The sequence below is a fragment of the Staurois parvus genome, unplaced genomic scaffold (genome assembly GCF_062004578.1).
Source record: "Staurois parvus isolate SC_StPar_1 unplaced genomic scaffold, SC_StPar_1.0 ptg000671l, whole genome shotgun sequence".
Classification (NCBI taxonomy): Eukaryota; Metazoa; Chordata; class Amphibia; order Anura; family Ranidae; genus Staurois; species Staurois parvus.
The window spans coordinates 4,160,877-4,280,676 of record NW_028318467.1 but is presented as its reverse complement, the minus strand read 5'-3'; the positions used below and the strand labels follow the sequence as shown (position 1 = coordinate 4,280,676).

Here is a 119,800-nt window from a genome sequence, read left to right as displayed (position 1 = left end):
ATCAGGTATTCCAGCCCAGGATGATTGGACTACATTCCACAGTTCTCCTCTATTTCTTGGTTTTGCCTCAGAAACTGCATTTTGGATGTCACCCCACAAGTATTCTATTGGATTAAGATCCGGGGATTGGGCTGGCCACTCCATAACGTCAATCTTGTTGGTCTGGAACCAAGATGTTGCAAGCTTACTGGTGTGTTTGGGGTCGTTGTCTTGTTGGAACACCCATTTCAAGGGCATTTCCTCTTCAGCATAAGGCAGCATGACCTCTTCAAGTATTCGGATGTATTCAAACTGATCCATGATCCCTGGTATGCGATAAATAGGCCCAACACCGTAGTATGAGAAACATCCCCATATCATGATGCTTGCACCACCATGCTTCACTGTCTTCACAGTGTACTGTGGCTTGAATTCAGTGTTTGGGGGTAGTCTGACAAACTGTCTCCGGCCACTAGACCCAAAAAGAACAATCTTACTTTCATCAGTCCACAAAATGTTGCGCCATTTCTCTTTAGGCCAGTCAATGTGCTCTTTGGCAAATTGTAACCTCTTCAGCACGTCTTTTTTTCAACAGTGGAACTTTGCGGGGGCTTCTTGCAGATAGCTTGGCTTCACATAGGCGTCTTCTAATTGTAACAGTCCCCACAGGGAACTTTACACCTTCTTTCATCTTCCTGGGGCTGATTGTTGGCTGAGTCCTTGCCATTTTGGCTATTCTTCTATCCATTGGAATGGTAGTTTTTCGCTTTCTTCCATGTCTTTCAGGTTTTGGTTGCCATTTTAAAGCATTTGCGATCATTTTAGCTGAGCAGCCTATCATTTTCTGCACTTCTTTATATGTTTTCCCCTCTCCAATCAACTTTTTAATCAAGGTACACTGTTGTTCTGAACAATGTCTGGAACGACCCATTTTCCTCAGAATTTAAGAGAGAAATGCACTGTAACCAGCATGTACAACATTTGCTGCCTTCCTTCCTTAAATAAGGGCAATAATTGCCACCTGTTTTTCAAAGAATGAATGACCTCACTAATAGAACTCCACACTGCTATTATTTTGAACATGCCCCTTTCAATTAGTGATTCAATTACACAGAATCAGCAGCATGCATGTCATGACTGTTGGGTCTGTTGGATTTCTATTACTCTACTACACCTGCTAGTAAATTATTTGCCATGTAGAAATATCATTTCTACCAAAAACAATGATTGATCCGGTTAGTGATGTCTGACTGCTATTATTTTGAACACAACTGTATGTGTGTCCATGGGGAACGGCTTTTCTGTGCTGAGAGCGCACTCACTGCACTCTACCAGCACAGTAACAAAGATGTCACTGGCAGTTCCCAATGCATACTTGCGATTGGGAGCTTCTGATCATGCGACAGCCAATCACAGCACTCTACCTCCTTGGATTTTAGACCCTCCTAAAGGGATGTGGACAGAGGCGGCAAGGGGTTAAAGTGTATGTAAACCCTAACAATAAACGTCTTGTATTTGCTCCTTTTTAGTCTGTTAACCTCCCTGGCGGTATGATTATTTCAGATTTTTGGTGCTGAAAGCGGTACATTTTTTTGCATGGAAATATGTAGTTTTTTTATTGTAGGTCTGTAATTTTTAGGAATAACTCACTGAAATCTGTCCGAACAAGAGTCTATTAAACATCCCGGGTATGATAAAATTTGAAACACGAAATCATAAATTATAATTTAATAAATAATCATAAAAAATAATAATACAATAATAATACATTTAATTCAATAATATAATCAAACCGAAAACACTGAAATTTGAAATATAGCGCCAAGTTCGCACATCGCTGAGCAAAGTCGCAAAATCGTTTTCAGTGTCTGATGACGAATTTCCCCACGAATCATTATCACTCAATTCTGCAAGTGGTTCTAATTTACTATCGCTGTTCTCTAGCCGGTCTAAACCCACTTTTGACCTAAAGGGACATTTCTCAGTTTCCAGGCAGAAAGAACAGACAAAATGCAGGCAGGGCGCCAGACAAAGCAGTAGGGACAATATGTATGTGAAATGGGTTGAAACAAGAATGTTTTACTATGAAAAATGTGTTTTGAAAAAAGTCATTTTTTAAAATTTTTAAATTTCCCGCCGCCGCCCGTACGTCCCGACGTCACAGGGACCGGAACACAGAAGCCGGATGCCGGCATCGGCCGGTGGAGATGGCCGGGGACGCTGCAGGGGACACATCGCGGGAGCGAAGGACAAGGTAAGTGCTGCAGGGATTCCCTATGCAGCGCCGCATGGTAAGCCCGAGTGTAGCTCGGGGTTACCGCTTTTTGCACTGACATTTTACCCCGAGCTACACTCGGGAATACCGCTAGGGAGGTTAAATATGCCATTGAAAGCAATGTGTTTTATCTTTTTGCTGAAAATAACTTGTTGATCCTGCTAGAAAACCAGTGAGTTGACCTTCTTCGCTCTCTGCCTCTGCTGCACTTTTACCAGTTTCACTCTCCCAGCTCTGAGGACTACAGAAGAGCTCCCACTATGGTATGATGATGAGAAGAGAGGAAGGTCTTCTCTAGTCTTATGTCAAACAACAAAAAAGAAAAATTCCCAGCTCAACTTGCCAACCAGCCTGCAAACAAACTGAATTTACCTGTCTAACCGAATGCGTTAAAAATGGGTTTAGTAAGCACTCATTACATTACATACACACTAAAGTGGGCATGTGCATGCGGCTATGGGTTCAGTCTGTCTTATCAGGTGGACATTTGAACAAGAGGAGGATCAGAGAAGACAGGATCAAACATCCTTTTTACACAATGCAGAGGATTAACCCCTTAGGTTCCACAGTGAGTATAACAAGCATGCTTTACTGCATATACAGACTGATTTTACTGTTGTGGGTTTAGTAACACTTTAACATGTCATGCAATTCCAAGCGGTCTGGAATGCATCCAAAATCGCATCAGTGTAAACCAGAGCTAATGCAGCCATCACATCTATGGGCTGGTAATCCGGCAAAAAACCAATGTGAACAGGAAATTCACAAGAAAAAAGCAGTTACATAAAGTACATTGCGACACTCTTGTAATCAAAAATATGCTTTTATTAGCAAAACAGCAATGTGAAACATTGAGTAAAGACTGCTGATGGCCATCACATAATCCGGGATGCATTGTTAGGCCTCATGCAGACTGGGCAGAAAAAAATGCCACTTTTTTAGGTGTTTAGCATTTATTTTTTCAGCCTCTGAACACACAGGTTTTGAGGCATTTTAGAAGGGTAGTGTTTACAGGCTGAAAAAAAAAATTGTTACTAGCGCATTCAGGAGAGGAGTGGATGGGCAGAAAAAAAAAAACATGCATAAGTGCTTGTTAATTCTACGTGCGTTTAGGTGCCTTTGCTTGTCAATGCAATCTAATGGTCAGAATAAATTGATATTCTGGCCAAGAGAATATCAATAGCGCCAAATGCACAAAGACGCATCAACGCAAATGCAAAATACGGCTTTTTCTGCTTTTACTGAGAAAGCGCTCAAGTGTGCATGAGGCCTAACTGTGCACAAATGAAGCAGAAGCTGATCCTATATGCACCCAGAATATGGGGAGAAGGCCTAGAGGGGGTACTGCTGAGATCAGGAATTGACAGGAACATACAGAGCCTTGCTCCATCCTGAAGAGTCTGCCAGCGGAATGTGAGTGCTTCTGTCAGTTGATCCATTAAAGGGCGGCTTCCCAGACATGAAGGATGCATATACGTTTTATTTGCGCTCACTCCACTATAGAATCTTCTGGATTAACCACTTCCCGACTGGCTGTTGTATATAAACGGCCGGATGGTGGCACTGCAGGGTCGGGTGGCCGTATATAAACGGCCTCCCCGCCCCCCGCTTGTGCGCACTCCCCGGGAGCGCGCAGCACCGCGATCCGGTGCCCGCTGTGTACTCCGGACACAGTGAAACACCGACCGTCAGACGGGACCTCTGTACGAGGTCCCGATCATGTGATCACTGATTGGCCAATCAGTGATCACATGCAAAGTAGTAAGCAAGATGTCACTTCTGACATCATTGCTTACTACGTGTGAATGATCACAGAGGTCACATGGTACAAGGCTATTCACAACAGCCTTGTACCATGTGACAAGCTGTGACCAATCACAGCTCACTCAGTAGTTCTCACTGGCTGCAAGAATGCAGCCAGAGAGAAGGTGAAATGATTGCTTTTACATCCTATATGGGTGTAAAAGCAATCAGTGTAAAAAAAAAAAAAATAAATCTTTATCACCCCCCAAAAGTGCTAGGGGGGCTAGAGTGACAGCATGTAAAAAAAAAATAAAATAAAATAAAAAATAATAATAAAAAAAATAAAAATGTAAAAACAAATGTTTAAAAATTATAATTTTTGGTTATAAACTAATTTGGCGTATTTTTTTTTTCCTAAAAAGATAACGGAATAAATTTTGGCCAAGATTTATAATGTAATATTATTTATTTGCAACACTTTTTTTCAAAATTTTTGGACATTTTCATTTACATAGCAAAAAAAATAAAAATCCCAGTGGTGAATAAATACCACCAAAATAAAGTTTTATCTGTCTCACAAATATGGTAAAAAAATTCATATGGGTACAGTGTTTCATTACCGCACAATTGTCATTCAAAGTGTAATAGCACTGAAAGCTGAAAATTGCCCTGGACAGGAAGGGGGTGAAAGTGTCCGGACTGGAAGTGATTAAAGCAAACAGGATATATAACTAGGATATCATGCAATATTTCTTTTTTTGGTGCTCAAGGTGCAAAAGACACACAGTATATTTTAGCTATTATTTTGATTATTTTCAAACAATATATATAAAAAAAAATAATAAATCAAATCAGTCAGGAACACATCCCTGTATCAAGGCTAAGAGCTCTCGAAAAGAGTGCCAAGGCAGGGCGCTGAGATGTTTTCAGGAAGCTATGTACAGCACCCTTTCTGTCCCTCCCACCAGTCATGAAATGCCTGCATTGCATAGAGAAGCACAGAGACCCAGTGATGACATCAATGAGTGTACAATAATTAATGTAATAAAAACTGAAAGGTTTTATTTAAAATTAAATTAGAATTCTGATGAGGGTTGGGCGGAAGGCAAATCATAAAAAGATTAACAGTCAGCTTTACCCCAGGTTCACACCTAAGCGTTTTCCGCAGCGTTTTGCAGAAATGCAGTACAGTCCATTTAACATGATTTTCTATGGGACAGGTTCACATTTCCGCGTTTTCACCCTATGCGTTTTTTGGAAAGGGACTTTTTTTGCATTTTTGGTTCTATAGACTTCAGTGGAAACACTGCAGAAAACCATGTAGTGTGTTTTTGCTGCATTTTAAATCTGCCTAGCAACAATAATTTTTTTTTAAATGCAAAACGCATCAAGAACGCAGGTGCAAAAACGCAATGCAGAAATGGCTCAAACGCAAACTGCAGAGGTGTGAACCTAGCCTTAAGTGGAATTTTTTTTAATCCATAGCAAGCATTTAAAGATGAAAGTTCCTCTGTAGAGTTGAATTGCAGCCAAGATATGGATAGCGTTTATGACTATTTCTGATAGTTATGGGCGGAGTTTATTGCTGTCTATTTGAAAGATTTCTTTACACTTCCTGTGAGGTCCGTGGGGTAGGATGTGAGCAGATTATACTGAAAGTTTTTTTTTTCTTAGGTGGGGAAGATTTAGTGACTTTTTATTTTTTTTCTTGTGATGTAGGAACCTTATGGAGATGCGTTATACCGCAATGGGTGCTTTACGGTCCTACAAGCTGCTCACCAGCAAATGTTGGGTCTTGCTAGACCCTCAGAGGAGTTTATTGAAGTTTCGAAGGATGGGAGTGCCACGCCAGCTTGTATAGACCATTTAAAAGATTTTTATTTCATAGCAGCTGTTTCAAAATCAAATTCTTTCAGAAGTCCTATACGAGTTGGTGTGGAGCTCCCATCCTTTCAAAACGTCAGTTTTTTATTACTGTCTTTGTTCCTTTGTGGCTATTGCCCCTGCAGGGACAAGAATGACAATACAAAGGGCAGGTGTTCTAGCCTTTCCCATTCTAACTACAAAAATTTGTGCTGGAGTTCCACTTTAACTAAACAACATGAACATTGTGTTGTGACAGTTGTATGACACGTAGGCTTCACATGCAAAGTGTCAAAGAAATTTGGCTGAAGAGCAGAGCTCCCTCAGCCAAACATGTGTCACCATCTCCAATGATTGCAGGGCAGCTCTCCAGTCTCCCACATGAGATTCCCGTTCTCTGCACCTTCCGTAATCGCCTTGATATTCTGGTCACACGTGCAAATAAGAGAGGCTCCTCTGTTTCATGCCACAGTGACAATGCTCCCTTTCAGAAAATGGCTTCAGATAGCCGTGTTGGCAAACATGGAACTCAGAATGAGGCTGGAGATGTCTTTGTAGGACTTCATCCTCAGAGCAAATAGATTGTTGTCTCTGGCCTTTATCTGAAGACTTGTTATTCAGGACCTCAACAACGATGATGTTTGTTTAGATGTCCAATCAATAGATCAACAGTTTTGTGTTCTCTAATGAAGTAGACTAGAGTAGGGAAATCATGGAAATCAGATTTCAGTAGTTGGGCTGAAATCCATATAGTGTGTGACCAGCAATCAATGTGGAGGTGCTTGAAATGACAAGATGTACTGGCCTACTCCACAGGCTACCTGCATATATGTTCTGTTCTTGTGGAATTCTTTTACCCAAACTCCGTAACTTGGTTGCAAATAACAACTAGAAGGTCAAGTCAGGCTCTCTGGGAGCCCACCCCAGCTAACCCTGGAGAAGGGAGTGCTGCACTCCAGGAACATTATGCCTTTTGTATAGTCTTGTTTTTCATAATCACTTAGGACCTTTTAACCTCAATTGTTGCCCCATAGTCTTGGAAGCCATCCAGCATCCCAATAGGCAAAGGGGTTGATTTACAAACACTGGAGAGTGCTAAATGTGGTGAAGATGTGCATGGTAGCCAATCAGCTTTTAACTTCAGTTTGTTCAATTACTCTTTGACAAAAAACTGGAAGCTGATTGGTTTCTTTGCAGAGTTGTGCCAGATTTTGCACACTCCAGTTTTAGTAAATCAACCCCAAAGTGTTCATTTTACTTGGCCTTTCAATTACTTTCACCAGTTCTTCCCACTGAGAGGTTGCTTCCAAAACAAGCTAATCTTTCGATATTTGTCCTGTGTATTGGAAGCTTCTATTATGGTCATCCATGGATAAGATGAATACAAATGAGAATCTTGTCATTCAAGATATTGACAGGAAAGAATAATCTGATATGGTATTCATCCTATTGTCTAGCTCATTTTTCTATTTCATCTATGAGTCTAAAGTTTATTTTTAATATTTTAGAAAAAGGCCACGTTTTTCTAAAATGAACCTGTACGATGTGTTAGTCTGTTGGTAACATTGTTCCTTGAGTGGATATATTTGTTTTTTTAAGGATACCATGCGCTTCTGTGTACATTATATTTCTGAATACATGCACAAAGCATCTGATAAATTTCCAGTCACATAACATTATTTAATTGATAACTAATTATGTTTTTGTATCTGAAAACTGTATGTAGGCAAGCACAGTCTATTTTCTCCACTGCAGGTGGTCCTCAACCTCAGCGGCATTGCAAAGTGAAAGGAAGTCAAAGAGGAACATACTCCTCTATGGTTTACTGGTCACTGGGGAAGCAATTCGATTGGATACTGATGACCTATGTGATTCTGGTTGCCATCTTGGGTCAAGCAGAGTCTATTTAAGACCCTGGTTCCTGCTTGGCGTGCATTTTGTGAGTGGGGGGCATAGGGACAGGTCACCCTTCCATCAGGGAAAATGAATAGCGGTAGAGAAAGGTTCCAGATGAGTGGGGGCATGGTTAGGGACACACCATCCTTCCTGAAATCCTCCCTCTTTGGGGCAGACCAGCCAGGCCAGATTCTGCCCTCTGACATAGACGCTGTGGGCGCATTCAGGACCTTCTCTGTACTTCATTGCTAAGACATACTGTCAGTGTTCCCGGTTGGGTGCCTTCATATTTGTAAATGGACTTTGACGTTAATACAAGTTCTGTTCCTGCAACTGGACTTTGTGTATTTACTGCTGCGGCACCAGGCTGCACCTCCCCACATGTATAATATATAATGTGTTCTGTAAAGCAGGCACTTCCAAACGTTTCAGTACAAAGGCCACATGCTAAATTTTACAAATATTTTGGGGCAAAAAATAAATCAGTCTTATAAATAAATTATTAATAAACAAATAAATACATTTTACTTGGATCTTTTTTGGAATTAGCATCATCGCCCCCCCTCCTTACATCCACGTCCCTATTAGAGCATCAACAGTGGTCTCCCCTTACCTTGTAGCCAGTATAGACTGGAGCAGGAATGGACAAAGGAAGGTCTGTCCTAGTGCTGGGGCAAGCATGTCATCAGTTGCTAGGATGTTGGGCGTCCTAGCAGCCAACTGTCTTGGAAGACAGGGGTAACCTCACCACAGCAGGGGCTGAATGCAATCCTGTACTGGGCTATTTTTGGCCCCTGGTCCATAGTTTGGAGACTCCTACTTTAGTGTGATATGTAACATATAAGTGATTGTAACCCCTCACCTTGTAAAACAACCCATTCATCATAAAAGAGAAATGAAAGGCAAAACATTTGTGTATAGATATAAAAAACATTACAAATACCTTTTTTTTCCCCCCTTTTTTATACGTGATCACATTACCTCTGTTCTCAGCTGCATAAGACCTGGGGGAAGAGAAACAGCAGTACACTGATCTTTCCAGTGGATGGCCATGACGGGGGGGAATGTCAGTACAAGTCTGATCATCAGAGGAGAGCGGGCTGAGTTCTAAGCACAACTAGAGAACTGACCACGCTGTGCTCTCCTGCTTAGTGTGGTCAGTTTTTAACAGGAAAGCAGACGGAGTGGCAGAAACACCAGAAATTTCACACAAAGGAAGCAATACAAAAAGAACAGGATACTTTTTATAGAAATACATGGTACAGCAGGCACCTATCAGGAATATGAAATGTTGGGTTTACATATTCTTTAAATAAAAAGTTAATTTTTTAGAACATTTTTGGCCTGTGCAACATTGACCTTTATTTAACACTTTAATCTCTCTTTATTAGTACCAAAACAATTATTTCCAGAAGGATCCATGGGAATGTCTTTTCTATAGAGTTGTCGGTAAAACAATATAAAACAGTTTATTATATCATCTGATTAGTGCGGAAAATTCCTAAGTTTTGGAAGGCCCAGGATCCACCAACAATGAAGAATTGAATAGACAGAGTATATGAGAATATGTTAGTAGGATGGAGGAACTTTGTTACATGGAGAAAGATGAAATGGAAAAGTTTAAAAAGATTTGGGGTAAATGGTATGAGTTTAGAACTTCAGAAAAATACTTAAAAATGAAAGGTCCCCCAATAGTAGTACCAGAGAATTTAATGGTTAAAGAGATCTATATATATGACTAGATGAATAGGAGGGGAAAGAGAGGATAAGATGAGATTGGACAGGGGTGTGTTGGGTATGGGGATAAAGTTTATATGTACAATGTAAAAAGATTTATGATGGTTTTGTAAGGTATTTTTTTCTTCAAAGAAAATTTAATAAAAGATATAATGGAAAAAGAAAAAAAAAACCAAAACAATCATTTCACCCGATAAAAATATGACACATGGCTTGCAATTATCTTCTGGTGTATTGAAAGGTTTTTTCTTTGCTTTTGAGCAAATTTTAATACTTTTTTTTGAGTCACATGGGTCTTTTACGAGCTGTGGCAAGCAGAAAGACTATGCTAGCTAAAGAACTACTACTAGGTTACGTGGAAGATATGGTCAAAAAACAGTAATAGATGAGTCAGGGAAAACTGCTGTAATATGCTATAAAAAGGAAGTATGAATTGTGAGTTATGACCGAACTGTATAACATGAGACAATTGTATAAGTATCATTACTGCCCCACAATTAGGTAAGAGATGGGAATTCAGCTATTTAAAGTTCAGTAGCTTGGAGATTGGATTTTCTAACCGCTATCTAAACAAAAAAAGAAAATGCACCAAAGATCGACTTCTCAAAAAATGTACATATAAATACATACTACGTATTTATGAAGGTGATGTCATATTCTTAGAAGGAAGGAAGTAATTTTGAACCATTTCTGAAGCATTTATATGCCGCTCTATAATATGCATTAGTTTGGAGCTTTCCTGCTCCCCTTTGAACTCTCCGTCCCTAATCTGTAGGCACCTGTGAAACATTCGCCATGGGGGCCACCCATGGCACACTCCAGCCCGGCAGGCAGGTAGTTGCGGCGCTGTACAGATCAGCATGAGTCTTTAGCACTTAGCTTGACCCTTAAATTGGACCCTAATCATCCCTACAGGAATGCTCAGCTTTTCTGTTCCTCCCCTGTGGAGAGGCCATTTCTCTTAGCCCCGGGCCTTTGTCACAATCCTTTGCCATTTGACGGCTTCCAAGGCTAAAAAGTGTAGAACTGAACACATCAAGGCACTTGGAGAAATTGCTAAATTCATCCTCACGGCAGGTGAGCCATTTTCGGGTGGCTCTTTTTTATCTTTCGCATTGGGCATAGGCCCACACACAATTTCCATAGCAACGGCAATGGCGAGGTCCGGCCTTTCTATTCTATCCTCTCTCCCTGCCTGGAGCCAAACCTGCTGCCTATGAAAGGGAAATATGAAGTGCAAAGAGCCCTTTCACAGTCAGTTAAAACGAAAAGTACAACTTTCTCTTGGGGCCGGACATGTCACGGGAGTGGAAAAGGTGCTGAAAGTGGAATTTTGTTAAGCGCAGACAAAAAAGGGGAAAGGGGAATTTGAAAGAGCCGAAGCCGAGGTCTTCTTCTGCTTGAGTGATGCTGAATGCCCAAAGCTCTGGCTGCAAGGAAGGGGGATTTCTTTGTCACTTCTTCCCAGCTGGAACGTGACAAAGGGGGTGCCATACACAATCTCCAATGACATAGTGAATCGGGAGGGCATTGTTCCCAGTATTTTCCCACTCCAAGACGGGTGAGGGTGGGGGCGCAGTAAGCAGATCAAGGTGCTGATTAGCCCCCGTTGGCTTTGCATACATTTTCCAAATCGTCCCCCAGAGCTGACAACCAAAACAAGGTCACCTACAAAAAAAGAAAACCACCAAAAAAATCCGCTTTTCCTGTTTTGTGGGATGGTAAATGCCAAATATGAGTGAGTATGTAAAAGCATTTTTATGGAGTTTAGTAAAATACAGGAATTTTGTAGAACTGTGGTTCACACCATCTAGGCCCATAAATTTGTTGGTGTATATAGACCTACTTTATGGGATGTCATAGGGGAACCTTAACAGCACATAAACATATAAAAAAGCATAAAACAGTAAAAAAAATAGGCTAGAGACCATTCTTTGGATAAATCAAGGCCACAATATTTATTACAGGGTTACCTGATTTGAACCAACAGACAATATTAAAATACATAACAAGCCCAGCTATAGAAGCACTGACACAGATTAATAAATAATCATACTAACCTAGGTCCATTCGGCTTTAAGAAAAATGACCATCCCCACTGTCTACACCAGCAAATGGGGGGTGGGGGTGGGGGGGGGGACTTCAGATGGATTATACTGGATGGACCAATGACAACTGGACTTTTTAATGGCAGGGACAGAGATCCTGATGCCCCCAGTGGTCCAGCATGGGATACCCAATGAAAAGATTGAAGCTCAGGCTCCATACATGAGACCCAGGTGAGTTCCTGGCACTGAACTGGTACCTACTAGACAGCCAACTGATCATCACTTTGTTGGTACTCAGGTACCAACTGTGACACAAGATATAAGATTAAAACCCGAAACCATCCCATAAAACTATTACTAAAACCGCCCCGGAGGATATCCCATATGGCACCTCGCTATATACTGCGATGCCTTTCAGTCTATGCTTACTTATTGATGCTGCAGATCGACAGTTTATAATGGAACGTACAAGGATGTCCACGGAAAGACAATTTCAAGTTGATATAGAGGGTTTTATTTGCATTCCATGAAACATGGCTGACATTTCACACACGGAAGAAAAATATATTTGAAATATATTTTAAAAATATTCTTCCACAATATATTGACATATATTCGAAATGCTACAATTTTGGACATACTCAATATATTGCAATAAATATATATATCTATCCATTCAGTCATATCCGACCCTTGGCGATTGCATGGACCGTCACTCATAAGCGACTTTTTCCATGAATTCTCTTAGCAATTATTTTACAGGGTAGGTTGCCAGGTCTTTCCTCAACCCCTACCATGCAGGAGATCCCACATGGCCAGGGATGAAACTAGGACAATTTAGACAGGAGCCAATTAACCTACCAGCATGTCTTTAGAGTGTAGGAGGAAACCGGAGTACCCGGAGGAAACCCACACGAACACAGGGAGAACATGCAAACTCCATGCAGGATGTGCCATGGTTGGGAATTGAACCCATGACCCAAGAAGTGCTAACCACTAAGCCACTGTGCCACCCAAATATATATATATATATATATATATATATATAAAATATTTTTAAAAATACATTTCAAATATACCATATGTCTTTAAAAATACAAATTTACATTTTTGGAATGCATTTACAAATATAAAAATATTCGTTAAAATGGCTTTTTTTATATGTTAATAAAAAATCTGAAGAATATATTTAAAAAAATATATATTTGTATTTTTAAAGAAATACAGTATTTTTTAAATGTATTTTTAAAAATATTTTTCATATATTTTGTAATAAAAACGCATTTCAACATACAGTATAAATAAATATATATATATATACAGTTGCAAGAAAAAGTATGTGAACCCCTTGGGATTACGTGGAGTTTTGCATGAATTGGGCATAAAATGTGCTCTGAACGTCATCTAAGTCACAACAATAGAAGAACACTGTCTGCTAAACATAATACTACACAAACATTAGATGTTGCCATGGTTTAATTGCACATAACATGTAAACATTCACAGTGCAGGGAGGAAAAAGTATGTGAGGCCCTAGCTTAATGACTTCTCCCAGAGCTAATTGGAGCCAGGAGTGAGCCAACCTTGACTCCAATCAGTGTGATGATATTGGATGTGTTGCTGACAGCTGTCCTGCCCTTAAAAAACACACACCTGTTTTGGGTTTACTGGTTTCAAGAAGCACTGTCTGATGTGAACCATGCCTCGCAGAAAAGAGCTCTCAGAAGACCTACGATCAAGAATTGTTGACTTGCATGAAGCTGGAAAGGATTACAAAAGTATCTCCAAAAGCCTTGATGTTCATGTGTCCACGGTAAGACAGACTGTCTACAAATGGAGAAAGTTTAGCACTGTTGCTACTCTCCCTAGGCATGGTCGTCCTGTAAAAATGACTGCAAGAGCACAGCACAGAATGCTGCATGAGGTAAAGAAGAATCCCAGAGTGTCAGCTAAAGACCTACAGAAATCTCTGGCATATGCTAACATGTTTGTTGACACATCTACAATAAGGAAAACATTAAACAAGAATGGAGTACATGGGAGGAAACCAAGGAGGAAGCCATTGCTGTCCAAAAAGAATATTGCAGCACGTTTGAAGTTTGCAAAAGAGCACCTGGATGTTCCACAGCACTACTGGCAAAATATACTGTGGACAGATGAAACCACGATTGAGTTGTTTGGGAAGAACACACGACACTATGTGTGGAGAAAAAAAGGCACAGCACACCAACATCAAAACCTCATCCCCACTGTAAAACATGGCGGAGGGAGCATCATGGTTTGGGGCTGCTTTGCTGCCTCAGGGCCTGGACGGATTGTTGTCATTGATGGGAAAATGAATTCCAGACTTTATCAAGACATTTTGCAGAAAAACGTACGACCATCTGTCCGCCAACTGAAGCTCTGCAGAGGATGGGTGATGCAACAGGACAATGACCCAAAGCATACAAGTAATTCAACAAAACAGTGGCTGCAGCAGCACAGAATATGCCTTCTGGAGTGGCCCAGTCAGAGTCCTGACCTCAACCCGATTGAAATGCTGTGGCATGAACTTAAGAGAGCGATTCATACCAGACATCCCAAGAATATTGCTACACTGAAACAGTTTTGTGAAGAGGAGTGGTCCAAAATTACTCCAGATCGTTGTGCAGGTCTGATCTGCAACTACAGGAAACATTTGGTTGAGGTTATTGTTGCCAAAGGAGGGTCAACCAGTTATTAAGCCCAAAGGTTCACATACTTTTTCCTCCCTGCACTGTGAATGTTTACATGTTATGTGCAATTAAACCATGGCAACATCTAATGTTTGTGTAGTATTATGTTCAGCAGACTGTGTTCTTCTATTGTTGTGACTTAGATGACGTTCAGAGCACATTTTATGCCCAATTCATGCAAAACTCCACGTAATCCCAAGGGGTTCACATATTTTTTCTTGCAACTGTATATATATATATATATATATATATATATATTGAATATGGCCAAAATTGTAGCATTTCAAATATATGTCAATATATTTGGAGAGAATATTTTTAAAATATATTTCAAATATATTTTTCTTCCATATGGGTTTGGTCAGGGCAGAGTGTCTGTTTTGTCTTCAGCAGCCAGTTAGATTTTGTATGAGTAATGTATCTAGCACTGAATAAAGATAAAAAGATGACTGCCATGCCATGAACAGAACTGGTTTTCCTTTATACACGAATTAAGCATTTTATGACTGCCAGTAGTATATAAGTCATTATACAAACAATATGAAGTTATTGTTTTTATTCACTAAAGTTCAAACTCGTTGCCGTGTTTGTTTCAGGAAAGCCCCTCACTTACAGTGATGCTGATAAAATGCTTCATTGCCCCAGAACTAGCATATAGGCTGTCAGTAAAAAGTGTTACCCATCATGTCCCATAAAATAGATCTACACCAAATCAGTAAAATCTCATAACAGCTTTACCATGCTCATGTAATTTCAAAAGTTTTTTCAATCTATTAAAATCTGCAGACTAAGTAAAAATGCCTGGTGATGCTCCTTGGTCAGGCAATTTCTGGTATAAGGTGACAACGCTCTGTCTCTCTTCCCAAATTGTGCTCCTACATTGTCATCCTGTCCCAAGCTCCTCAGATGGGAACTACAAGCAGGGATGGTGCTACCGCTAGGCAAACAAGGTGGCTGCCTGGGGCGCAGCCATGGCCAGGGCCGCCGATAGACAGTACAGCCGGCCCTGCTGTAACATTAATTATATTTTCCCTGGGTCCCATCAGTTCACCAGAGGGGCCCAGGAGGTGTGAGGAACAGAGAGGGATTTTTTTTTATTTCAGGTGCAGGCAAAGGCACATAGTATGATCAGTGGTGTATTGAGCTCTTGTGCTGCCCTAGGCAACACTAAAATTGAGCACCCCCCCGACACCATTTGCCACTATAATTGGGAGCCCTTCACCACCGCAAGCACCGAAGACCCCTCCCAGTCCCTGCCACTCCTCACCAAACCCACAACCCCCCCTCGGGACCCTGCCGCCACTCTCTGCCAAACACGTCCCACCCACGGGGAGAGAGTGAGTCAAGCACTAACCTTAACCTCTCCGGAAAGCAGCTGGCCACCCCCAGAGCCAAGCCCAGTGTCTTCCTTCATTGTGAGGGAAGCTTACACCCTCCAGTAGCGTGCAGCCCCTCGAATTCCATGGCCGAGCCTTACACCAGGTCTCCATCCCTGCCACGTGTGTCTTTTCTTCCGGGGGGTGGCGTTCCCCCCAATAAGTAACTGCCCTAGGCCAATGCCTTTGCAGCTTAATGCAGTGGTTGGGGGACGGTAAAACTGTGGTTCAGCTGCACATTTTTAATAACCCTCAAACACAAGTGTTGCATTGAGTGTGTGTAAATCTGACAGTCAGGTGGAAATGATCCAATAGCTGTGCAGCCTCCAGATCATTTCCACACCTGCCATGTGCCCTGCCATGTGTACCTGGCTCTGCGCTTCCATCAGTGGACCAGGGACCTCTATGATGGGTGCCACCAGTAGCAGGAAGGGAAATCAGAGAACACCTGTTCACTGATCTCCCCTTCCTGTTAATGAACCGGAAGCTACATGTAAAACATCACTTCTGGGTCCTGGTGTCACTGACCTCAGACAGGATTAGATGATGTCAGCTGGAGACAAAGCTGTCTCCTGAAAACGTCAGCCATTCTGTGAAAAAGAGGTATCCAGCCAATGATGTGCTGCGCAAGCTCTGCTACACGCAACATGGGGGGGAATGGACATGCCAAATGTTAGCCTGATGGTATTGCTCCGTCACTGTTGTGTGAGTTAATGCCCCTTATGACTGGAAGCCACAGCACTACACTGGGTCCCACACTGGCTCTTCTCCTTCCAGTGACATTGTCCCAGCACTGACTACGAAGTCATTTTGAAGGAAATAGCATGAAACACTGATATTCCTCCACCAGTTCTTTACACACTTTACACTTACTCTTCAACCTGAAGGCATGGAGGGAAGCTGCTGTATGCTTCACAAGGCCTTTGCACACTTTTGGTCCTGGCCCAGTCAATAGGAGAGTTCTTCTATGCAACGTGCTTTAACTTAGGGTCCCTGCCGCTTAGACAGGTAGACCATACAGCCACCCCTCCGACGGAACCTCCACCACTGCCTCCTTTCCAAAACTGGCTTCTTTTCCTTCCTTTGCACTTGTCACCTTCCAATACCCATAAAGTTTACATAAAGGTTTACGCGTTGTTCTCCGTTCCCATACACTGTAGAATTTCACTCTCATTCCGTACTCCCAGTAAATCAGACTAAACAATTTACTTAGCCAGTAACGCCATTTGCTGAATGAATGGCATGGTTATATAACTTCTCTTTGTTTGGTTTCAGCAATCACATGGCAGTGCAAATTAAATAAGTCAACAGTGTTCCTCTTTAACCTCTAGCTTTTACCAGCTCCCCACCAAAGGTAATGTGACTCGTAATGGTCCCAATCATTGTCTCACCAAGGGGTAACCCCATTTTGGTGCAGCACTACATCTCTCTCCGTGCATGGCATCTCTCTGTCCCATGACCAATTTCTTACTCTCCAATTCTCCAAAGACCAATGATAAACCCAATCCCTTCCCACCTAAATATCCCAATTATGGGAACCTAAACAGGACAAATGGCAGATACACCACAGCAAGTGGTCATTTTAAATACAAGGCATAAATAATATATCTGCCTACAACCAACTACTACAAGTGCCTCTGGAATTACTTCTGAGGGGTCCATGGGGTACAAATTTTTCTTACAGTGAATCCATAATAACAGTTATGAGTTTTACCAGTTGATATTTCATATATATGAGTGCACAAGAACTCTTTTATAGAGTTATATAGTTCAATAAAGTTGGGGGACGCGACTCTTGATCAAAGGAAGTACCGTATTTTTCGCTCCATAAGACGCACCTGACCATAAGACGCACCTAGGTTTTAGAGGCAGAGAACAGGAAAAAAAAAATTCTGAACTAATGGACTGCAGACATAGTACAGGAGATGACCAGAGACTGCAGACACAGTACAGGAGATGACCAGAGACTGCAGACACAGTACAGGGGATGACCAGAGACTGCGGACACAGTACAGGAGATGACCAGAGACTGCAGACACAGTACAGGGATGACCAGAGACTGCAGACACAGTACAGGGATGACCAGAGACTGCAGACACAGTACAGGGATGACCAGAGACTGCAGACACAGTACAGGAGATGACCAGAGACTGCAGACACAGTACAGGGATGACCAGAGACTGCAGACACAGTACAGGGATGACCAGAGACTGCAGACAGTACAGGAGATGACCAGAGACTGCGGACATATTACAGGAGATGACCAGAGACTGCGGACAGTACAGGAGATGACCAGAGACTGCGGACATAGTACAGGAGATGACCAGAGACTGCGGACACAGTACAGGAGATGACCAGAGACTGCAGACACAGTACAGGGATGACCAGAGACTGCAGACACAGTACAGGGATGACCAGAGACTGCGGACAGTACAGGAGATGACCAGAGACTGCGGACATATTACAGGAGATGACCAGAGACTGCGGACAGCACAGGGATGACCAGAGACTGCGGACAGTACAGGAGATGACCAGAGACTGCGGACATATTACAGGAGATGACCAGAGACTGCGGACAGCACAGGGATGACCAGAGACTGCGGACAGCACAGGGATGACCAGAGACTGTGGATAGTACAGGAGATGACTGCTGACCTTTGGGGAGGGGGGGAGCGGGTACCTGAATTTGACAGGTACCCGCTCCCACTTCCGCGGAGTTGTTCTTTCATCTTACCTGTTCCTCTATCCAGCCGCGCGCTGTCTTCCCGGCTTCTGTAATGGCGCTCGGCATGACAGCCGGGTGTCCAGTGCGCATGAGCGAGAAGCACTTGCGCTTTGTGATTGGTCCGGCGGCTTCTGGGATCTGTCATGTGTCCCAGGTGCCGCCTTACCATTCACAAAAAGCACTGCTTCTTGCGCATGCGCACTTGGCACCCGGCTGTCATGCCCACACTACAGAAGCCGGGAAGACCGCGCCGCTGGATAGAGGAACGGGTAACATGAAAGAACAACTCCACGGAAGTGGGAGCGGGTATCTGTCAAATGCAGGTACCCGCTCCCCCCCCCTCCCCAAAGGTCAGCAGTCATCTCTATAAGGTCCCGCTGTAGAGCTGAGCGGCCGGCCCGGTATTCTGACACGGCGGCAGTGGAAATACCGGACCGGCCGCTCTAAATTCGCTCCATAAGACGCACTGACATTTTCCCCCCTTTTTTGGGGGGAAAAAAGTGCGTCTTATGGAGCGAAAAATACGGTAGATGAGGTGCTGAAGTGTATTATTAGCATGTTACTACGCTACCAAAATCTCTAAAAAGTACAGGAAAAAAGTATTTCCATTTACATATTTATTCCTAAATTCTGTATTTGCCTGGAGCATTGCTTTAATGAGCCCAGAATATGCACAGCTTGCACTATGACTTACAACACTTTAAATCATCACTCCGACTCTTTGCTATTATATTACAAATTCCCTCTCACGGGCTATTCAGGGGGCAGTTCTTAAAAGGCAAAAAAAAGACTTTGCTTCGGTTAAAAGGAATAGATTAAGTTGATGTATCTTGTTCACGCTTTACTCATTAAAATGTAGAAATCCGTTTCTTCACAAGGAAGGTGGAAGTTTATCACAGGAGCCATGCTGAGCTATAGAAGATGCCAATGACTACATCTAGCTCAAGGCATTGACATTTATGATGCTCTGTCAGGAAGGAGGGGGTGTAATGTGCAGGATTATTTCCTATACAATGTCTAAAGATGAGGAATCTTTGCACGCCTGTCACTCCTTATCACCAAAGATATTCCTATTTCCATTTTACTAAATCATGGCAATCATTTTTACAAACCAACCCTGACCTTGTGTGGCCAGTACAAATGCCAAGGAAAAATAGAAAGGACCTGTCTTGGAAGGGTAAGCAGCAAAACCTAATATATCACAGTGCTTGGGCAAACTTGGGCAATCACTAAATAGGTATGTAAAATATCGGACAACAAAAACAGGTAGGAAGGCTCTGCTCACAGGAGCTTACAATCTAAAAAAAGGGAGTAAATAAGACAAAGAAGTTTTTTCTTGTTATGCATCTCAAATATATAATAGAATATTCTCAGCTTTGTTGTATCAATGCCAAATGAATATGTAAAATGGAGTCACAAGAGCTCCCAAAAGATACAATTAAAATGATATAAAAAGAATATAACGGGTGTTGGTTCCTGTGGATCCATTTTATACGCATAAATGGTATTGATACAATAAAGCTGATTATTCTATTTTTTATGCATGCTTATTTGTCTAGATCTCAATTATGTATATTACCATACCTCCCAACTTTCTGAAGGACACAAAAGTATGTAGGCAACAGACTTGTCTCTGCCACGCTTCCAGTAATGTGGACCATGAGGATTAATACACAAGCAATTGGTTTAAACTAAAATGACTTTTTTTATTTTATTTATTTTTATTATTCATAAATGTAGGCCAAAAATGTATTCTACTAAATTTCTTTGGTAAAAAAGTCTACAAACTATGGTATATACAATATATATATATTTGAAATTAATTAACAATGATGTACTGATTTTCATAGACACACCAAGGTATTTAGTAAGAGCGATGGTGAGCTTTGTGAAGTTGATATTTTTTTTACACTTTTTTTTGGAAAATGAAGAAAATAAGGAAATTTTTATTTTATTTCACAAAGTTGATATTTTAACAAGTTATTTCTCGCATACCGCATGGAAATGCCTACATTTACATCCCGCAACATATATTTCTTCTTCTACTCTTTCCAAGTATGGGGATACCAAATGTGTGAGACGTTTTTGCTGTCTATATACATGGAGGGGCCCAAAATCCAATGAGCACCTTTAGACTTTCAAGGAGCATAAACAATGCATCTGATTTCCTGACTACCTATCACATTATATGAAGCCCTGAAGTGCCAAGACAGGAGAAACACACACAAAATGACCACATTTTTCAAAGTAGACCATCCATTCTATTTAATTAGAGGCATGGGGAATTTTCTGAAGACAAATTTTCAGAAAATGAAGAAAGAACAGGCAATTGTCTTTTTTCTTACATGCAGCTGTCAATTAATAAGATATTTGTCCCCTAAAGCATTGGAATAGTTAGAACTACACCCCAAATCACTGTCTACTGTTTCTCCTGAATATGGGGATACCACGTGTGTGAAACTTTTTTTCACAGCCTAGCCACATTGAGAGGCCCACAATCCAAAAAGCACCTACAAGCATGCAAGGGGAATAAATTACACATCTAATTCCCTTGCTACTTATCACATATTGGATGTCCTGATGTACATAATAGAAACACAAACAAAATGACCACATTTGGAAAGCAAACACTCAGAAGTATTTTAGGAGGCATAGTGAGTCTTTTGAAAATTGTTTTTCTTGTCACACTTTTTTGGAAAATTACGAAAATTAATTATTTACACACAGTTGTCAATTAAGGAGATATTTCTAACACTGTTTTCCTAACATTTCTTGAGGCCATGAAGTGCCGCGACAGGATAAACATCCACAAAATAACCACATTTTGCAAAGCAGACCAGCCAACAAATTTAATTAGAGGCATGGTGAGTCTTATAAGATCACATTTTTTCCACACATTTTCAGAAAATGATGAAAGCAGATGAAATATTTCTCACCTAAAGCATGGGCATACTTAGAATTCCACCCCAAAAAACATTCTGCTACTCTTCTCGAGTGTAAGGATACCACATATTTGAGACATTTTGCAATCTAACCACATAGAGGGGCCCATACTTTAAGGAGCACCTTCAAGCTTTCAAGGGGCTTATATTAGGCCCTGAAGCACCAGGACAGTAGAAATTCCCACAAAATTACCACATTTTGGATAGTAAACACAAAGATTTCATTTTGTTTGCCACAAGTTTTTAGAAAATGTACAAAGATAATGAACATTTATCGTTTTATACATAATTGTCAATTTAATAAGATAATTCTCACTACAGCATGGGCATACTTAGACTTTTACCACAAAACACATTCTGCTACTCCTCCTGAGTATGGGGATACCAAATGTGTGAGACTTTTTTCTAATGTTTGGAATGATTATGTACTGTACGTTGTATCTTGTGTATCAAAAAATTCAGCCAGCATTGTATTAAAAACTGTAATGCCTATATGAGTGTTCAGGAAATATAGCTCAGTGTAGAGTCACCTATAGCAATCCTCATTCCAAAAGCCAAGCAAGCCTAGCCTACTGGTACATGGTTGCCCCTAAGAAAGCCACATTTATTGGCCAGGAGGTACAGGAGGCTGAAAAAACTATGAACAAAAGAGTTCCTGAGTTTTAAGGAGTGAAACTGCCCTGAGGGGATGGCTGGGACTGGTGTCTCACAATAATGTAATCTGTGGGCTGTGCAGATGGGTCATTTCTAGAGGCAGGCGGTGAGAAAACAGGGAAAGGATCAGTCCAGGCAGTAGGCAGAAGTCAATAAACTAGTCAGGCTCAGTAGAGGCGGCAGGCAGAGGCAACACTGCATGGGTGTTGCACTGATCAGAAACACTGTTGATGGCTGCACTGGCTCAAGTGACACTGGCACTGATGGAGCTAACAGTCAGGAACATTGTTGCTGGCAGCCTTGGTCTAGTGATATTGCCATTATGTTGGCAGTGATTAGGAACAGTGTTGATGGCTAAAGTGGTCTGGCAACACTGGGATGGTGTGGCTACTGTTCAAAAAATGTTGCTGACTGGGACTGCTGTGACAATGTGGAATGGTGGCAGTTGGGAACACTGTTGCTGGCTTACACTAGTCTGGTGACTTTGGGGCCTATGTGGTGGTGACTAGGAACACTGTTGCTGGCTGCACTGGTCTATTGACACTGGGAATGCTGTGGCAGCCATCAGGAACACTGTTGCTGGCTTACATTGGTCTAGTGACACTGTATGGGTGTAGCATTGAATAGGAGCACTATTATTGGCTTGTTATGGTCTGATGACACTACTGCTGTGGCAATGTGGAATGGTGGCAGTTGGGAACACTGTTGCTGGCTTACACTAGTCTGGTGACTTTGGGGCTTGTGTGGTGGTGACCAGGAACACTGTTGCTGGCTGCACTGGTTTATTGACACTGGGAATAGTGTGGTGGCCATCAGGAACACTGTTGCTGGCTTACACTGGTCTAGTGACACTGTATGGGTGTGGCGGTGAATAGGAAAACTATTATTGGCTTGCTATGGTCTGATGACACTAGCATTGGTGTGGCAGCAATCATGAACACATTTGCTGCTTTACACAGGCCTGGTAATGCTGGGGCTAGTGTGGCCTGACCAGGAACACTGTTGCTGGCTTACACTGGTCTAGTGACACTGGGACTGGTGTAGCAATGATCAGGAACACTATTGATGGCTTACATTGGTCTGATGAAACTAGGACTGGTGTGGCAGCAATCAGGAATACTGTTGATGGCTTACACTGGTCTGGTGGCAGTGGGATTGCCATGGGGGCTATCAGGAACACCATGACTGCCTGCAGTGGTCTGGTTTGGCTACAATCAGGAACAGTGTTTCTGGCTACACTGGTCTGGTGACACTGTGACTGGTGTGGTAATCATCAGGCACACTGACTGGCTGCACTGATGTGGTGACATATTGTATTGGTGTGGCAGTAATCAGGGACACACTGACTGCACTGGTGTGGTGGCATTGTACTGCTTTGGCTTGTGATCAAGGACAACATTGGCTGGCTGCACTGGCTGGGTGAAACAGTACAGGCTGCAACATTCAAGTGTGATTGCTGTGATGATTGATCACAGCGATCACATGGTACAGGGTAAACGACACTGGCCCTGTACCCTGACCTGTGATCTACTGCACCTGAAGCACACCTTGAAGGGGAGAATGTTTAAAAAGTCAGCTGTCCAGCCTTTTTAATACAGTGGCCAGATGGCAAGTCTAAGTGCAGCCAAAATAATAAACACAAAAACCAGCACAATGAAAATAACTTAAAGTCAGTAGAATGTGTCCTTTGTGCTGATGTCCCTTCAGTTAGATGAAATCCTCCTCCATCCATGCCCGACCCAATCCCCCCCGCCGCTATAATCTTCCAGTGTGGCAGAAGGTAATATAACTAAGGGACTGTCACAGACCCTCAACAAGTATGCCCGACTATGCCCAGCTTTTCCACCCAGCTGCTCCATTCATGCCGCTTTGTGGCCATGGCAATTTTAACTCGGGTTGCAATGTTTGAAATCAATTCTTTCATTTTACCTTCTCTATTGACATCAATACATTTATCTAAAATAGAAAAAATTTTGCCAAAATCTCTCAAATTATGTATCCTTTACAATACATAAGATCGGTAAAGGTCTCCCAGGAATGGAGTTACAGGCAGGGGCGGACTGACCATTTGGAAACTCGGGCACTGCCCGAGGGCCCGGGGTCAGTAGGGGGCCCCATGAGATGCCCCTGGTACCTTTTTCATAGGCTTTTTTGAGTTTGGGCAAGGACACAGGGGCCCCATGATCCCCTATTGAGGGCCCGGGTCAGTAGGGGGCCCCGTGAGATGCCCCTGGTACCTTTTTCATAGGCTTTTTTGAGTTTGGGCAAGGACACAGGGGCCCCATGATCCCCTATTGCCCGGGGGCCCCATGAGTTGTCAGTCCGCCCCTGGTTACAGGTAAGTATGAATTATGACCAAGCTGCTTAGAAGAAGGAGGAGGAGCAGTAAAGGATAAGAGCACTTATCCTTTAAAAACAAGACATGAATAGAATCTCCATTTCTCCGCCCTCACAGGTTCACTTTAAACAAAGACATATGTTGTACGCGGACATACATCCTAACAGTTCTCCAGAAAAATCAATGCTACATAATAGCATGCAGCAAACAGCAACACATCTGCAACAAGAAGACACTCAAGTGACTTCATCATATTGAGTCCTAATGGCAACAACGCACACACACAGCTTTGAGTGTCTGCGGGAGCCTCATACTAGCCGTGTCCTGTCTTCCAAGACACACAACCCATAACTAATAGGATTGACTCTGTTTCATTAAATCCCCTTTATTTAGGTCGGATTGGTTTCCAACCCACGTAGGAGCGTCTTACCCAACATCTATCATCGCCTGAGGAATGCAGTCAGCTAATAGCCATTGCCATACATCTCGTTGGCTGTGGAGGGCTCCAGGAGAACACCGTGAAGGAGATTAAAAGGTTTTTGGACGCCCCTAGTTTTACGCTGTAATGTGTGTCTTCTTGTGATGGCCATGGAACACGATTTGAACATGGAGAGGAATTGCAAAGCAACAAATAGGCGCCGTGTAGAATTCTGTACCCTTTATGTTAATAAAGAAAAATAATTATTATATGTTTTTCTACTGTTTAAATGAAAATCTTAAGTGCTTATGTACTAATGTTAGTTTTTTCTATAATAACAGGTTCACTTGCAAGAATGACTTTGTAGAAATATGTTAATGGAACAAATTGTTATTCTTTGGGTCCATAGAATGTCTTGCTGTGTCTCCTTGGTCTACAGTGAGATTTGTGAGTCTGGGCCTCAGTCAAGCGGAGAAGATGTTCCAAAATAACAGTAATTAATGTCTCTTGTAATTGTTGATCTGCTGCTTGTGCAAATTCTTAAGTGAACGAGTAAACACATAAAATGGTTATGTTTATGAAGTCTTTCATGGTTGGCATCCGCTCTGAGATGGAGCTTAAAAGCCTACCGAGTGACCAAGGGGTCAGATCCATAGCTTGACACTTACCTTGTCTGAGGACCTCCATGAACATTTATCGCTCTACTATCCAATCTTTCCTTTTACTATGTAACTCTTCTCTTATACTTTACTTTTTCACTAACAGCAGAGGTCATGATTTCCTTAATAATATGAAAGGCCAGAGCAGAACGAAAAGCTGAACCCCAGACAGATGCAAATTAAGGCAGCTCTGGTTTTAAGTCCTCATGCACACGGGACGTTTGTACAGCTGCTTTTTTTTGGCTTCTGACGTTTTTTTCTACAGCCAGTAAACCCCCCCAGCATGTTGTCGTATATGTCTATGCACACATAGACTGTAATCAACGTTTTTTGGCTGGAAAAAAACAGGACTAGTGTGTTTCTAGAGGAGTTTTTTTATCTGTAAAAACGCTCTAAACCTGCAAAACGCAGCAAAATGCAGTTAAACACCGCATACCAGCATTTTTGGACCTTTTTTTAACCCCCCCAAATTTTTTTTCTGGTAAAAAAAACCTGCTACAAAACGAAAACATGGAAAAATGGGGGAAAATATCCTTAATTGTGACTAAACGCTAATGCAAAAATGATTAAAAAAAGCTGAAAAACTCACGTTTTCAATGTGACTTTACACAGCTAACGTTCCCAGCGTTATCAAAACATCAAGTGTGCATGAGGACTCAATCCAAACAGACTAAGGACCTGAATTTAGCTTGGTTTCTGTCTCTTGCAATCTACGTACAGCAGATCTTAGACTGCGAGTGTGAGAAAAAGCACAAGCAGCCAATCAGTTGTGCGGCAGTACTCATGTGCTAAAAAGCGACTGGCTGATAGGAGGAGAAAGCAGAGAGGTGAGCTTATCAGTTTGCTGCTTCTGCTATTCAGGGCTGTGCTGGGTGGCAGAGTTGTGCAAGTCTTAGGATTTATTGACAGATTTACAAAACCTTTGGAAGAAAAACAGCTCAGCTTATCCTGTATGTATTTCATCTGTGTGTTTAGTTGTTTGTATAGAGTTCAGCTTTAAACAATCATTGAATCCTTTACATATATTTCTACTACCAAGGGCCATAAGTGTGCGCAGCCTATTGCATTAGGGTGTGCACCCCAAAGCTCTAACACACATGCGTATCTTTCTGATCTCCCTGCAGTCAAATTATCTCCCTGCCTGCAGTTTCAGATTGAAAAAGAAGTGCTTCCACACTTCTCTTATAAGCAGAGCCGCTCAGTGGGTGATCTTTCCTATCTCCTCATTGACACATAGGGCAATAATAGTAATGTACATGGGGTGATTAGGATGTGCCCAGGCACATCTGGCACACCCTGTGTGCACACCTATGCCAAGGGCACAACTTAGTGAATTGCTAAGGACAGAGGTCTCCAAACTTTCTAAACAAAGGGCCAGTTTACTGTCCTTCAGCCTTTAGGAGGGCTGGAGTGCCCAGTGGGAATAGAAAATGTCCCAATGTCAGTAGGAGAAAAAAAAATGACATAATGTTTGTAGTCAGTGGAAGAAGGAATAGTGTCCAGACATTGGTGTCAGTGGGATGAATAGTGCCCCGTTATTGGTATCAGTGGGAGGAACAGTGCCCCATCATTGGTATTAGTTGGAGGAATAGTACCGAATTGTTGATCAGTGGGAGGAATAGTGCCCCCATCATTGGTATTACTAGGAGGAATAGTGACCCATCATTGGTGTCAGTGGGAGGAATAATGCCCCATCATTGGTGTCAGTGGGAGGAATAGTGCCCCATCATTTTTGTCAGTGGGAGGAATAGTGCCCCATCATTGGTGTCAGTGGGAGGAATAGTGCCCCATCATTGGTGTCAGTGGGAGGAATAGTGCCCCATCATTGGTGTCAGTGGGAGGAATAGTGCCCCATCAATGATGTCAGTGGGAGGAATAGTGCCCCATCATTGGTGTCAGTGGGATGAATAGAGCCCCATCATATGTGACAGTGGGAGGAATAGTGACCCATTATTGTTGTCAGTGGGAGGAATAGTGCCCCATCATTGGTGTCAGTGGGAGGAATAGTGCCCCCATCATTGGTGTCAGTGGGATGAATAGAGCCCCATCATATGTGACAGTGGGAGGAATAGTGACCCATCATTGGTGTCAGTGGGAGGAATAGTGCCCCATCACCGGTGTCAGTGGGAGGAATGGTGCCCCATCATTGGTGTCAGTGGGATGAATAGAGCCCCATCATTGGTGACAGTGGGAGGAATAGTGCCCCATCATTGGTGTTAGTGGGAGGAATAGTGCCCCATCATTGGTGTCAGTGGGAGGAATAGTGCGCCATCATTAGTGTCAGTGGGAGGAATAGTGCCCCATCATCGGTGTCAGGGAGAGGAATAGTGCTCCATCATCAGTGTCAGTGGGATGAATAGTGCCCCATCATTGGTATCAGAGGAAGGAATAGTGCCCCATCCTTGGTATTAGTTGGAGGAATAGTGCCCCATCATTGGTTACAGTGGGAAAAATAGTGCCTCATCATTGGTGTCAGTAGGAAGAATAGTGCCCCATCATTGTTGTCAGTAGCATGAATAGTGCCCCATCATTGGTATCAGAGGAAAGAATAGTGCCACATCCTTGGTATTAGTTTGAGGAATAGTACCGAATTGTTTATAGCAGTGGGAGGAATTGTGCCCCATAATTGGTGTCAGAGGAGGGAAAAATGCCCCATAGTTGGTGCCAATGGAAGAAATGGTGCCGACTTGTTGGTGTCAGTGGGAGGAATAGTACCCCGAGGGGCAGATAGAGGCAACCAAAGGGCTGCATTCAGCCCATGGGCCGCAGTTTGGAGTCCACTGGCTTAGGACATTCAGTGGCAGAACCAACAATGGGTCACAACAACTCAACTATGTAAAGTTTGGCTTACTATGAGCTGTTCAAATAAACTGATTTCTGAATGGTCACTATGCGTTAAGGTCCCCTATGAGGTACATTACTGCATGCATTTTTAATGTACATGCATGGCCAATGCATTGCAATGAAAGAAAAAAATGGGCATGCGCCTTTTCTTTTCACACAGCGCACTGTAATGCAAGATTTGTGAGTTGTAAGTTGTGGTGTGCTGCAGTGCGGGTCTGTGGTCACCCACTCTACTTGTGTATGGGGGGGGGTTCTGTAACGATGGGTAAAACATGCATTACCCCAATGCATACACATGAAGTCACCTCCTCACTACTGCTTTCAGCCTTTCAGAAATAAAACTCCAGCCTCTTACCTAACTGAAGTCGAAGATTTTATAGGGGTTAGTCCACCAAAATGTGAAATGTCAGTTGTAAGCGGAATGCACTAGGTTGGGTCATCTTTTGGCTTCTCTGAGAGCGGTAACATGGAGTACTCCCTCTATGTAGTGACCCCATAGGAGTTTGAAGGGGTATACAGTCTGAGTTTATACAGTTACATTTTTCATAGTACAACTGATTTTGATAGTTACATAGTTGTCACTGCAACCTGAAGTTAGTGGTGTTCATCTGCAATCATAAATAGAAAAAGTGAGCGCTAAAAGCAAAAAAGCAGCTATAGCACCAAAAGGATACCAAATAACCTCTCAAGACATCAATATAAGTAAGGTGCAGCGCTAGATATTCCAACCATTAATATAAATGCTTAATATATAAAATATGCCAAAATTAATAAAATCATAAAAATCATCATAAAAGTAAAGTGACTTGTGACAAAGTGCCAAAACACACATGAATAAAGTGACTACTGTGATATCATATAGTCCGTCACTATTTGAGTGACCATTGGTGTTAATATGGTGCTAGAGTAATTGTCCCAATGTGAATATGGGAGATAAAATTGTCTCCAGTAGTCGGTGCTCCATCCAGACTATGGTGAAATAACCGGCATTTGTAAAGGCTGTGCACTCACCAGATGCACATTCAATCTGCGCATTTAAAGACAATATTCTCTATGGATAAACTGAAGGCTCCTGTGTGGATGGATCTGGTCTGGTCTGGTCAGGTATTCCCCTCACTGCTCACTCCTGCTGGCAATGTGGCTCTGTCCCTCCTATCATACAGCTCTGTGGGTTGTTCATAGCTCACAAAAGAGCAAAAAAAAGGAGGAGGCCAATAGCGTGATACCGTTTTGCATAAGGTATATGTTTATTCCAGTATAGCAGTTAAGACAGGGAAAAGACAAAATCACTGACCAAGAGATGAATTCCAAGATGGCCGCTGGGACCCACGTGGTGCCGGCGGCGTGACGTCACGACGCTGTAGCTCCTTCATCTGCAGGCTGAATGCCTCCTTCACAAGGGCAATTATGTGCATCTACTGGATTCCAGCGGCAAGAATCAGTGGGTTCTTGTGGCTCGAATGACAGGTGTATGCAAACAGCAGTGGCCAAAGCAATGACAGGCTGAGAGGAGCTATCGCTGATTGCATGTATCAGCAAAACCAGAACCTAATCTGTGTTAGGGACAGATATCTGAGCCTGAACGCATTTATCTGCATCAAGGGTCGCTAATCCATCCAGCATTGGGTGTGCAGTACATGCACATAATCACCTGTATGAAGGATGCCAGAGGCTTCCTTTTTGTCAGTGGAGCCTCCAGCCTCCATGTTATCGCTCTGTCAGAGCTGACATACTGGTCACAAATTCAAGAAGAAAGTGTTTGCCTCCACATCATCAGTGGGGACCCTGGCTGGGGATTGGGAGCAAGTAGCCGCACAAAGTGTCAGCTGCTGGCTCTCAAAGGGGATGATGTTTATTACCATTGTGCTGGGGAAGGCTAAGAAACAGACTGTGAATATGAAGGGCTTACAGATTAGCTGATGTCCTTTAGGATAACATCAATTAGGTATTGAGTGGACACAAATTAGCACAAAAACAATATGTTTACTAATTTGTGAATGTTAAATGATATTACTTTCGCTGTATGTGTTTGATGTGGATGCAGTAAACAACATATTCACTGACAACCAGTGGCTTTTGCATTTAATTACACCAAAGCTGCTGTAACTCACTGGCATTTTACAATGGCTCTATGTCTAGCTATTACAGTATGTTGTTTAAATTGGAAGCTGTTTATAGAATCTGCAAATTGGAATAATCTTGGAATTATGTAAATACCATAATGCCTTGACTGGCAAATGTCAGTTTGGAAAAGAGAGCAATTCTAGGCAAGCTGCATTTACATGCAGACCACCCCAGGTGCTCCCACATGTGATGCTCAGCCTCCATGCTTGAAACCACTGTAATCCAGTGAAAGAAATGGGCGGGACAGGGACTGCCAGGCTGGGGAAGAAAGGGCTGGATCATGCTGGACAAACTTCAGCCAGAAATGAGGCAGGCTCTATCTAACTTGCTGAAGCTTTTAGTGCACATTGTGACAAGCTCACAGTGTGCAGTGAAATCAAAGTACAGTACAGGAGAGGAGCCGGTAGAACTGTACAAGACTGAAGGGAAGGCTGGAGGTCAGCTTCAAAAATTGGCAATGAAAGGACTTTGATTGTAAAATGTTCTTATACAAGGCTTTTAGAACTTGCCAAAACCTTTGGAACCATTGATGCAGACCAGACACGAGGAGCCTTCTCTTTATGTGACGGGTGTCCTTTACCACTCCAAAAACACAATATAGAGCCGAGGCGATGAACCCCATGGAATTTTCCATTTTCAGCAAGTTTAGTCACGTTGCGCTTACAATGTAACTCATTTTGCCATTTAGCAAGGGCACTGAGTGACCTTATATCACAGAATTGGGACACTCTTCATGGACATTGCAGAAATGGGCACCAACCTCTGTGCAGTGCAGATGTCTGGCTAAAGAATGGGGCAATTGCAGGAGCAGGGGGATGAAGGAATTCCTGTCTCGAGTACTGCCAAATAATTTTAAGAGATATCTGAGATTGACAGTTTTAGGAAAATCTTAGCTGGTTGCTGATTGAATTGAAAAAATCTATTTTAGTCATTTTAAATTATAGAATGGCTTGCGTGATATGTCAATTTTCCATAAAACTGCAGTTTTTCTGAATCAATGACATTTCTAGGCACATATGGAACAAGGTCAGAGGGAAGGGAGTATATTTGCAGAGCTGCAAGGTGTTTCTGTAAAAACAAATGTATTTTAAAATGATAGTTAATCCTTTAGTAGACAGAACAGACCCAGAAGAGTGTAAGCATTGCTTTGAGTACATTCAGCCTGTCTGCTGTCTGCACTGTTCATATATACATCATGCCACAGACAAGGAAAGAAAGCAAGGAAGGTATCAGGGATCTCTTTAGATGTGCGTTTTGATTTTCACAGTTGGCTGTCTGGAGTCACATGGGATGGGGAGGTGGGCAGGGCTTGAGCCAAATTTATGACCTGCCTGCATTTAGCAGTTTGCGATCTGGTTACATGAGTGCAGTAGAGTACAGTAATAATGATGTTCAACCTCGGCCACTAAAGACATCTGGCACTGAGTCCAGCAGGTAGCTGCTCTCTACACTGTACTGCAGATCAGTGCAGACTGCAGACAGGCTAAATGTCAACTAAGCAATATTCTGGTCTTCTGAGGATGTTTTTTTAAAACACAGAGAAAGAGCTAGCAGAGGTAAGAGCATCTCCCTGCATACTCATTCAATGTTCCAACCACGTGCTGTATACTTATCCTTCAAATCATTGAAAGTATATTGAATTCAGGGTTATATCCCTGGAGGTGTTTGCAACGTGCAACATGATTTGGCATTGCTGGAAGAACGGTCAAAGTAGTGGACACTACAGTTCAGTGTTTCTAAATGCAAAATAATACATCTTAGAAACATTAGAGAAAAACAATTATCTGCTAGAGGGAGTACAATATTAGAGGTACATTGTTAGCCAGAACTACAGGGGGGAAAAGTTTTGGTGTGTGATTGCAAAATGAGCAAGCAGTAAGGAGAATGAAAAGGACTCTGGGGTGCATCACTGGTCACCAGCAGGAGGAAGGAGGTCCTGATTCTCCTATATAGACCTTTAGTTATCACCAGCAGGAGGAAGGAGGTCCTGATTCGCCTATATAGACCTTTAGTTATCACCAGCAGGAGGAAGGAGGTCCTGATTCGCCTATATAGACCTTTAGTTATCACCAGCAGGTGGAAGGAGGTCCTGATTCTCCTATATAGACCTTTAGTTATCACTAGGGGGATCACCAGCAGGAGGAAGGAGGTCCTGATTCCTCGTCTATATAGATCTTTTGTTATCGCCAGCAGGAGGAAGGAGGTCCTGATTCATCTATATAGATCTTTAGTTATCACTAGAGGGATCACCAGCAGGTGGATGGAGGTCCTGATTCCTCTATATAGACCTTTAGTTATCACCAGCAGGAGGAAGGAGGTCCTGAATCCTCTATATAGATCTTTAGTTATCACCAGCAGTAGGAAGGAGGTCCTGATTCCTCTATATAGATCTTTAGCAATCACCACAGCTTTTAATTATCAGAGAATAGGTGCAGGAACTCTCCCTTTCCAAGTTATCCCTCGTCTCGACCCCTTACCCACCTCCGAGCACTATTCCTTGGTTCCGCCCCCTACCCACCTCCCAGTAACGCCCTTTTAGACAATACAGAATCAAGTTTCATTTTGTGGTGCTAAGTTATTTGTATAGAATTTGTTAATGATAACAAGAAAAGCAGTAAAATAGATCTCCTGTAGCCAGCAACAATAGACCCCCAGCAACAATAGATCCCCCAGCAATAATAGACTCCCAAGCAACAACAGATTACCCCTAGCAACAAAAGACCCCCCCAGCAATAAAAGAGCGCCTACAACATAATACCCCAAAGCAACAATAGACCCCAAGAAGCAACAATGGATCTCCCCTCAGCCAGCATCAATAGATCGTCCACCAGTCATCAACAACAGACCCCTCTGTCAACAGCAGTCCCTCCCATCAACAATAGACCCCCCAACAACATAAGACCCACGCCAGCAACAATAAATTCCCCACCAGCATCAACAGACCTTCCCAGCACAATAGATACCCCACAAAAATAGATCCCCTCCAGAAAAAATAGATCCCAACAGCCAGTACTATTAGATTCCCCAGCACAACCAAGCATCCTTGCCATTACATACATTCAGTGCTGGAGTTGCCGGAACTGTGTTCCCCCAATTTTCCGCTGAAAAAAAGCCCTGGTTATCACTAGAGGGGTCACCAGCAGGAAGAACAAAGTCCTGATTTCTCTATATAATCATTAGTTATCACATAAGTATCCGCTGCAGGAGGAAGGAGGTCCTGATTCCTCTATATAGATCTTTAGTTATCACTGGGGGGGGGGGGGGGTCACCAGCAGGAGGAAAGGGGTCCTGATTCCTCTGCATAGATGTTTAGTTATCACTAGAGGGATCACCAGCAGGAGGAAGGAGGTCCTGATTCCTCTGTATAGATCTTTAGTTATCACTAAGGGGGTCACCAGCAGGTGGATGGAGGTCCTGATTCCTCTATATAGACCTTTAGTTATCGCCAGCAGGGGGAAGGAGGTCCTGAATCCTCCATATAGATCTTTAGTTATCGCCAGCAGGGGGAAGGAGGTCCTGATTCATCTATATAGATCTTTAGTTATCACCAGCAGGAGGAAGGAGGTCCTGAATCCTCTATATAGATCTTTAGTTATCACTAGAGGGATCACCAGCAGGTGGATGGAGGTCCTGATTCCTCTATATAGACCTTTAGTTATCACCAGCAGGAGGAAGGAGGTCCTGAATCCTCTATATAGATCTTTAGTTATCGCCAGCAGGGGGAAGGAGGTCCTGATTCATCCATATAGATCTTTAGTTATCGCCAGCAGGGGGAAAGAGGTCCTGATTCATCTATATAGATCTTTAGTTATCACTAGAGGGATCACCAGCAGGCGGATGGAGGTCCTAATTCCTCTATATAGACCTTTAGTTATCACCAGCAGGAGGAAGGAGGTCCTGAATCCTCTATATAGATCTTTAGTTATCGCCAGCAGGGGGAAGGAGGTCCTGATTCATCTATAAAGATCTTTAGTTATCACTAGAGGGATCACCAGCAGGTGGATGGAGGTCCTGATTCCTCTATATAGACCTTTAGTTATCACCAGCAGGAGGAAGGAGGTCCTGAATCCTCTATATAGACCTTTAGTTATCACCAGCAGGAGGAAGGAGGTCCTGAATCCTCTATATAGATCTATAGTTATCGCCAGCAGTAGGAAGGAGGTCCTGATTCCTCCATATAGATCTTTAGTTATTGCCAGCAGTAGGAAGGAGGTCCTGATTCCTCCATATAGATCTTTAGCTATCACCACGGCTTTTAATTATCAGAGAATAGGTGCAGGAACTCTCCCTTTCCAAGTTATCCCTCGTCTCGACCCCTTACCCACCTCCGAGCACTATTCCTTGGTTCCGCCCCCTACCCACCTCCCAGTAACGCCCTTTTAGACAATACAGAATCAAGTTTCATTTTGTGGTGCTAAGTAATTTGTATAGAATTTGTTAATGATAACAAGAAAAGCAGTAAAATAGATCTCCTGTAGCCAGCAACAATAGACCCCCAGCAACAATAGATCCCCCAGCAATAATAGACTCCCAAGCAACAACAGATTACCCCTAGCAACAAAATACCCCCCCAGAAATAATAGAGCGCCTACAACATAATACCCCAAAGCAACGATAGACCCCAAACAGCAACAATGGATCTCCCCTCAGCCAGCATCAATAGATCATCCACCAGTCATCAACAACAGACCCCTCTGTCAACAGCAGTCCCTCCCATCAACAATAGACCCCCCAACAACATAAGACCCACGCCAGCAACAATAAATCCCCCACCAGCATCAACAGACCTTCCCAGCACAATAGATACCCCACAAAAATAGATCCCCTCCAGAAAAAATAGATCCCAACAGCCAGTACTATTAGATTCCCCAGCACAACCAAGCATCCCTTGCCATTACATACATTCAGTGCTGGAGTTGCCGGAACTGTGTTCCCCCATTTTTCCGCTGAAAAAAAGCCCTGGTTATCACTAGAGGGGTCACCAGCAGGAAGAACAAAGTCCTGATTTCTCTATATAATCTTTAGTTATCACATAAGTATCCGCTGCAGGAGGAAGGAGGTCCTGATTCCTCTATATAGATCTTTAGTTATCACTGGGGGGGGGGGTCACCAGCAGGAGGAAAGGGGTCCTGATTCCTCTGCATAGATATTTAGTTATTACTAGAGGGATCACCAGCAGGAGGAAGGAGGTCCTGATTCCTCTATATAGATCTTTAGTTATCACTAGAGGGATCACCAGCAGGAGGAAGGAGGTCCTGATTCCTCTATATAGATCTTTAGTTATCACTAGAGGGATCACCAGCAGGGGGAAGGAGGTCCTGATTCCTCTATATAGATCTTTAGTTATCACCAGAGGGATCACCAGCAGGAGGAAGGAGGTCCTGATTCCTCTATATAGATCTTTAGTTATCACCAGGGGGATCACCAGCAGGAGGAAGGAGGTCCTGATTCCTCTGTATAGATCTTTAGTTATCACTAAGGGGGTCACCAGCAGGTGGATGGAGGTCCTGATTCCTCTGTATAGATCTTTAGTTATCACTAGAGGGCAGGGGCGGACTGACCATTTGGAAACTCGGGCACTGCCCGAGGGCCTGGGGTCAGTAGGGGGCCCCATGAGATGCCCCTGGTTCCTTTTTCATAGTCTTTTTTGAGTTTGGGCAAGAACACAGGGGCCCCATGATCCCCTATTGCCCGGGGGCCTCATGAGTTGTCAGTTCGCCCCTGCTAGAGGGATCACCAGCAGGGGATGGAGATGTTGATTCCTCTGTATAGATCTTTAGTTATTACCAGAGGGATCACCAGCAGGAGGAAGGAGGTCCTGATTTCCCTATATTGATTTTTAATCATCAAGAGAACGATCATCAGCAGGTGAGAGGAGATTCTAATTCCCTATATAGATCTTTAATTATCACATTCACTAGAGGGATCACCAAGCACGAGTTGCAGGAAAGGAAATCATTTGATTCCCCCCCACAACACAGTCATTGTTTTTGGGGGAATCCCTCCCGTGGAGCCATTGTGTTCTAGCAATAATTGCATGTAAAATCTGGCATGCTGGTTGTACCCAAGTTGATCAATCAATCAACTTGGGTACATTCAGCCTGTCCATACAGGGTTCCAATCTCGGTCGGTCCCTTGCTGAACCGACTGAGATTCGAACCGTGTATGGCCAGCTTTAGTTAAACCTCATTTAAAAACAATTGTCCAGTTCCGGGGACCTTACAAAAAGATATTGTTAACCACTTGCCCTTCTGAGAATTTCTCCCCCTTCCTGACCAGGCCATTTTTTGCGTTACGGCGCTGCGTTACTTTGACAATTGCGCGGTCATGCAACGCTGCACCTAAATGAGATTTACATCCTTTTTTTCTCATGAATAGAGCTTTCTTTTGGTGGTATTTGATTGCCTCTGCGTTTTTTATTTTTTGCGCTATAAAAAAAAAGACCAACAATTTTGAGAAAAAAACAATATTTATGACTTTTTACTATTAACATGTCCAGTGAAAAAAATTTTAAAGATCAAATTCCATCATAAATTTAGGCCAAAATGTATTCTGCGACATGTCTTTGCTAAAAAAAAAATCCCAATACATGTAAATTAATTGGTTTACGTGAAAGTTATAGCATTTACAAATGGCGGTATAGATACTGGAATTTTTCAAAAAAAATTTAATAATAATGGCGGCGATCAGTGACTTATAGCGGGACTGCGGCGGGCATTCTGATACTGGAGGGGAACTAACTTGGTGTCACTGACATCCCCAGTGACACCAATACAGTGATCAGTGCTAAAAAAAAAGCACCGACACTGCACTCAGTGGTGTATTTAGGTTTTCGGCTGCCCTAGGCAACACAAAAATCATCTGCCCCCGCGGACACCGATCAACACCTCCCCCTCCGCAGAGAGAGCCTGACATTGACGAACAACACCCCTGCCCCCCACCTGTGAGAGCCTTCCATTATGCCCCATCCGGTGATAGAAAGAAAGACACCTATCTCTACAGCTCTAGACATCCCCAGGAATGACAGTCAGACTCTATGTACAACGTCAAGCAACCCTGCAGCCTCTCTCGGATCCCACCTGGTTCCCCTGGCGCGCGTGTCCCTTCTTCCATCCCTTCTTCTGGGGGAAGGTGCTGTCCCCTGAAAAATGCCGCCCTAGGCAAGTGCCTTGTTTGCCTTGTGGTAAATACACCCCTGACTGCACTAATGACACTGGGCAGGAAGGGGTTAACATCAGGGGCAATCATAGGGTTAACTGTGTGCTGGGAACATTTTACTAGGGGGCTGTGTGTTGGTGCTTCACTGTAATCACACTGCTCTGAATGGCTCTGCTGTACACAGCCATCCAGAGCAGTGTGCCCGAGCCGACAGGGAGGAGGACTGTCAGTTAACAAAGCAGCCCTCCTCCCTGTTGGAGATCCTCGGTAATCAACGGGCGCCTGTGGGACCCAGTGATTGACAGTCTCAGCCGCAAATAGCGGCACACATAGGGCACATGTGTGGTTCGCGCTCGCTCCCTACCCGGAAATACAAAATCATATATATACATGTGATTTGGCGCACCCCTTCCGCCCTGTAGCAGTATATCTGCTATAGGGTGGTGGGGATGTAGAACAAGTCCAGTTTAAAAGGTCTGAGAGACAAAACATATCAGAAGAGACTGTTGGAATATAATATGTACAAAAGAAGGGAAAGGGGGGGACCTGACTGAAACCTTTATATATATGAAAGCTGTAAATAAGGTTCAGGACAGGAGGGCAGTATTTTCAATATGAAGCCAAGATCAAGAACATGGGGACATGACCTCAAAGCAGCAGGAGGATAGTTCAGAACAAACCTTAAAAAGTATTACTTTATTGGAAGAGTAGTTGATGCTCGGAATTGACTTCCAGCAGAGGTAGTGGGTCAGTCAACAATAAGTAAATCTAAACTTGCTTGGGACAAACATAGACAAAAAGGTTAAAAAAAAAAATCAGAGACAAGAGGCAGACTTGATGGACCACTTGGTCTTCTTCTGCCATCACTCTTCCATGTTTCTATGTTTGCACAGATGTGCACAAAGTTTACTATAGCTGACTTTCCAAGAGTCCGGGAACCCAAATGCATCAGAAATCTTCTGCTCAGTGAGATGTAGACATACTGCCATTACCTCTGCGTTTGATTTTCTCTGCACCTTTCTGGACAAATTGATATTTTGAAAGATGATTCTGGAAACTGTTTGTACTTTTTGCAGTGATGATTTCACTGTCAGAAGTGACTTTATTCTGTAGCACTACAGTGAGGAATTTGTAATTATAAAGTAGATTATATAGCAGTGTGGTAGACAATGATCCTAAACTTCATTACAAGGATTCCCGAATCATGGAAATCATCTGGTGACAGTTCCCGCCATGTGTGCCGCTTTAGGCGTTGCTCTGTACCGCGGTATTTTCCTCCTGCTCCCGTATCATGTGTACTTCCGCTGCTCGCAGGGAGCATGCCGTGTTTCGGGGGGAAGATGTGTGTTTTTGGCTGTCTGTGGGTGACCTGGATGGAGAGCGGTGGCAGCGGTGTGAGCAATGGACGGGGGGTGCTGAGGATTTGCTGGATGGCACTGTGCTGGCGTAACTGGGGGATCCTGAAGCATCAGAGGCTGTCCTCGATTCTGTGGGGGAATCCTCTTCGGCTTCAGTGGATTCCTAATAAAATACAAAGAAATATATAGTCAGCAACAATATTCAAGTCATCTGAAGAGGTCTTTATAGGCAAATCAACCTATTCTCCTAGATTGTAAGCTCCCAGGATCAGGGCCTCCTAACCCTCTTGTATTGAACTGGATTGTTGCTGTATTGTCTCCCATTATATTGTAAAGCGCTGTTGGCGCTATATAAATCCTGTATAATAATTCTTCCAACCAGGGACGGACTGACAACTCATGGGGCCCCCGGGCAATAGGGGTTCATAGGGCCCCTGTGTCCTTGCCCAAACTCAAAAAAGCCTATGAAAAAGGTACCAGGGGCATCTCATGGGGCCCCCTACTGACCCCGGCCTCCGGGCAGTGCCCGAGTTTCCAAATGGTCAGTCCGCCCCTGCTTCCAACATCAGATATATTTTTTTGTTGTAAGTGCAACATGCTAAGTGACGTGTCAGTGTAACACATCCAGGTATTTATTATCTCTCACACAGGTCACAGTACTCCCCCTGACAACTAAGACCAGGTATTATCTAGGGTCGCCATCTAAATTCCAGACTGAGATGCCAACTTGGAGACGAGACAATCATGTAAACCGGGGCCTGTGCAAATCTTGGCTGTGTTCTCAAATGTCTGACACAGATCAGCCTCTGCTGCATCCTCTCACCATGTCACTTGCTATGAGTTACAATGTTGCAGTCTGATCACTGGGTGAGGGAGACTGAGGAAATGCTTCCCCCTGCCTGCAGCAGACTGATGGTACCTTCTCAGCCTTGGTAAAGCCACTGGAGATCAAGGATGGCTTGTTAGGCTTGGATCATACCACTGTTACACACACTGTTATATTAATGTTTAAAAACTGATATAGCCATGTTGGTAGGCAGTCAGTTTGAAGTGCACCTGTAAGAACAAGAGAAATAATTGGCGCACTAAGAAGAAAAAAACAGATGTATAATGTGATGGCTAGTATATTAACCACACAAGTAAAGTCCTTAAAGTCCAAAGGTGGTTAAGGGATAATCGAACAATGCTTGGCTCAGTGGCAACTGATTCAAACAAAGCTAGAAGAGACTCTGTGTGAACCATAAAAGCGAGAGCAGCAGCGCCATCTAAGTGCAGCAATATAAGGCAATCATTTATTTCCACAAAATTGGCAACTTACAATAGTAGTAGTCAAATGAGCGCTTGTCAAACTGGTGTCAGCCGCTGTGTAACTCCTGGCCAGTCCCACTGCAGGCAGGTCTCCAAAGCATTGTCCTTGGCTGTGCCGTGATTCCCAGTACTTCCTGGTCAGTGTGGATCCTCAGGGCAGGCGGGAGTGATGTCAGCTCCAGGTAAAGCAGCAGTAGGTGTGGCACACATACGGAGCATGCATGCTTCTTCATCAGACCTATGGCCTAAGTCTACGTGTGCATGGACCAGGGGCGGACTGACCATTTGGAAACTCGGGCACTGCCCAAGGGCCGGGGTCAGTAGGAGGCCCCATGAGATGCCCCTGGTACCTTTTTCATAGTCTTTTTTGAGTTTGGGCAAGGACACAGGGGCCCCATGATCCCCTATTGCCCGGGGGCCCCATGAGTTGTCAGTCCGCCCCTGCTGTTGTGATACTTTTTTTATTTGCACTAACATACAATTTTGAGGACAAGCTTTCGGGGTATGTCCCCTTCTTCAAGGTCCAGGTAGTAGTACTGCCTGGACCTTGAAGAAGGGGACATACCCCGAAAGCTTGTCCTCAAAATTGTATGTTAGTGCAAATAAAAAAAGTATCACGGACAGTACTCAATTGTTTAATTCAAAAAAAGGCCAATTGGAGATCTTCAACATCAGAGCAGGGGCGCCCTCTAGTGATAACATTTTTCAATTACACCCCTCACAATACGTTTTTAAACTATTTCTGTCATCTCAAACTCTACTAAAGTGTGAGATAACATTGTAAGGCAAAAACTCTTATTTTTAGTATTGCATGAAGTTGGGAAGGGTTTGAGGTTCTTATCAGGTTTGCATTGTTGTATATGTATGCATCCACTGGGTTACATAGTTAGTCTGGCTGAAAAAAATATAAAAGTCCATTCAGTTCAACCAGTAAAAAAAAAAAAGTTATAATGCTATACCGTCAGTTGATCCAGAGGAAGGCAAAAAAAAACCAGCAAAGCATGATCCAATTTGCTCCTGCAGGGGAAAAAATTATTTCCTAATCCCCCGAGAGGCAATCGGATATTCCCTGGATCAACTTTACCTATAAATGTTAGTATCCAGTTATATTCTGTGTATCCTCGCTTTTTATCAATGTGACAATAATGAGGGTGATGGAGATCTTGTGGACAGGAAGTCACAGGTAGCAACCTAAACCTCACAAAGGTTCTAAACTAGGTATCAACAACACCTGGCACAGGTACCCAGGTTGGCATGTAATGCCATTTGTGCTAGCATCCACTGCCATTGGTTGTATTTGGCCTACTCACCTACCTGATGTGACTAAAAACTCACCTGCAACTGAAGCCTATCCACACACTCACAGTGCTACCCTGCATTCCTAGGGGGACAGAGTGTGAGGCTGATGTGAGGTGTGGAAAGTGCAGGAATTTGAACTAATCAGAAGGTGCAGAGTTGGGACTGATTTAAGGAGTGAAGGTGCAGGAATTGGGGTGATCTGAAGTCTAAAGGTGCATGAATTGGGGTGATCTGAAGTCTAAAGGTACAGGAATTGAGACTGGTCTGAGGTCTAAAGGTGCAGGAATTGGGGTGATCTGAGGTCTAAAGGTTCAGGAATTGGGGTGATCTGAGGTCTAAAGGTTCAGGAATTGGGGTGATCTGAAGTCTAAAGGTTCAGGAATTGGGGCTGATCTGAGGTCTAAAGGTGCGGGGATTGGGGTGATCTGAGGTCTAAAGGTGCAGGAATTGGGGTGACCTGAGGTCTAAAGGTGCAGAAATTGGGGTGATCTGAAGTCTAAAGGTGCAGGAATTGAGGCTGATCTGAGGTGTGAAGGTGCAGGAATAGGTTTGATCTGAAGTCTAAAGGTGCAGGAATTGTGGCTGATCTGAAGTTTGAAGGTGCAGGAATTGGGGTGATCTGAGGTCTAAAGGTGAAGGAATTGGGGTGATCTGAGGTCTAAAGATGCAAGAATTGAGGATGATCTGAGCGCTATAGGTGTAGGAATTGGGGTGATCTGAGGTCTAAAGGTGCAGGAATTGGGGTGATCTGAGGTCTAAAGATGCAAGAATTGAGGCTGATCTGAGGTGTAAAGGTGCAGGAATTGAGGCTGAACTGAGTGCTATAGGTGCAGGAATTGGGGTGATCTGAGGTCTAAAGGTGCAGGAATTGAGGCTGATCTTTGCGCTATAGGTGCAGGAATTGGGGTGATCTGAGGTCTAAAGGTGCAGGAATTGGGGTGATCTGAGGTCTAAAGGTGCAGGAATTGGGGTGATCTGAGGTCTAAAGGTGCAGGAATTTGGGTGATCTGAGGTCTAAAGGTGCAGGAATTGGGGTGATTTGAGGTCTAAAGGTGCAGGAATTGGGGTGATCTGAGGTCTAAAGGTGCAGGAATTGGGGTGATCTGAGGTCTAAAGGTGCAGGAATTGAGGCTGATATGAGGTCTGAATGTGCAGGAGTTGAGGCTGTTCTGAGACCTGAAGGTGTATGGGAAAAGGTTGCTGACACCTGTTCTAACTCTCTCTACTCTACTAAATATTTTTGTAGCTATTTCTGTCCTATTGGGAAATGTCCCATTTGTCCTTCTGATCCCAAGTTACTGGCATGAAAAATTAAAAGTAAACTTCCCACTGGGGACACAAATAGCACTCAATCCGTGGAGCCTCACCCCAATGATATGTACAGCTTCTTCACATCTTCAAGAAGTTAGTGCATAGGCACAGGTAGCACCTACAAGATGTCTGCTGTGAGGCTGTATATACTATGAGAAAACATCACCAACATAAAGATGTAGTCGGCACCTGGATTGGTTGGGGGAATATATTCGAATAGGTCAGATAGCTATGAATGTGGGAGCCTTGGAGTTTGAATTTTAAAGTGAACCTGTCCTTTAAAAGCTAAGTTCACCTTCTGGAATAAAATAATAAAGGCACACATTTTTGCTAGCAAAAAAATGTGCATTTATTATTTTTTTATAGGAGTGTGCAGGGCATTGCACCCATGATCAACAGATCAGAAATGTCAGGCTCCTGCACACACTGCCTATGGCTCTCTATCCGTATGTCTGTATGGGCAGGCAGTTCCTGAGCTGTTGGCATTGTGAATGAACCACGTGTGTGCTGACTAGCATGACCACAGTGTATTCAAACTACAAGTCCATCTGCAGAGCTGAAGGTAACTGAGGTAGGGTTCAGATCTAGAAACATGACACGGACTGACTTCCTGCCCAGTATGTAAGGATGCAAACTTCCACCATACACACAATTTAATTTCCCATAAATAATCTCACCTTGTCTTTTAGGATATACAGTGATACCGGATTCTTGCAGTCCCGCTCCATGGTCCGTGAGGTTACTTCAACTGCACAGGCAAGAAGACACAGCATGATAAACATAGGACACCATTCTGCCCCCATCAGAACGTACACTGAGGGGGAAAGTTCCTGACTGAACCTTGGCTAAGACACATATTTGAGCCACTATGAGGGATTCCCACTTTCCCTGTGCTGAGTTTCATGCCCTGCACACATTTTGTGCTTATTATGAGGGGTGGCTACCATCCCTGATCTAGGTTTCTGGGTCTGCACATCAGCTGTGCCTATTATGAGAAGTTCCCACCATCCCTGATCTAAGTTTCTGGGTCTGCGCACCCGCTGTTCCCATTATGAGGGGTTCCCATCAGGGGCGGACTGACAACTCATGGGGCCCCTGGGCAATAGGGGATCATGTGGCCCCTGTGTCCTTGCCCAAACTCAAAAAAGCCTATGAAAAAGGTACCAGGGGCATCTCATGGGGCCCCCTACTGACCCCGGGCCCTCGGGCAGCGCCCGAGTTTCCAAATGGTCAGTCCGCCCCTGATTCTAACGGAAGTACTCAAGCGCAGTCTGGGTCGGTTCCGTTACACTAATCATGGTGTAAATAATTGTTTCTTTTGCTATTTGTGATCATGTCTACAGTAACTGATAAAAAGTTCCTTATTGTAGACATGTTCCAAGCTGTTCTCTATATCCATACAATCTGATGATGTATAACCACTGCTACAACCATTATGAAAAATCTGCATTATATTCATCCTTTTGTAGTATACAAATCGTTCCTGGAAAGACAACTAATCTCAAGGACTAGCAAAAAAATAATAATTTCTAAGAGTTATCTAGCAGTTGCCAAGCTACAAGAGAAGTCCATATATCCCTCCAACACTTCTTGATAAGAGTCTTTGAACATGAAGGTGAACCCACAATGGTGATGTTTCCAAGGTCTCAGCTACATGCACGCCGCTGTAACTAGAGGAAATCTGCTAAAAGTGACTCCTATCTTTAAATGTGAACTCCAGCCTTCCCTTCAGTTTGGTACAGTTGTATCAGCTCCTCTCCTGGACTGATATTATGTACTCTGATTTCACTGCACACTGTGGGCTTATCACAATGTTCATTAGAATTTGCAGCAAGTCAGACAGAGCCTGCCTCGTTTCCTAGCTGGAGGATATCCAGCCTGACTGTCCATGGTCTGCCCCCTTCTATTGTTGGACTTTATATTTCTGTCAGTTATGGAAGCTCAGCATCACATGGGGGTGTTACCTAGTGTGCTCTTCATACAAATACAACCTTCCTCCTCTCATGAGGGTATTTTGATATTTGTCCCCTCCCTCTTAGATTGTAAGCTCCCAGGATCAGGGCCCTCTTAACCCTCTTGTATTGAACTGTATTGTTGCTGTATTGTCTCCCGTTATATTGTAAAGCGCTGAGCAAACTGTTGGCTCTATATAAATCCTGTATAATAATAATATATAAATCCTGTATAATAATAATATATAAATCTTGTATAATAATAATTTGTATAACTCCTAAGGGCCAACCCACTGCGTGCATGAGGCCTCTTGTTATCATCCTTGCTGAGTGACTGCTGTGGTAAAGTCTCTTTAAAAACTTTATTTTCAAACAGTCAGACCGGGCAGATGGATTAGTTGTAGGTTATTCCTCTTTTACTTATAGATTTACAACCCTAACTTAGAGTAAAGCTGGATATATACATATCAAGAACCAGGCAAATTTCAATCTATATGTATCCTCTGTTCAACGAAAGCTGATCGTTAGACTGAATTCTGTTGAACGGTCCTGCTGCAAAACCAGTATTCGATCAGCTGCTGCTGCCAATGGACCACAGTGCGGATCAGTGTATTCTGACAGGGAGAGGAGTCCCCACTGTGAGAATTCAATAGCACAGCAAGGGAGATTATTGCATCCATGTCGCTTGTGTGCAAGTAGGAATCTGTTTTGTTTTTCAAGGAGCAGGTGTATACAAAAATGTATGCCCAGCTTAGGACTGTAAAGACAGTGCTTTATACAGGGAATCCACACTTTCATGTGATGTGATATGTTCACATTCTGGGTTAGGTGTTTATTATGCAAGTACCAGTCACCTTCATGTTTTAGAGACTCCTCCGCATGGTCCACATATTCACAAGATGCTTGTGTCTCCAGCTTGTGTTTCTCTCTATAAAGAATGCAAGCATAATTAATAAAGCTTCACTTCTTGTTCTGGTGAAACTCTCTCATAACCTAACATGCAGGGTGTCACAGGGACAGGAAGTGAGACAAATCTGTCACCCATAGGAACAAAGACAGTGAAAGAATCTAACAGAAAATATGATCCTCATTTTATCTGATTTTTTATTCAATGGCTGGATTTAAGATCTTAAAGGAGACAAATACTGAGAGCAATAAAAAGGGTCTGTCATTGCAGACTTCTAGCTCCCTCTAAAATACTAGTTGCCTGGCTGTCTGAGGTTTTAATAATGCCTCAGTAAAAGAGGACCTGTCAGGAAGTTTACAAGTCTATATGATGAAGTTCCTGACACTATACAACAGTGTCATTTTTTTTCCGAAGAGCTCCTTCCATCTTTTATCATTAAATAACAATCTATAACAATAACCTAGGTGGATACGGCATCGCTCCGATGTGGCATCGCCCCCCCGTGCGCTCACTGGAGCACTGGGCTATGGAGGGGTAGGGAGCGGCTGTCTCAAGGTCTCAGAGGCTCGTTGGGAGGCTGAGCCAGGTGCCGCCCCAGACTCTGGGGTGGAAGTGTACAATCCAAACGCACACGTTCCTGCATTAAAAATGGCTGTGTGTATAAGTGGGTGCTGCAGCGACCGTCGGCTGAAACCAAACAGAATCAAGCACACCGAGGATCACCAATATGGGTCCAAAAGTTTTAATGAATGATCACATAGTTACAGCAAGACAATGTTTCAGAGTCTCGCAGGAACCCTTCATCAGGTCACATGCCTGATGAAGGGGTCCTGCGAGACTCCCGAAACATTGCCTTGCTGTAACTATGTGATCCTTTATTAAAACTTTTGGACCCATATTGGTGATCCTTGGTGTGCTGGTGACATTCTCCCTTGCAGACTCTGAGGTGGATCCCGATTTTAAAGTCGGGATCTTTCCCCAGCCTGGACCGGTTGAGTGAAAACGGCTGTCAGCTGAAAGTGGGTCACAGGAGTGCAGAATGATCCACAAATGAGATTTGGCTGTACTTCTTTAAAATAATCTCTGCTGATCCTGCCATTAAGGTTCTTGTTCAGGCACTTCGTGTTATAGGGTGAGAATTCTGTGTCCCTGTCTCTCAAATGTTCTTCGGCATTATTATGGGCTTCAAATGGGGACTACATGTGGCCAATTCAACACATATATCACAGATATGGTTGACTATGGTCATCAGAAAACCTGCCCTGTGAAAAGCCTCACAGCCATTGTTGGAGTGCATGTAGACGGGAAGTGGCTACAAAGAGGCTGCAGCAGATCAGCAGCACTGAGACGTCAAAGGACCAAAAAGTGGTGAAGCAGCAGCAAACTAAAAGCCATCCGGTTAGGGTTTACTTTTACTTTAAATTAGCCATTTCTTGTTGACGTATGAATTCTATAAACTCCTTTTTGTTATCACATTATAGAAGATGAAACTTAGACAGACACAGATGAGGAAGAGGAAGAAAGTCAAAATACTGATGACTGTCACTGTACTTTCTGGATGGTTTCCAGCAAGCGCAGACTGTTACCAAGGTAACCAGTAAAAATATTCCTCCCATAGACAGGACGATGTACAAAGAGCTTCTTCCTGCATAAAGAAAAATGTTGCACATTACTACCATACATATTATACTGGGAACAGCAGCAAATGTACTGCAGTGGGATTCCCAGCAGCCGTAATGTCATGGCCAAATGATCAACAACCTGGTGTGTACTGAATGACTGCAGGATGAATGGACAATACAGATAGATTGGTAGGAAGGTATGCAATAGCTCTGAACAGAGAATACTATTTAAAGTGTTACTAAACCCACAACAGTAAAATCAGTCTGTGTATATAGTAAAGCATGCTTGTCATACTCACCGTGGAACCTAAGGGGTTAATCCTCTGCATTGTGTAAAAAGGCCGTTTGATCCTGTCTTCTCTGCCCCTTCTCTTGTTCAAATGTCCCCTGATAAGACAGACTGAACCCGTAGCCACATGCACATGCTCAGTTTAGTATGTATTGCTAGAGAGGTTCAGGGGCGGACTGACAACTCATGGGGCCCCTGGGCAATTGGGGATCATGGGACCCCTGTGTCCTTGCCCACACCCAAAACACACCCAAAAAAAGCCTATAAAAAGGTACCAGGGGCATTTTATGGGGCCCCCTACTGACCCCGGGCCCTCTGGCAGTGCCTGAGTGTTCGAATGGTCAGTCCGCCCCTGGAGGTTTTTTTTTTTTTTTCTTGGGAGAGTGCATGTGATCAGCACAGGGCCAATCAACACTGCCCAGACAGAGGGTCAGGGGTTCTGCATCCTCCTAGAGAAGAAAGAGAACTCCTACAACCTTTAACCTGTGTTCAGCTGAAGTCACAAGACCGCTCTAACTGCTGATGAGAAAAGGTATTTATTAGTTTATATTTACTAAAATAATTGCATTTCCATGTTCTGTGTACTGTGGGAGACCAGATATAGTGAATGCGGGGTCCGGGGAGACCAGATATAGTGAATGCAGGGTCCGGGGAGACCAGATATAGTGAATGCAGGGTCCGGGGAGACCAGATATAGTAAATGCAGGGTCCGGGGAGACCAGATATAGTGAATGCAGGGTCCAGGGAGACCAGATATAGTGAATGCAGGGTCCGGGGAGACCAGATATAGTGAATGGAGGGTCCGGGGAGACCAGATATAGTGAATGCAGAGCCCTGGGAGACCAGATATAGTGAATGCAGGGTCCAGGGAGACCAGATATAGTGAATGCAGGGTCCTGGGAGACCAGATATAGGGAATGCAGGGTCTGGGGAGACCAGATATAGTGAATGCAGGGTCTGGGGAGACCAGATATAGTGAATGCAGGGTTCGGGGTTTAGTAACACTTTAATTACTGGAAAGCTATTTCAGTAACAGGCGTGCTCAGGAATAATTTCAACACTTGACCACTAGGTGGCAGCACAATATTATTATTATTATTATTATACAGGATTTATATAGCGCCAACAGTTTGCTCAGCACTTTACAATATAATGGGAGACAATACATCAACAATACAGTTCAATACAAGAGGGTTAGGAGGGCCCTGCTCCTTGGAGCTTACAATCTAAGAGGGAGGGGCTGGTGGTACAAAAGGTAGTAACTGTGGGGAATGGACTGGTAGAAGGAAAAAAAGATTCCATTATTAGCTGAAGGCAGGATAGGCTTGCCTGAAGAGATAGGTTTTCAGAGATCGTCTAAAAGTAGGCAGAGTAGACAATAGTCTGATAGATTGGGGTAGAGAGTTCCAGAGGATGGGGGAGGCTCTGGAGAAGTCCTGGAGATGAGCATGGGAGGAGGAGACAAGGGAGCTAGAGAGCGGGAGGTGGTGGGAGGAGCGGAGAGGACAGTTTGGGTGATATTTGGAGACAAGATTGGTGATGTAATTCGGGGCAGAGTTACAAATGGCTTTATATGTTATTGTTAATGTTTTGAATTTTATTCGTTGGGCAATGGGAAGCCAGTGGAGGGATTGGCAGAGAGGGGTGGCAGATACAGAATGGTTAGTAAGGTGGATGAGTCTAGCAGCACCATTCATGATAGACTGAAGAAGGGATAGCCTGCGATGAGGTAGGCCAATGAGGAGGGAGTTACAATAGTCAAGGCAAGATATAACCAGGGAGTGAATAAGTTGATTAGTGGTTTCCAAGGTAAAGAATGGGTGTATAACAGAGTATCAGAAAGGTACAGATTAAAACAAATAATTGTTTGCAGTTCTTTAGAAATGGAGTTGTATCAGCTGTCCACTAGGAGGCTGACTGTAGCTGTTATTTCATCTAGTGGGTAGAAAGGTTCCCCAAGCAAGTTTTACAAAGGTGAAGTTGGAGGAGTCTTTGGTATGTACAGTGCCTTGAAAAAGTATTCATATCCCTTAAAATATTCCTCATTTTGTCATGTTACAAACAAAAATGTAAATGTATTTTACTGAGACATAATTGTGAAGTGGAAGGAAAATGATAAATGGTTTTCAAACTTTTTTACAAATAAATCTGTGACAAGTGTGGCGTCCATTTGTATTCAGCCCCCCGGAGTCAATACTTTGTAGGACCCCCTTTTGCTGCAATTCCAGCTGCAAGTCTTTTTGGGGATGTCTCTACCAGCTTTGCACATCTAGAGAGGGACATTTCTGCCCATTCTTCTTTGCACAATAACTCAAGCGCTGTCATTTTGGATGGAGAGCATCTGTGAACAGCAATTTTTAAGTCTTGCCACAGATTCTCCATTGGATTTAGGTCTGGACTGTGACTGGGCCATTCTAACACATGAATATGCTTTGATCTAAACCATTCCATTGTAGCTCTGGCTGGATGTTTCGGGTCGTTGTCCTGCTGGAAGGTGAACCTCCGCCCCAGTCTCAAGTCTTTTGCAGACTCTAACAGGCTTTCTTCTAAGATTGCCCTGTATTTGGTTCCATCCATCTTCCCACCAACTCTGACCAGCTTCCCTGTCCCTGCTAAAGAAAAGCATCCCCACAACATGATGCTGCCACCACCATATTTCACAGTGGGGATGTTCGGGGTGATGGGCAGTGTTAGTTTTCCGCCACACATAGCGTTTTGTATTTAGGCCAAAAAGTTCAATTTTGATCTCATCTGACCAGAGCACCTTCTTCCACATGTTTGCTGTGTCCCCCACATGGCTTCTCACAGACTGCAAATGGAACTTCTTATGGCTTTCTATTAACAATCGAATTCTTCTGGTCACTGTTCCATAAAGGCCAGATTTGTGGAGTGCACAACTAATAGTTAGTGATGGGCTGCATGTTCGAGTTGAACGTCAGTTGGACTTGAACATGGACTGTTTGTGTGTGAATGGTTCGGGTGTTTGGCGGGCTGTTCACTCTCCGGGCCCCACTTCGCCTTGACAATGCATTGTGATTGGCCAAAGCATTGCAGGTCAGGTGCAATGCTTTGACAAATCACAGGACTTGATGTCACAAGGGGGCAGGGCGATCCCCCAAAACCTGTAGCTGTTGACTTTTAATAAACACACACTGACCTGTCCCAGGGTCTTGCGATGTGCTCACCCGTGCCGTCCCTTCTCTTCTTCTCCTCTCCCCGGTGCTGGTATCCCAACTGTGGGCACCAGGCTGTGACAGCTTGCGGCTCCACAGCCGGGTGCCCGCTGTGCATGCGTGAGTCGCACTGTGCATCCTGATTGGTCCGGCAGTCTTCTGGGACCTGTGAAGGTTCCCAGGAAACTGGGAGGAAGGAGGGGGCCGAACTTCTGGCTCACTTTGCCTCTGTAAACTGAGCCGGAAGTGGGAGCGGGTACCTGTCAAAACCAGGTACCCGCTCCCCCCCAAAAAGTGCCAAACATGGCAGTGGAGGGAGGGAGGAGGCAAACAAGTGGAGCTTCCACTTTTGGGTGGAACTCTGCTTTAATAATAAAACTCATGCGGTATTTTAGTAATTGAGCGGTATCTTACCACATACTCAGATGCAGTAAGATACCGCTTGTCGCAAACATGCGCACCAGAGACTGACGCAGTCCTCCATTTTGGTTAAGAGTTCGCCATGTCCCCCCCCCCCCCATTCTCCCCCTTCCTCTCTGTTCAGCCACAGTGACATCTGGTTGTGGGTCACTGGCAGGCTAGAGCCAGCAGGGAGCCCAGAGCTATAAAACACCTCTCTGAGCCCGGGCCTAGCTGTCCAAAGAACCTGTGCAATTTAACACCTCGTATAAGATAAGGCAAGCTTTCCCCGGAGTTCAAAGAACATTCCCAGGAAACACGACCAGATAACCTTTGTTAAAATCCATTTTTCCCCTATGTCTCATATCTTGGAATATGAGAGACTTACATAAAAACCAGATATATCGTCAGATTGGCTAAGAGGAGATGAACAATTTAATGGGTCGCTCTCCTTGTCTCGAATACATAGGGAAGCAGAAAAGTAGATCTCGGGAACTGATCAGTGTATAATTTCATAATTCATATCTAATCAATCCTCAGACGTGTCTGCATAATAATCTACACATGGGTGGAATGTCACTTGTGCAGATGGAAAGTTATAAGCCAAAATATGAGTTATGGGAGATTTTGGCTCTAGTTGAGGTATCCGCCCATACCTACATGCCCAAAACGGGGTATTGGTCCTTGACTTCAGAGACACCCCCTGCTGGGGAACGACAAATTAGGCTGTCAGGCCTAAGAGAAAGTAGTTGAAGACGTCTCCCATTCTAACATCAGTACCACCTGGGGCGACCCGTGCCCTTTCGCTCTGAAACTTGGATCTGCTAACCCAGGACTTTGGCAAGTACCTTAACCCTTTCACCTCTCTCTGATATCTCTTTGCTGTGCTGTTAGTCTCTGTATATTTATATATATATCTTAGTTACATCTTTTTCTGTAAATATTTTTATTGCACCTGCTTGACCTTTTAGTAATAAATCTTTCCTTCTGAAAGTGTTGAACTGTTTCTATAGCTCTGTATTGCAATTTACGAATTCCTGCCTCCAAAGAGAATGCTACTGTGTTTGTTTAACTCTCTGTATAACCGCATTATACAGACTATTACCTCAACCATTATAGTGTTATAACTGATATCACCGAGTTTCCTCTTTTTCTGTACAAAAAGGAGGTGGTGGCAGTGTGAAGGGTTAATTGCGTAATTAACCTGACCCAGTAACAATCGCTCCCAGGCTGCCGGCACACAGGTTGTGGTCCAATTAGCTGGAAAATCGTTGTGCAGGGTGCAGCTGGGTGTGGCATTGTTACGCACGTGACATCGCGGTTTTAGATTGGCTAGTCCTTCGGTCACGAGTTTGGTGAGAAGGGCTGGGGTCTGACGCTGCGATCGTGACACCGCTCAGTATATTGTCCCTGTTCGAAGTTTGCGGTTGAACTTTCAGTAGGGTGGAATGTTTGATCCCCAACCGAACAGGGGGTTGTTCAGCCCACCACTAATAGTTGTCCTGTGGACAGATTCTCCCACCTGAGCTGTGGATCTCTGCAGCTCCTCCAGAGTTACCATGGGCCTCATGGCTGCTTCTCTGATTAATGGTCTCCTTGCCTCTCCCTGTCAGTTTAGGTGGATGGCCATGTCTTGGTAGGTTTGCAGTTGTGCCATACTCTTTCCATTTTCGGATAATGGATTTACTAGTGCTCCGTGAGATGTTCAAAGCTTGGGATATTTTTTTATAACCTAACCCTGCTTTAAACTTCTCCCCAACTTTTTCCCTGACCTGTCTGGTGTGTTCCTTGGCCTACATGATGCTGTTTGTTTACTAATGTTCTCTAACAAACCTCTGAGGGCTTCACAGAACAGCTGTATTTATACTGAGATTAAATTACACACAGGTGGACTCTATTTACTAATTAGGTGACTTCTGAAGGCAGTTGGTTCCACTAGATTTTAGTGTAAAAGGGGCTGAATACACGTTTTAGATATTTATTTGTAAAAACTTTTTAAAACCATTTATCATTTATCTACCACTTCACAATTATGTGCCACTTTGTGTTGGTCTATCACATAAAATCCCAATAAAATAAATTTATGGTTTTGGTTGTAACATGACAAAATGTAGAACATTTCAAGGGGTATGATTACTATTTCAAAGCAATGTACCTTCATGTGGCTGAAGGTAATGCCACCCCACTGGAAGGGCAATATCCCAGAGCCAGTCTGCACAGTGTCCTCCATGACTGCACTCCTTGGTGGCCCACTCACTGGATACATGGAATGGCATGAAAAAGTTGGAAGGCCCAGCACCTGATAGCAGCTCACCTGCCCAGTCACTGCAGTTCCATTAGGTGTGGCTTCTCTGAGTACCAGAGGATGGGAAGAGCTGGAATTTACTGTATATCCCCTGAGCATGTCCAAGAATCCAGAGGATTATGGGAGCCTAGGGGATGGTGGGGAATGTAGTTAAGGAAGCCTGCACATGCCAATAAGTAAAGGGGCGCTCTGCTTGCCTCTAAGGGGAGCAAATTGTCACCCCCACCCACTAGACTGAAAAAAGCAGAAAATGTAGAAAGGATGGTTGTGCTACAAAATTAGTGTGAGCCTGGTAGTTTTTTTTTTTCAACATGATAAAATGATCATGTAAATGATAAAAGAAAACTGCAGTGTGTTTTGGAGGCTCAGAGCTCCCCCTTTGTCAGGTCTTAAATGCTGGCATTGAGGAGAAAAAAACTAAACAGGTGTTGTACTGTCTTGGGTCACCGTGCGGCATCACTAGCAACTCGTAAAAGCATGATCCTTGCCCTTTTCTGCAATATTTTATAGATACCCCAAAAAACTCAAGCATTTATTGTACTGCTAAAAATTGTATATTATAGTCCTGATCATAATCAATAATATATATATATATAATCACCGTGCATTCCCTTTAACAACTATAAACTATATTATAAAAAATACATATTCTGCTTACTGTAGACAGTGAGCTTAAATGGAGTGCTGCGTCCACTGCTGATGGGATTTCCCACCAAGCAAATGTAGATGTCATCATCGGCCATGGTGACCCTGGAGATGGTCATCACTCGGTGGTCGGGGGAGAGTAGTATCCTGGAGTCATTGGCCAGGGTCTTTCCCCCCTTCAGCCAGGTGTAGAGGGGCTTTGTGCCATTATCATGGATGCAGCTCAGCGTGAAGTTCTCTGCGAGCTCCAGGACAGTGGATGACGGGACCGTGACACGGGGCTTGGATATTGGAACTGCAAGGAACATAGAAATGGTACATTTTGTGGATATATTTCTGTCGACATTTATTGAAAATAAAAATGAATCATTAAACTTGACTGTTTAAATTGCTTAACAACTTCTTATACAGTATCTGTCAGGGCTTTTGTATAATGAAGAACACAGTAGGAAAAGTGAGACTCCACAATGGTAAAGGACATAAGACAAAATCATCATATTTGGTGCCAATTATATACTTCCCGCCTACCTAGGATCAATTGTCTCGTACCCCCCCTCTCCATCCCATCCCCCTTTCTCCCCACCTACACCCTCACTCCAACTTCTACCCCAGTCCATTGTTATCAACTAAATTAGTGACACACAAAGCAAAACATGGCCAAAGGAGACACTATGCTCAATTATCACCAGTACACTATGATCCAACAAGTCAGAGATTAGGACAAACTATCAATTGTAGACAACAGGTGGTTAAAGCTGAATTCCAGGTATGGTTTGTTTTGCATAATTACATTGGTCCACTTTGGACCAATGTAAGTATCCATATTCCATACCTATGGGATCCCTGTGGAAGCAGAGAATCACTGGAGTATTTGTCACTACTACAGTGATCGCCGCAGTCTTCCAAGTCCTGTGCCAAGTGGCTGTTGGGAATGCAACAGCATGTACTATAATGTACTATATATAGTATTGTATGTTAATATCACTTGACCAGTAGATGGCACTGTACACTAAGGTTACTAGTTGTGCATATGTGTAAACCTGGTTGGTTCTCTTTCTTCCTTCCTCTCTTCTCTCTCTTCAAAACCAAGATGTCTGCTGAAATGTGTTCTGTATGTTTGCAACTTAAGCCACACAAGTAAAACAGAGTTCTGCCTCATCACAAGCTACCAGTGTCTTCTCTAACACATAACCAACAGTGGCTGCAATGCTGCATCGGTCCCTCGGCGCAGCTACCATTCAAAGAATGCGTTCCATATTTCTTAATATATGCAAAGCATTTTCTGATTGGATGTACTGCAGAAGAGGTGACATCATGAAATCTCTCCATAATAAGGGAAATCCCCTTTTAGGGCATGTTCACACTGCACAGTTCATAACACACAGCACATAATGCATGATGCATTGCATTGTTTCTTCATTCTTTTATTTGTAACTTCTGTGTTAGACCCCATTCACACTTAGCAATCCAGAATTACAGACACAATCACTGTGATTCTGCCTGCAATTCCAAATCAAATGGCAATCGCTGCAAAATGAATGATGCACATTTGGGTGTCACTAATTCTAGATGGCACCCCAAACGCGGTGCGATTTTGCTGCAATTGTCACACGACAGAATTGCACGGCAATCGCAGCAAATACACACTTTAAAAATAGCATGAAGCTTGTCACATAAAAAGCAGGAGCTTATTTTGGGTGACTAATGCACATATGGCAGCCCATTGAAGTGAATGGACTGCCCTATATGCAACACATGGAATCTCATGAAAATCAACCACAAAAAAACTAAACTAAAAATGTAAAGTGTGAATGGGGCCTTAGTTCTGTATGCTGCAGAGCATTGCCTACATCTTTTGATCGCAGCGCATTGTTGTGAACAGGTCCTACACAAAACAAGGCTTTTTGCCTTGTCTTTACAATGGCACTGCATTGAGGAACGCTGACCAGCACTGCCAGTGTGAACACACTATTAGGTGTTTATCACCAGAAAAGGTGTCCCTATTAGAAGATTTCTCCTCTATTTCTGCTCCAGTGCGAACTCAAACAAATTAGGTTTTCCCTCACTTTAGGTCCTTGGGATGATACTCACCTAGAGGGGAGAATATTCCCAGTAGGGACACAGACTGCAATAAAAACCAAAAAGTGGTTCTAACCTCTAACATGTACAAACTGAAGAAAAACAAGCCTGCAATTCAAAATGATGAGCTTCACAAGACCTGTTGGGGGAGTAGGTGTTTTATTTTTGGGTGCACAAACACTTTAAAGTGTATTTGGATTCTAAATGGGCCCCCAGGAGGTGATACCCATAATATCCTAGAATACACAGCATATTTGCACATTATGGCAGACTTATCTGCCAAACTATCCTCTTCAGTGCTGCCCTGTCAGTGCCCCCACCAGTCATGGATTCTTCCTTCTTCTCCCAGTCTTTCTTCTGCGTTTGGCCACTTGATTGGCCAGGCCATGATGACGTCACTCCAATGCATACGCATGGGAGTCATATCATCACAGCACAGGCAGTTGCCATAAATGTACACTGAGCTGCACATCCATGGCTCAGAGTACATTAACACTGACAGAGAGAGAGAAGCAATTATGCCAGAAGAGACCAAAAGGATCTCTTCTGTCATAAAAATCCTGCCTGTCACTGCTTTTTTCCACTTTCAAGTGACCCTGTCATATAAGTAAATTGTTTCAGCAATGCATATTCCGTGAAAGAAGAGACTCAATACTAACCCCATAGAGAAAAATAAACAGAGGGCGCACCAGCCTGGTGCATTACCTTAAAAATGTTTAATGAATGTAAATAATAAGTATTATACTCACAAATGATCAATAAATAAAAGGCACATTATAAAGAAACAGCTCTGTCCAATTCACACTGCGTGTCTATCTGTAGTGAGAACTCTGGACATCCAAAAGGGTGACACGTTTCGAGGACTAGCTTCTTCCTCAGAGCCTACTATGACGTGCCTTTTATTTATTGATCATTTGTGAGTATAATACTTATTATTTACATTCATTAAACATTTTTAAGGTAATGCACTAGGCCGTTGCGCCTTCCAATTGTTTTTCTCTATTCAGTACTTTAGACTCCCCCGGTTCTTTGAGGGCAGCAAGGCGTGCATATCCCAAGTATTTCCATATGTGGTCTTAATGACATTGAGTCCATCCCCAAGCGCAGGAGTGACTGGGTTTTCCACTTCTACACATCAATACTTACCCCTCCTGTCGCCTGTATTGCTGAACATTGCACCCTTACTGAGCAATGATTCCCTGAAGTCTGCTGAGAAACTGACACTTGGGGGAGTGTCAATTTCCTGGGACCCCCACAGATCTCAGTGGTGAACCTGCTGACCTCCATGTCACTACAGGATACAGTAACATAGTTTTATTATTTGTTGATCCTGCTAGTAAATTATATACAGTAAACCAGCCTTTCTCAACCAGGGTGTCCAGGCACCCTGGTGTGCCTTCAGGCTTCTTCAGAGGTGCCTTGGCAAAATGACCAAAAATTGTATACAAGCCAGCAGGTAGATCAAACCTGCCTTTTAGAACACAAAGCTACAGGTTTTTATTGTGCACTTTTATGACCTTCTATCTGCCAGCATCCTGACAACCAATGACATCAGTTGATAAGGAGGACGTGGGGTGCATGGACATCATCCTTGTTTGCCCCTCTCTGTCAGCATTGGGGTCACATTAGCAGAGTGAGGGACAGAAACACAGAGACACATTGGAATACTAGTCAGTACCAGTGTACAAAGGTGTATTTGCTTTGGAAGAATAAATCACCTCTAACATTGGGTGTACTGGATGTGTGTAGAATAGTTTTTACATTTTAGAATGGGGTGCCTTCAGATTGTGCAGAATTTTAAAGGGTGCCTTGACTGGAAAAAGGTTGAGAAACACTGCAGTAAACCATAACATCTTTCATTGTAACTGCTTAAAACGTGTTAGTTGAGCTTAGTTTGTCTTTCAGTCAATATACATATAAAACTATTATAATGTAAAGGTATCATCTAAATGAGTAAAGAAACAGCAATGTGCAATTTAAGATTTACTGAATGAAAGCAGGATAAATTGACCATGCAAACAAGATGGTAACGGGGGTATGCAATAAACACAGAACAAATAACAGGCAATTAAACTATTACAATAACATGAGCTGCCTGAGGAGCAGTTTCCCAATACACTGGCGCTAGATGGCAGCACAGTCCAGTCTATGAGACACTCAGAGAAACTCTTCAAGAGTAGTAAAGTGCAAACAACTACTTGTATTTTTCTTCATCAAAAGTCTCTCACAAGGAAGTAGACTGTCTCTGATAATCCAGGTAGCTGGCTGGAGGATTCCCTGGACCTGTTCCACACACAAGAGGCATGAAGAGCCTCTGGTCTGAACACATGAGTGTTCAGTAGTAGCAAGTGAAAGCACATGTAGCACCTCACAGCCAGCCCCCTACAGTCTCTCCTCTGACCAGGGTCAAAGGTACTCTCTGTAGACAGCTCCTAGCTGGGTACACTTCTCCAGGGAACCCTTCAGAGAAGCAGCCTTATATGGGGATCTCCAGCCTGGCCTGAGAGGCATTTTGCAATCCGTCCTATCCCTCACCTCCATCAGGGTCAGAATGTCTACAGCTGGCTCCTCCTGCATACAGGTCCACTCCATGCGGCCTCCTGTCCTGTCCAGGGCCTAAGTGTGCTGGCTATATGCTCACAGGTGTGGGGTGTTTAGCTTCTATGCCCCAAGAGAGAGTGTGCCCCCCCAAAACTAGAAGGGCTCTAGCTAAAAGGGAAGCTATCGCTTGCTTCTAACTTTCCACTTCACAGGCTATAATGAGAACAGAAATACTGTATCTAGTGGCCAGCCAACTAACTACAACTACCTTATCTTACATGCTGCTATAAGCACATTGGTGTCAGAAATGCTGGCCATAGACGGGTCGAAAATCGGCTGATTTTTCGGCTGAAAGTGGGTTAATTGGTTGGCCATTTTTCGGGGTTTTTGCACATTTTTTTCATCAGGCATGTTGGAAAATTTGCGCCCAATTTTGACGATCGGCCGATTTTTCCGGCAATGATGGGCAAATCGGCCGATCATTTTTCCGATAAAAAATCTGCGCAGGAAGAAGAAAATGAAGAAGAAGAATTCCAGTCCACTATTATATTTTATATGAAAAAGTTTTGCAGTTGCAACAAATGTATCTATTTGTATCCAAATAAAAACATCTGTATCCAAAATGGATACAAATGGATACATTTGTTGCAACCGCAAGACTTTTCATATAAAATATAATAGCGGACTGGAATTCTTATTATTATTCTTATGTATTGCTCCCCTGTGTGCTCCCCTGTCTCTGCAAGGTACAGAAGTAATTATGGGGTTAAATTCTGTCCATAGACGGGACGAAAATCGGCCAATTTTTTTACTGTTGGTGGTAACGTCAGCCGATCGAACGACCGATTTTTCATTTTTTTTTTTTTAAGCGGCCAATTTTCAACCCGTCTATGGCCTGCATAAGAGAAGCTTTCCATAGAGTCTCTGTCTACACACATCAGGTAATTCTGATTCTCTGGTTGCCATTTCATTTGGATATATGGGCACACGGAGGCCAAACACATCAGGGAAATTTTCAGTGCTGCCAATAATCATTGTCCACGTGTCTGTATATTTATGCAGATCAGCTAAAGGTAAATTTCTGCATTTTATTTATTATGATCACTGAATGACACCAAAGGTTTTATTGCAAGTGGCTGGTGATTTTTCTGATTCTGTTTGCTAAAACCTTTATATCCTGCTTCTTATCCTTGGGGGCTCATGTGCAGGGCTGGATTTTCCATTAGCTGCCCACCGTGCATGTGTGTAGCGGGCACCCACCGTGTCTGTGTGTAGTGGGCACCCACCGTGTCTGTGTGTAGTGGGCACCCACCGTGTCTGTGTGTAGCGGGCACCCAACGTGCCTGTGTGTAGCGGGCACCCACCATGTCTGTGTGTAGTGGGCACCCACCGTGCCTGTGTGTAGAGAGAAAGAGAATTCTGTGCCCCTCTGTCTCTCTCCATGGGCTCGGGGGTGCAAGCAGCTGCAGGCTGTGTGGCAACAATAGCGACGTCCTCAGTATGCAGGCAGCCCCGCAGATGAAGGCCGCAAGGAAGGTGAGGACAGCTAGGCCTGAGAGCCCAGTAGGGTGAAGAGCTCCACCACCACCCTGACCCCTGAATAGGCAAGCACAGCATCCCCGGAACCTCCCTGAACCAGGACTCCTCCAACCACCTCTCTGCTCCAATTTCAACAGTGAGGTCTGCTTCCCGGAATGGAAGACAGGCGGATTGGAGGCCCAAAGATTGAAAATGAGCAGGAGGCACAGGCTGTCAGGGAGCCACTGGAAGGATCAGAACACCCCCCAATCAAGAAGGAGACAGGTCCCTGCCTGCTGCTGGCTGTCAGGTTCTGGGCATCATTCACAGACCTACACGCAGACAGAGACTGGGAAAGGGGGGCAGAGGAGGTACTGCAGATAGGAACAGGCCAAAGATCTCTCTCCCATCTCCCCCCTCACCCCCCTCTCTCTCAACCCCCCCCCCCCTCTCTCACTGCCCTCCTTTCAGCCCTCCCTCTCTGCAGACCCTGATGTAAAAGGGAACTCTGTCGACTGTGATGTAAGGGGGGGGTGGATTTAGTGAGCAGAGGCCACCTTAGTTCAGAGTTCCCATTTGCATCACGGTCCGCAATGTCCCCATTACATCCGGGGTGGACTGACAACTCATGGGGCCCCCAGGCAATAGGGGATCATGGGGCCCCTGTGTCCTTGCCCAAACTCAAAAAAGCCTATGAAAAAGGTACCAGGGGCATCTCATAGGGTCCCCTACTGACCCCGGGCTTTCGGGCAGTGCCCGAGTTTCCAAATGGTCAGTCCGCCCCTGATTATATCAGAGTTCCCCTTTACATCAGGGTCTGCACAGGTACCCCCTTCAATGTAAGGGGGAACCCTGCAGATTCTGATGTAAAGGAGAACTCTGAGGCCTCTGAGGTAAGGGGGGGCTCTGATGACTAGAAACCCCCTTACATCAGTGTTCCCCTTTATATCAAAGTCCACAGCATTCCCCTTTACACATTTAAAAATATTTATATGAAAATATTTTATAAAGAAAAAAAAATTGGTTTTAACAGGGGGGTGGTGGGCGCTTCAGAATTCTCTACCAATAGGCTCCGGAGATGTAATGCCCTGCTCCTGTGCTCAGATTTTGCTACCAGTGATGTCTATAAAGGCCATATTTTAAAATGAGTACTCCACTGATGTGAATTTTATTGTCAGTATGCTCTCAGAAAGACACCCTGCAGTCTTACTACCCCTGTAGTCCTACTACCCATGGGATCTTCACTGCACAAATGTTTGATAAAGATTCCTTAGATTCTTGTAACCATTACAAAAACAATATCTTTATTATTATTGAGTCTGCACATCTGCTGTGCCTTTATGATGGCTCCTACCACCCCTGCACTGAGTTCCTGGGTCTGCACATCTGCTGTGCCCTTTATGATGGCTCCCACCATCCCTGTATTGAATTCCAGGGTTTGCACACCTGATCTGCCTTTTATGAGGGTCTCCTACCATTTCTGCCCTGAGTCCCTGGGTCTACACAGCTGCTGAGGTTCCAGGTCTGTACACCCTATTATGGGGGCTTCCACCATCCCTGATCTGAGTTCCCGGGTCTGTACACCTGCTGTGCCCATTATGAGGGCTTCCCACCATCCCTGCACTGAGTTCCTGGGTCTGCACACCTTCTGTGCCCATTATGAGTGGTACCCACAATCCCTGCTGAATTTTTATCTATTTTACATTCTGAAGGATGTAACATGTAACACCCAAAGCTATCAGGTGGACAGGAACAAAGTTGGAAATTATGGGAGATATCACTATTAAAGTATCCAAAACATATATGGCAAGGGCTGACTCGGCCCACTATGGTTCATCTGTGTCTTAAATATACATTTTGGATGGACCGACCCTTTACCGCCTACCGTCCACAGTGAGGTTGATGGTCTTTTCTCCTGTAAACGTATCATCGGTGATGGAGACCTCCACCCCGTAGGTCCCCTCATCGGACAGAAGGAGGTTACTGATTAGCAGAGAGCCATTCTCAAAAACATGTATCCGATCCTTGTAGTCTGCACGTAGGTTCCCTATGATGTCTGCGCCCACTGACTGCACCACAGTGATAGGTTTCTCTCTCTTCAGCTGCCATTTTACCACAGGTTTGTCGCTGCTCGAGCTGCTGTACTGCACTGAGAGGAGAGCCGACTGTCCATATGTGCCGTGGATGTGCTGAATGTGACTGGTGATGTTCACAGCGTCCACCAGATCTGGGAGCATAAGAGAAAAGTCAGATTTTACACCATTTGTTATTATCTGCTATTAATCTATAGTAACTATCAAAGTCAACAACCAGAACTGCAAAAATCAAGGAAACCACAATAATGGTGGAATGCAGGAGAGACACCACCCCAGGACATCGTGCTGGAGGGGGCGCTTCTGGAGCAAGAGAGGCACCCATGTAGGACAGTATGATGGGCTTCCAGGGCAAGAGACACCCTGCAATCTCCAAGGACAAGGAAAGAACAAAGAGAGGGCGCACAGGCCTAGTGCATTAGTGCTCTTCCTCAGAGCCCAAAGAGGCTCCTCGAAACGCGTCAGCCTATTGGATGTCTACATTCCCCATTACGGATTGTTGCTCAGCACGGTGTTGACCCAGCTGTTCTTTTATGATGTGCCTTGACTTTATTGTCGTTTGTGAGTACAACACCTATTTTATTTCTTATTAAACATTTTTTATGGTAATGCACTAGGCCTGAGCGCCCTCTGTTTGTTCTTTCCTCATTCAGTATATTTGGATTCCCCTGGTCTGTTGAGGGCAGCAAGGTGTGATTGTTCCAGGACATTCTTAATGTGGTTGCAGCCTGCATCGAGTCCATCCCCAAGCGCTGGTTCATTAATCTCCAAGGACACCATGCTGGGGGGGTTCTGGGGCAGGACACGCCATTTCCTACAACACACAGCTGTGGAGGTGGGAAGCTCCTGGGGCAGGAGCTTCTCCTGCCTCTGCAGTGCTTAGCTACAGATGCACTTGCCCACATCAAACCACCCCTGTGTGCTGACTCCCAAATGGCTCATTCTCCACTTCACAGTAAGTCAGAAAAAAGAAAGGAAAATAGATAACTCTGGAATAAAAAAAAGCAATATGTGTTTATCAATCTGTTTTATGCAGAGGAGACCACCTCAACGTCACCTACTGATGTGTTTTCCATGCAATGAGGTTATTGGTAATAAATTGATAAGTTCATGATGGCATGAGTTGATGAGTTATAAACTACTTCCAGAAAGAAGAACTTATGTTTGTTATGATAATATTAATGGAAACCCAAGTTTGTTTTACTATGATGATTATGACTAAGTCCCGCTGCTCTAACAATATCCCCCCATCCATTGTGGCTTTCCCTGCCCAAAGGGGTGGAACCCCTAGGCCCGGTGAGCAGCCACTGTCATTTGTGTACCCTGCGCAAGTCACTGTATGTGCTTGTTCCATCAGTTTGGAGGAGAAGGTAGGTGCATTTGGGTATCTTCACCCACATCTTCACCTGGGGTATCAGAGGACCTTGTCCTGGAAGAGCTGGATAAAAGGATCAAATTCAGGCATGCAATCAGAATTCCTAGACCTGCATAAGATTGGTTGCCAAGGGTATTGAGTTTTTTTTCCTTTTTTTCTTTTGGGTTAAGTTGGGCTTTTTTTAAGCATATATTTCTTTATTGGGTTCAGCAACAATAACATAACATGGGTTCCAGCAAGGATAAAGAATTAGATTAAAAGACTTTATTGGGTTCAGCAACAATAACATAACATAAAGTAAGAGCATCTTACCTGCATGGGTTCAAGCACGGATTTGAAGAATGAGATTAATAAACAGTAGGTTTTTCCATTTTAATAGGCAAGTCCATCAAAGAATTCTCCCCTTTGGCCCAATAATGCCCAGACAGGCTCCAATATCAGTCAATATTTAACTGCCTGCAACATTAATTTCCAATCTATGTGTGTGTTTTGGAATCTGATGCCGGTGGAGTCACTTTTTATAGTATTGTTAACAGCTGACCTGTTACTTTACCCCATTTCTACCTACTTTCAGATCTTCTATTATTGAAGCCTTCTAAGGTCATGTTGACACACACGTGTCTAGGTGCTGTTTGGATGTGGAGCCTCTAAATAAGGGCATATAAATATTTGCCCTTCATAATATAATTACATATCAATATCATATACATCTGACAATCTCTGTTTTATGGGAAAGACTAACGCATAAACACAAAGGGGTGGATTTACTAAAGGCTAATAGACTGTATTTTGCAAGTGCAATTGCACTCATAGCTTAGTAAATACAGTGAAGTTCTGCTGATTTCCATCATCCAATTATGTGCAAGCAAAAATGCTGATCTTTTTTACTTTTTCTTGCACCTGATAGGGTGTTCTTTATAAAGGGAAGCTCACTAAGGGCTCGTTCACACTTGGCTGTTTTACCAACGCTTGCCAAACGCCCCTAAAGCGTTTGGCAAGCATTGGTCCGGCGTTTGTGGAGCGTTTTTTAACGCTCGGCAAACGCTCCGCAAACGCCGCATGCGCGGTTTAGCGGCGGTTGCTAGGCGTTTGCCGAGCGTTAATAACGCCCCACAAACGCCTATAATGCAGTTTGAGTGGTGTTATTGCTCCGCAAACGCCCCGCAACTGCGTCGCAACCGCACCGCAAACGCCGGCCGGGCGTTTGCGGAGTGGCACCATAGAGGAGAATAGGAGGCTTCAAAGCCTCCTGACTCGACCAGAGGCGTCCGTTTTGCCGCGACGCAATGCGACGCGACGCAAACGCTCCCATTAGAACAGCACCATGTGCTGTAATGTGCAGAATTGGCAGAGGCGTTTGGGAAGCGGTAAAAACGCCTCCCAAACGCCTCTCTGCCGCCAGCACACAACGCTAGTGTGAACGTAGCCTAAGTCCTGGGGAAAATTAGCGCAACTGCACAATTTATTTGCTCTTAGTAAATTCACCCCCATAGCATTTGCTTTATGATCTGTGCAAGACTGCCTTTGTCATATAATAGAGATCTAAACTCTTGCATCTATAGATGTCTCCAGGGAAATGACAGCACCTGGATGGGAAATTACAACCTGGGGCCACCTGGGGGGTGTTGGCATAGGTCAGAGCCTGCCCACTGACACGTGATGGTCTCTTTTTTTCTAGTTGTAATTTAACAAATTGGAGAATGATTACCCCCTTAAAGTGAATCGGTGCTTTGCCTACATTAAGAATCTATTGCTTGTTTTTGAAAAGTGATGGGCTTGCATCCAGGAATACTAATCTCAGTTGCCAGTTCCATTTGTGATAGCCAACAAAGCCATTCTTTATGTTGGTCTCCAACCAGTCAAGGTTACCACCTCTCTTGCTTCCTATCATGTCTGCACTGTACTTACTGCAGGACCAGTGACCACATCTTCATGATGGGACATGGCCGCTGGCAGGATTCCCACATTCTAGCTCTAGAGAGTGAGTACTGAACCACAAGCTGTCATGGGATGTGGAGTAAGATGTGTATTACTGGATGCAAGCCCATCACCTTTCAAAAACAAGCAACAGATTTTTTATGACTGGAAAGGATGGGTTTGACTTAGTATTTTTCAATGTGGTCAAGTTGAATGCTAACGTATGTAGGAATCCTACCTTAAGCTGGAGTGTCCCTAACTAACTTTAGCAGGCTTCTGCAGCATGGCTGTAATCATATTGAATTATTTATGTTTATGTTTTCTATGTTTGTTAGGGTTCTCCTAATCTTAGGACATTTTTAACGCATACAGCTATGTTGTGAGTTGCCTGGATAGCCTATGACGTGCGTAGACCTGTACAGCAGGAGAGATCTTTTTATACAGACTGCTTAACCTCCCTGGCGGTATGATTATTTCAGATTTTTGCTGCTGAAAGCGGTACCATTATTTTGCATGGAAATTTGGCGTTTTATATTGTAGGCCTGTAATTTTTAGGAATAACTCACTGAAATCTGTCTGAACAAGAGTCTAGTAAACATTCCGGGTAAGATAAAACTTGAAACACAAAATCATAAATTATAATTTAATAAATAATCATAAAAAATAATAATATAATAATAATAAATTTAATTCAATAATATAATCAAACCAAAAACACTGAAATTTGAAATAGAGCGCCAAGTTCACACATCACTGAGCAAAGTCGCAAAATCGTTTTCAGTGTCTGATGACGAATTTCCCCACGAATCATTATCACTCAATTCTGCAAGTGGTTCTAATTTACTATCACTGTTCTCTAGCCGGTCTAAAACCGCTTTTGACCTAAAGGGACGCTTTTTGGACGCCATGGACGTTTCTCAGTTTCCAGGCAGAAAGAACAGTAAAAATGCAGGCAGGGGACAGGACAAAGCACTCGGGACAAAATGTATGTGAAATGGTTTGATACAGTAATGTTTTACTATGTGATTTTAGGGATTTTAGTGAATGTCACTTTTTGTCATTTTAAATTTCCTGCCGTTTCATCCCCTGTACGTCCCGACGCTCGCAGGGGACGGAACCCAGATTACAGATGCCGGCATCCGCCGGATTACATTACAGGGGACACTGCAGGAGGGACATCGCAGAAGCGCAGGACAAGGTAAGTGACCGAGGGATCGCGGAGCAGCGCCGCATGGTAAGCCCGAGTGTAGCTCGGGGTTACCGCTTGTGGTGCTGAAACTTTACCCCGAGCTACACTCGGGAATACCGCCAGGGAGGCTACAGCAGAACCTGGGGCATAAATACTTTCATTTAAATATATTTCTCAATAGCTAGAAAGGATGTAAATCCACTTTGTGTGCACCAAATGCCTTTGCAACCCTAGTTATTACCACATAAACATAGTGCTGTACATAGCCTGTGCAGAGAGTAGAGGTGTGGGAGGGGACCAGCAGGACCCACCCACTACAGGCTGCCTGCAAAAAACTACTGGGAGGGGGAGGAGACAAGACCAGTCACCCTGCACTAGGAGAGAGAGCAGCAGTGACCGGTCTTTATTACAGGAAGCTCCTGCACAGAGGAAAGGTTTCACACTGGATTACTGCACAGATGTGGAAGAAATACAGAAAGCACACCAAGATTCAAGGAACAATTCACAACTCTTGTATTTAGACAATCTTTTTGTGTTGATTAGATATGAGCTCAGGCGTGTTCGGTTCCCAGTCTGAACCCACCTGAGCTATCAGGCCAGGAAGCTGCCACTGTACACTGCCAATCATAAACAAGTGAGGCACTCCCAGCCCTGGAGCTCCGCATAGAGTATACAAGGGGAATGTCTCAACCATTTACGATTGGCGATGTGCACTGACTGCTTTCTGGTGGGATAGCTAAGGTAGGTTTGGACTAGTATCTGAACAAGCCTGAGCTCATCCCTGTTGTTGATGATGTCACTGCTACTTTTACAAGGTCATACCTGGGTTTGTGCGGACATTTGGTGCATACAAAGTAGATTTCTATCCTTTGTAGTTATTAATTAAATGAAAGAGTTCAGCTTTAAATCTTACTGGTATAAAATGTCCTAGCAGGATCTTTATTTTTTCTAGTTAGGAAAGCCTCTGTGGCCCCTGCAGTGGGCCTCTCCTGTTGGGGGGGGGAGGCTTCTTGCAGTCTTTAACAACTAAGTCAGCACAGTCAGGGAGGAGTATTTGCAGAGCATGTTTACTTGGCAGTCAGTGAAGGAGCTCATCCAGGGAAAACACATTTTAAAGACACAATAGCCACAACAAGGCAATATATCAAGTGGCTACAAAACCAGACACGGCGGGGTGCCGGAATAACCGGACAGAACCAGTGGCAGCAACCTCATCCCTGGGCCTCAATACCTCATCTTGGCTAAGGACGAACAAAATAAAACAGCAGAAGCAACTGTGAAACGTGTGATCGCTTCATCGGTTTCTGTGCAAAGCTGCCCAGACCCAAATTATCTGACACATTGACAGCCTTAGTCCACCCAGAACTAACCTTTAAAGGGAATTTAAGAATATTAATTGTACAGAATTATATCTGCTCCCTTATTTAGGTTTACTTCCCTGAACTGTCAGGATGGAAATTGGGGGTGGAAGATTGCCAAAAATATGTCCCATCAATTGTCTGAGCTTACATGCTGCCTCCCAGCATCTAAATGTGCATAACATTGTAATTTACAGGTTTACAATTCTTAAGCTACCAGGCTTTGGTATTTGATGCAGTTATGTATACTCAGACGCTGGGCGGCAGATGTGTGAGTACAGAAATAGTAAAAAGTCAAGTCACGTCCAACTCCTGATGTCATATTGTCAGCACTGTTCTCTGCAGTATTGAAGACGGCCCACTACTGCTAGGGTTGCCAATAAAAACGTGACTTTTTGCTGGTGTTATTAATAGGAAAGAGACCATAAGGACATATTTTTTACTAGAAAAAGTGTCAACGTTAGCAACCAAGAAGAGGATTCAGGATATCATGTGACTATCCATGAGATCATTTGAATTATGGTATGTATACGGGATAGTTTTAAACAATATGTGTGGGGCATGCGCAGAGGAAGGGATTTTTTTTAAACCGGAGGTCTGCTTTAACCCCCTTCTCTAGCAGCACATATTAAACTCTCCTTCAATCCATTCAGCCACTGGGAGCGAAAAAAAAAAATCCCCAATAATTTCAAGTATGAAGAGCATAGCCCTGTGTAATATACAACATAACAGAAGGAAAGATGGAAAGATAATGGATAAATAAGATTACGATAGATAGACAGATAGATAGAGAGAGAGAGAGAAAGATAGATAGATAGATAGATAGATAGATAGATAGATAGATAGATAGATAGATAGATAGAGAAAGATAGATAGATAGATAGATAGATAGATAGATAGATAGATAGATAGAGAAAGATAGATAGATAGATAGATAGATAGATAGATAGATAGATAGATAGATAGATAGATAGATAGATATAAAGATAGGTAGATGGATAGATCTTTTTCCCATGCTCGCCTGCAGGACTTCTCCAGAACCTCTCCCATCCTTTGGAACTCCTTACCCTAGTAGGTCTGGTTAGCTTCTACCATGTCCTCCTTTAGACGATCCTTGAAAACGTATTTATTCAGGGAAGCCTACCATACCTCCATCTGAAAACTGTACTTGGGTCACCTCCATCAAATCATCCCCTGCAGCCGTGTGTGTGTGTGCAGTTGCAAAAATTTAAATTGGAGGACACTAGAGGCTGCAATATTGGTGAGTCCACTGTCCATACAGGCTGATCCACCCACACTTTGCCCTACTGCCCCTTATACTGTGCCCTCCTGACCTACCCACACTGTGTCCTACTGCTCCCTGTACTGTGCCTGCTTGACCTACCCACACTGTTCCCTACTGTCCCGTGTACTTGTACTCTGCCCTCCTGACCCACCTAAACTGTACCCTACTGCCCCCTGTACTGTGCCTTCCTAACCCTCCCACACTGTGTCCTACTGCCCACTGTACTGTGCCCTCCTGACCCACCCACACTGTGCCCTCTTGACCCATCCACACTATGCCCTCCTGACCCACCCACAATGTGCTCTCCTGACCCACCCACCCTGTTTCCTACTGCCCCTTGTACTGTGTCCTCCTGACCCACCCACCCCGATCCCTATTGCCCCCTGTACTGTGCCCTTCTGACCCACCCACACTGTGCCTCTTGACCCACCCACACTTTGTCCTCCTGACCCACCCACAATGTGCCCTGCTGAACCACCCACACTGTTGCCTGCTGCCCCCTGTACTGTGCCCTCCTGACCCACCCACACTGTGCCCTGCTGACCGCCATACTGTGCCTTCATGACCTACCCACACTGTGCCCTACTGACCCTCCCACACTGTGCCCTCCTGAGTTGCCCACACTGTGCTCTCCTGAGTGTCTTACTGACCCTCGTACTGTGCCCTCATGAACCACCTCCATTGTGCCCTATGTACCCACATACTGTGCCCTCCTGACTCACCACACTGTGCCCTACTGACCCCCATACTGTGCCTTCCTGACCCACCCACACTGTGCCCTACTGACTGCCATACTGACAGCTGATCTGGGGGCACAATGACAACTGTCCAGGAGAATATGTTTAAGATGATCGCTGGGATTGGTCAGGAAGCGTGTCTTGGGCAGGGGCGGACTGACAACTCATGGGGCCCCCGGGCAATAGGGGATCATGGGGCCCCTGTGTCCTTGCCAAAACTCAAAAAAGCCTTTGAAAATGGTACCAGGGGCATCTCATGGGGCCCCCTACTGACCCCGGGCCCTGGGGCAGTGCCCGAGTTTCCAAATGTTCAGTCCACCCCTGGTCTTGGGTGGTCCCAGAGAATGAAAATTTGAGTAATGGTTGTATAATTCAGACACAATCTAACGTCTAAAGCTAGTTTAAAAAAAAAGTTCTAAGAGAGAGTCATTTTTAGGAGACTAAGTATAAGGCAGACATCAAAATGTTTGGTTTCCTTTCTATTGGCTCTCTATGGGCAGGAAACAACTGGTGGCTCATTAAAGGTCTTTCATTGTCTGTTTGTCCATATAAACACTACCATTGTGTACACAGACCTTCAAATTGACAGTCCAGATTAAATATACAGCATGTTGCAGTTTTGATCCTTCTAGTTTCCATTTTTCCCTTTCACTTTGTACTCGGTGAGCAGCAGATGAAATACACAGGGTTCATTTTTGTTCCCCAGATAATCTGCTTGCAGTCTTTCTTCTCTAGTTTTAGAAGCAGGTACAAAGCCACCAGAAGGACTGAAAAACTGAATGATGGGTGAATTAAACTGCAAGTACTGTTTAAAAGAAGGATTAGAAACTTGTTGAAGGAAGATTAAAGCTGTAGGACTGTTTTCTTTCAGCATCTGGTTCAATTTTTTACCATATCTCTAAGATTGTAAACTCCAAGGAGCAGGGCCCTCCTAACCCTCTTGTATTGAACTGTATTGTTGCTGTATTGTCTCCTGTTATATTGTAAAGCATTGAGCAAACTGTTGGCGCTATATAAATCCTGTATAATAATAATAATAATAATAATACATACAGCCTAATATTATTGTACTGTAAGATACTGTAGATAAGCCTTTGTCAACCTTTTTACCATGGAGGAACTTTTGAAATAATTAAATTATTAATGCAAAAATGTATTATATTGACAGTTCATCTGACTGTACATGGGCATGAACAGTAATTTTTATATAAAAAAATAAATAAACAAATAAGGAATGTGGCATACCTAATATATTCACCACACAATGCAGACTGTGTTTTAACACCCTCCTGCTCTATACAAAAAATATTTTCTGTAATAAAAAGGAAATTCAAAATAATAATAATTGCCAGAAATGAAAGACAGGCAGTAAAAATTGTGGTGTCTGGTTTACGTTGGTAGTAAAATGCCCCTATGCATGGGTAGTTGGGTAGTTAATAGTAGAGGTGTACCTATACATTGGTTTTCAATGTAGTGCCCCCTTTTATTGATGGTCTGAGTAGAAGGGTCCCCTTACATTGGTTTTTCAGTGGAGAATTGCAGACCCCCCTTTACATTGACGGTAAGTGGAGAAGGTTCCTTCTTATACTGGTGGTCAATGGAGAATTGCACCCCTTACACTTATGGTCAGTGGACAAGGTCCCCATTACATTGATGGTGAATGAAGAGTTGCTCCCCTTACACTGATTGTCAGTGGAGAATTGCACTACTTACAATGATGGTCATGGAGAAGGTCCGCCTTACACAGATGGTCAGTGGAAAAGGTACCCGTTATAATGGTGGTCAGTGGGGAAGTGCCCCTCTCACATTGACAACTAGTGGAGAAGTATACCCCTGTGGTTTCTGGTTTAAGTTGGTGGTAAAATGCTCCTATGCATGGGTAGGTGGGTAGTCAATAGTAGAGGTGTACCTATACATTGGTTTTCAATGTAGTGCCCCCTTTTATTGATGGTCTGTGCAGAAGGGTCCCCTTACATTGGTGGTCAGTGGAGAATTGCAGACCCCCTTTACATTGACAGTAAGTAGAGAAGGTTCCTTCTTACACTGGTGGTCAGTGGAGAATTGCACCCCTTACACTTATGGTCAGTGGACAAGGTCCCCATTACATTGATGGTGAATGGAGAATTGCTCCCTTACACTGATTATCAGTGGGGAATTGCACTACTTACAATGATGGTCATGGAGAAGGTCCGCCTTACACAGATGGTCAGTGGAAAAGGTACCCGTTACAATGGTGGTCAGTGGGGAAGTGCCCCTCTCACATTGACAACCAGTGGAGAAGTATACCCCTTACATTGATGGTCAGTTGAGAAGTGTCCCCCTTATAACAATGGTCAGTGGAGAAGTGCCCCCCTACATTGGTGGTCTGGTTACTGGGAACAATACCATCTTACATTAGTGATCAGTAGAGGATGGACCACCTTACATTAGTGGTCAATGGAGGATGAACCCCCTTACATTAGTGGTCAGTAGGAAGAACGCCCCATTTACAGACACATAAAAGTTTCATTGGTGATCAGTAATTATATACCTGAGAAACAAGCCCCTTGCCACTGGCTCTGATGGGTAATATTGGTGCCAAAACTATGCAGGCACCATCAGGCAGGAAAGTAATCATCATTTATTTTTTCGCTATGTACTCAAGGAACCCCTAGCAACCTTTGGTCGAGAAAAGGCTGCTGTAGATATTAAAGTATACATCCAGACAAAACTTTTATCTTGTAGTTTTAAACGGACTAGGGAAGAACCCTTCTCATGTTTTAACTTCTAACCAGGGCTCTGTTAAGACCTGTACATGGGATGAAAATATCGGACGAATGATTGTCCGTTTTTTCTTTTGCATGCTAGTCTCATATTGTAAGTTGCCCTCCTACCCGTCTTGTATTGAACTGTATTGTTGCTGTATTGTCTCCCGTTAGATTGTAAAGTGCTGAGCAAACTGTTGGTGCTATATAAATCCTGTATAATAATAATAAGTGAAGAGGTTAGTAAAGTTCCAAAAATTCTTGTATGACAGAATAAAAATTCAGAAGTAATGTATTGTATTTGTATTGTATTTTTGGATGAAAGCGGTACTAATTAAAGGAAAATCATACAAGAAAATTTTTCGTGATTCTCCCTTCGAATAATTTCAGACGAAAGCTGTGTACTATCGATCAGATTATCGTACGATCGCTTTGAAAGCTGTATTTTTTGTATGATTTTCTGATCGTGTGTATTAGGCTTTAGAGAAGTTGCCCCTCACTTACTGTCCCGGTGACAATGTTTTCAACAGACAGGAAGTGAGGGAAAATCTGTAAGAGGGACACAGACAGAATTAAGAAGTTTTCATCTAACATTCCTGACTCTACTAAAGAAAAGCATTTTTTTTTTAACAGTTGCGAAAGAAAAGCATTTTTATTTTTAACTGTGTTGTTGTTGAAGGTTATAACTCACTTCCTGTCTGGAAAAACTGTTGTTACTGAGACGGTAAATTTGAGGAAATCCCTCTAGCAGAGCTTTGAATAGCATCAAAAATATGACAGAATTTTCTAATCATTCCAAACTCTATCCAAAACTAAAAAAAAAAAAAAAAAAAATTTTTCACTGAACATACACTTTAAATACATTTTTCAGATTTGGATAGTGACTGCTTGCCGAAAATTGTAAAAATTGTGCACAGGACCATCCATACAGAATAATTAATATTTACAGATTATAAAAGTCTCACCTGTGTATATAGGCAGCAACCAGAGCAGGTGAAGAAAAGCAGAGGAGCTGAAAGCCCGTGAGTCGCCCGTTCGCCGTGTCTTCATCTTGGTAGAAGAGCTCATTCCCGGAGGTGATTTGCATGTTTTGTCCACTCTGGGCACGTCCCTCGGCACTGCTTGGTGCTCCGTGCCAATGTCTTCTGAATAGAGCCGACTCTGTTCTTTGTTCTCCTATTCCCTCTGTCCACTGCCTTTTCTCCTGGACAAACTCTTCATAAAAAAACAACATTTATCCCAACAACCAGCACTCAGGGACCTCACATCTCCATACAGAAGGATGTATATCAGTGTTCATCGGTCAGACAGAAATATCGCAGGAGCCTATAGGAAGGGCACTGACTGGCAGAAACTGGCAGAGATGGTGGTCCAGATGTGGTGGAGCGGAAGTCGCTGGGCACAGGACTGAATAGAGCTGGCAGGCCAGCATGGTAATCTAATTAGACATGGATTTGATTTGTAAAGAAGCCCTCCTTTTCTTATTATATTCTGTAGCTTTACTGGCAATAAGTGCAGATATGGTTAGAGTGGACCTGTCAGTAATTTTGGCAGCCTGCATGAATGCATTCTGGACATATCACAATATAACAGAATCATTTTTCTGAAAATCAGTTATCAATAAAAACCTGGAGCTCCAGTCCATTCCTCCACCTAGGCTGAGATGATGCCATCAGTCTGCCACAGCAGCAAGAAGCATTTCCTCAGTCTCCTCTCTCACAGTGCTCAGACTACAACATTGTAACATTGTAACTTTGTAGCAGGGGCTTGCAGCAGGAGCTGATCTGTGTCGGCCATTGGTGAACACACGCAGGAAGTGCACATGAACTAAATGATTGTGTCATCTCTGAGTCTGGTATCTTAAACTAGAAAAATGGTGACCCTGGATGAATCTTGAACAAAGAATGAAAAACTTGGAATGCATGTACTTAAAGTACAAGAGTGCAGCCCACCTGTTCAAGTACCTAACCTCCTTCTTGAACCAGTGATCCTCATTATGTGGCCCTGCTAAGCACTCCACAGCCCTTCCAGGAAAAATGGCCCTGACAATTCTCAATTCTTCCTTTTAATGTGCATGTGCCGCAGCCCCATTCATTTCTATGGGTAAGTACTCATAGCGGCCTTCAGCGGTACAGCAGAAGGGTAAGGGTGGGGGGGGGGGGTCACTTCTCTCTCTGTCTCTTAGAGCTCTGCAATGTGTAACTCCACACCCCCAGTTTTCTGAAATCTCAGACAAGCTGTATAAATGATGTACTTTGAATGGCTGGAGAGAAGAGAACACTGCAAATAAACAGATAAAACTTACATAGGAGTGTAATAATATATTATAACAATAATAATTTAAATATAATAATATTCTGCTTTTCTTCAAAAAGTAGTAACATCATGAGGAGTCATAAACTACAAGAATCTGAAAAATGTAAATAAAATAATAGTCCAATGAAAATACATTAAACATAATTGACACAATTACTAAAACTGATCACACTTACTAAAACTGGAGAGTGCAAAATCTGGTGCAGCTCTGCATAGAAACCACTCCATTTTTAAAGAGGAGTTCCAGTTGAATAGAAAAAAAAATTAAAGTCAGCAGCTACAAAAACTGTAGCTGCTGACTTTTAAAATATAGAGACTTGCCTGTCTCTTGGTCCAATGGTGTCCTCACCACGGTTGGTTTCACCGACTGTCTTCTCTACCCGTTGCCGGCATCTTCAGTGTGGGCACCTGGCTGCGACAGATTGTGGCACAGCCGGGTGCCCACTGCGCATGTGAGAGTAGTGCTGCACTTTGTGAATGGTCCCATAGTCTTCTGGTACCTGTCACGGGTCCCAGAAGACTACGGGGGGACTTCCACTTCCAATCACCTTAGGCGATTGCACCGAAAGTGGGAGGCGGTACCTGTCAAAAACGGGTACCCACTCCGCCCCCACTCCCCAAAGGTTCCAATACTTAATGTGAAGCAGGGGACAAAGCCTAAAAGTGGAACTTCCTTGTCACGTACCTGATGGGAGACTGAATTGAGGAGGTCGGCCTCACTTTTGTCACTAGCCCTGACCCCGCTGAGGTTGAAACAGAGGGAGTCTAAGACCCAGGGGAACAAGAGTGTCAGTAGTTGTTGTTTGCAGCTCTAGCAGATGAATACCTTGGAAGGCTGAAGATCCTCTGATTTTGGCACAGGAGTAGCAGGCAGAGCAGGTTTGGTAGATTGCCAGGCGTGCACAAGAGCAAGGCAGGTAGTGAAGACAAGAGACAGGAGCAGTGTCATGGAATAGCCAGGGTCATCAACAGTCGGGCAGCATGGTACAAAATCAGGAGGAAAAGCCAAGGTCAGGAGCAGAGCCGAAGTCAGGAACCAGTATCAGGAGAGCAATCAAAGTCAGATGAGGAGCAAGCCGGGTCAGCAAAGGAGGAATCGTGCAGGAACAGCAGGACACAGGGGGGGAGCTGAAGACCAGTCAGCACTGAACATGAACAGAGACACTCCTTAAATAGGCCGTCTGGTGCCAATCTTCGCCGTGCGTGTGTGCATGCGTGATCGCGCATTTCCGATCGTGGTTCGTCTTGCTGGAAATCCCTTACATTCCCCTTTTGGGTGGAGCTCCGCTTTAATTGAACAAGCTGAAGTTAGAAGCTGATTGGCTATCATGTATTGTATTATGCATTGTAAATAATATTTAATAAAATGTGTAGAAAAAAAATATTCATGTGTCTAATAAAGAAAATTATTGGCATATGATTATTTAGGTTATTATTTATGTCCAATCAGAGAGGCCCTTACCATGTAAATAGTTGTTGGTAAATCTATAGCTGTCCATTTATTTTATAATCTGTAGAGTTTTCTTTTGATGTATCAAAGCAATAAAACACGAGAGTCTACCTAAATATTCTAGTCGGTTTTGTATCCAAACTGGGAGGTCCTTCAACTACATTGCTGTTACTAAATCTAAAGAGGATTGCACAATCAAATTTTAACATGTGTGGCTGGCTTTAGGAATATTGCACAATAAGACTGCAAATAAGGGTTAGGTTAACGTCAGAGGATGTAGAGTACGGGAGTATTTTTTTTTTAAATTCTGTGCTGAACACTTTCATCACCAAATTATCGACGCCAAAATCCAATGTACCAACTAAAAACATTCACCTCAGCTGTAAACTAGCTGTAAATGGCTATAGCAGCAAAAGAGTGAAGGATTGTTGGGAGGTTGCCCTGCGCCCTGTCCCATTCACAGGGTGATTTGTGTCTGGGAAAACACTACAGGGCCCATTGTCCCATGTGGAGGCCTCCGTCATAGGCACATTGGTGTGTTTCTTCTGAAACAGAAAAACAACACTTATGGGAACTGACAGAGAAAGGCTGAACTTCCTTGTCCCTCACTGGGTACATGGATGATTTATTGAAGGAGGCTGGGCCTCCTGTCCCTCACTGGGCCCATAGATAATTTATTGAGAGAGGCTGGGCCTCTTGTCCCCCACTGGGCCCACAGATGATTCATTGAAACAAACATAATCTTGCTCAACAATAATAATCCTTCACCTTTTATGATTGTCCCAGAATTAATTTTGCACAAAACAATAACTGATGGTCACTGTGACCTTTATACAGAAATTCACAAAACCACTGGGACTTAAAGAGAACCTGTCAGCCACTTGAAGTGGATCTGACTATGACTGGGTTCACTGAGGAGCAGAGTCTAATGAAGAGTACTCACCAGGGACCCCTCACAGGGGTTTGGATATAGTTCACTCACATAAATATTAGACGTAGTAAAAGTCAACATATTAGGAAGATGCAATAGGACCACCAGTGGGATGGGCCAGTCAACAAGTGAGGAAACAAAGGAAGCCAGTAGGAAAAGCCAGTTGGCCATTGAGGAAACAGCGGAAGCCAGTGAGATGTGCCAGTCAATCAGAGAGGATACAAAGGAAGCTGGTACGGAACAGACAGGCTATCAGTGAGAAAAAGGAAGAATCCAGCGGGACAAGCCAGTTGACCAGTGAGGAAACGGAGGAAGCTGGCAGGAATATGGAAGCACAGCTGTGCCTGGCTGCGAGGGCTCAGACAAAAGTCAGCACACAAAGCATATGAGGAGCAGCAGCTGAAAAGGGAATCTGATAGGTGGAGCATACCAGGAGCAGCAGTAAGGGCAAGTAGCAATAGGTGGAGCATACCTGAAGCAGGGGTGGACTGACCATTTGGAAGCTCGGGCACTGCCCGAGGGCCCGGGGTCAGTAGGGGGCCCCATGAGATGCCCCTAGTACCTTTTTCATAGGCTTTTTTGAATTTGGGCAAGGACACAGGGGCCCCATGATCCCCTATTGCCCAGGGGCCCCATGAGTTGTCAGTCCGCCCCTGACCTGGAGTATGGACTGCGTGGGCCAGGTAGTGGCAGCAGAGGAAAAGGAGAAGTGTGGTGAATTGGAAAGGCACAAGGACAGGCAGGAACATACATGGGAGCTTAGAAACTACAGAATGTGGTCAAACATTGCATGGGTGTCCATCCACAGAATGAGAGTAAGGCAGATACAGGCCAGTTTGCTGCAGCAGCACCTAGGTTACACCCCAATGTATGTGTGGACACATGTCATAGGAAATGTACAGCTGGACTGAGGAAGGTAAGTACCTGCTATATTAGGTGCATGCGTGCTATGTGTCAGTATCCTTGGTAATGCCTTCATCTGCTTTTCTCTCTATAAGGACAGTGCCATCTTTGTTCAGACATCATCCAGGGTCACCATCTACTTCTTGACCCTAGATCCTGGAGGTGACACAAAAATTGCAGAGCAGCCAAGTGGTAGCAACCTACAGCTACCTGGCAGCATTGTTAACACTAAACTCTAGATGAATTTTAGATCATTTTAACATTCCTGCAATCATGTTTGTTTTTTTTCCATTAAGATTGTTCGTAGTGGCTTCACTTGTAACTCCATCAATGGTTTTGTCAGCCACTATGTCATGATCCGCAGACCTGTCTCTCACCTCTACCTTCCTTCCAGTTACAATACTGGGCTGCAGACTTGCCCTATGGGTGTCAGTACTATCTCCACCCACAACGCTGATCACAGTTCTTCCTTGCACATTCTGCTGCCAAACAAACCGCAGGAGCTAGCAGTTCAAATGTAAATCCAAGGTGCAACTAAGGATATTGATCAAACATCATTCTGCCTGACTTTTGCTGGTAGCTCCAGCCTTTTTAAGGGATCTAACAGTTCAAGATCCCTCAATCTATGTGTACAAGTCTTCATCAATCAAGTCCATTATATAAATCCACATCTGGAAAGCTGGCTGCTAGTTTCATTAGCTATTTAAGAATCACATTATCAGGTAACTTTCCTAATAAATTCTTTATATACAGTATGTATTATTTTGCATTACTTTATTTCTTCACATGTAAAATATAGCAAATAAAATATAACAAAATAAAACAAAAATGTAACCTAACCTTTTTTTTTAAAAGGATGGTAAATAGAGAACGGAGGAGCAATTCAAAACCACAATATAAATCACTTCTTAAAAAAGCCAATACATTTAAAAAAATTACTAAAATCTAGTTTTTCATTTGGACTCTGTGCTGTTTCTGTTCAATTCTAGATCTATTCAGTGCCTGTACAAAGTCATTGAGTCATCCACTGTGTTCGAAATTGAAATGACATCGTTCTGCAGACCATGTTACCAGTTAATACATCATAATGATGCTCGTGATGAACGATCCATGTAACTACATCTCTTTGCTATTACATAGCAATGACCTGAATGTGATTCAAAGTAGCTATATTTATGTAGCACTACCACCTTAGGAGTCGCTGAGTTTAGGGACCCCCTTGAACTCTGCACAGCCAGGCAACACACATATTTCCACACTTTGCACACTGGAGTCAAACAACAGTCCTTGACCTTGGTTTTGTAATTTTATTGAGGGGTTAAACTTGGATGGGGCCTAGAGGAATAGGGGATGCCCAAAGGAACTGTAAAAGTGAAGACAACTTTTCTGCCAACTATGTACAAAAATGTGGGTAGCAACAGTCTCTCTTTAACCACTTCCTGTCCGGACACTTTTACCCCTTCCTGTCCAGGGCAATTTTTAGCTTTCAGCGCTATCACACTTTGAATGACAATTGCGCGGTCATGCAATACTGTACCCATATGAATTTTTTACCATTTTTTTGAGACAGATAAAGCTTTATTTTGGTGGTACTTATTCACCGCTGGGATTTTTATTTTTTTTACTATGTAAATGAAAAAGTTCAAAAATTTTGAAAAAAAGTGTTTTTTTAAATAAAATTTTGCAAATAAATAATATTTCATCATAAATCTTAGCCAAAATTTATTCCGTTATTTTTTTAGTTATTTATTCCGTTAGATTTTTAAAAAAAATCTAAATTAGTTTATAACCAAAAATTATAATTTTTAAACATTTTTTTTTACATTTTATTTTTTTTATATTATTATTTTTTATTTATTTTTTTTTTTTTACATACTGTCACCCTAGCAGTACACTGTCACCATATACACTGATACACTGATTGCTTTTACACCCATATAGGATGTAAAAGCAATCATTTCTCTTTCTCTCTGTCTGCATTCTTGCAGTCATTGAGAATTACTGAGTAAGCTGTGAGTGGTCACAGCTTGTCACATGGTACAAGGCTGTTGTGAATAGCCTTGTACCATGTGACCTCTGTGATCATTCACAGATTTCACACATAGTAAGCAATGATGTCACAAGTGACATCTTGCTTACTACTTTGCATGTGATCACTGATTCGCCAATCAGGGATCACATGATCGGGACCTCGTACAGAGGTCCCGTCCGACGATCGGTGTTTCACTGTGTCTGGAGGACACAGCGGGCACCGGATCGCGGTGGTGCGCGCTCCCAGGGAGCGCGCACAGCTAGAAAAGGCGGGTGCCGTTTATGGACGGCAACCCGACCCTGGACTGCCACCGCCCTGCTGTTTATAAACAGCAGGCGGACGGCAAGAGGTTAAGGGGTTGGCACCCTTCAGTGTACCTCCTCAGACCCTGGATGATTCTTTCTCTTCACCCAGCTGCCCTGAGGATATCCCTGGCCAAGGTAGCCCAGAAGCTATAGTTTTAGAACAGTCCCAGATGAAGGCTAGTTGAGTATTGCACCTGACCACCCTCTTACCTTATCTGGCCCAGAGGGTGTAGGCCTACTCACTCTGTCTTTCCCTGTTTGCTTGGTAGGCTGGTGGCTGCCTTCAGGCCTTTCACTGGGATGGCTCCTTCCCTGCTTCACCAGGCATGCTCGCAAGTAGATGATGGGACAGTGGAGATCCTCCCTTCAAGAATCATGGCTGCAGATGGGCTCCCCTCCTTGGGGCCCGCTCTCAGGCTCCATACTTCAGCCTTCCTCTCAGTTCATCTTCTAAGTGACACCGCACACCTTCCCCCAGGCTCTACCACATTTGAGGGTTGCCCAGGACACCATGCCCAGTCTCCTGACAGGGTCCCTCAAACATACAGATCTGGGCCTCCTCTACCCCTCTTCCAGCGAGTTTTCCAAGTTTCTGGAAGGGTGTGAGGGCTCCAGAAGCCCAGACCTGTTAGAACCTCCCAGTCTGTCCTGAGGCAAGCTCCTGCCTCACAGGCTGACTCATCCCAGGCTGCTACTCAGCCTCTGTCTAAAAAAACAAACAGCTATCTAGCTAATCTGGAGGGCCTTACATTTAAATATATGCAAAACAAAGGCTAACTCTCTTTTTTTGGTTCAAAAAACCTTTGAATTGTATACATTTAAACACAGCTACCTTGATTGCATCATATGCCGATAAGGTTCAGCACTACATAATGGCAAAGAGATACACTTACATCATGAGGTGTCTTTGAAAGTTCTTATTTATCCAAGTAATGACATAGCTAGTAGTAGCTGGTCACATTCCACTGGGCTTGTTCTGTAATATTGAAGATGTTTTATAGCTTATCCAAGCAACTTCTACATTTCTAATGAGTCCCAGAACATACCCCAACATTTATATCCACACAGGTAATACAGACACCTCAATCCTATCACCATGGAATGTGTTGATTGTCCAAACACATTGAGGGAGGTGGGTCGCTCAACTGAATTTGTTGTATATCTGGGTTGATTAATATTTTCAGCATTTTGGACATGTCTGTTATGTCTAAAGTCGAAGAGGTTATAACAAGTTTGTTTCAGTTTTATGCATCCGCCTCCTGGCTTTACTGTAAAAGTGATGTGGGAGCTCTACATCACTTTTCCGTGACCCACGGGGTGCCGTACAGTGTGTGAACCCTGGAGGTACGCAGCTCTGAGCACTTCCAGTTTACAGCTGTAAAAATCCCAACTAAAAAGCTAGGTAAACAGTTGATTGAGCACAGTCCTGTGCTTGGTACACCGGAACAGAGGGCGGGAGAGACATTAGGGGACTAATAATCCTCTCATGTCTCCATAAGTGGTACCTGTCACCTGCCTAATGCTAATACTATGGAGGCATTTTAGCCCCCTACTGATAGCAAAAAAGGTACAGTGTCACTAAAACCATTAACCTGCATTCACTATTTGGTCTCCTTCAGTACACAGAACATGGAAATGCAAATGTTTTAGTAAATATAAACTGCTAAATACCTTTTCTTATCAGCAGTATATAGCGGTATTGTGACTTCTTTCAGTGTCCAGCAGAGCACTGGTTAAAGCTTGCAGGAGGAGTTTTCATTCTCCCCTGATTGTCCTATGAGGCTGCAGGACCCCTGACCCTTTGTCTGGACAGCGCTGATTGGCCATGCGCTGATCACATGCACTCTCCCAAAGAAAAAAAAACTCTCTAGCAATACACACCAACTGAGCATGTACAGCCCAAGGCTTTGTTCTATCAGTAGATGAATTGGAAACTGTGGAAGAAGGGGAGAATCAGAGAAGACAGGATCAAACATCCTTTTTACACAATTCAGACGATTAACCCCTTAGGTTCCACAGTGAGTAAAACAAGCATGTTTTACTGCATATAGAGACTGATTTTACTATTGTGGGTTTAGTAACACTTTAAGTGCAAAAAGAAAAACTAGAAATTTAAAATAGCAAAATAAATAAAATATAAAAAAAACAAACAAAACCACCCCCATCTCTCTGCGCACACCCATATAAATACAAACACACACATGGAAAGCAATTGTGCCATACATGTTACCCATTGCTGCATATACCAGACTGAGAATAATAATTCTAGGTCACTGCTTTATGGCTGACTCTATACTAATGAGTTGTAAAGGCATTTGAAGTATCGCCTACTGATAATACTGCACATTTTGTTGCCAGTTTGTGGTGCACTCAGTTTTGAGGCTTGGTATTTGGTATCTATATACCTGGCACTACATCTTCTTTTATTGTGTACAAAAAAATGGGGATTAAATTGTGTTTATGTGTAAAATTCGTCTTAGTGTATTTCCTTTACTAAAAATACATATTTAATAAACAGGTGAGCAAATATCATGGGACATAAAATATTGCAAGTACTATCTTTTTTATTTTACAGGTCCTCTGCATTCAGAAAATATATAATGTTCTGGAGTTAAAAAGTCATTTTATAGTTATCCACTTCCTATATAGTTATCCACTCCCTCATCATATCACAACTCGATTACTGCAACTCCCTCCTCACTGGCCTGCCTCACCACAGGCTATCCCCGCTTCAGTCGATCCTGAATACGGCGGCCAGACTCATCCACCTTATCAACCGCTCTCTTTCCGCCACCCCCTCTGCCAATCCCTCCACTGGCTTCCGATTGCCCAATGAAACAAATTCAGAATGCTAACACTGACATACAAAGCCGTCCACCATACTGCCCCAAACTACATCACCAACCTAATATCCAAATACCACCCAAAACGCACTTTCCGCTCCTCACAAGACCTCCTACTCTCTAGTTCCCAAGTCTCCTCCTCACATGCCCGCCTCCAAGACTTCTCCAGGGCATCACCCATTCTCTGGAACTCCCTACCCCAATCCATCAGACTATCACTTACTCTCCTCTCCTTTAGGCGCACCCTGAAAACCCACCTCTTCAGGGAAGCCTACCACACCCCCTGCTAATTGCCGACCTCCTCCACTCTTCCTACCACTCCATCCCCCTCAGCTTTTCCTCCAGTACCACTATCCCCTCCCTCCTAGATTGTAAGGAGCAGGGCCCGTGTGTATCGCATTGTATTGTTATTGTATTGTCTCCCATTGTAACGTACAGCGCTGAGCGAACTGCTGGCGCTATATAAATACTGTATAATAATAATATTAGTTAAAAATGCAGATTTTTACATGTGTGCAAAAAATGAAAAAAAAAATGCTCCAGGAGGGAAAATGGGATACACTTCAGTGTAACTGTATTCTCTACTATTATATATGAAAAACAATAGAGCCTCTTAGAAAGAGGCTATATGAGCACTGATAACATGCTTGCTAACTGGCAACATGCCATCAGTAATAGGACGTCATTTAAATCTGGAACACAGTGAACCCCATGAATTTTTCGTACAGGCAGTGGATCTCTTAAATATTTAGGGCTAGTTCACACTAGATGCAGTCCAGTGCATTTTTTCTGCATCAAAAATGCATGCACAGTGTTTCCATGTATTCCAATAGTTCACACAAGTGCAATCAGTTCCAGTCATTTTCCAGTACAGAAAAAAAAGTAGAACATGCTGCTTTTTTTTCTGCACAGAACCATACTGGAACATAGTAAACTGCATCAAAACTGCACCAGAACTGTGTGCGGTGTGAACTGTAAGCAAAAACCTATCTGGAATGCATCCGGAGTGCATTTTTGTAGTGTGAACTGGCCCTTAGGGGGTTATTTAACTCCCTTAGGGAGTTAAATAACAACTAAAAAAAATGTGGTAAAAGAACACATGCCGAAACAATTGTGTAAATGTACAATTCACTAAGAATTGCGCGGTAAATAACTACTGTGATACAGCTTCGATAATGCGGTAATTATATTTTCATGCATTAGGTTATCGCACGTTCCTGGTGGGCGGAGCCAGAAAATCCTGAATCACCTAATAAAAAAATTTAGTTTGTGTTACATTTAAAATTACAATACTAAACAACATTTATGGAACATGGAAAAATTAGAACACAATTATATATATATACACAGTATCTCACAGAAGTGAGTACACCCCTCACATTTTTGTAAATATTTGATTCTATCTTTTCATGTGACAACACTGAAGAAATGACACTTTGCTACAATGTCACGTAGTGAGTGTACAGCTTGTATAACATGTAAATTTGCTGTCCCCTCAAAATAACTCAACACACAGCCAGGGGCGGACTGACAACTCATGGGGCCCCCGGGCAATAGGGGATCATCGGGCCCCTGTGTCCTTGCCCAAACTCAAAAAAGCCTATGAAAAAGGTACCAGGGGCATCTCATGGGGCCCCCTACTGACCCCGGGCCCTCGGGCAGTGCCCGAGTTTCCAAAGGGTCAGTCCGACCCTCACACAGCCATTACTGTCTAAACCGCTGGCAACAAAAGTGAGTCCACCCCTAAGTGAAAATGTCCAAATTGGGCCCAATTAGCCATTTTCCATCCCCGGTGTCATGTGACTCGTTAGTGTTACAAGGTCTCAGGTGTGAATGGGGAGCAGGTGTGTTAAATTTGGTGTTATCGCTCTCATTCTGTCATACTGGTCACTGGAAGTTCAACATGGCACCTCATGGCAAAGACCTTCTAAGGATCTGAAAAAAAGAATTGTTGCTCTACATAAAGATGGCCTAGGCAAGAAGACGATTGCCAAGACCCTGAAACTCAGCTGCAGCACGGTGGCCAAGACCATACAGCAGTTTAACAGGACAGGTTCCACTCAGAATAGTGAATAAGGGGGAGAGAACAATGTTCTTGGACAACTTGCCAGCCAGCTTGCTAACAACCGAATTAACCTGTCTAACAGTATGCGTTTATAACAGGGGTTTATTTAGCACACATTTGCAAATACATACGTAAGCCACAGAGCCACGACACGGCACCCTGATAATCTGTGGTCCTAACTCTACAATTTGTGAGTCCCCATAGTAGAGGCACATGCATTTAATGGATAGATCAAGGGTAGGTGGACCTGAGGGAGCCACCCCTCTTAAAGGCACAGGAGTGCACTGGACCCCAGCATGTAGCACAATGGCAACCAGGGTCCTAGTGCACCCACGTACCAAAACTCCAACATGCATAAAAGTGGCCACCTGCCCAAGTCTATAACTGGCTTATGAAGCAAGGACACATAAACAGGCATCACATAGTGAATAAGGGGGAGAGAACAATGTTCTTGGACAACTTGCCAGCCAGCTTGCTAACAACCAAATTAACCTGTCTAACAGTATGCGTTTATAACAGGGGTTTAGTTAGCACACATTTGCAAATACATACGTAAGCCACAGAGCCACGACACGGCACCCTGATAATCTGTGGTTCTAACTCTACAATTTGTGAGTCCCCATAGTAGAGGCACATGCATTTAATGGATAGATTAGTGGCAGGTGGCCACTTTTATGCATGTTTGAGTTTTTGGTACGTGGGTGCACTAGGACCCTGGTTGCCATTGTGCTACATGCTGGGGTCCAGTGCACTCCTTTGCCTTTAAGAGGGGTGGCTCCCTCAGGTCCACCTGCCCTTGATCTATCCATTAAATGCATGTGCCTCTACTATGGGGACTCACAAATTGTAGAGTTAGGACCACAGATTATCAGGGTGCCGTGTCGTGGCTCTGTGGCTTACGTATGTATTTGCAAATGTGTGCTAAATAAACCCCTGTTATAAACGCATACTGTTAGACAGGTTAATTCGGTTGTTAGCAAGCTGGCTGGCAAGTTGTCCAAGAACATTGTTCTCTCCTCCTTATTCACTATGTGATGCCTGTTTGTGTCCTTGCTTCATAAGCCAGTTATAGACTTGGGCGGGTGGCCACTTTTATGCATGTTTTATCCACTCAGAATAGGCCTCACCATGGTCAACCAAAGAAGTTGAGTGCACGTGCTCAACATCATATCCAGAGGTTGTCTTTGGGAAGTAGATGTATGAATGCTACCAGCATTGCTGCAGAGGTTGAAGGGGTGGGGGGGTCAGCCTGTCAGTGCTCAGACCATACGCCACACACTGCATCAATTGGTCTGCATGGCTGTTATCCCAGAAGGAAGCCTCTTCTAAAGATGATGCACAAGAAAGCCCGCAGTTTGCTGAAGACAAGCAGACTAAGGACATGGATTACTGGAACCATGTCCTATGGTCTGATGACACCAAGATAAACTGATTTGGTTCAGATGGTGTCAAGCGTGTGTGGAGGCAACCAAGTGAGGAGTACAAAGACAAAGGTGTCTTGCCTACAGTCAAGCATGGTGGTGGGAGTGTCATGGTCGGGTGTAAAAATGACATTATAAATGGAGGTGTATATCTGGTAACTGGCACTGTCCCTGGTAACTGGCACTGTCCCTGGTATTATCCCTGGTAACTGGCACTGTCCCTGGAATTATCCCTGGTAACTGGCACTGTCCCTGGTAACTGACACTGTCCCTGGTATTATCCCTGGTAACTGGCACTGTCCCTGGTAACTGGCACTGTCCCTGGAATTATCCCTGGTAACTGGCACTGTCCCTGGTATTATCCCTGGTAACTGGCACTGTCCCTGGTATTATCCCTGGTAACTGGAACTGACTCTGGTAACTGGTACTGTCCCTGGTAACTGCCAATGTCCCTTGTATTATCCCAGGTAATTGGCATTGTCTCCAGTATTATTCCTGGTAACTGGCACTATTTTTGGTATTATCCCTGGTAACTGGTTCTGCCTCTGGTATTATTCCTGGTAACTGGCACTGTCCCTGGTAATTGGCACATCCCTGGAATTATCCCTAGGAAATTACACTGTTTCTGGTATTATCCCTTGTAACTGGCGCTGTCCCTGGTAACCAGTACTGTCCATGGTAACTGGCACTGTCCCTGGTATTATCCCTGGTAACTGGCACTGTCCCTGGTATTATCCCTGGTAACTGGCACTGTCCCTGGTATTATCCCTGGTAAATGGCATCGTCTCTGGTATAATTCCTGGTAACTGCATGGCACTGTCTGTGATATATGTCCTTATAACTGGCACTGTCTGTGATATATGTCCTTATAACTGGCACTGTCTGTGGTATTTGTCCTTATAACTGCCACTCTGTGGTATTCCTCCTTATAACTGGCACTGTCTGTGGTATGTGTCCTTATAACTGGCACCGTCTGTGGTATTTGTCCTTATAACTGCCACTCTGTGGTATTCCTCCTTATAACTGCCACGGGCTGTGGTATGTGTCCTTATAACTGGCACTGTCTGTGATATTCCTCCTTATAACTGCCACTGGCTGTGATATTCCTCCTTATAACTGGCACTGTCTGTGATATTCCTCCTTATAACTGCCACTGGCTGTGATATTCCTCCTTATAACTGCCACTGGCTGTGATATTCTTCCTTATAACTGCCACTGGCTGTGATATTCCTCCTTATAACTGCCACTGGCTGTGATATTCCTCCTTATAACTGCCACTGGCTGTGTATTACTCCTAGTAACTATTCTGAGCATCTCCTCCCGCTGTAGCCCCTCCCACGGCCTAGCATCAGCAGGTATAGAGGAATGGCCGCAGCCAATCATCGTCTTCCTCTTATCCTCCTGGACACCAGCAGTATAAGCAGAACTCTGTGAATGGACCAATACCCGCCAGCCAATCCGGGCTTCTCTCTTCTTGCCGGAAGTCGGGTGCTGTTGCTGTGGGAACCCCTAGACGCGGCCGTTTGAAAGTGTGTGTGTCCTGTGGATGGGAGATGGCGCCGCCCGCAGCCTCTGCTCTGAGGAAGAGTCCGGAGCGAGGAAGACACAGCCGGCTGGTGGTGAACCAGGCCGTGCTGGCCGAGCGGAACCCGGGGTCTGTGGCCGCTGTGGGAGCCTGGATAGAGGCGGCTGAGAGAGGGAGGCCCACCAGAGCTCTGGTAAGTGCTGGGGAAGGGGAGAGTGGATTATACCGGAGACACCACCGTACTGCAAGAAGAAGAATATTGTGTGACTGAGATGTCAGAGTCCTCCATTGATGATATATACAGGGGAGGGCTCCATGATGATATATATACAGGGGAGGGCTCCATTGATGAGATATATATACAGGGGAGGGCTCCATTGATGATATATATATACAGGGGAGGGCTCCATTGATGATATATATACAGGGGAGGGCTCCATTGATGATATATACAGGGGAGGGCTCCATGATGATATATATACAGGGGAGGGCTCCATTGATGATATATATACAGGGGAGGGCTCCATTGATGATATATACAGGGGAGGGCTCCATGATGATATATATACAGGGGAGGGCTCCATGATGATATATATACAGGGGAGGGCTCCATTGATGATATATATACAGGGGAGGGCTCCATTGATGATATATATACGGGGGAGGGCTCCATTGATGATATATATACGGGGGAGGGCTCCATTGATGATATATATACGGGGGAGGGCTCCATTGATGATATATATACGGGGGAGGGCTCCATTGATGATATATATACGGGGGAGGGCTCCATTGATGATATATATACGGGGGAGGGCTCCATTGATGATATATATACGGGGGAGGGCTCCATTGATGATATATATACGGGGGAGGGCTCCATTGATGATATATATACGGGGGAGGGCTCCATTGATGATATATATACAGGGGAGGGCTCCATTGATGATATATATACAGGGGAGGGCTCCATTGATGATATATATACAGGGGAGGGCTCCATTGATGATATATATACAGGGGAGGGCTCCATTGATGATATATATACAGGGGAGGGCTCCATGATGATATATATACAGAGGAGGGCTCCATGATGATATATATACAGGGGAGGGCTCCATTGATGATATATATACAGGGGAGGGCTCCATGATGATATATATACAGAGGAGGGCTCCATGATGATATATATACGGGGGAGGGCTCCATTGATGATATATATACAGGGGAGGGCTCCATTGATGATATATATATACAGGGGAGGGCTCCATTGATGATATATATACAGGGGAGGGCTCCATTGATGATCTATATACAGGGGAGGGCTCCATGATGATGTGGACACGTGGAGCACTCCTGGACGACGGCATGAACATGGGGAGCGATCCGAAACGGCGGCGTCCACTCGGGGAGCGCTCAGGGAGACATGGGAAAACGTGCATGGATGACGGCGTGAACACGAGAAACCGCTCCTGGATGACGCCATTAACACGGGGAAGCACTCCGTGACGACGCCGACATCCACACTCTGATGATGATGACGTCCACTCGGGGAGCGCACTCTGATGATGACGTCCACACAGGGAGCACTCTCTGATGATGATGACGTCCACATGGGGAGCACTCCAGATATCTTCCCTAGGCCCTCTGCCTGGTGTTGACTTGCTCAGCGAAGGAGAAAAAAAATGTAGAAGGTACCCTGTAATAGAAGCCCTTCCTGGTGCACTACAGAATATTCTTTAAAGTGACTCTGTCATTGGGGAAAATAATGTCCCCTTCGCAAAAAAAGAGTAATAATACTTCAGTGCCCCACTGGGCTCCCATCTTCACACTCTTGCAGAGATACCGCAGCAGAAGAAACATCTGGATTTGACAGTTGGAGATGTATTGAATGTCTGTGTTTCCCCCGCAGGGGGGGACACAGGCCTAGACGAGAAGTGTCAATCCTGGTAATTCTTCAGCTTGTGTACTTCTGCCGTAGTATAAACACTGGAGGCACAGCCAGTGGGACAGGTAGCTTGTTTTATTCTTCTTTGACAGAGTGCATTTTTTTTTATAGAAGAACTGAAGATAAAACTATTTTTTAATTTTGAATAGAGTAAGGTCTAATTTACACTTGACTGTGGAGAGGTGGTAAAAATAGGCAACTGAACCTTGTTTTTGCCGTCCTCTTCTCAAGCTGCAGAGAGCGCTACATCACAGCGTATACACATGATGCACTGCTCTGTGTCACAGCAAGAATTATCCCCACTTTGCGTTTTTTAAGAAGTACTGCCATCGAGCTTCACCTATTCAAGTGAATGAGGCTGTGCCGAAACGTGAGCCAAACATTAAAGCACATGATTGCAATGTGGTATTTCCATTTAAAAAAAAAAAAAAACATGACAGGAGGTTTCCCCATTCCCTATTCAATCTAAAATGGGCGAAAAAATGGGTTTTAGATTTACTTTATTGTTGTTTTTTATGTCTTTAAGATCTCTGCAGAGGAAGTTGAAGAACAAATAATTCAGTATCAGCTGGAAAAAGAGCAGAGACTGGTTCGTTTCCAGGGGGAGGTAAAGCGAAGGGTTAATCAGCACGCCAAACAGCGGAAACGACATCAGCTACAGAAATCGTACGATGCTGTAAGTGCATGTTCACCTTCATCAGTTCAGGAGTGTCTTGGTAACTCGTTCTGCAAGAAGATCTAAATAAATCCATCAGATGCTTCCAAAAAGTATTGTAAATAGTAAAAGGTATATGAGCGCTGGGTGACAACTCGCTAAATACAGGTGGGAGCAGCCAGCATGGGAGAGGAAACAACCTCAGATCCTCCAGATAATGCCAAAGATAAACGTACAAATGCGGCGCTCAATATTAGTTACAGTGTACAGATAGTATCTCACAGTATTGGAACTTAATGACACATGCGGATCAATGTGACTGTTGTGACACAGTGAGCAACAATAAAGCTTTCGTGACCGTTGTGACTATGGTATTGAATAAATAGCAACAGAGCTTATTGGATATAGTTCATGCGGAGTTAAATAACTATAAACGAACAGTAATATTCATAGCCTCCATGGCTGGAAGCAACGAGCATATTATATACCGGTTGGATAGTATCCCATATGTCATGAGCTGATAGAATATAGTTCGTGCAGATTATTGTGACTGCGGTGACACAAAAACAGCGAATAACTTTCGTGACTGCTGTGGCTGGAAACAATGAGTGTACTAAACACTAACCAGATGGCACAATTAAATGTGCGTTGGAGTAAATAAGACCTACTCCTCGGTACTCTGGGGGTGGGAACTCAGCATGCGGATGTGATCATCAGGTGGAGGTCCTTCACCAGCTGTCATCTATCCAAAGTAGGGTTCCACGTCTCAGGTTTAACCGTGTGCAGCAGTGCTTTTTATAGCCATCAGGGGGATCATACACGCAGGTGGAAACCAGGGAAAGGATCCTTCAGGTTTAGGACTCTCGGTGCCAGATAAATGAGCCCAGAGAGAAAAGAACTCCAATAGTGTAGTATGTTTAATGATAATATTAGAGTAATATCAATGTACAGGTAAAAAAACAGAGCCAGCACTTACATCTGATGTGGTCAGTAGGTAAAGTAGTTAGCAATCCATGAGAAAGGGTATCTCCCTTCCAAAAAGTATTTGAATTAACAATTGTTATTGCAGTAAAATAAAACAGATTCTGGAAACCACAAACCAAACATTTTAAGCAGTATGCATTCATAGTTTATGTTACACCTATTTTTTTGGGTCAGATAAACTACGTAGTTTGCGCACAGTACCCCTAATTAAGAATGGTGCACAGTGCATGCCTGGCACACTGTCATTGAGGAGGGAATGACACAACAAGATATAGCAGCTCACTTTACCACTTCTTCTCCTCTATCCCCTGAGATCAGGAAGTCATAGACAGGGGGAAGAGAAGTGCAGAAAAACATAGAGCTGGCTGCTTCCTCTGATGAGTGTCTGTCCAGCAACTCATTATAGTGAACCTGCTAGCTGCCAGGTATATACAGAGGGAGTCAGTCCAATCTACAAATCTGCGCCTGGTCAGAGAGATCTGCGGCTATAATCTAAGCTACATTCTGGTACATCGGTTTTCATAAGGCACAATAACTGCAACATTCCTACGACAAGTTGCCATTTGTGATTTTTCATTTTCTGGTGCACATGCTGCAAATCCTCTTTAACATAGGCACACTGTGTTGTTTATTTGACACTTCAAATGAGCCAAAAAATGTTGGAAAAACTATAGTTTATTGGACCCATTATTTTGTGTCTGTGTTTCCTTCCTGATGTGTGTAACTGTACAAGTATTATTGCTTTTTTTATTAAAAATAACTAGTGATCCTACCAAGACACGTTGTTTGCTGTTTCAACCTGACCATGCCAAGCATGGAAGTAGATCCGTGCAGGCATGGTCAGTTTGAACCTTAGTGCCTCTCTGTCAAAGTGTCAGTATGTGGTTCCTATACACGGCATGTCTCCATGCTCAGTTCAGCCACTGTAGGTTTGGTTTGTAGGTCAAAAATTGGTAAACTGTGGCTTGAGACCTTAGAGAGGATTCAAGGAGTCTTTCAGTGTTCCTCTGTTGCCAGGTTTACAATATATTGGGGTTGATTTGCTAAAGTGGAGAGTTCAAAATCTGCATAGCAGCCAAAGCTTCAGGTTATAAATCGGCAGGTTTTGTGTCAAAGCTTAATTGAACAAGTTGAAGTTAGAAGCTGATTGGCTACCATGCGTCAGATTTTGCACTCTCCAGTTTTAGTTAATCAACCACATTGCATATGAAACTGCAGGTGATGGAATCTCAGAAAAATAACTGACACTCAGCTTGATTATTATTAAAAGGAAATATCCAGGGCTCCATCCTGCCTCTTGGTGGGCACAGTCATGGTCCACCAATATATTTGTTACGGTGCTCACAGATGGGCAGATTTCTCACCATGAACAAGGGATGTTGATGAGAATTCTCCCTGTTTTAGGACCGACCTTGTGACTCCACTGAGGTTTTATTTGCGATAACCACTTCCTTCTCTTTTCAGTGACACTCATTTGCACAGAGGTTTTCCATCCAGTTAATAGCAAGCACTTTATGTAGTCAATCTCTTCTTATTTCCCACTAAGGAATACCTGCACAATCCAGTTTGTCACATTCTATGCTCAAATTGTGCTCTGTATGTCATCCCTTAGCTATATCTACCCCAATGTAAATATCCTGTCCTAGACTGCCTATTGATGAACAGATCTATTCACAGAAAGATTGCTGGAGTCACGGGACAGTTGAGGCCTGTCAGTCTCCTTGAAACAGTTGTAAAGGATTTATTCTCATTTGGCCACTGAATACTGCATGCGGCATTTGGGCCAGGGCTGACTGCACTGTTGTTATTCTCCAGGATTTACACAGTGCCAACAATTCACACTGCACTTTACAATGTAAGGGGAAGCATTGCACTTACATTACAAATCAAGACAAGAGAGTTAGAAGGGCCTTGCTTGTGAGAGCTTACAATCTAAAAGGGAGGGGCAAATGAAAGAGAAGGTGATGGCTGTGTGGGGGATGTGTTGATGATAAAAGTAAAAGTCCAGCTTTTAGACAGAGGCTTCCTTGAAGAGATGAATTTTCAGGAGTCACTTAAAGACAGACCGAGTAGGACATAGCTGGACAGAATGGTGTAGAGAATTCCAGAGGATAGGAGAGGCTCTGAAGAAGTCCTGGAGGCCAGCATGGGAGGAGGAGACAAGGGAACTAGAAAGCTGGAGGTTTTGAGAGGATCAGAGAGTACGGTTTGGGTGATGTTTTGAGACAAGGTCTGTGTTGTAGCTGGGGGCAGAGTTGTGGGTGGCTTTGTGTTTTTTCTTAGCAATTTTGTTTTTGTTTTTTTTATTTTGGTTTATTTGTTTGTTTTTCTGGGTGAGCAGAAGTTCAGCAATGAGCTAATAGGAATGATAAGTGCAGATGGCAGTGGCATTCTGTGCCTATATAAGCCTAGTCTAATGGACTGTGAACTCTTTGATGCTGTGTGCTCATGTTTTAGACTCATCTCCTGTGTCTGATTCCCTTGATCAGTTGGCACGGGAGGGTCTTATTGTCAAGCAGTCTTCAGACGCTGCCATGCACTTCACTCCAAAGAGAAACACCTGTACTTACCGTAACACACAAGTTGCCATCGGCAGTCCTCGCATCCGTTGTGTCTCAGCAAAGAAGATAGAAGACAATGACGAGGATGGAGATGAAAATGGAAACCGTTTATTTAAAGCGCATTCCAGAACTGTGAGTACTATATCATGCTACAGAAAAATGAGTTCACAACTGGAAACAAAGTTTGCCTTGAAGGCTTTACACACTTAGTAAAAACTTGCTGTACACTTACTGTATATACTGAAGTCTGTCTGTGTATAAGGGCTTAGCATGGACAACTGTCACGAAAATGTGTTAAGTTTCCATTGTGAGCAGAATACATGTAAATCCTCTAATTAATATATGGGATTTATTTGAAAACACCATTTACAGATTTTCATGTGTGTGCAGTATGACCTGGATAAAAAAGTGACGTCAGTGTGGTTTGTAAACAAAATACTGTACATTAAGGGGTGCTCAGTAGGACTTGGCTATGACTTACAGGGGATATAAAAAGTCTACACACCCCTGTTAAAATGTCAGGTTTCTGTGATGTGAAAAAATGAGACAAAAATAAACCATTTCAGAACGTTTTCCACCTTTTAATGTAACCTTTAAACTGTACAACTCAATTGAACAACAAACTGAAATCTTTTAGGTGGAGGGATGTAAAAATAAGAAAAACTAAAAAAAAAATGGTTGCATAAGTGTGCACACCCTTAACCACTTCAAGTCTGGACACTTTTACCCCCTTCCTGTCCAGGTCAATTTTCAGCTGTCAGAACTGTCAATTTTGAATGACAATTGTGCAGTCATGCAACACTGTACCTATATGAATTTGTTATAATTTTTTTGAGACAGATAAAAATTTATTTTGGTGGTAATTATTCACCACTTGTATTTTATTTTATTTTTTTTGCTATATAAATGAAAAAGTCCAAAAATTTTGAAAAAAATGTGTTTTTCTTATACAATTTTGCAAATAACCTTTCTTCATAAATCTTGGCCAAAATGTATTCAGTTATTTTTTTTAGTAAAAAAAAAATAACCCAAATTAGTTTATAACCAAAAATTTATCATTTTAAAATTTTTTTTCTTACATTTTTATTTAATTTTTTTAGATTATTTGTTTTTTTTAACATACTGTCACTCTTGCAGTACAGTGTCACCATAGTGACACTCTACTACTTCTGGGGGGTGATGAAGCCATAAAGGCTGTAAAAGCAATCATTTCTTTCTCTCTGGCTGCATTCTTGCAGCCACTGAGAAATACTGTGAGAGCTGTTATTGGTCATAGCTTGTCACATGGTACAAGGCTGTTGTGAATAGCCTTGTACCATGTGATCTCTGTGATCATTCACAGATTTCACACATAGTAAGCAATGATGTCAGAAGTGAGATCTTGCTTACTACTATTCATGTGATCACTGATTGGCTAATCGGTGATCACATGATCGGCACCTCACACAGAGGTAATTTGAGCACTATTTTCGGATATGAGTCTATCAGCATGTCACATCTTGACTTGGTAATATTTGCCCACTCTTCCTTGCAAAAACACTCCAAATCTGTCAGATTGCGAGGGCATCTCCTGTGCACAGTCCTCTTCAGATCACCCCACAGATTTTCGATAGGATTCAGGTCTGGGCTCTGGTTGGGCATTCCAAAACTTGAATCTTCTTCTGGTGAAGCCATTCCTTTGTTGATTTGGATGTATGTTTTGGGTTGTTATGATGCTGAAAGATGAAGTTCCTCTTCATGTTCAGCTTTCTAGCAGAAACCTGAAGGTTTTGTGCCAATATTGACTGGTATTTGGAACTGTTCATAACTCCCTCCACCTTGACTAAAGCCCCAGTTCCAGCTGAAGAAAAACAGCCCCAAAGCATGATGCTGCCACCACCATGCTTCACTGTGGGTGCGGTGTTCTTTTGGTGATGTGCAGTGTTGTTTTTGCGCCAAACATATCTTTTGGAATTATGGCCAAAAAGTTCAACCTTGGTTTCATCAGACCAGAACACATTTTCCCACATGCATTTGGGAGACTTCAGATGTGTTTTTGCAAAATGTAGCCGGGCTTGGATGTTTTTGTTTGTAAGAAAAGGCTTCCGTCTTGCCACTCTTCCGCATAGCCCAGACATATGAAGAATACGGGAGATTGTTGTCACATGGACCACACAGCCAGTACTTGCCAGATATTCCTGCAGCTCCTTTAATGTTGCTGTAGGCCTCTTGGCAGCCACTCGGACCAGTTTTCTTCTCGTCTTTTCATCAAATTTGGAGGGACATCCAGGTCTTGGTAATGTCACTGTTGCACCATATTTTCTCCACTTGATGACTGTCTTCACTGTGTTCCATGGTATATCTAATGCCTTGGAAATTATTTTGTACCCTTCTCCTGACTGATCCCTTTTAACAATGAGATCCCTCTGATGCTTTGGAAGCTCTCTGCGGACCATGGCTTTTGCTGTAGGATACGACTAAGAAAATGTCAGGAAAGACTTCCTAGAACAGCTGAACTTTATTTAGGGTTAATCAGAGGCACTTTAAGTGAAGGCAGGTGTGTACTGACTGCTATTTAACATGATTGTGAATGTGATTGCTTAATTCTGAACACAGCTACATCCTCAGTTATAAGAGGGTGTGCACACTTATGCAACCACATTATTTTAGTTTTTTGTTTCTCTCCCCCCCAATAAAAGATTTCAGTTTGTTTTTCAATTGAGTTGTACAGTTTATAGGTCACATTTAAATTCTTAAATGATTTACCTTTGTCTAATTTTTTTACATCACAGAAACATGACATTGTAACAGGGGAATGCAGACGTTTTATATCCACTGTATGGGGTCAGTAGGTCCTACCCCCCCCCCCCCCCCCTTTTTTTTTTTTTTTTTTTTTTTTTTTTTTAAGCCACCAAGAGCCCAAGCTCCACCCCCAAGTAATCTATGGGAACTATTTTCCGGTAGTCCTTCTGCGGCCTCTCCTGGCAGTCATTACATGTGAGAGCTCAAGTAGCCTCTCCCAGCTACTGTGTATCCCTACTCAGCCTCACTAGTAACTTGCACATGTGTGGAAAGTTCATTATCAAGAAGGAATCCCTACAGCTTGCATTGTGTCAAATATATTACGTGACATCTCGCACCAGTGTGTTGTGTGTTTGCAGACACGTCAAAGCAGTGATAATACCTTTCTGTTATTGAACATCTTTTAAAGCTGAAATCCAGCCTTCCCTTCAGTCTTGCACAGGGGTAAAGGCTCCTCTCCTGGACTGAAATAGCTTACTCTGATTTCACTGCACACTTTAAGATTCTCACAACATGTATTAGAAGCTGCAGCAAATCAGATGTTGGGTCAGCTGCAGGAAATAATGGCACTTATCATGATTTTCTTAGTGTCTTTCTTGTTTTGTGTTTTGCGGACAGCTGAAGGAAACTATGAGACAGGTGCGTGGCCGTCTGGCAGCTCTGAAAACTGTGGAGAGTGAAGAGTTAACCCTGCCAGGGGGCCTTTGGAAGGTTTCCCCTACTAGAGATGTGAGTTCAGAGCTTCCCTTTATTGCCTTTTACTGTACACCATTCCAAAGGGCAGAGTGGTTTCACCATTTGAGCACCAGCCAGGATGCAATACCTAATCCAAAATTTCCTTTTTATGATGCCTTGTGTATGCTGGAGAGCAGGATCATAAATTTTTATTCTTGTAATTGTATGTTGCAAAACCAGCATTGGCTTTTCATCTGCAGTAAAATATTTCAGCACCTTTACATCAAGGATACAAATTGTGTTAATGTGGTTCTAAAGGTTCTGAGGGGACTTGGCAAGGGGGAGGGGCCAGAAGAAACAGTGGGGGATCCAAGAAGAGGAGGGTCGAGGCTGCTCTGTGCAAAACCATTGCACAGAGCATGTAAGTGCGATATATTTATTAAAAATAAAGAGAAAAAAAAAGCAATTAGAACCACTTTAACTGGCACAAACAGGCCTTATATGAAGGCAGAGAGCCTGGGATGAAAGCCAGACACATGACAATACACTATTAGAACCAGATATAGCATATACTTTCTGACACTTCCTCCTTCTCCTTTACAGTGTTCTATTTGATGTCCAATCCATTCCATTTACTTTTTTTTTATTATGATTAATAGTAAGGGCACCCCCTGTGAAATTTTTGTAACAAAAAGCCTTGCAGTACGCCCTCCTCACACTGCAAGGGTTACGTGTTTTGTTAAGTTTAGGGGTAGTGGAATAATTTGTAATAATTACTTTGGTCCGTGTTCCAGCAGGCTTCCACCACGCTGTACTACCAGTTTTCTGAAGCCTCTTCTCTATGGTGCACTGGCCAGAATTCTTGCACTGAGATCACCACATACAACACAAGACCAATAGCCCTGCATTGTATGTGAGGACAGAATGGGCACAGAGAAGAGGGCAGCGCCAGAGCCTGACATTAAATTGAGCAGCAGGATTGCTTTTCAGTTAAAGCTGTTATGAACAGTGGCTTAGTGGTTAGCACTTCTGCCTTGCAGCACTGGGTTGCTCTTTTTTGAATCCTGGTCAAAGCACTATCTGCGTGCATTTATGTGTTCTCCTGGTGCTTGTGTAGGTTTCTTCTCACAGTCCATAGGTATGCCAGTCAGTTGTGTGACTATGGTCTAAATTGGCCCTAGTATGTATGCATGTGAGATAGTGATCTTCGCTGTTAAGATAGTAGCAGCAGAAGCTTTCCATATCAACCATTCAGATTTCAGTTCCAGCCATGAAGTGCTCATGTTGTATTGGCAAAGTGGTTTATACAGAGATATATGAATGTGTGTTTGTTTCTTTCTGTAGAATCCCATCTCCAGGAGATCTCCTGTTCTGCTTCAACCACATACAGAGAAACCACAGTCCCTTCTGAGGGGATATCATGACCTGCCAGCAGAGCTGCTTGTTCCAGAGCCTGAGGGGCAGTCAGAGGACAGAATTGGATCTGGGAAGCCAGTGAGTTCAGTATTGATTATCTGCTAACAGGAAATTTTGAAAATTCTCTTCTCTAGGGCACAAATGATTAACAAACGTTTTGATAGAGCTTTTAACCCCCTCCTCATTAAAACATTTTTGCTTTTCTTGTCTGTATCCTGGTTCTGGTTTGAGGGACTACAGCCACCCCCCCCCCCCCCCCCCACCCGTTCCTGTCCAGGAGTGATATAAAATCATTCCAATCCACTGATATAAAATATACTGAGATATTAAAGTTCAAATGGACACATGGTCTACTCTGGAAAGTACATTTGAGGCCTCCCGTCTCCCTGTATTCATCATCAAAGGTTTCTTTATACACCATTTGCCTTCTCAAGGGTTTTCTGGATTACACAGATACAAGACAATTTAGCCTTCCTCAGGAATCAGGCTAGGCAGGGTTCCAGTCTATAAGGCCAGGCAGGCCTGGGAACACACTCCTGGCGTGTCTTTTTATGCACACTACTGCAGTAAATTGTCTCCTGGGGAGAGAGCACTGGCTTTCTAGCCTCATACCCTTTTGTGAGCAACACCCACCTGACTGTAATCAGTTCTACGCCTGTTCAGGTGCCATTTTACTCATTCATACAGGTGTACTTAAGCATACACCCGAGTGAGGACCTTGTTTTGCCTGCAAGGGATGCACAGGTGTTCCATGCAGACAGTCTCATTCATATCAACTGTGATACAGCAGCTGCTCCCAAGTTGACATCTTTGTGGGTGCAGACCCCCAAACTAACACTGTCTATATTCAGGAACCCACACCCACATGGATGTCAAACATTTCATGTCAGTTTTGCATAGTGTGATAAGTGCTCACTGCTTGCTCTGCTGGATATGATTTCTGCTTTGTGATGCACCCTGGCATTGCTTTGTCAAAGAGTGCAGGTACATATTCTTCATGCTCTGTGTGCGTGTGCACTTTTTATGTTCTTTTTGATACCAGTCACAACAAGACAGGAAGTGAGAGGCAGTAATAAAAAATGGGCAGAAATGCATGCTAACCCTCTGCCACTCCATGCAGATCCCAAGTCCACTTTAAAGTATAATTAAGGGCAAAACTTTTTGGGGGGGCAAGGATGTTCAAATAGCCAATATGTCACAGATCAACATGACAACATTGAAAAATAAATAACAAGACTTTTGTAAACCCCGGGCCCCCTCAGTGGACTGAGCCGTGTAGGGAGACAACCTCATGTGGAGTCAATGTAGTGGAACTCTGCTGCCCATTTTCTTTTTCTTAAATAATACCGAGTAGGAACAGACAAGGCATAGAGAACAAGAGGAGAGAGAGAGAGATAGAAGGAAGGGAGGGGAAAGGTCGAGGGAGGGGAAAGGTGCTGTGCAGGAGAAATACCCCTTTTAATACATTTGTAAGAGCCAGGTAGGATTGAGTGTAGGACAATCTGTGACGTGTTAGGTATGGTTGAATCAGTAACAGCAGTGTATATATTAAGAGCCAAGTCCCAAAATGCATGTGTGGGGGGGGTCACTGCCACCAGATATACAGCAGAGCCCATTCCCATAAGGCAACGCCAACACCGGTCAGAGACAGAGTGGTTAATCCTAAGAAGTATAGTGGGGCATCGGTACCACTGAGAAAGCAGTTTAAAATGAGTCTCTTGGGCCTTACTAGCCAGCAACAGACAATCGGTAAAAGCAAACAATTTCTCCCAGTCCTCATCAGACAGCTGAGCATCAAGATCAGAGGTCCATTTACATGTGAATTCTGGACAGTCTAGATGGACCTTAAAGAGGAGAATTTTATAAACTGCTGAGAGCAGTTGTAAGGGCAGAAACGCAAATCTTCAAAAGAACCTGGGTCCCTATTTAGAAATTCTGAATTAGAAAGGGACCAGTATTATGAGCAAAGTTGCTTATAGACCATCCAGTAGACTGGTGACGGCCTGGTAGATGTACAAGACATCTGGAAGGAGAGGATAAGGCCTCCAAAAAAGAATTTACACCGAACATCTATGGGTTTGCCTCTCCCAAGCGAGGAAGAAAGGTCTTGTCAAAGCAGGTGGAAATTGTGGAGTCCTGAACAAAGTGGTTAGTGGCCCTACCATCAAAGAAATACCCAATGAAGAGAGCAGGCCATCCCAAACATGCAGCTGACTGGTTGTGATGCAAGGCAAAGCAGAGGGTGGTAAACCAGGCTTTATCCATTACCAGGAGTGTTTTTCAAATTATCTGGGGCCTCCTGGCCCTGAATAAACACAACCTGGTCCTGTCCTGTTTTTGCTATAGGACAGGAAGTAAAGGGAAATCTCCCCATTGAAACCCAGATGGCAAAAAAAAAAAAAAAAAAACACTTGACAGGGGTTATAAAGCTCTCTATCCAAAATGGAAAAAGAGTGTTTGCATTCAGTTCTGCTTTAATGTAGACATTATCTCTTTGAAAAATCCAAAACGCCAGCCCTCCAGATGGATCCTAACTTCAGCACTGCAGGATCCCTGGCACATTTTGGCCTATCCTTGTATGCTGAGGATACAACCCCAGACATAAGTGCCTGTACATGGGGTAGGTACTATGCGGTGATGTCGTTTGCAGTGTCACATGTTCCTCCCTATTATCACATAGTAGTCAATAATTGTTCTTTTTGACACCTGTGTATTTTCAGATATGTAATCGTCTAATGAAGGCATCTTATCCCGCTGGTCCAGTGCCAGCATTTAACACAGATTACCGAGCTGCTCTTGTACTTCGTCCAGGAGCTGATGAAGAGGAAGACCGAAAACAAGTGGGTGAAAATGTCTATGACTAATTATTTCTACTAATAACTGTGCTGCAGGATTGCTCTTTAATTAGTAGGAATAGGAGCTGGCTGACCTTGCAATTCGGTTTCTGTGATAACCTCATTGTTTGTTAAAGCTGATTAGATGGAGCCTTCTCTTCAGTCTTGCACAGTTGTTCAAGCTCTTCTCCTCCTGTACTGAACTGGCTTACTCCAATTTTACTGCACACTGTGAGCTTCTCATAGTGTATATTAGAAGCTGCAGAAAGTCAGAGCCTGCCTCATTTCCTGGCTGCAGGATGTCCAGCATTGTCTAAATCTTTCCATCCTAGCCTTACTACCCTTGCCCTGCCACATTTTATTCATTGAATTTTTAGTCCTTTCAGTAACGGAGGTTCCGCATGACATATGGGTGTTACTTGGGGTGGTCTGCATGTTAATGCTTCCTGGTTAGGAACACCCACTCCTCCAGACTGAAATCCACCCATCAAGGCATTTTGATATTTGAATAAATCCTCCAAAGAGCCAGCTCACTGCTTGCATAAGTGCAGAGGACTTTCAGGAAGAGTACTGAGGTAGGTTGAAGTGATGTTTTCCGGAACCTATGTACAGAACCCTGCAAGCCCCTCCCACCAGCCATATTACGCCTTCATTGCAAAGAAAAGCACAGAGACCTAGTGATGATGTCACAGAGTCTAAGATAGGGTATGTAATGAAAATGGAGGGGTTTTATTTAAATATTTCATGAGCATGTTGATACGGTGGGAGAAGGAGAAATTAGAGAAGGCAAAGTATAAGCAGATGAAACACGAACTTTAGAGCTCGTGATTTAAGAGTACAATGCTGGTGCTCTCTAACTAATGCCTGAGATCTCACTTTTAGTTTGTGTTTGTTGCAAATTTGCATAGATGGCAGTGTAATGTGTGCCCCGTGTGTTAATCACCCTGTGTTGTCCTAGATAAAAGTCATAAAAATATAAGATGTCTAATTATTCTGGAAGTGTTCCACTAACAATGGTAATGGTTTTGGTGACTTCCAGATATTATTTGTAGATTGTAATCAGAGGTTAAAGGTTTCTGCAAGTCATGAATAATCCTTATTGCAGACTATTCCTATTTTTTGGTAACATTTTTTTTAATCAAGATTCTTCTCTGCATAACTACTAGAGCTGGCCTCTGTGATTGCAGCTATCTGCAGTTTATTTACTGCTAAGTGGCCGTAAAATGTCTGTATCTAGACACAGATGGGACAGTTCTGCTGCAATGGTTGGCCTTGACCTACTCTCCTCCAATGGTTCTACGGACCTTTGTTCATGCCCTCGGAAGATAACATTTGGAAAACTGTTACCCTTTGATTATAGTGTTTGCCTTGTCCTTTGTTTCCTCAGTAGCTCTGTCAGTTTCTGACTCTCTCTGACTTCAGAGATTGTAGGCATGATACTGTGCATTCCACAGCAGTCTATAGCTGATCTGTCCCCACTGCCTTGGTGATTTCTCAGCCATTGGTTTGTAGTGATTATTTTTTACTCTGATTCGAAGTCACTATAAACTCTACCTGAAGACATTTACTTTGAGAAGTTGAAGTCTTCTACTATCCCTCCAGAACTAAGAGGCCATTTCAGCTCTGATGCAGTACTTACTACTCTGAATCTGGAGGATCAGTGTGTTATTTCCTGTCCTGGGTCTTTCAGAGCCCCTGCTGCTGCAAAGAACTTCCTGATGCACCCGCTTTTCGAGATCTGCCTCTGTGGTGATTGGAAACACCCTCACATGCTCTTGACACCCCCTGATCTCTTACTGGACTTGTTTCCATTTGGAAGGTATTTTGTTAAACAGTGGTTTACACCCACTGTGGGTCTGTCTGTGGCCTACCTTACCAGGGAAACTACTAAGGAAGTAGATTGTGTTCTTATATTCAGGAATCTACTGATCAACAAGTAGAATCTCTTATGTAAAACTCAGTTCTAGTTGGCAGGCCCTGCCTTTTGCCCTATTCTGACAGTGTCCTTAATTTGTCAAACCGTGGCAGAATTGGCTAAATCTTTTATGGCATCTCTCTCCTGTGGCAGTGGAACCTTCACTGATGGAGCATATAGAGCAGATGGTTGGAGCCTTGTACTTTAGCTATGATGGCCTGCAGGAAGCATCTCAGCTTGACTCCCACATTGCACATATTCAGAGCACTCAGGTTTAAGTGCTGGTCTGCACACCCAGCATCCAAGTTGTGCTTCACACTCATGTTCTTCGAGGGACAACATATCTTTCGGTAGAACCCTAATATTATAAAGTATGCCACTGGAGGAAGAAAACTCCCCTCCCATCACGTACGCAGCCTAGGGAAAGAGCCACTAAGTCTACTACCTTTTTTGTTGCTTTATTCCAGGAATATGTTCATTCTAGGCCTTACAAACTCGGGCCTCTGGCCAACTTGCCAAACCCTCAAGAAAGGCTTTATTAACATGAAGGTATGCCCCACTTTTGACAATGGGGAGAGCAGCTTTTGGTAATCTTTATGGATCTCTAGATAGGTTTGCCCTTCAGGCCTCTGGTTCAGAAAGTGTTTCTCCAGTGATACAAACTGAACATTCACTTCCAAATCCAACTTGGCTCCCTGCCTTCCACCTTCCTGTGTGATGACACAGATTAGCAGACCTACCTCTGGGCCTAGATTTCGTAGTCCCAGCCCCTGTGTCAGGGCGGTCTCAGTAGCTGTATTTCAACCTGGTCACTGTTCTCCTTCCCAAAGAGAACATCTATCTCCCTTGGGGTCTGTAGATTCAAACATTTTGCAAGGTACTCACTGGATATCTCAACACTTCTATTGCATCCTGAATTTCCAGAAATCAACACTGTTATTCTCATCACTTGCAAAGAGCTTGGATCAGGATAGAATGTCCGTGATGATGTAGGAAACTGTCTTGTTGGCTCTGAGGAAGAGGCAAGTCTTTGAAACGAGTCAGCCTGTTGGAGATCCTCCTGTCCTGTCATTGGTTATGATGAATTGTGGACTGGATGCTGTTGTTATTTTTTGTTGAACTTTTTACTCATTTGTTACTTTATGAGTATAATACTTACCATCTTACCATACTTCTAAATAAAAATATGTTTTAAGGATAATGCACTAGGCCAGTGTGCCCTCTGTTTTGTTTTGTGATTGTAGAATGTCTGATCCCTGTTCTTCAGTACAGGAGTTTACCGTTCTCTTGACTGTTGCATGAGAGTGAATAGGTCTGTCTCTTCAAGGCAGCCCCTGTTTTCCAGCCTCTTTGCAGGCTGTCTCAGCAATACACTTTGTTGTCATGGCAAACGTTGGCTGTGTTTCTGAGCAATCCAAATTGGCTGCCCCTAAGGATCAGATAGTTCCTGGCACAGTGAATCAGTCTTCCAGTTCTGAACTTGGATGTATTTCCCTCCATCATTGGAGAATTATCCTCTCCCAGTCTACTTTGTGACATTTCAGGTAATGTGGTTCCTTTTTACATCACTGGATCATCCCTTTTGGTGAGCCTCCTGATCTGGATCTAGTTAGACAACATCACAGCTCCGGTGTGCCTCAGCCACTTAGAAGGAAAAGGAGATTCTGCTGCACCAATAGAGGTAGTTTGAAATTTGACCTAGGCATAGCCATACTTATAGTGGTGTTCACTGTTCATTTCAGTTGTGGACAGTTGGGGGACCAGGCTTCCCAAGCTCTTTTCATGTGGACTTTGGGAAAAGATCTATACAGCTGAGTGCAATCCAGAACTTGTGTTACAGGTGGAAGACCCTAGATGTGAACCCCCTAATACCCTAGTTTAACTCCACGCTAAGCAGGTTTGCCCCCAGCTGCAGGAATCCTCTGGTGGGAGATGTAAGGCCTTGTTCACACCATACGTACAGAAAACAGACGGAAACTGAGGTGCAGATTTCACTTGTAGAGATATCAGTTTACATCAGTTTTCGTGCACACTTCAGTGAGTTTTGTGGCAGATTCCTGTGCAGAAAAAATCTGCATGCGATACTAGTGTTGCGGTGTGAACAGAGCACATAGAGAACAGTTGATTTTGTTGTGCCCTTGCAGAACATGTGCACAAAAAATGACATCTCTGCACCATGGTGTGAACAAGCCCAAAGGCCCCTTTGACACGGACGTTCTGATCAGGTCTGCCTGCCAGTTTTTCAGGCGGACCCGATCGGAACCTCTATTCTCCTCTATTGAGCGGCGGGTGTAAACGGATATGTGTTTGTTTACACCTGCCGACATCCAATCTGATCCACCAAAAAGAGACAGAAGGGGATCCATTCCCCATCCGTCTATCGGATCAGATGGGATGGCAGTCGGATGGAAACAGACATGCGGCCTGTTTCCATCTGGCTCCCCATAGAAGACAGCGGGCTGTGTCCGCTCTGCGGCAGTAGAGCGAACACAGACCTGTCATCCACTTGCTCAGCGGGGATCAGTGAGAGGGATCCGCTGACGGGTCCGCCCCGGATGCAAGGGGCCTAAGTGCTATGGTATCTCAGAAGTAATACTTTTATCTCTGCATCTAGGCCTTTCCTCCTTATCTTTCTCCAGACTCGAGAAGAAGGGCTTTCACTGATCTTTCTTGTTCTGGATTGATCCAAGTGAATGTGCTGATCTGATGAGGCTCTTGACTGTTGCTCTTTGGGATCTAACAGTTCGTTGTATTTGAAAAGCTGGGAACTGTGCTTCACAATGCTTCTTCTAACAGATTAGTATTTGTCCAGAACTCAGCTCTCAACACTATTAAGTCTGGATCCTTCCTTGTCAACCTTCAATCCCTTGCTTAAGACCTTGTGTAGAGCGTTCCCTTGTTCATATCCCTTTCATCCTTTGTGAATGTGTGGGATCAAATGTCAGTTTTTTCTTTATTCTCTAGGACTGCTATTTGGACTCGTTGGAAGTATTTATACTTCCCTTCACCCTCAAGGGGTTCTTACCCTGGTAGTCCTTGCTTCTGCGACTTGAGAATCGGAAAGGCCTATCAGCCTCTCTAGACATGGACTCCCATATACCCTTAGGTATCAGGTGAGTTGAGGCCGTCTCCTGGCCTAGGTCAGTTTCTGACCTTCTCCTCCAACAAGACATTCTGTCTGTTAGGCTGTAGTTACCTAAGAGGATCTTTTTTCCCATAGTGACTACTATATGATTCATGCTGTGAGTTTGTACATACAGTGCCTTGAAAAAGTACTCATACCCCTTGAAATTTTGTCATGTACAACCAAAAACATAAATATATTTTATTGGGATTTTATGTTGTAAACCAACAAAAAGTGGCACATAATTGTGAAGTGGAAGGAAAACGACAAATGGTTTTCAACATTTTTTACAAATATCTGAAAAGTGTGGCGTCCATTTGTATTCAGCCCCCTGGAGTCAATACTTTGTAGAACCACCTTTTGCTGCAATAACAGCTGCATGTCTTTTTGGGATGTCTACCAGCTTTGCACATCTAGAACGTGAAATATTTGCCAATTCTTTGCAAAATAGCTCAAGCTCTGTCAGATTGGATGGAGAGCGTCTGTGAACAGCAATTTTCAAGTCTTGCTACAGATTATCAATTGGATTTAGGTCTGGACTGTGACTGGACCATTCTAACACATGAATATGCTTTGATCTAAACCATTCCATTGTAGCTCTGGCTGTATGTTTAGAGTCATTGTCCTGCTGGAAGGTGAACCTCCGCCCCAGTTTCAAGTCTTTTGCAGACAGGTTTTCTTCTAAGATTGCCCTGTATTTGGTTCCATCCATCTTCCCATCAACTCTGACCAGCTTCCCTGTCCCTGCTGAAGAAAAGCATCTCCACAATATGATGCTGCCACCACGTTTCACAGTGGGGATGGTGTTTTCAGTGTGATGTGCACTGTTTTCCGCCACACATAGCGTTTTTGCTTTAAGGCCAAAAAGTTCCATTTTGGTCTCATCTGACCAGAGCACCTTCTTCCACGTTTGCTGTGTCCCCCACATGGCTTCTCGCAAACTGCACAAAAGGGACTTCTTATGGCTTTCTTTCAACAATGGCTTTCTTCTTGCCACTCTTCCATAAAGGCAGATTTGTGACGTGCATGACTGATAGTTGTCATGTAGACTGATTCTTCCACCAGAGCTGTGAATCTTTGCAGCTCCTCCAGAGTTACCATGGGCCTCTTGGCTGCTTCTCTGATTAATGATCTCCTTGCCCAGCCTGTCAGTTTAGGTGGACGGCCATGTCTTGGTAGGTTTGCAGTTGTGCCATACTCTTTCCATTTTCGGATGATGGATTGAACTGTGTTCCACGAGATGTTCAAAGCTTGGGATATCTTTTTTATAACCTAACCCTGCTTTCAACTTCTCCACAACTTTATCCCTGACCTGTCTGGTGTGTTCCTTGGCCTTCATGAAGCTATTTGTTCACTAATGTTCTCTAACAAACATCTGAGGGCTTCACAGAACAGCTGTATTTATACTGAGATTAAATTACACACAGGTGGTCTCTATTTACTAATTTGGTGACTTCTGAAGGCAATTGGTTCCACTAGATTTTAGCTAGGTGTATCAGAGTATAGGGGGCTGAATACAAATGCGCACCACCCTTTTCAGATATTTATTTGTAAAAAAAAATTAAAACCATTTATCACTATCCTTCCACTTCACAATTATGTGCCACTTTTTGTTGGTTTACAACATAAAATCCAAATAAAATACATTTATATTTTTGGTTGTAACATGACAAAATGTGGAAAATTTCAAGGGGTATGAATACTTTTTCAAGGCGCGTACCATACCATACCATACTATATAAACAACTAATTCAGTTTACTGAAATAATCAATTTACAAGAAAAAGGAGTCCTCCAGCGGTGCAGAGTATTTCAAGAGAGTTAGATAGAGAAAGGAGAGGAGTCCTTCAGGATTGCAGAGTATTTCAGCAGAGGAGAATTGGATGGAGGAAAGAGGAGAGTCCTCCAGCAGTGCAGAGTATTTTAGGAAAGGAGAGTTAGAGGAAGGAGCAGAGTCCTCCAGCAGAGCAGAGTATTTCAGGAGAGGAGAGTCAGATAAAGGAAGGAGAAGAGTCCTCTAGCCGAGCAAGGTATTTGGGTTGTGAAAGGAGCAGAGTAGTTCAGGAGAAGAGAGATCAATAAAGGAACAGAGTCATCCAACAGCACAGAATATTTCAGGAAAGGAGAGTTAATGGAAGGAGCAGAATCCTCCAGCAGTGCAGAGTATTTCAGGAGCTGGTTGTATAAAGAGCTGATTTTTATGCAGACAGGTAGGGTGTCTTTGTACATCCAGTGCCTGGTAACTTTACTATTAATCTGCCTATATATACTTTGTAAAGGTTAAATAAACCTCATAATTACATACAATGTTTTTGTACAAAATACTCACACAGGGATTGTATTTGGTGGTGGCCGAGGTAAAACAACAGTTTGATTATTTGAGGGAGGTACAGTATAATCCCAGTAATTGCACAGTTTGCAGTGATGACAGATATGTCACTTGTGTATTGGTGACCAGTGCAGTGTTTGTTTCTGTTGGATATGTCACAATTGTGAAGCTTGTCACGTTTTGCTTGACATATAAAGAACTCTTGATAAGTTATTGCATTTCTACTGTTTCAGGAGGCAGATCTCTTTTAGATCTTTAAAATTAACGTATTAAGTATTCTGTCTTGGTTCAGGTTGTGCAAATCATCAGATTTTGTGTCTATACCCTCCCAGATTTAACATCATTTAGAGTCAGTGGCAGCCGTTTAGTGTCTCTTTAGTGAGCCAAATCATGACAATGATGTAATGAGTATGACCAGAATGAAAATGTGAAGTCCACGCTCTATAATGCTCTTCCTAATTTTGTATTTAGTATGAAATTACGCCAGGTATAATTTTGCAGCCCTTAAAGAGTACCTGTATCGTTGAAGTTGTGACCATAAAAGGCGGCAGAGGACAAATGACATGTCAGTAGCATTATCCGCATTGCCTGTGGTCTCCCTCCAGCTGAGATTTTCCCAATTACTAAGTAAGCTATACGACTGCATCTGTAGAAGCAAAAGTATTTTTGAATAAACCAGCTTTAAGAATAACCAAAAATGTAATAAAGCAGTGTTCGTTAGCAGCCGGTTGGAGCACCTACCCAGATTAGCTTAGTTAGCACTTTATAAATCCTATATTATTATGATAATATAATTTAGTTGTATTACAAACCAAGAAACCACCAGCCCAAAATCCAGACACCCAGTCCAAACACCTCTTTAAAGCTGAACAATACTCACCTCAGCTTCAGTGATGCGGTGGCCAGCTCTCAACCTCTTCAGGCAGCTGGCTTCCAGGTGTCGATTTCTGGCCGCTGTCATTGGCCAGGCAGGGGTGACATCACTCCCACGCATGCATGAGAGTTCAGTCTGATTCGCCATTACCAAATTTTTACAGTGAGCGCCACGTGCGTGGATTACTGTACAAGGGCGGACAGGCAGGTAAGTAGTTTTAATGCAGAAGAGACAAAGCTTGCCTCTTCTGCATTAACCACTTGCCAACCACACTATAGCCGAATTTCAGCTACTGCGCGGTTGTCCAGTTTTGGGAGGGCGTCATATGACGTCCTCCCAGAACGCACCCTCCTGCATGCCCCCAGCAGCACGCACTCAGCGATCTCTGTGATTGCTGTGTCCTACGGACACAGCTGATAATGTGATGTGGTAAAATGGCCAATCACAGCGGCCTTATACCACGTGATCGGCTGTGTCCAATGACACAACAGATCACTGGGTAAATACAGTTGCCGGTAATCGGCTGCACTTTCCTCGCGCTGTCACGGCGTGAGGAAAGTAGAGCCGATATCCGGCAATTGTCAAAGAACAGATTGGTGATTGATGATCAGTGCCCAGCAGTGCCACCTACCAGTGCCCATCATTGCTGCATATCAGTGCAGCATCATCAGTGCTGCCTATCAGTGAACATCAGTGCTGCCTATCTGTGCCACCTCATCGGTGCTGCCTATCAGTGCAGCCTCCTCAATGCACATCAGTGAAGGAGAAAAATTACCTGTTTGCAAAATTTTATAATAGAAACAAAGAAACTTTTTTTTTCAAATTTTTTTGTATATAGCACAAAAAGTAAAACACCCATTGGTGATTAAATACTTCCAAAAGAAAACTCTATTTGGGTGAAAAGTGCGACACTGCTGAAAGCTAAAAATTGGCCTGGGCAGGAAGGGGGTATAAGTGCCCTGTAGGCAAGTGGTGAAAAACCCTGCCTGTCTTCCCATTTTTAATTACTCAGCCTAAAGTTCGATTTTAAGCAAAAACACCAGTAAGAATTTTACCTATCTATTCCTCCAAGTCTACAGCGAGGAGTGTGAGCAGTACAGTAGCGACGTCACCAAATCTCACTGGTGAGACTAACAGTCAGAGGCAGCAGTGCCTGAGATGGTCTCACACTGCAGATACACAGTTATAAAGACTCGGGAATGCCTAGGTACAAAAGACAATGGGCACATTTTTAAGGTACTGTTCAGGCTCAATTAACATTCTTAAATGCTCCTTATAACATAGCAGATCTTTTTGAGTCAGGTCCATTTTATATTCAAGTTTGTGATCTTATGTCTCTGTGCTTATGAATTTTGTATTTGTGACATGTTGTGGAAACTCTTATGTATCCTAGAGAAAAAGCCAGTTCTTGATGTACAGACGGCTTTTCATGGACATTGAGCGAGAACAAGTGAAGGAAACGCAAAGACAGAAGGAGCACAACAGGAAAATATCGAAGTAAGGATAATGATACACTATACTGTGCAATGCCTGTAATGTTGTCCCCCTCAATCTCCACCGGTAAAATTCTAAAACTGCCACCATGTGTAAAGTAACAAAGCGGTAGATTTTACTGGAAGATTAACGCTTATAAAGTGCTGATCCTGCACTTTTTGCTGTGCAGAGGTGATGAACTCAATGAGAGGGGGGGGGGGGCAAAAAGCGTGACATAGATAGTTGCTGTCATGGTACAGTGGATTAAGGGAAGTATTCTTGGATGTTATAGCCCCACCCTTAGCATAAGGATGGTAACAGAGGAAATAATAACGCCCCTGACACTGCTCAGAGAACCACCCAATGACGCAGCTACAATCCCAAAGATACAAGGGGTACTTAGTTCTATGTGGTGCTTGGAGATAAGTTCACAGCGATCTGCAGGGACACATAATCCTCACAAACTTTGCCCATACAATGCAAGAGATCAGAGTTTGAGTTATGATGTTGCATGTATTGTAAAAGACCTTTCGCACAGTATAATAACATTTTATACAATAAAAAAGTCATTGTTGAAATGGAGGAAGGAGAATCAGGAGCTTAGTAATAGTCAGCCCCAATTTCAGCTACAATTTTTTTTTCTAACCAGCTACATATTGCTTGGGGGTGGCCATTTTGTATTTTGATGAGGTTGTAGTTTGTTTTTAAAAGTGGAGTTGTGGGAAGGCGTAGTGGGCTGGGAGTCTGAGATTTGCATTAATTGAGTTCCCCACGTTTTGGGGCTGGTGTTGGGGGAGAAAAAATAATCTTTTCTTATATTTTCTATTTCAGAATGAAAAAAGAGCGAGAGACTGAGCGCCATATAGAGGAGGAGAGGCTTCGCACTACAGCTCAGCCCAGCCTGGAAAATCAAACCTTTCAGGTGGAATTAATGAAGGAGCAAGAGAGGAACTTGGAGCACCGAGAGAGGGCACAGAAAACAAGAGAGTATAACCGGTATATTTCATATCATCACTGAATATCATTGGGGAATAAGTCTGCATTATCCACATAGCCAGTCCCATGGCAGCAAAGGTTTTTATGTCAGAACTCCAGGGTTCTGTGAGGTGTCTACTAATTGCAAAAAGGGAGCTATTTTATTTATTTAAAGAGACCTAATCCAAGTACTGATCAGAATGTTTGTTTTACTTCAGTGTGTTCAAGACAGGTTAAAGAGCAACTCTCATCAAAAATAAAAGTTTACCAGTAAGAGCTGTGAAAATTTGGAAGAGACTCCCTCAAGAGTTGGTTCTGGCCAGCTCAGTGGATTGATTTAAAAAAGGCCTGGATTCTTTCCTAGATACACAGAATATAACTGGATACTAACATTTATAGGTAAAGTTGATCCAGGGAATATCTGATTCCCTCTCGGGGAACAGGAAGGATTTTTTTCCCTTGCAGAAGCAAATTTGATCTTTATAACTTTTTTTTTTTTTCTTTTTTAATGGTTGAACAAGATTGACTTTTTCCTTTTTTTGCAGCCAGACTATCTATGTAACCTGTTGGTCTAGTGATTCATGTTTAATCCAATATCTGCACTTAGGAAAAACAAAAAAGGATGAACGATTATGAAGAAAACAACATCTATGGTATTACTGGGTGTCATGCAACCCTAAAGCCTGATTTATGGGAATTCCTATGCTCTAGAAATGCCCGGTCACTACTTCCCCTCTGCTGTCTGGCAAATCACTTATGTCAGCATGCCCAAGAGACACGCTCAGACAGATAGTTCAGAGAAGCCATCCACAGGACACTGCATTTGGATCTTGTGTGTGGGTTGACACACCACTCCCCCTGTAACACCACACTATGAATCTGTATATGTGCTGACCACATCCCCCTCCATCTTGCTGACATGCCCTCTCCCCCTCTGATTGAGTAGGGGTGTTGCTAGTCTCAGACGAGCGCCTGCTGAGGGACACTGGCACTGTCAATCACAATTCTGTAATTGTCTCCTACTGAGCATCGTGGTCGAACAGCATTGGTTGTGCTGTCAATTATGCTAGCTTGGCAGCCACAGTGAAAACCGATGTGTACTGTGTAACTTTTTTTCATTAGGAAAGCAGTACTACTGGAGTGAGCTAACTTGTATTGAGTTGTAATTAAAGCCACATTTATCGGTGTCTAATGATAATTGTTGGTATTGATATTCCAGCTACGTTGAAGCTCTGCGGGCTCAGATGAAGGACAAGATGCTGCTGCATAATGTTGAATTACCACCGTTGTGTTGCTGCGGCTCAGATTTCTGGGACGCTCATCCAGACACATGTGCCAATAACTGCATTTTCTACAAGAATCCTAAAGGTATGGTGCACTGATGCCTTTTAGCAAGCAGTCAGATGCTAGCTTCCATATTATGGTTAGTTCAGGTAGGGAGTATTAAATACCAGATTGGTTACTAGGGGCAGGTGCAGGATTTGTATCATAACCCACCATGCAAATCTTTCAGTGACAAATGGCAATACTGTTGTCTTCAGACTGCAGATGTGGGTATAGTTACTGGGGGCCATTGTCGGATCTAATTTTAAGGGAAGCATTTGAGCAATTTCAGTAAAGATATGTTCAGAATTGTAACAATGTACATAAATTTTTTTTTTTTTACATCCGCTTGTTGGGGTAAATTACAGGGTAAGCCACCCAGAGATCTTGTATACACGTTGATTTTGTGCAGCAGAGTGAAAGACTTGCATTAAGGCAAACCTCCAGGCAAACGGCTAAATATACAGATGAAATACATATTGGGGTACTCTTTTACCTGCAAAAGGATATGCATCTGTCCATCCAGTTCTGAAACTTCCACACAACACAGCCAGGGGGATGACACAACTTTTTCTGTTACAGTTATAGAGTGTAGAAGGATCCTAGGGGTGTTCTCTATCCCAAGTCCGCTGTCTTGACAGTGAAAAAGCAGCAGTAGACTGATCAGGTTATTACTCTGCTCCCTGTGCTCTTTTTTTCTGGTCAGCATGTTTCTGGTCAGCATATTTGATTGTAGCACATGCAATTCGCTCCCAGTCCTGCCCCTCCCTCTGTCAGTCTGAGCTCTGCTATACAGAGACTGTAAGAGGCTGATACCAGGTCAAATTTGGGTAATTGCATCAAATGGACTTAAAAAGAAAATGAATGAGCTGTGTTAATTTGTGTCTGTTATATCTGCCTGTAGTCCAGCTTGAAAGCAAGGAACAGTAGAAATACACACAATATTTAGCTCTAATAAAAGAGAAGTAAAGCTGTGCATGAAATGAACCAATCTGGCTGCCATTATGAACAGAAATTATTCTTATGCAGGATTTATATAGCTGCAAGCGTTTGATTGCTTTGTCCACTCCACATTAGAACCCCCCCCCCCACTGACATATTCCAAAATTTGTCATTGGCTGACATCTTTTTCTTAGTTCTCTATGCCATCCCACTGATGAGGTTCATGCCCGATATGGCATGGTTTGTTAAGGTTTAACCATTTAGCAACATGTGCATCATTACTCAACCAGGCGCTCTTGTTGCTGCAGCCATGGCAATGTATGACTACAAAACTGTGCTAAGGTGCACAGGCAAAGTCCAGAGTTGCCTCCCTTTAGTTCACATTTTACCATGGGTTCTGGGACTTTTCTGAGATGTTGTGAAATCTTTACACACAATGTCACTGGAAGGCGATGTAGCCTTCCCAGGGGGGCAGAAGGATGTGAGATTACCATTGTCCTAGAAAAGCCAGGAAGTGCACAAAAAAAGTGTAAGTTTTTGTTTAGAAATAACATTAAAGGGGAGCTATACTCCCTTTCTCTCCAGTGCTGCAATGTCTCAGAGCTCCCCTCTAGCCGCTGACATCTTCAGCTTGGTGGCTTCTAAATATCGGTCCACAGTTGGTTTAATTGGCCTGGGCTAAGATGACGTTACTCCCATGCATGCGTGTACACAGTGCTGTGTACAGTGCAGATAGACAGGTAATCGCCTTTATGCAGAAGAATCAATCCTCTTCTGCATTAAAATTACTGTCTGTAGTTTTTGTTTTTTTTTTTCATTAAAGTTCCACATATGGCCATTAAGCAATTATTGTTCAGCATGCAGAACTGCACTGAAAAGAAGGCACAGTGAGCGCTTGGGTTCAAAAGCAGCTAGCACTTAAAGGTGAACCAACCTGATAAATATGTGTAAACTAATAGTGCAGCGCTTACAATAATACCACATAAAACATGCAAATCAATCAAAATAGATAAATGTCTGATTATGCAGTAAGTTATATTAGAAAGTGAACAAGTGCGTATAATTATATATAACCATTCAAATATTGCACCCTAAGAGTGAAAAAAGTGCATCAAAATGAAACTGTTCATGAATCCTATATAGCCATTAAACTGAAACAATAAAGTGAAAATAGTGCTAGTGCAACAATATCAGTTCAGTGATCAGCAATCTCCACTGCAGGTGAAATGCAGCAACATGACTCCAAATGGGTGAAACAATCTTTAGTATGATTCCTCCACCATTATGCACTCACTGGAAAAACAAAACGTGTAGAGCCTAATAGACATTCCAGTTAGCCAGGGTATCCCTCGGTTGCTCCTCAGCCTGGACAAAATCGCTGGCCAAACATCCCTAATTGAAAAATGCTCAAGACGGTCGCTGATCCGAACAGCGGAGTCGGCAGCGTGACGTCAGCACATAGATTCCTCACTGACGCGTTTCGTGCACACACATCTTCAAAGGGAATCACTTCCTGAACCAGCCATCTGCTGTTCTGATCGGCGACCATCTTTTGAGCATTTTCCAATTAGGGACGTTTGGCTAGCAATTTTTCCAAAGTCCATGCCGTCGCTGCTGGCTCCTCCCCCTCGAGCAGTGCCTCCAGTGAAAGCTGTTGCCCTGTGGGTACCGCTGCGTGGCTCAGCCAATGAGGAGGAAGAGTCCCCAAACAGCAGAGGCTATCGAGAACGTCGCTGGATCAGAGGAGGCTCAGGTAAGGATTGGGGGCGCTGCTGCACACAGGAGGTTTTTTTACCTTCATGCATAGAATTCAGCCTTTACAACCACTTTAAATGCACAACATAAATCCTGTATAATAATAATAATAATAATGCTAACATTTTTCACAGATCTTTACAAAATGGAGATATTACAATTCAATACCAGAGAAATCAGAGGGCCCTGCTTGTTAAAGTTTACAATCTATAAGGGAGATTATTATTGATTACCTTTTAAAGCGGCTCCAGTAATAATAATAACAATGTCTATTTTTGCAGCGTACACCCGAGCTTTACAGTCAGTGCTGTTGTCACGTGACACGTGGGAAGGGGGCTCGAGCTCCAGATTCGGATTTGGTCGGCCTTGATCCTGTGAGCAATGGGGAATTCCCCCAGACTGACTGAACTACGAATGTCTGTGTGCAATTATTTATTTTTGGGGTGATTTGACATGTTGACTAAGCACAAGTAATCTGAACACCTCCAGTTCTGGGATCGCATACCCAAGAAGAGCCCTGTAAACCAGACCATTTGTAGTGTGGTCAAGGATGGACAGATCCCTCTCCCAGCTCTGGATGTGGAAGTGTCTCAGCAAAGATGAAGCTCTCATTGCAGTAAAGATTGGGGCATTTGCAGTGTCATTCTAGTCATCCCAGCATATTAACTCTTAGGCCCCATTCACACTATTGTGTCTGGGATTTCAAAACGCTCTGCTAAAATGACAAATCACAGAACCACATTTTCAGATGACATTCGTTTTAATGGCACCTGAAAACAGGGTGTAGTTCTGCCGTGATTGTAATAAATTGCAGCAAACCACATCCCATGACACGTTCAGGAACTTTGAAATTTTATCAGAGTGCTTTGAAATCGCAGGAAACATCGCAGCAATTCTGCTCACAATTCAAAGTGCCCTAGTGTGAATGGGGACCTTAAGTTTGACTCAAACTCTATCCTGGAAAAGCCTGCCTACAGACTGAAGATTGATGCCTGGTCACACTAAAGAGAAATCTAAATCTTTTGGACAATTGTAGGAATACCAGCTGGGTGCAATGGAAAGGGAAAAAAATCAAATTTTATGAGGATCTTGCCACCTGCTATTTTGAGAATTAAAGGCAAGCAGATATTCAACATTACGAATAGCTAAGAAGCTCTGCTTGCTGCAGCAATGAGACCGTTCTACAGATATCTTTGCGGCAATCCTACAGAAAAATTGTTATCACAAAGGGTTTCTGGAGTAATCTGTAGAGAAATAAAAGAATGAGTGCAACACAGTGCATTATTCATTCCAGGTAGAATTTTTATTTTTCACAATGCATAATCAAAAATACATGACCTTTTGGGGCTCAAAACTCCCCCTTCAGCAGGGCTTGTGTTCTGGCAGTAAAAGTAGCTTTGTATTAAACAATTGCTTTGTATTGGACAATAATTGTAAAACGATCATATAGCATGAGATTTAGGTCAGTTTGGTGACCTGGATCTCATGCTATTTGTATTGATTTTATCCTTTTAATGCTCTTCCTAAAACAGGAGGTTTTTGCAGATTTTACTTGCATCACAGATCCAAAAAATAGGGGATTGACTCCTCATTTTTAATAGTTGGAGCCATGCAGATCATTTCTTTATGCCGTTATGTGGCTAATCCACGTTGAAAGGCTTATTGTGCAGGTACCGCTTAACTGCTTCAATACCGGGCACTTTCACTCCCTTCCTGCCTAGGCCAATTTTCAGCTTTCAGCGCTGTCACACTTTGACAGTTGCGCGGTCATGCAACACTGTACTCAAACTACATTTTTATCATTTTGTTCATACAAACAGTATGATGGTGGTATTTAATCACCGCTGTTTTTTTTTCTAAATAAACAAAAAAAGACTGAATATGAAAAAAGAAATATCATACAATGAACCGTTATCTCACGAGCAAATGCGTAATGTGACAATAAACTAAAAATATATTGAAAGCAGCTCACACTAGCCACATACTCATAACATGTGCATAACTTCAAAATATATACAGTTGTGTTCAAAATAATAGCAGTCAGACATCACTAACCTGATCAATCACTGTTTTGGGTAGAAATGATATTTCTACATGGCAAATAACTTACTAGCAGGTGTAGTAGAGTAATAGAAATCCAACAGACCCAACAGTCATGACATGCATGCTGCTGATTCTGTGTAATTGAATCACTAATTGAAAGGGGCATGTTCAATATAATAGCAGTGTGGAGTTCTATTAGTGAGGTCATTCATTCTTTGAAAAACAGGTGGCAATTATTGCCCTTATTTAAGGAAGGAAGGCAGCAAATGTTGTACATGCTGGTTACAGTGCATTTCTCTCTGTAATTCTGAGGAAAATGGGTAGTTCCAGACATTGTTCAGAAGAACAGCGTACCTTGATTAAAAAGTTGATTGGAGAGGGGAAAACATACAAAGTCCCAATGTTGAAAAAAAGACATGTGCTGAAGAGGTTACAATTTGCCAAAGAGCACATTGACTGGCCTAAAGAGAAATGGCGCAACATTTTGTGGACTGATGAAAGTAAGA

The 119,800-nt window shown here is 43.3% G+C and overlaps 2 protein-coding genes across 3 annotated transcripts; one reads left to right on the top strand and one right to left on the bottom strand.

Moving 5' to 3' along the window:
- Positions 1 to 38,170: 38,170 nt before the first annotated feature.
- Positions 38,171 to 74,251, bottom strand: HEPACAM (hepatic and glial cell adhesion molecule). 2 transcript variants are annotated; one of them, XM_089652126.1, is made up of 7 exons: positions 73,863 to 74,249; positions 62,085 to 62,426; positions 54,075 to 54,356; positions 47,180 to 47,273; positions 45,576 to 45,649; positions 43,447 to 43,517; positions 38,171 to 39,014 (listed from the first exon to the last, which is right to left on the bottom strand). In XM_089652126.1, the coding sequence occupies exons 1-7, from the start codon at positions 73,963 to 73,965 to the stop codon at positions 38,739 to 38,741; spliced, it is 1,242 nt and encodes a 413-aa protein (XP_089508252.1). In that variant the 5' UTR covers positions 73,966 to 74,249; the 3' UTR covers positions 38,171 to 38,738. The 2 variants fall into 2 exon arrangements, with proteins under 2 accessions (XP_089508252.1, XP_089508253.1); XM_089652127.1 differs by lacking the exons at positions 45,576 to 45,649; positions 47,180 to 47,273 and having other exon boundaries at positions 73,863 to 74,251.
- Positions 74,252 to 88,624: 14,373 nt separating this feature from the next.
- On the top strand, positions 88,625 to 118,523 carry CCDC15 (coiled-coil domain containing 15). The gene is made up of 10 exons (XM_089652125.1): positions 88,625 to 88,881; positions 91,163 to 91,312; positions 94,765 to 94,968; positions 98,236 to 98,346; positions 99,637 to 99,786; positions 102,429 to 102,548; positions 112,177 to 112,280; positions 113,088 to 113,252; positions 114,451 to 114,599; positions 117,533 to 118,523. Exons 1-10 carry the CDS (start codon positions 88,717 to 88,719, stop codon positions 117,619 to 117,621), a joined length of 1,407 nt encoding a protein of 468 aa, XP_089508251.1. The 5' UTR covers positions 88,625 to 88,716; the 3' UTR covers positions 117,622 to 118,523.
- The last annotated feature ends 1,277 nt before the right edge of the window (positions 118,524 to 119,800 follow it).

Coding starts and splice junctions, on each gene's coding strand:
- HEPACAM (XM_089652126.1), bottom strand. CDS start 73,965: ATGAGCTCTTCTACCAAGATGAAGACACGGCGAACGGGCGACTCACGG. Junction 54,357..62,084: donor CATCAACCTCACTGTGGACG/GTAGGCGGTAAA, acceptor TGTTCCTTGCAG/TTCCAATATCCAAGCCCCGT. Junction 39,015..43,446: donor TGTATATCCTAAAAGACAAG/GTGAGATTATTT, acceptor GTATTTTATTAG/GAATCCACTGAAGCCGAAGA.
- CCDC15 (XM_089652125.1), top strand. CDS start 88,717: ATGGCGCCGCCCGCAGCCTCTGCTCTGAGGAAGAGTCCGGAGCGAGGA. Junction 102,549..112,176: donor AAGAGGAAGACCGAAAACAA/GTGGGTGAAAAT, acceptor TATGTATCCTAG/AGAAAAAGCCAGTTCTTGAT. Junction 113,253..114,450: donor AAAACAAGAGAGTATAACCG/GTATATTTCATA, acceptor TTGATATTCCAG/CTACGTTGAAGCTCTGCGGG.